This window comes from Dreissena polymorpha, chromosome 6, assembly GCF_020536995.1.
Source record: "Dreissena polymorpha isolate Duluth1 chromosome 6, UMN_Dpol_1.0, whole genome shotgun sequence".
Lineage (NCBI taxonomy): Eukaryota > Metazoa > Mollusca > Bivalvia > Myida > Dreissenidae > Dreissena > Dreissena polymorpha.
Window position 1 is genome coordinate 75,122,251 of NC_068360.1, and position 144,179 is coordinate 75,266,429.

At 34.7% G+C, this 144,179-nt stretch overlaps 3 protein-coding genes and 1 long non-coding RNA gene across 8 annotated transcripts; 2 read left to right on the plus strand and 2 right to left on the minus strand.

Annotated features, from left to right (window-relative positions):
• The first annotated feature begins 11,856 nt into the window (after positions 1-11,856).
• Positions 11,857-41,838, plus strand: LOC127836231 (sushi, von Willebrand factor type A, EGF and pentraxin domain-containing protein 1-like). 2 transcript variants are annotated; one of them, XM_052362706.1, is made up of 18 exons: positions 11,857-12,118; positions 17,364-17,596; positions 17,969-18,157; positions 23,309-23,399; positions 31,265-31,435; positions 31,523-31,693; positions 31,931-32,137; positions 32,769-32,975; positions 33,211-33,417; positions 33,951-34,124; positions 34,966-35,292; positions 35,577-35,833; positions 36,139-36,205; positions 36,693-36,848; positions 36,952-37,125; positions 37,501-37,724; positions 37,869-38,242; positions 39,134-41,837. In XM_052362706.1, the coding sequence occupies exons 1-11, from the start codon at positions 12,034-12,036 to the stop codon at positions 35,259-35,261; spliced, it is 2,031 nt and encodes a 676-aa protein (XP_052218666.1). In that variant the 5' UTR covers positions 11,857-12,033; the 3' UTR covers positions 35,262-35,292; positions 35,577-35,833; positions 36,139-36,205; positions 36,693-36,848; positions 36,952-37,125; positions 37,501-37,724; positions 37,869-38,242; positions 39,134-41,837. The 2 variants fall into 2 exon arrangements, with proteins under 2 accessions (XP_052218666.1, XP_052218667.1); XM_052362707.1 differs by lacking the exon at positions 11,857-12,118 and adding an exon at positions 17,117-17,175 and having other exon boundaries at positions 39,134-41,838.
• Positions 41,839-44,916: 3,078 nt separating this feature from the next.
• LOC127834629 (filamin-A-like) lies at positions 44,917-82,880 on the minus strand. 4 transcript variants are annotated; one of them, XM_052360636.1, is made up of 25 exons: positions 82,607-82,880; positions 78,414-78,679; positions 77,612-77,670; positions 77,405-77,426; positions 75,427-75,541; positions 73,268-73,463; positions 72,418-72,483; positions 71,841-72,054; positions 70,628-70,739; positions 70,185-70,372; positions 69,081-69,236; positions 67,934-68,065; positions 66,984-67,113; positions 64,372-64,509; positions 61,453-61,632; positions 59,913-60,056; positions 59,205-59,333; positions 54,998-55,144; positions 53,588-53,692; positions 52,599-52,784; positions 52,378-52,482; positions 51,683-51,859; positions 50,760-50,909; positions 50,131-50,298; positions 44,917-46,725 (listed from the first exon to the last, which is right to left on the minus strand). In XM_052360636.1, exons 2-25 carry the CDS (start codon positions 78,489-78,491, stop codon positions 46,490-46,492), a joined length of 3,333 nt encoding a protein of 1,110 aa, XP_052216596.1. In that variant the 5' UTR covers positions 78,492-78,679; positions 82,607-82,880; the 3' UTR covers positions 44,917-46,489. The 4 variants fall into 4 exon arrangements, with proteins under 4 accessions (XP_052216596.1, XP_052216595.1, XP_052216594.1 ...); XM_052360635.1 differs by lacking the exon at positions 77,405-77,426 and adding an exon at positions 76,775-76,807 and having other exon boundaries at positions 77,623-77,670; positions 82,607-82,879; XM_052360634.1 differs by lacking the exon at positions 77,405-77,426 and having other exon boundaries at positions 77,590-77,670; positions 82,607-82,879.
• A 27,899-nt stretch (positions 82,881-110,779) lies between these two features.
• On the minus strand, positions 110,780-117,584 carry LOC127833623 (uncharacterized). Its single transcript, XR_008027507.1, has 2 exons — positions 117,342-117,584; positions 110,780-113,080 (listed from the first exon to the last, which is right to left on the minus strand). It is a non-coding gene; the product is annotated as an uncharacterized LOC127833623 (long non-coding RNA).
• Positions 117,585-117,636: 52 nt separating this feature from the next.
• LOC127833603 (uncharacterized) lies at positions 117,637-137,649 on the plus strand. Its single transcript, XM_052358954.1, has 7 exons — positions 117,637-117,653; positions 124,309-124,361; positions 127,872-128,403; positions 128,620-128,778; positions 131,044-131,566; positions 132,418-134,217; positions 134,539-137,649. Exons 3-7 carry the CDS (start codon positions 127,873-127,875, stop codon positions 135,912-135,914), a joined length of 4,389 nt encoding a protein of 1,462 aa, XP_052214914.1. The 5' UTR covers positions 117,637-117,653; positions 124,309-124,361; position 127,872; the 3' UTR covers positions 135,915-137,649.
• The last annotated feature ends 6,530 nt before the right edge of the window (positions 137,650-144,179 follow it).

Consider the following 144,179-nt stretch of genomic DNA (forward strand, 5'->3'; position numbering starts at 1 on the left):
CAAAATAAACAACCAAAAACAACAAGCAAACAAACTAGTTTTGATTTAAATTATAATTTTTATAGCAACAAGATTACCATAACAGCAATATTCAACTCTTACATTATAAAATATCTTTCAGGACCTGATCAAATGAGATCATGCACGAGACGCATCGCGCAAAGGCCATGACAGTATAATAGTTGCAAAAAAGTTTGACTGGCTGGTGGCAGACTTGGAGAGAAAGATGAGAGCTGCACTCCGCCGCCTCAAAGAAATGCTGACAGGCCTTGATTGATATGCATCTTTCTTATGTATATAGCTGTTCGTGTGTATATACTACGTTAGTGTTACCGATCGCCAAAATCGCCATTGGCGATTACAATTCCTGGCTGGCAAATAAAAAGAAGATTTTCATAAAATTGGCGATTTAAAAAAAAGACCCTATGTTTTTCAAATCACCAAGCGTATATTGAGTCCGTGATCAAATGCACAATCTAAATGCCTGTTTTCAGGCCGTATAAATCGCCAGTAAGATTACACAGATAACACCATTACCGGAAAGGCCCCATGGGATAATGACGACCGCCTTGGTCGATAATCCACATGGCTAATGTCTTAATTTGTCACGCTTCACACTGGGATAAGACTTTTTCGAAAAGTGGGTTACTCGACGATTTACGTAATAACTGAATCACTGAAGCGTGCCGTGTAATGACCTATCATGTTACTCTTCAACGTTATCGAATCGACCAGTACGGAATTGTCATTTAATAAAAGTGGCGGAGTTATGACATTATTGACAACTAATTTCTCAAGATACGTGATTTTGATTTGCTAAAAAAGTATATAACATTAACTTCCCTTGACGGTCGCTATGCGACTTGAAAATGAAAGACCGATTTAGAAAGTGGAGTTGCAGATTCTGGGGAAAATGGATGCTTTGAACGAAAAAGGAAAGTCTAAGCAGCAGATGCTAACACAATTCTTAAGAAAAGAAAGTGGACAGATTAATGTATACTCAGGAAATGACCAAATGTTAGGTTTGCGATCGGAGGATGTCTCAAATAGTGCAGGCGCAAATGCAGAATCGGAAACGTCTTATCTAACCTGTGTATATAAACAGTTTAAAACAGTATCAAAGTTCTACAGTTAACTATATTTTTGAATTTATTTCTTCTATTTTTATGAACTGCGTTGAATTAGATCTGGTTCATGAAAATCGCTGCAAAATTGATGAAGTTATTTCTGTTCAAAGCGATGCATCCCGTTTTCGGGTCATTTTGAGTTGGATACCTTGTTGTATAAATATTTGATAGTGATTTTTTTTCCAGAAAAGTAGATTTTTCGTTATGATATGATAATTGATCATTCAAAATGATATTTTCACTAATTAATAGCATAGCCACACGCTAACAACCTTTGATTTTGATTAGTAAATAGCCCCAAAACGCACCACAGACTATCTATATATAGGATCCAAAAAATTTACGTGGGGGGGGGGGGGTTGGGGGGAGGCATGCCCCCAGACCCCCCTAGATTTGGTTTTTTTCTTAGCGCCAACCTAGGTATATACTGTACATGTTATTATAGTATGCTATTATTTTTTTTTTATTTATAATCAAATTATGTTTATATTTATTTCATCAAATTGCCATTGATATTTAATTACTCATGTACGTTAAAAAATGTTGGTGTACATTAAAGTATAAAATTGAATTATCTTGTAATTATTAAAATACACAAATATATATGTTTATATAATTATTGGTTTAAAAAAAAAACTTTTAACAGCATATAATTGAACCAACCGTTAAGGCAAAAGATGCACCTTTAACGCACATGTGTGCTTTTTGTGAGTGCGTTTTTTGCTGCCATTCATGTGCGTAAATTGTGCGTTTTTTGTGGGTTATAACTGCGCTTAACGTGCGTTAAATGTGCGCTTTTTGTGAGTTAAATGTGCCCTTTTTTATTTAAAAAGCGCACATTTAACGCACATAGAGGCGCACATTAAACACACATGTGCGCTTTTATGTGGGTTATAACTGCGCTTTTTGTGAGTTAAATGTGCGCTTTTTAAATAAAAAAGCGCACATTTAACTCACAAAAAGCGCACATTTAACGCACTTTAAAGCGCACATTTTACACACATAAATGGTAGTCAAAAACGCACTTATATAAAAAGCGCACGTCTAACGCACATTTAACGCACATAAAAGCGCACATTGAACACACTTATAAAAAGCGCACGTTTAACGCACATACAGCGCACATTTATCCACAAAAAGCGCACATTTTCTTGTTTGTTTGTTTTTTATAAAAACTCACTCGGTAAGAAAAAGCGCACAAAAAACGCAGTGCCAATACCGCCATGTTTAACACATGCAAAACGTACTTAAAACGTACATTTCACACACTTTTTTGAGGAGGGCAAATAGATTGAGTCAGATTTTTATGCTTGGTGATATGTTAATCTAGGTATGAATTAACTAAACTGGAGGAAAATGTTCATTTTAAAGGATTTTGGCCTTGTACAAAGATGGTACAATTTTAAGCTCTTTTACCATATTATACACACATGTCGTCAAACGTGCTTTGGTTCATTGTGAAAAAACTTCGTCAGTATTCACCTCACATTGAAGAAATAAGATTTTTATTCTGGGTAATATGTTTATCTTTGTATGAATAAACAACTAGATGAAAGTACAATGTATGGGTTTAAATTCTCATTTAATATCTTCTTTTATTAGTATTACCAGTTTTCCTGTTAATGTTACACATGCAAGTTAATATACAAACAGCAGGCTTTTTCTGCTCCATTTTGGGAAAACGCCACATTGGAATTTTGGGAATTCGCGTCGTGAAAACCCCCATTTTGGGAAAAAAATTAATCGCAAAATTGGCTCAATTGGGAAAAATTTTCGTATGTAAATAGTGTTTCTTATATTTCTAAGAAGCCGTTAACTGGTAAATAACGACTATTTGGATAACTTAATATTAAAATTTTACAAAATATTATGAACATATGTGATAAGTGCAGGTTTTTTAATCTGAATTAGGGGAAAAGGCTTGGCCTTTTTTTAGATGAAAAAAATCGCGCGAAGCACCGGATTTTGAGGAAAATAAGGAAAGTATTAAATAATCATTAACATATTTTACAGTTTTTAAAACAAATTCAAGGCAACAGATAATTTAATTATGCAATACTTTCTATTTTCTACACCGGATCAGGTCAACTTATATATTTTAAGGGTAAAAAAAAAAAAAAAAAAAAAAAAGAATTTCGGACCCGTGGCATAGGGCAGAAAAAGCCTGAAACATATTTTAGCAGATAGCTGTGAGATTCCTATTAAAACACAAACAAAAGCTGTGAGATGACTATAATTCGCCGGCCGCGGCCACTAATCACACAATTAAAATCAATCAACAACGCAAACTGATAATTGAAGTTAGGATCCCTTCTTTTAATCAATTCTCAATAATAAAGAAAAAACACACAAAGCATCTTCTTCAGTTCGCTAATTGATCTGACGATAAACACGCGCGTGAATTTATTTATTTTTTTCGCGAAATCCTAGCCCACGATACTGTAAGCTTAATTTAATTACCAAAAGAAAAAAACTGGATTACAAACAAAACTTTAATAACCTAAAACTCATGAATAAGATCTAAATAAAAAGAGAATTAAACAATTGAAAAAATCTACACAATCAATATTGAAATAAGTCTAACTGAAACCGTTTTTGGATCGAACGATCATAGCATTTATTATACTGTAATGTTGTTTTAATCAGAGACCTAGATCTATGTGTCCACATATATCTATCCGTTTTGAAATAATAATATTTTATAAGGTTTTAACTGTTTGAAATACCAAATTATACAAGAATATTTTATCAGCAAAAGCCTTTCAAATAAACTATTCAACAGCATTCTCGCCGCGATTTGGAAGTTCTTAGCGCTATTTCTTCAACGATCGCGGCATTATAAATTCTTATAGTAGGTAAATAAAATCCAAATTTTATAAAAGCATATTTACTCATGTTTCTATGAAACTTTACTTTATAAAAATCGGATCATTATCGACCAAGTTACAGCTGCCTTTCTATAGCGCCGTAACATTTTCGCATAACTTTGCTCGATAATCGTAGCCATTGCTACTGATGCGTCGCTATCTTATCGCAATTGTAATACACCGGCTATCTCCGGACTACTTCGATTGATTCATGGAATAAATCGTCTGCTGATCCTAAGTGTTCTTATCGGTTTCTTGACCACGTGACCCCGCCGCGTGATAGCCCGATAAGGAGCGAAGTTTCCAATCTGTGTTATCTATAGGTCTTTGATCTAATTAACTGACAAAAAGTTAGGGATTTGCACACAATGAAACAATAATCAATAAATCAATTTGCAATGAAGTACACCTGAAAATGCTGAAATAATTGGAAGTATGAATTATTAATTTATCTTGGACAAATCTCAAGAAATTCTTCACTTTAATTATGGGTCCTCTACATGTACTAATCATTCATGCTGAAATTGAGAGGCCCCATGTCCGGCCTCATTAAATATTCAACTTAACATCATAACATCGTTGAAGTTAATGAAATCTAAATAAGAAGCACAAAATTAGTTTCAGTCAGTTGCATTTAATTTAACTGTGTACCCGTATCAACAATATAAGATAGATTTATCATATTAGGTAATTTCCTAAGGCTATCTTGCTAAACAATGAAATAAAAAAGCATTTAATTACAATTAAGGTGCATGCAAATAACACAATGACTTGACTTTATGATAAGACACTATGGAGGGCCTCAAAATTGAACATGGTTATGCAGTATGACACATAGATCCCCCACCCATAGCTATAATTAAATAATCAATACAAAAAATAGTCAGAGTTGTTAATTAACTCATCTGTACTGGTATTGATTAAGAGTATAATCTGTTTTTAATGCTTATTTGGATGTGGTGGCAGATTTAAGACTGTATGAAACTGCATCTGTACAGTTACCATATGTCTTAAACATTCAACATATATGTAAACTAGAAGAACTTTACCCTAATATTTCTGCACAACAAAACTTAACACTAAACAGGGATAAAACAAGCTGAAATGCAATAAATACATGTACAGAGATTTATGACTCTGGACTACTCCAACATGTATTTAACATCCATCCAAAGATTGTTCGAAATAAAAATAAAATAACACCAATTGATTCTAAATGATCAAAAATACAGTTAGATCAGAGTGAAAATGCTGCAAATCGTCATTCTCATGGTGTCTCATGATCCGTTGTTTTTATTTAATATCTCTTTTTCTCTATTTCAGTCAAAACTTATTACCAATTAATTTTTATGCAAAACTCTACACAATTTCATAACAAACTCATGGAATAATACTAACCAATAGTCATTTGTTCGAATTGACACAGAAATCAAAAATTCCCTCAACTTCCAGACACCATTTATAAACAACCCAGTGCAGAATTTAACCCAAGGCTAGTTTACACTAAATACTTAATAGGTTGATTTCGGCAGTGAGAATTTTACGCAAGCATAGTATTTCAATGAACGCACCCCAAACGTGCATCTTTCAACGTAGTCCCCAATGAAATGCTGCAAGAAGTTGCAGGTACACATAGGATACAAAAATAAATAAGCAAGGCATGAGTGCGATCGCTGAACTGCTTTTTAAGAAGAAAACAAATGCACTAGAAATAGAAATAAGCACTTCCTTCGCCCACAGAGGCCGGGATGCCAAATGATTTAGTTGATCATTTTTAAATAGTGATTAAGTATGAAAACTTGTTTTTAATTTTATGAATCAAAATTTCAAACCTTTATTTAAAGGATGCGCATGGTGAGTATATAAACACACATACTTCAAACCATAAGGTTTTGCTGCCAGGCAACATGCTACTGCAATTATGTGTCCAGTCAGCAAACACCTGGTCCAGCTGCATTCTGGGAAATCCGCTAGAATTCGTCCCCCGGCGACTAGCCACCAACGAGAGCAGACGTATACTGTACAGTTGTGATACTTTATGAGAATTTAAACCTGAGTAAACCTTAATTATTTTTTGATAAGGGTTATTGTTTGTATTCTCTAAGACTGTTTACCACCGGAAAGCTAAGCTGTTAGAAAAACCCCATAGGTGTCAGAAGTGGGATTTGTATTTCAGGGTTACTTTGAGGGGGGGGGGGGCGTAGATTTAATTAAATTATTTTTTCAGGGTTCGCAAAATTGAACGATAAACGAAGAATAAACACTGTTTATCTGCTTATTCATTGCTGTATGCAGGTTTTTTACTAAGAAGTATTGTACGTGTGGGTTTATTCGAATTAAGAGGTCACGTTATCGTTCCGGCGCAAAAATTATTGTGCATAACTTGTTTAGTTTATTTTTGGGGAGAAATTACTTATTGACACGAATAGTAGGACTCCATCGCAAGTGCAACAGGTAGCAGATGGGGTGATACGGGAGAATTACGCCCCCGCCCCCAGTGAATTGAAGGCCGTTCCAGGGGTGGGCTTTAAGTTGGAACGGGCTTAAGTGTAAATCATGGAGAATGTACGTAACATGGGTACCGACACGGAGGTAATAATAAGGCGGCCCTTACGCAATGTTTTTTTAGATTTCTCACACAACCCAAGTTTAGTAGATGAAGCCGTTGATAGTGACAGTAGTTATGAAGAGGGTTCGGGTTGGGTGCATTCTGGTAAGCTTAACGACCCGCGGCCAAAATGGGTTAGCACATCTTAACTGAAAGGGGACACCGCTCAGGAGCGAATGAGGGCTGAACTAGTTGCGGAAATCTCTGTATTAGAGGCCGTTAAAACAACTCGTTGGTAAGAGCTATATACACAATCAAACTAGTCAATGTGTGTAATATCTTTGAATCTTGAACGCGAGCAGCTTGGTCGCACCGTGTAGTAGTTCAAGACGTGTCCGTACTCATGTGTGATGACCGAGATAATGAACCTCTGAGGCAAAATGCTATTCAAACATTGACGGGAGATTCCTGACCGAGAGTACCACAGTCTTAAACAGATGGACCGAATACTAAAGCGACCATTTTAATTACCCACTGCAACTAGAATCCAGTTTCATTCACAACCATTCCCATACTAAAAGCAGAGAAGGCAGGGACATCTTCGGGAGTGGACGACGTCCATTCCGAGGTGATTTAGCAAGGAGGAAGGGTTACGACTGCAGCATTGACGGCATTATGCCAGAAGATTTAGGAGGATAAGAATTGGCCCAAGGAATGGACCTAGTCCCTGGTCATCCCCCTACGGAAAAAGGGCACACTCAAGCAGTGTGAGAATAACCGCACGATCAGCCTCATTATCCATACCGGTAAAGTTATCTTACGCACCATCTTCAACCGACTGAAAAGTATGGCCAAGGAACTGTTTGGGGAGGAGCAGACTGGATTCAGAGCAGAATTCAGAGCTCGTTAGAACAAATATTCCACTGCAGAGTTAGGATTGAGAAACATCTGTAACACCAACGTGAGCTATTTGAAAACGTCATCGACTTCAACAAAGCGTTCGACCGTGTATGGCATAATTGCCTATGGCAGGTTCAGAAAGTATTCAACATTGACAAAGGGCTGGTGCAAGTCATCGAAGATCTCTTTGAAAACGCCAACAATAATTCTGAATGGACATATTGGTGACTCCCTCCGGACATCAGAAGGCGTTCGTAAAGCATGTCTGCTCTCTCCCGCTCTGTTCACCATTTTCCTTGAGAAAAAAATGCAGAAGACCCTACAAGACCACTACATCTCGATCTTCATCGGGGGACAGACCGGTCTCCAACTTGAGATTCGCTGATGACATTGACCTCATGGGTGGCACCAGCAGCGAACTTCATGACCTCGCCAACATATTATGTGAAAAGGCAGTAGCATACGTTATTTCACTCATGTGAATAATCATAGTAATAACAAACACTTATGTGCGTTATACTATTTAATGATGTTACTAAGTTGGTGGCTCAAGTGAGACTGGCTTATCAGCTCACTGTACAATGTAATAGTAAGGTTATTCAAGCATGCAGCAATCTATAGTCAGTATCTAGTTACACTATGCAACAATGGGTACGTACCATTGAACATGTCAGCAGCACTTGTTGGCCCATAGGAACCCCTCTTGGCGACCATGAAACGACGAGAGCTGGCTTGGTATTGATACTTGACCAGGTACTACTCTCGGTGCAAGACTGTTTTCCAGGGCACGCTATAGAGAGGTTGTTTCAAGGCCGTCAAAAGAAATGCTGCATGGACAAATTGACAGTGGACGTCCCTCCCCATTGATGAGCTACTCCCAGCAGCCAACAGTAGACCTGTCTGACTGAGGATCTTTGTGCCATCGTTCCTCATTTTCCTCCAACGGCTAGACTGGTCAATGGAATGATATTGATTATGACACCTACACAAATCCAGAATTCATTGTATCGCGACTGTTGACATTCATCGGGCTTTTGCCTTTTACCGGCTCACAATAAACTTTACACAAATAATTAATGAATTAATGTTAATACCGTTGTCAGATATATTACATTTATTACACTGCAAAGATAAAATTGTTGTTGCATTCATTATCTTTTTATTCCCTAAGACTTCTGAATGATTTATGTGAATTAGCGTTTGAAGCTTTTTAATTACGTTTTGTTCTTTCATTATTAATGATCAAATCCGATTTGTACTCATACAGCACAAAATACCGTGCATATGTGCTCTAAATTTCATATTCGAATACAATGATAAGTAAAAGGTATTTTTCTCGTTGACAAGCGCACAACGTAGACATTGGCTGAAAGTGAAGATTATAAGTTCATCTCGTACAGATAACTTTTTTTTGCATTTAAAATACAGCATGCAACGATGTTTCGGTATTTAAGTGTACTGCATTTTTTTTAAACAATTACACACGACAGAGCTGGTCCGGAGGTGAATAATCAGCCCGCTGCTGATATAATGTCCTGATGGATAATTTCATTTTAGGAACCTTCAATGTAATCATCAAGTCTGAAACGTTTTAACACAAGTTTCAATGTAAACGATGTTTATTAAAATTGTCTGGCTTCAACAAACCGAAATTTCGACGAATATATGAGGACTGATATAGTTTGAAGGGCATTTACTGGGACAGATGTTCGATATTTTTAAATTGATAAAAAACTGAAGCCTTGCATAATTGTGTTTGTGTTTATGTTTGTCTTTATCAAAAGACTGTCTGGTTGTCATGTGTAACTGCTTTAACATTTTCTTATCGTTGTAATACTTGAATGGAACACTACATAGGGATACATATTTTTGATGTTTGATGCTGCTTCCTTTAGACGTCGTCCAATACACGTTCGAATGACCTAATTAAGGCTCATTTATATTTGAGAAAACATGATTTATATAACAGGAATTTAATCAACACACATGAACCAATGAATAAATACTTGGAGACATTAAGAGCAATTTCATTTTAAACGCCATATTTAAAGCATGACTTACATCTATTAGCGATTCACGCACACATACACAATATTGAGCATATAAAATTGTATATGAGTTCAGTGTCCGTTGCTCATTTGTGTTCGCTGCCCATGGGTGGAGGAACATCCATTACACATGCAATTCACTATGTGAGCATCGATGATTTAACGTTTCTTTCACGTTTGGCTGTCCTTATCATACGATAAGTCACGTACGAAAGTATCCACTACCGGGTAAAAAATAAAGTAAACCCAAACACAACGATACAATTAGATGTGTCTAGGTTGCGTCGAATGTTCGTCATTTATTTGGCAATAAACGTTAAACAATTCTGTTTTCATGTGCACCAATATTGTAACAGCACGCACATATCACGTTCGTATTTTACATTGTTTTGTACATACCGGTATGCACAAACGCCCTTACTTTATGCATGCTTTTGCGTTTAATATATTTTAGTATAAACACTATGTATCGTCAACATTTGATTATTAATACATGATCATGAAAATGTAATATAAAGTAGCACGTACAGCTACTCTGTTCTTGCGTGTTAAAATACTACAAATTTACAACAAATGGATCAATTTAACCGAAGTACATAAAGCGTTATTTTTATTATCACCGAAAGTTCCTAGTGTTTTTCTTTTGGCAGCGTATCGGGTTTAGCAGGAAACTGACCAAGTCACGGTAGAGTATCCCAAGTAAACTTCCGCATAACTTTCCGATGCCGGTGGCTGTCGCCATTATCTTAAGAGTGTATTCGAGAGAATACGGTCTCGTGTGCCACAATCCGCTATACTTCGTCGTCATGCAAAATTGTCGCTTAACATTTGAAAAATCCATTTATTTTTAGTAAAACGAACGTTGTATTAATAACTCGCTGTTTAAAAAATCGAAAAACGATACCGATCAATAAAAACAATAATACAATCAAAGCCGAAAGTTTTAAGTAATAACCTTTGCATTTCTTAACATTCTGTGTAAAAGTACACTATTCTTTAAAATGCAATATCACATGACAGTGATTATAACAGTATGAGTGTGTGTTGACGCTAACAATATTTGCATTTTTATGCATTTATAATTTAAATATCGTGTTCTTGCATGTTTTACATTTGAAAAAAAAAGGACGAAAACACGAGATGACAATGCAAAAACAAGAGATTTCTTTATTTCTATCGCGACCGCGCACCGTGATCTCGAGTTATCGGGTTGTTATTTTGCACCTTCGTTTGTAATTCAATAATCAGCGATACAAAATTAACAACAACGAGTGTCCAGATCGGACGTCAATTTATGTGTTTGACAGTTTTCCTTTGTGCAAAAAACGTTGTAAAAGTAAACACATCCTGTGCTGGTATAGAATTTCGACCATTGTCAAATTGAACATCGAAAATATTAATTGTCTCACTTTCCTGAGAGAATATTTAACGGCATAATTCCGAAAGCAATCGGATATCCTCTCTATATATACTGGAAATTATATATAACACATTGATTATTTTCAAAACAAAACAACAGCAACAAAAACATCGCGGTTATTAAAAGCAACAGCATGTTCGATTGCTGAAATATATTTGTTAGCAGTATTAATATACTAACCAAATACAGTGTTAGAACTTTTCACAAAGTGCATGTGTTGATGATATTAGCGAACTACGAATATAAAACAATATTAGCTAAATCGGTTTACATGTCTTCGAGTTTGTTCGACTTGGTTTTGTGCAATACTAATAATAACACTCACAATATCTCTTTAAATGCTAAATCGGTCATGAAACACGTTTTGAAATGGCTTTGTGATAATAAAATGTAATATTAAAATGTTTAAATAAACTGTTTGAAATTCACTTTTTTAACCATCTGCATTAATTATGATTTTTATGCTTATATTTTTAATTTAATATTATCTTCATATTTGGGGTAATATTTAAGGATTGATATTGTAAATTGTTTCGTTTCAAATACAACTTTGCAAAATCATACTGATATGTTTCTCATAGCCAATACGTTATATGAATACAGCTCCATTGAATTAAGACTAACCGAAAATACTTGTAGCGGACTATTTATTGCCATATGCGATTATTAACAAATTGTTAATACATTTTCTGTCATTTTGATATTTTATGTATTTCAAATGTACGGTGGTTTATAAAGATTAAACTTGTACGAGAATTTATATTTTCTATATGAGTGTAAAGCTAGGGAAAACTAAAGTGAGACCAACAAACGACTAAATGCAATAATGCGATAAACGAACGATGCATCGCGGAATCGTAGGTTACAAACCGGACGTAGATGTAAGGTCTATTAATAGTAAGATATGTATCAAAAGATAGTAGTTTAGATAAAAGCAAAACGGAGATTCACCTACATACAGTGGATTTATACCAACGAAAGTGTGGTAATAAGGTCATGTCACTTACAAGTCGAAATATCGACTGATAATTAACATTGACAGTATATTGTTTGAAGGAGTATATTTTCACGGGAAATTGTAAATCTAAACCGACGGGGGTGTTGATCCTAACTCTCGTGCATAATGTTGACTTTTAGAGACATTCATCTACCTCTAGAGGTCTTTTTATGTATTCTCGTTTATATAACTACAATATCGACATCAAACGGTAAATATGATTTTTTATGTCGTCCTTATTCCCAAGAGATATTTAACCACCACCACCATCTCAGTAATAGTCACAATTATCAAGCTCACCAGCAGCAGCAGAACAAGAAGCAGATTCATAAACACCATCAATATCATAATCATCATCATAAGCAGCAGCAGCAACAGAAGTAGCAGTGACAATGGCGGAAAACATGCAATTATTTTTATTGACAGTAGCGCCGCTGTCATAATTGTCGTTATCACCATTGCCCTAATCATCGCTTCTTTCAAAGTTGGCATTTTAATTTAAGTTTTTTTTTAACTATATAATTTAATTTCCGATAAAACCATGATACATACCAGATTCTGGTTTAGGTAAAATATTGATCATTAGAATATGATGCTATGACGCTCCCCTTTTATATTAACGGCTTTCTATCATTTATGTAGTAAACAAAAATATTTTTATCCACCGTAGACAAGTATTCTTGTCTATTAAATGTCTCAAATTCAAGAATATAAGTTGTTGGTATGTTCAATATGCAGACATAAACCTCAAACATTGTTAACAAAATACCACTTATAATGGTTACCATCTCATGTGGCCAAATATTCACAACATTGACAATGCAACATACTTTCTGATCTGGAAGTATTATGAGTTTTTTTGTTTTTTTTTTATTTTATCAAATTTAGTACTTTGTTTTACCTAATTGGATGTTCTTTGTATGGTTTTTATTTACAAACAAGTATTAAGACCAGAAATTAATAACTAAAACATACTAGTAAATAGCAAAACTTACTCAAATCTTAAACGTCACGCGGTTTATAATGATAGCAGTAATTTGATAAAAGACTTCATCAGAACCTGTTTAATCTAGTAATAGTCTAAGGAACGTTAACAAGCAGTTAAAATTTGAAATAGTTGCGGTCAAGCCGAAACTGTTTTTACAAAAGTTATTTTCATGTATTGTCTTTAGAAACACTATAAATGTTTTTAAGTAAATATGTATCGTGTGTTTAAACTTACTGACCCTTTATCGCGTAAATAAATACTATTATATGATTATCCTGTACGGGTCGGGTTTGTTAACCATATCTCACTTTATCATTCGTTGTATGTTTGCTTTTCAAAGTACTTTGCGATGTTAATCAACCTCAGTCAGTCTTTGTATCATTATTATCATGTTTATCAAACTAATGATATCCTAAATGTCGGGCGTACATGTTCAACATGATATTATAACGTATATGTCTTGAAAATTAAACATAATTTTTGTTAACAAAACGTTTCTACAAGAAAAGTAACATTACCTTTTAACTTGTCTTAGCTTGACAAATATTTATTCTTTTGTCATTTCATTTTCGGCCAATATAAGATAGATACTGGTATTCTATCCTTATAGTATAATCATTGTAAGAGAGTAATATATATCTTAATAAAATCAGTTTTGAACTATACTTGCCCTATGACGCCTAAAATAATTCCTGCTAATTCTTAAGTGAATGTGTTCGAAACTCGCTGTGTGTTCATCAGAAAAATGACGTTTTGTGTACAACAAGTAATGCAAGTCGTCACGATTTGTATGCGCAGTTACACGATGTATTGCACAAATCGTCTCATCTTCAAGTAATTCGTTGAAAAATAAGCACGCAATAAAATGGATAAATAGTCTTTAAGCGGTCAGAGCTGGGTGTCAAGAGATGTTTAAACAATCCTTTTTACTGTATTACAATATGTTGCTACACGGGCTTGTCCTAATTTAATCCCAGTCATTGTAAGGATCATTGTTGAATGATTGGGGAACACGCGTCTGGATCTGTAAGCGATGTTCCTGAAGCCTCGAAATGTCTGAAAATTATAAGACCCTGGTAATAGCAGATAAGTTTATATTATTTGCCTACCGGTCTCACCGAAAAGGACTTTTGGTTCACAATTCGTCCGTATTTTCGTTTATCCCACCGTTAATAAATTGATTGCTGCAATATTTTAAAAGGTTCTGCAGGTTTTTGAAAAACTCTTGTTACAATTATAAATGGAAATGTGAGGATACTTTTATTTTTTAAGAGAGATACTTAGTAAGGGCGCTGTGACTTCGATCAGAACGAAACCTAAACTTTTAATACATCAAGGATTACACAATATATTTTATTACAGCTTTAGGTTTCCCACACGTCCCTCTGTTAATAACTTCATATGGTCATCCGTTTGTGTGTTTTTCCTTCCGAAAAATACTGAAATAAGGTTACATTCCACCTCTTCAGTGTGTAAATCAGTACGTATCGCTCCAAGGTTCATTCGAAAGTAGTGTCTCTTTCCGAAGAGCTCTTTTTCTATTCTGTTATAAACGTCAATATGGAATTTCACCCATACCTTTTGCAGTTTAATTCCTGTATCTAAAACATAGTTGGAGAACGTTGAAAGATAAACGTTGCGGTAGGTTTATTGAAGCACTTTGCTTTCGCTGAAATTCCCAATGCCGAAAACGTATTGACTGAGGTTGCCTGCTGTTGGGCGAATAGATTTGTTTAGATGGTCTATGATATTGTTTCCGTTTTTTTTAAAGAAGACGTATGTATTTTTTAAAGTTGATAATAGGTTTGCACAGTAAAAAACAAAGAAAAGGCACGACCAATGGATTGAAAGTTTCCCGTTTCATAGTAGAGCCCTATGATGGGTTAATTAAAAAACTAACCATAACTAAAAAGCACATATCATAATCTGGATCATGCGATTTCACAGAAAGCACTGGAGCTTTTTTGACGAACCTTGATGTAACTATCAACAGAAATGCGGGGATTAGTGGTTTTTAGCACTGGTCAAATGCCAAAACACCTTTACTTAAAGTAGTATTATGGGCATTTTTCACTGTTGAATTGAGCTGAAAAGAATTAGCAGGTCAAAATAGTTGTTAAAATGTGGTAACTGACCAATTATCTACAACTCATCTTGCTACCAGTTGTTTATAAAGAACAATATATAATATTCGATATTTTACATGACTCATCCAGTCCTCTAAGCCGAAATGATCCGTAAAACAAAATTGTGTCTTTGTGTCGTATGAACTAATCTGCATGAAAACTAAATCGTACATCGAATCATTTCTGTCGTCAGTTGTCAAAACGAAAGTACAGTTGATATTCAAATGCATTATTTTTCTATTTCCGGGATATTGTTTTAGTATGTTGATGCTGCATTAACAAATATAAGTGTATATAAAGTGAAAACACCAAAAATAAACAAGGGATGCGATAGACACCTATAAACATAGCACATACTGTTAGATGCCCATAATATCACTTTAAATCAGAACAAAGCTTTATGTTTTAAATATCAGGAGCGACATTCGTTTTAATCTACTACTTAAACAGAAAACCTATACATGTAAACTTGGTAACACCGACTTGGATCGGTAAATGCAAAGCATCGTGTGGCACTTCTGCCCTTATTTAAATCTATTGGTTCTCAAAGTTCGTTTAAGTCGCGTTGTGTATTTTTTTTGTTTTGACTTAAATGTTCCAGGTTCGTTTAACTACCCATCAAGTTTGCAAAGTAATAAGGCAACAAGTCTTTTTGTAGAATATATCAACTTTTTATTCTTGGTTAAATGATCGTATAGATTATATTGTTCTGTATATTATCCTTATTAAATAATAGAGACAAGAGAAATAAATCCAGATACTCCAATACAACTAAAATCCGTCCAATAAATGTCTGTGTCTGTTAATGTCCTATCACTTATCCCCTGGAGTCAAATTGGGATCTTCACCGTGCAATTCTCTATTGAAACGACTCTATGCCTCGACTCGACTCGACTCTATGTCTCGAAATATCATAGAAAATGATTCTCTTTTATATTAGTGCTCATGTAAACGGTCATTGTCCCAGAAAACAGGTGAGGGCTTTGGCTAGTAAACAAGACTTTTGATCTTTAGTAACCTGATCTCAGTAAACAGCAGTTCATGTCCGCTTCTAGCGGAACACAGTTCAGTAAACATGGGTCTGTCTCTTCATGTATGATAATTCAAAGCCCTCTAAGTAAGTTCCGTAAACAGGGTTCAAACCGCATGATAGGTCAACTGCAGTTCAGTAAACATGAGTCTGTCCTTTCATGTCTAATAGTTCAAAGAGATCAAAGTAACAGTCACTACAGGTTTTGACCATACATGTACTACAGTTCAATTTTGAGTTCAGTGAACTCGCGGAGAGGACAAAGTGTTACAATCGGCGATTTTAACCGATTTTAGGACAAGGCGATTCTCACACTTTGCCCAGAATAATTCACAAACCTAATGCGCGTTTAAAACGATCTCAATCAAATGTATCGTGCATACAGACATTTAAAACATGTAGAATAGAAATATGTGAAAGCATATCTAAGGAGGAGATCGTCATTCATTCAAACGAACAAACACGCACGCACAGGTACACACACACAACTGTCAATGTAAAGTATTTTGGGTTTGATCCGTTTATAGGGAGCCACACAACTCGGGGTCATTCACATAACATGTAAGGTATATGTTAATTAACCTAATATGCTTCCAATTCAAATTTGATAGGAGCAAATAAAAAAAACATGTAAATGTAATTGCCAATTATGAACCCAATGTGTTTATGCAAGCCAGAGCAAAAAGATTGTTAGTTTTTAAGAAACGATGAAATATAACATAAACAAGTGTAAATTAAATAGGTTTCAGTTTGATCAAAAGTACATAGAATATGATGGCGGAACTTATTTATGCAGATGTCAAAGGTCAAGTGTCTGTCACTTTAAGAGAAAAACACCAAGTAGTGCCATTTCGTGAAATCTACATAAAAAACACGCATGTAACTTTGTATACACATGACTAGAAACGTGACGGTAATCTGTGCACCATTTTTTCATCAGACTCTTATCGTCTGGTGAATGGTTAAACAATTTGTGTTATGCTTCATTTATATTAGATTTTAATCGAGATAATGCACTTTTTAAATTATTTTTTTCTTCCGATCTTTAGTGGACTCCTGTATGAGTGCCATCACTGACAGAGTGATTATTTTAATCTTAAAGGCAGTGGTCCGAGTTGAATAAGGTAAATGCGTTTAGTGTGTGTCGTTTTTTGTCAGTGTGTTTGTGCTGCGTAATACTATTGTGTGATTGGTCGCTTTTTTAGTAAAGGATCACATGCTATGATAAGATTTCTCAATTGGAGATGCAGCGGAACTGTTATTTTATTGATATTGGTTATTAAAAAGCTCTGTTGCTTAATTCCTCTTGCAGCAAATACCACTGAGTGCGACTTCGAACAGACCACGCTTTGTGGCTACTCGCAGGACAACACGGACAACTTTGACTGGACCTGGAACAGCGGAGACACCCCATCATCGCTTACCGGACCCAGTACAGACCACACCACGGGAAACAGCACTGGTCACTACGTATACATTGAGTCTTCCGCACCAAGAACAAACGGAGAGAAAGCCCGGTTAACCAGCCCTTCTTATCAGCTACAGGTAAGTGGATGAGTCGAAGTTAGACACGCATGTTATTGTGTTTACTTATTGTTCACTGGTTGTTTCAACGCTAATATAACTGTCCTAAACATAGACCTTTACATGATTATGGTTCGGTACCGAATGATAGTCCTAAATTATCTTAATGTTTCTATGCCTTGCATAATATGCACACTTTCAAAAGAAATATTCAATGAAACCTTTCAATAACATCGTGTTACACTTACCGTTATCAGATATTAGGCTAGTAAGTTATATTGTATGTACTTTACTTATAATAAATTAATGTTTGTCAATCTTATCCAGACTGAAGTCTTTTGAGGCAAATACTTTTGTTTTTATTTCAAGATTTTTCCTAATTGCTTAAAATAGGGCTCTGGACCCCTATGCCTTGTATTTTGGTATCACATGTACGGCACGTCAATTGGCACGCTCAATGTGTATGTTACTGCCTCTGGCCAGACAAATAATCGTCCATCACCAGCATTTACACTGTCCGGAGACCAGGGCAACCAATGGAAAAAAGCGAACGTTACCATGTCCCCAACTGGAAACTATCAGGTGTGATGTTTGTATTATTCTCACGATCCATTCACATGTGTTTTTTTCAAATGCACGAATTATACCAACAAATCATGGTTGCTAGGGTGCGACCTAGAATTGGCCTGTTACTAAGTAAATACTTGCGTTGTAAATTATTTTGCCATACTTTTGTGGGGATGATATAAAAAATTTAATTAAATGTCTCACTTGTGCTGAAAATCTGATCATTCAGTAAAAAAAGACAAGTTCACTCTTAAGTGGCCGAATATACAAGAAAAGAGGCTAATACAACTTTTAAGCAATTTCTGAATATGCATACATTTATTTTGAAGATACATAATGTGCAATTTTAGAGGGGTAGCATCAATACAGTAACTGCCTTCTGTGTAAAATACATTTTTGCTGAAATCCAAATGTATTAATTGGATTCTGTGGTTTCACGGTGAAAGGGTGAGTATTGTAACTTGGTACGGTTTCTGTTAGGGCCACTCATTGTCTTATGTTGTTGACCTCTGGATTACAATGGCAAGAACGCGAGAACTTGAAATTAAGAGGCAACATCACGACGCGATCTCATAAGATCACGATGTGTGCACGCCATATCACAATGCAGGATCACAATATTGAAATTGCGATCTCGCATCGTAATCTCGCGTCTCCGCATAGTGTTTTCGCGTTCTCGTCTTTATTATCCAAAGGAAAAACTTGAGGAAATGTGATGCAAGATCAAGATATTAATATAGCAATCTCGCATCGAACAATAGCAAATTCGGTTGATATATATATAATTTGCATACCCCATCAACCAACAAATGAACGCACCGAATGCAAGGAAAAACCTCATAGGTCTTGTCTGGGACAAATGTGTTCAATCGATTTTAAAAAAATGAATTAAACAATTTAGTCAAATTGATATTGACCTCGAGCGCTGCTTTACCGCTGTTTCAGGCACTTACTCGTTTGTTGAGGCAATATATTTGTCGGACACCTCACATAAACAAATTTTACAAAGAACAGATTTTAAATTAAGATCTCACTGAGATGAGAACTGAAGTGAATTCGTTAAAACACTACAAAACCAAACCTGGCGAATGACGATCTGGAGCAGTATAGGTGTCGTATTATGGTCATACTAGCTGGCTAGGGGGCGATACATGCGATCCCCATAAACCCGTATAATAAACCCTTGAATAAGCCTAAGGCAATCAGCCAACAGTTTTAGCCATCCGACATAAATTGTGCCCAAATACTGCGTCCAAAAACTCCCCTGTACAAATACGTGTAATCATCAAATATGTGGTTTATTGTTTGTCCTATATCCGACTGATAATTGTCACTTATTTTGAATTCGTTTACACAAATGACTGAGAACGTTAGGCATTTACGTATGTTAATGTATCTAAATAACTCTGGATATCTTTAATCTCAATATTTGTATGTGCAACTTTTTACTTTCCGAACTTCAACTTTTTATCGTAATATCTTTATCTCATTTGTGTTCATGTTTTCCTTTTTATACAGTTTATTGTAAAGACTGGACCCTATTGCTAGTTCTACTTAAAAAAGAACTTTACATTCACGAACTTTGGAAACATATGATAAGTGATCTCAGCGATACTTAATAATTACAAACTATTCAATCGATACTACTTACAAAGAAGGCAGATGAATTATAAACGTGCTAACGCGGACCATTTTACATGTTTTGACAGGATTTGTTCTTACGATTGGTGATTTGTATCTTAAGGTACGCAACATGAAACAAGTTATTCATTTTTCAAATACCAATTTCAAACTGGCATACACTTACATATCGCATTTTATGATACTAATAATCATTGTATAATCATTTGTATAATTATTTAATTAGAAAAACTTCTGTTCAGCAAGTTCTCCTTTAACAAAAAACGTGTATCTTTAATTTCTGACAGCATATAAGCAATTGAAAAAAAGCTAAATAATATGAACAAGTGCCAAAGAAAGATTGTTCAAGTATTTTGAAAATGGCTTATTTGTTTAAAAGTCATCGAATCCTCGACATTATTTGAAAACGGCGTTTATATTAGTTATAGAGAGGTCATCTACTATACCACCTTTACTAAATCCTGATTGTTCGTATTCTGTTACGGATAAAAATCAAAACCTTTAGATGACAACTTTTGTCCACTATCAACCAAAAAATATAAAAACACATTCCTTTTAATTATAAACGATTTCTATGTTACATAATATTACTGGACAAGACGTGATCGATGTTCTTTGTAATCCATGAGTTAATTTAGCCAAAGAACCAGATTAAATAAGTCACGCGTTATTTGTGAATCAGCTTTATTATTAAACAAAACACGTTCGAAACATTTTAATAGATCTAGTAGTGAAATGTTTTCCATGATTACTGAAAAGAGGATAATGTTATACGACTATTTTTTTAAAGGAAGAACCTTTTATATTATCCAACTTTATGCCTGTTTTGTTATAAGCTGAGTGGGTTAAGTCGTATTTCAACATATATGTGTAAAGACTTACATCCAAACTACTTTTCAAAACATATTTCTCCAAAGTCGTTCAATGTATGCATATGTTCAACCAAATATATAAATCATGATAAACGTACACTGTGGTGTAAACAATGCCTTCAATCGATTTTGACAAACTTGTCATATTAAAACTACAACAAATAGGAATGTGTGGCAGTCATGTTAGAAAACAGCACAAATAAATGTCGGAGAACATCCGGGCTCTGTTGTCTGTGATATTATATTTTAATTTACGTAATTGACAATTCCGATTCTTCATTTAGCATAGAAATACTGTTTGCTTATGTGTATTAGCCCGCTATTCTACCGATAAGAATATCATAGAAAGAATACTTTTTCATGATCAGTTCCAAATTTATAAATGGGCTGAACAGTGGCTTGTACATTTCGACACAAATCAAAAGTGGTATTTTACTTTTTAACCACAAACTTTTATATTACTATTTGATATTCCTTTATATATATTTTGAGTATCGACACAAGCAAATCGATCGCAATTCAAATGAAAGTATTTTATTGGTAGGCGTTCAACTCACAATCTGAGCATCCGTATTTATACGAAATGAATATATTCACAATCAAATAAATAGTTATATGATTTGTGTTACATTATTGAATTTTAAATAGTCATGCTAAATTCTATAACAGGTTGAGGCATCCTGATGCTGCATTTAAAATTGTTATGCTGAAAACAGAATTTCTAATAGAGATTATCTATATTCTTTGACAACAACACATGTCGTGACTTTGTGATTCATGATTATTCAGACCATGAGGTACTTTTCGGGTTCAAAACGAAAACGGCATGAACAATGTTTGCTTAAATAACTGCCAAATTACTGTATGGTCTTAACTATAAAACAAACACATACTTTCATGTGAATTCATTTATGGATAGAAGGAGTAATATTTAATGACTTTAATGCACCCATCTTACTTCTGACATTTAAGTTGAGGAAAAAACTATACAGAACAAACGATAACCATTTCGCCTGTAAAACGACCGATAACAAATAAACTTGGATGGTTCTTAGTATATAACGAGAGAAAATTCTGATTCGTTTGCATCCAATACCTTGCAACAATACCCCAATCACGAAACCGTTATTAGAGATCGCTATATTAATATCATGATCTTTCGTTGTTCTGTCTATATCTCGAATCGTATTCTTTTAATCTCGCATTGTTATTTCTCGACTTCTCTTGACATCGTATCGCGTTCTCGCGTTATCTCGCTTGTAAAACAAAAGTCTATAAGGAAAAATTACGACGCCAGTTTGCACAAAAATAATGAGACGGCGAGAGAATGCGATGCATGATCAAACTGCTCAGTTGCAAAAATGCGATGCACGATCGTGATAATAATATGGTGTTTTCGTGTCGTATTGTTGCATTTGCGACCTTTGAAAAGACAATGGCCATAACGCGAAAACGTGATGCTTAGAAACTGTATACTTATATCGTGATCTCTTGTTAACGCATCGTGATTTCACTTTTTCGTATTGTGTTCTCGTGTTCTTGCCATTATTAACGAGAGTCAATTTCGACGGTGTTCTGCTGGGCGTATACGGTGACTCGCCATGTCTACCGCTAAATTACAAGGGTGAGAACTCGAGAGCACGATTCAATGGAGCAAAATCTCGACGCTACAACACAAAATTTATGTTGCGATTTATCTTCTCCAAAGTAGTAACAAGTAGTACCACGTGTCTCATGCGTTGATAAATACAATTAATTATAAGGATCTGCAATGACATAAATGTAGTCAATATATAACATTATTTCATAAGATACACGTCGTTAATTACAGTTAATGAAGGAAATATGATCGATCGAATGTAGCAAAATAATCAAAATAATCAAACGTATAGGGTTGGCTTATCCCAATGGTGAGTCAGGCTGAGTAGAAACAACAATTTTGTTTGTTCTGAATAAAGGTATATTGCAATATCAACAAAGTGAATATCTAGTTTCACCAGCGGGATATAATATCAAAAACCACTACAAGGGTCTTCATATTAAGTGAAAAGTTACCAATTGTCCGACATTAAGGGACAGACATTAATTCGAAACAAAGTGAAATGAATAAAACTGGGGGCACTGCCTTTTAACTGACTTTGCAATTCATAATAATTGGGGTTTAAGCCTGTTTAAGGGCGTCAAAACTTAAAATTTGTCCAGATTTATTCTCAAGCATTTGTGTCTATAAGAAGTTTAAACTTGTAGCATCTCAATTCAAACTGCAATTTGCCTATATTTTGCTTTTTAAATTTATGAAACAAGACAAAAGTTTCCTGTCAGTATATTCTTTAAGACTTAAAGTGCATTGAAAGATGACTTTTCTAGCTAAACAGTTAAACAGTATATTTGATTGTGACGCAATACACTGTCGCGCAATCCATCCGACGACGTTATGAGAAACTTTAGTAATTACACCTACTTGTCTACCAATTTTAAAATACCTTCTTTGTTTACAGAGATAAAATAAATTGGTAAGAGTTATTGGGTTATCCATCTTTTAGAACAACTGTTAAAATAATTAAATTTGAAACTCAAATAATTAATACATATCAATTTTTGGAAATTTAGTCACGTGTTGTGATTAACTAAAACAATGTAATACTTTATCCAGATTGTGTTTGAAGGAATAAGAGGATCAAGCTTCCAAGGTGATATTGCCTTTGACGATATCCTGGTAAGAGCAGGTGACTGCGCTGACACAGGTTAGTTTATGTTGCCATATGTTGTTTTGGTCTTTAACAGAAACTGCGTCGTGTTACTATAGTTATGAAAACATCTTTATATGAGTGATCAATGTCTTTTATTTTAACAATTACATGTGCAATCACATGGTTTTACGCATGAAAAGACGATTATTTTTGACACGGAAGTAATTGATTTTAGCCCTGGTTTTATCTTTATATGGACGCCATCCATCATAATATTGTGATGCCGCATTTTGTCAGTCTAGCCACAGTGCAGTACCCAGAAAGCAGGGTTTACTTGCTCGGAAATTGTGTTGACCAATAAGATGTTTGCCAAGTTGCCATAGCACCATTAATGCTCTATACACGTAAACGTGAATCCGTTTGAGTATGTGTTTCTCGGGTATAAACATTTTGTTTTGTTAATAATATCCACGATTGGTTTATATCACAATAAGATGTTTTTACAATAAACTATGATTTTTCTTTAGAATATTATTACGGTTACGTAAATAGAACAATTACACTCAAAGTGAAGCTTCTGCTACATCTTCAGGTCTGTTATTAATGTCAAGGTACCAATTGCCAAACAGTGAAACGTAACACAAATTAACTAAATAAGACACACAACTAAATATAATACATAAACAAAACACAAAAAAACTATAATTTGAGGCAACGGCGTAAACGATCGACGAACATTCACTTAAAACCGGGTTTAAAGAACCCCAAACCTCACAAACAATAGTATTGTAATAACTTAACAGCTTTTTATGATATAATTGTAAAGCTTTGTCCGCACATTTTTTACTATACACGTGCCTTTAACAATCCCTTCATTGTCTCATAAATTTGTCCGTCTGCCTAAAACAAATAACTCAAACAGTGCTATAGCATATCACAGCATAGGAAAATGACGGCGGATGAAAACATCATGCGTGACCCTTCATTTGGACATGTTCCAAGTGTTACGTTACTGTTTCTAAAATAAAACGTCATGCAAATATCTCAAATGGAATATAAAAAATTATAAAGACGGATCGTATACATATGAAGAGGAAATATGATAAAAATATGCACGATATATTTCATTATACATGTATTTTGAATTTCATTATAAAACATTAAAGGTGCACAAATAAAAGGCATTCTGAAACTAAGTGATGCGCTTTTATTGTCGAACTCTTGCATTGTGTGCTACACTGGCAAATCGTTGTTCAATAGTAATTTTTACATTCTTTAAACGTCCTACGCATAACGCAACATTTATTATCCCCCGCCATAGGCGGAGGGATATTGTTTTGGCGTTGTCCGTCCGTCCTTCCGTCCATACGTCCGGAGCCATATCTTGGAAGCGCTTTAGCGGATTTCATTGAAACTGAGTATGAGTATATATATTAATAAGAGGATGATGCACGCCAAATGGCATTGTACACCATCTGTTAATAACGGAATTATGGCCCTTTATATCTTGAAAACATGTTTTTTGTGTGTGTTCGGAGCCATATCTTGGAAGTGCTTTGATGGATTTCATTATAACTTGGTTTGAGTATATATATGGATAAGAGGCTGATTCACGCCAAATGGCATTGTTCATCATCTGTTAATAACGGAGTAATGGCCCTTGTATCTTGAACAAATGCTTTTTTTCATTGTCAAATATAATACTTTTGTGTCCAGAAGCATATTGGCGAGGGATATCAATTCAATGAATTTGCTTGTTTAAATTGACCTATTAATAATTATATTAAAAAAATCAAGCAAGTGTTCATGCGGGGTTGGGCTTTGAATTGTTTTAGACTTCAAAAGTATCCCTTCGGTTCCGATTGGAATAGTCTCCCAGCACAACTTGACACCTGTATTACAATAAATATGTTATGGGGTTATTGCAATACGCATGACAATGGCATATATTGCTATTGGTATTTGCCAAATGCAGACCAGTATGCATGTATCAAGTTTAGTTTTCACAAGCGCATAACGTTTTATTTTGCAACTGATATTTAATTTTCTATAACTGAAATAAAAACATATTGTATATACTTATTATACGCCCGTCTATGACGGGACGTATTATGGTATACCCCGCGTCCGTCTGTCCGTCCGTCTGTCCGTCCGTCTGTCCGTCCGTCCGTCCGTCCGTCCGTCCGTCTGTTAATGTCGTACGCTACGTCAAATATCCTTTGACAGATTTTCTTCAAATTTTAACACAATCTTAATATTGATAAACCCTGATCCCCTTTCGTTTTTGACGGAATTCTGAATTGTCGTTCCAGAGTTATGGGACTTTGTTCGTCAAAATTTCGTGATTTCATTGAATGTCCTACTGTAGCTCAAATATCCTTCGATGGATTTTTTTCAAATTTCAACACAATCTTAATATTGATAAACCCTGATCCCCTTTCGTTTTTGACGGAATTCTGAATTGTCGTTCCAGAGTTATGGGACTTTGTTCGTCAAAATTTCGTGATTTCCATGCTCATGTACTTATAAAATAAACCATGTATTCAAATACAAATAAACTGAAGTAAAAAAATGATTCAAAGGGTTATTTATTACCTTACTACTTCATTGGCGAACGACGGGCGTATCATGCGCTCATGGCGCAGCTTTTATTTTTTATATGATTTGTTTTTAAAATGATTGTTTACACATTTTGACTCTGTTTATATGAACATTATTTATCTTTTGAACAATATGATGGCATTGTTAACAAAAATCATATGTTCAATCATATTATAACATAATCATTCTTAACATAATTATTACTGAATATAATGCATTGACAAAACAAACCTTTGAACTATGTATCAATACTTTTATATTGATGATTTGAAGTTTTATCTGTATGATTTATGCGTAATGTTTATATTACAGTGAATAAAAAATAGTGTAAGACATACATTTACTGGTCATTCAACACATTTGTTCATTATGGTTATTAGACTCATGCACTGTTTAAAAACTTACGAATTGTTTAACATTATATAAAAAAATGCAAATGTGTTACAAACTCCAACAGATAAAAGTATTTGACTATGAATGTAGTCAAAATATATTTATTGAACGGGGAAATAGTGAGTTATGGCGGCTTTTTTGATCTCGTGAAAATAAGTTATTAAATATTACATTTAAGCAATACAAACATTTTGAAACAGTGTCGTTTTAATGTCTGTGCAGCACTGGATAAATAATGTAACTACCTGAAAAAAGAAAACTTGGCATGCATCTGAATTAAATCATTATGACACGGTAACGTTTTCAATATAATTGTATTGGGTGCGGCCATGTTTCTTTTTACCTGATGTTACCTATACGGTATTAATTAATGTATAACGGGTTCAATGTGAAGGTCACGCACGCTCGACAAAATTGACTTTACTGTGCAAACCTTATAAGGTGAATCACACGATGTCGACTGACAACAAAAACGTAAAAGGGACATAAATTCCACTGGAAGCATCAGTTAAATTGAACTACAAGCATCACCATCACAAAACGAACTGACTCCAAAAAAGTTTTTAAAAACGCGTAAAGCAAAAATGTCGAAAGTTGGAGAGACAAATTGGAAACCGGATTGCAACGTTCCCTGCGAAATAAATGACATTAAAATGCAACAAATATTGCATCAACCGTTGATACGTCCATTGAAGAAATTCTCACAAAAATGAAACAACAAATGGAAAAAGACTTTACACGAATGAGAGATACCATGAAATAATTAATACAGGACATCAACGACAAAATCGCGAAGACACTTTCAAAACAAATCGAAGTGCTGGAATTAAGGATCTTTAAATGCGAAGTCTGAAACATGAAAGTAAAGACCTCAACACTGAACTTGCAGAACAAGAAGAAGTGAATTCTAAGCTTGAAGATTCTGTCGTTAGGCAAATCAATATAGCCGAAGCAACAACATCATACTCAGCGGAATATCGCATATCGAAGAACTTGTAGAAGGCAGAAAACAATTCAAGCGATTGGAAACAGCTGATGAAACTACCAAATACAGGAGGAAACAGCAAACTGGTCTGCCTAATAACCACCATCGAAATCGATATCGCAAATTGCTTAAAGAAAGGACTGGAAGAAAAGAATGACAATATTGTGCTCTTTCAGACCAGGCTTCTTCGTAACACAGTGCTTACGCAAGGTCGTGTTCTCCGCAAAACAGGTATATTTATTAGAGAAGGCTTCAAGCCTCTGAATTTGGAGGTCTTTATGAGTATAAAAAGAAAAATGACTGACGAAGTATCCAGTGTATGGACTCGTAATGGGGTTATTTTCTTCAGGAATGCACAGGAACAGGTGACCCGCGTAGACTTTGAGGACTATCAGACCTGGTTAGACCTGCCATGGCCACAACGACCTGCGAAATAACGGCGATCAGTGTCGTCACTATTTATCAGTGGACAGTATCCATTTGTGCATAACTGTGCTTACATGCGTGACAAACCATTTCAGATTGATGTAGTTTAAACAGTTCATAAATATTGTAAATTTTTGTAAAGCTTTACAAGATAAACGCTGTGTCTTTCTAATAAGGTTAACACGGAAAATAAGTTGAAAAATAAATATTTTTTTGAATATTTAACAAAATTAAAATTGTCAATTAGATGAAATGTAAAAATTAGTAGTACTAAATAAGAAGTATTACAGTTGGTAATAATAAATATTGATCATTTAAATTTAATAGCCTTCTCCATTACAGTATATGCTATAGTGCAAACTGATTATTAAAAATATATTAGTATGTATAAAATACCATAGATGTGTTACATAAAATTTACTTAATATTTGATAGTGATAAAAATAATATCACTTATTAAAAACAATCAGCTTGTATAAATAAATAATTTATTATAGATATAATAATAATGACTTTAAATTACAATTTATAAATAATATATTTACCATTATATATAAAAAAAAATTGAAGAAAACAAAAAAAGTTATAAAACTATACTAATAAATATTAATCAACACATATACATAGCTTTTTATATATTGTGGAGTGTATTTTAATTGTAAGCTATACATAGGCATGCATATATATATATATATGTGTGTTTTATTGGAAGACATACATTTTATGAATATGTAACTTATTTTTCAGTGTCATTTAATTATAAAATAACAAAGAATTACATGTGTAGTAAAACAATAAATATAAATATAGATCACTATATAAGCAATACATTTGAATACATGGAACTATTCTATATGTGGTTTACAAGATTTCTTAAATTTAAAAAGTGTGTAATACGTTTATTTATGATGCACATATTCCTTTTATAGCATAGGATATGGCTAAATTGTTCTTCAAATATTTTCTAAATGCATTGCCTTCCACCTTTGTTACTTGTGTTAAAAAGGGCGTAAAAGAAACATAAAAGAATTAACATAGATTTGTATATGTATATGTGTATATGTGTTAGTTCATATTCATGTTTATTGTATGTATATGTGTATGTATGTGAATATATATACGTCTGTATATGTATATGTGTGTCTTGGTATGTATATGTTTGCGTGCATGCACGTTTATGTGTGTTTGTATGTGTATGTGAATATTGTACCCACTCGTTTCTTGCTGAAATGGTGTTATATATATATGTATATATATATATATATGTATGTGCATATATATATATATATATATATATATATATATATATATATATATATATATATATATATATATATATATATATATATATATATATTATATAAAACTTTACACTACACTACATATTGAAATTCTTGTTTATTTAAGCTCCTTTTGCATCAACTATAACAATCATGGTTAAACACTACCAATACTGCAACTACAATTCTAATACAAATGACTATGCATACTAAAAGATATTTGCTTGGTACTTAAAAGATTTACGAGTCAGAACTTTTAAAATATAGATCCTATGACAATAATATCAAGACATTATTTTTATAAATAGATGATATGGCATTTCGTCATCAAAGACAATCTTAATAAAACCCGAAGTTGCATAACTGGAAAATCGTTGTAAATATCAATAAATAGTTTAACTGAAAGTAGAAATTCAATTTTAAATAACACTTCACTGCAACGGATGTACATGTATTGTTAATAGCACTTCGTTGCAACTAAACGTTTGCTCAATTACAAAAGTCAATCAAAATGCCTTCAACACAAACTCATCATCATTATACGGCTCGTTTTATGAAAATATGTTGAATCTGGAATTTCTTGCTTACTGATGTCAATAAACATAACTGCTCAATCGCAAACAAATGCACTCTGTCAAATACCTTATAAGATAAAAGCTTTTACTGCTTCTTTGCCGAGACCCCAACAGCCACCAATTCGTAAAATTTACAAACCTGGCAACCCTGAATGCCCAAATGTTTTCAGTGAATGGAAATCCCAATGATCATGTTTTTGTTAGTTTTATTTTACTCTTTGACTATTTGTTGAAAACCTGCCCTCCTGCATACATGACAAAATGGACTTACTTTAAAAGGTGTTGCCATGCCCAATCGCAAACGATAATTATTTTGGTATTTCTATGGATGCTTTATCTCTTAACATAAATATCCGAAATAAAATGGTTGCTTAAAATAATGCCTGGGTAACAAACGCAAACGATCAAATAACAGACTATATTGTAAAACTGTTTACATTGAGTTTAAAATGAAACAACTGCGATTTAAATTGAAAGCGTTACGTTCGACTCAAAGGTATAACCATGAGAACAAAAGTGGATCCATCATACGCCAACATCTCTGTAACACAAACTCACGACAGCTTCACATGTTGGTTCATTTGAAATCTCACTGTTGGTTGCGCTTTATCGACGATACTAACTTGCATTTGAATGAATTAAGATGAGCTAAAACACGCCAACGCCTTCATCACAACAAATTTACCAGCAAAAAGGAGCAACACGCATGTCCGAATACTGCCTCATTATTTAGATCATCAAACGCTCTACTAATGTTTTTGCTTAGCCAACAGACAGTCAACAGCAGACAGGCTGCATTAACATAGCCTTCATCTATGTGTCAAACGGATATGCACATATAAGCGTCATTTTAGCCCCGAAGACAAAGGCTATTACAATATATATACATGTGTGTGTTGACTGACGGCAATATATCTCCGGCTACAGTAAAAGGTAGACGACTGCAGAGTTAATGCTTCGATATACAACGAATTCAACTTAATCGAAAAGTCCGAGTGTGGTTACTCACCAACCTAAGTTGCCAAATATGCACACGTACATGCCATTTTCGACCACCACTGGTCCAAATTAAGGCACCAAGCAAATGTTTAAGATTACCCCGTATTCTCTGAACAACCCATTGTAGCATATAGAATGCCAACAAGTTTCAGAACACAGCTCGTTTCCACACTTGTCGAGAGAAACTGGATTTACACAATCGCATGATCTTGCATTATCTCACTGTAAAACCCGTTTAGTCCACAGATTCACCGTTGTAACACATGTCAGTGATTCTTATCGCTCATTCGAAAGCGTCAACCTATGTAACATCGAAACACAAGACAAATGGTTAGATAAAAAACGCAAACTGTGAGAGACTCAAAGAAGTTTCTCTAGCTATGGTCTTCGGCAAATCGACAAACATGGAACACGTTTGTCTAAGCCCCTGAAGATAACGTATTTTGTAAACGCTAGGGCATATTTACGCTGTTTGAATAATTTATTTTCTCACATATATACTTAATTTATCATTTGAAAATATTTTTTTTAATTTGCATTGTATCCAATCTGAATCCAATTTTTTGGAAAGAATATTTGTTAGTGTGCCATTGTATGCCCTACCCATGTAATTATAAATAAATTAATAATTTAATAAAAACATGCATTTAAATTTATTAGATTGTGGATTACCGCCTCTAATAAGAAATGGACAATTGGCGAATTACTCTTCTACAACTTATCCCTCCAAAATCAAGTTGGAATGTCGCACTGGATACGAACACAGTCACCAGGATTTTATTCAATGTCAGAGAAACGGAACATGGTCAATGGCTGTGTGTACCCTAGTCGGTAGGTGAATACGTGTCATTATATGCCCTACCAACGTAATTATAAATCAATTAAATATTTAATAAAACGTGTATTTAAATTTATTAGATTGTGGATCACCGCCTCAAATAGGAAATGGACAATTGGCAAATTACTCTTCGACAACTTATCCTTCTACAATCGAGTTGGAATGTCGCACTGGCTACGGACACGGCCACCAGGATTTTATTCAATGTCAGAGCAACGGAACATGGTCAATGGCTGAGTGTACCCTAGTCGGTACGTGAATACTATTTATTTAATGTTAAGATTGTTCTTCTTAATTGAAAAATACCTTTAAGTAAACATCAGTGTAAAAATATCATCATGTTATTGTTACGGAATCTCAAGCAATGGTACTGTTGTCAATGGAATGTGGTTATTTTATTATTTTGCTTTAGGCTATGTATATACTTGCATATGTATTCTCCTTGAGGGTATGTAACTCATGCCAGTTGCGGTTGCATACCTTTTCAGACTGTGGACATTGGCCTCGTTTAGCCAATTTTTCAAGGAACCAGATGATTACATACCTCAACTCGACATTTGTTGGAGCCACAGCCCTAATGACATGTGATACAGGGTACCATGTCTTCAATGATTCAAACTCGCACACCGAGTTGGCAGTTTGTTTATCGAATGGATCGTGGAGTCCACCAATATACTCGCAGTGTATTCCTATAGGTGAATCCTGACTCGAATCCATGTAAATCGTTTGGATAAACAGAAAGCTTTCAGAATAAATTTCTTAACAACATGAGTGCACCGTATTAACGTTATTAATTCCAGACTAAGGTTGCCGCCATCATTAGCAAACGACAATATAAAGCTTATCAAGGCTTTGACAGCACATATATAATCATGTTTAATGATTGCATTCATATTAACAAAAGCTCAGGGTAATCTTTATATATTAGTTCATGTGTGTTATATGTCGCCGTGTGGCGTCGACACTATTTAAAACCATCGCACCATCAGCACAATATTCTTAAAGGAGTTCCACGGTCAGCGTTAATTTTGCCACAGATGTATAATGTGTCTTTTTTTTTAATCTTAAGATTAATTGGAAGTCAATGTCGTTCAGAAGTACACCAAATAGTGGCATTTGTGTTTGCAACATTTGAATTCATTACGATCTACGGTCTTCTTGCTTTTAAGCCTTTATGGTAGTAAAAAGAATTAGCAAACTATTACAGTAATTTTAGATGGCTGTGGTCATTTAATCATGTCTGTATTTCCCTCGACTCTCTCATTGAGTAACCTTTTAAATTTGAAATACATGTTATATTAAAACGCATGTATTTGCAACATTTAGATTGCGGGGAGTGGCGTTGTTATTCTAGTGCGCTATCTTATCAGAAAATAATCTACACAAACGCGACAATCATTGGTTCTGAGGCTGTAATGACGTGCACTCAAGGGTATCATGTGGTCAACAAAACTAATGCACGAACAGAATCAGCGGTTTGTACAGAGAATGGCACATGGAGTACTCAAACATGTTTAGAGTGTGTCCCAACAGGTATCATAAATAAGAACGTACATAAAAGCTGAAATTATTAATTGGTGGTTAATAAGGATGAGTGTCTGTTTACGCCGTTCTGATACGATGAAGAACAATCAGTGGCCAATTGTATTTTTCTTATAAGGTTAATGCCATTTATTTATACCTTTATTGCCTTCAAGTATTTCATTAATCAGCCATTCGACTTTAAAATACATGTTATTTTAAACATGTCTTTACTTGTATCTTTAAGATTGTGGAGAATGGTCTAGAAACTCTAGTGTGCTACAAAATCAGAAAATAATCTACACAAACACGACAATTTTCGGTTCCGAGGCTGTAATGACGTGCAATCCGGGCTACCATGTGGTCAACACATCAAGCACACTGTCTGAATCAGCTGTTTGTACAGAAAATGGCACATGGAGTACTCAGACATATTCAGAGTGTGTCCCAACAGGTAACATTAATTTGAAAGTATTATACAACCGTGTTTTTTCAAAAGTCTGCAAAAAACTATAAGATGTTATTTCTTCAATATACATAAGTAAAATATGTTAATTGTAAAAATGTTAAGTCATTAAAAAATGTCAAAGATATGAAAGACTCTGTATTTTTCTTTGAACACGTTCAGTTTCTTATCAATTCAAACAATCATTTATAAATTTTAAGCAGTGAAACGTGAACGTTAATATGCTCTAGATACCAAGACAGCCTGCTCAAATGATTAATTGCAGCAGGTTTTAAATTGATAGGTATTCCGACTTAAGTAATATACATATTTAAAATTATTTATACAAAAACTTTAAACATTGTAATATTTGTTTAATTATGTGTTAGGGAATGATCTCGTTTGTATAATAAAATAATAAAAATATATGTGCAGGTTGATCGATACAGGTATATACAATTCATTTTATATGTGCATTTTATATGTTCAATTTTTAATATATGTTTTTTGAATATTTTTATTTGAATATTTATAAATACCAGACTGCGGACGAATGTCAACTCCAGTAAACGGTTATGTGGTGGCAACGACAACAACGGTCGAATCAACAGCAACCATCACGTGTCATACAGGCTACGTTTTGAACGGCGGAAGAACTTCCACATGTGGCATAACTGGAGAGTGGAGCAGTACTGGCCAAACGTGTTCACCAGTTGGTGGGTTTTCTTTTATTAAAATGATTGATTTGATGCCATTTGTTTTATTAAAAATACGTTTTAATAATTGTTAAGTACTATACCACCGCAGGGAGGTGATTAATTTGAGGTACTATGTCTGTCAGTCCGCATAAAATCCGCATACAATCTCAAAACGTCTCAAGCAATTAAAAACTTTTAATATGTCTTCATCATAAAAATTAAATATGCAAAACACGTATTCTTATGTCCAGTAATTTCCCTACAATACTAATACAGTAATGCTAAACAATAGAAATCCACCAAGTATTATGTACTGAATATTAGCTCTACACATGAAAAATAAACAGATGAAAATACTGAGGGGAGAGTAATAATACTTATACTTCTCTAAACGTCACTTGTATCAACCTTCATGAACATTCATTAAAATACCTTCAATACTCGCAGAGGTATGCTTCATACAAGAAACGGACTATACAAATAAACATTGGTGGAATAACACCAAAAATAATTTTACAAGTGTTATGGTACTGTTCAATGTAAATAAATGTATTATATCAATGTACACAGTTTTATTAAAATGCTAAGATAATTTTGCTCCGCAATACTTCTGTAAAACATGAGAAAATGTTTCTGGTACACTGCACTCTTAGTTTCAGCCGTCTATCATTTTTAGCACTTTTATTGGAATCCCATGAATATATCCTGAATTATACTCAGCAAATTGTAAAGAGGAATGAAGGGAATATGCACACATTAAGCAAATAGAAACAAATTGATTCATATAAGTAAATCTTTATTAGTGATTATAGTATTTTATTTGTGAAGTACACAAATCTGTATCTATCTATTAAAATAGACTGTGGGCTCTTCGATCCCCCAAAGAACAGTCATCTGTCTGCTGGATCTTCTACATATAATTCAACTGTGATAATAACCTGTTTTCCGGGTTACATTCTATCTGGCAAATCAACTTCCACGTGCGGAGCACATGGGCAATGGAGTGACGCGGACCAAAAATGCGTCCTTCAAACCGTGTTTCTTACAGTACCAGAAGCGAGTTGTACTTTTGCAAACAATGACACGTGTATTTGTTACGACAACTCCCCTGTGCAGACCATGGAAGGAAACGCTACATTAAACGTTCGATTTTAAGCGAATGACAGTTTTCATTATATTGACCAGGGTATGTTAATGTATTATATACATGAACACTCACAAGTTTATTTGAAATCTGGTTGAAAGAGTATGCCATTCTGATTTCAACAAAAAAACGAATTTAATTGAATTGTGATAGTTTTGATAAGTTAATACAATACACATTTTGTTATGCAGACTTTCAGAAATACAGGAACATACTGAATTTGTTTTTGTTTACATCGTAATATTTGTTAAGGCTTAATGGCCTATTTTCATCTTGCATAACTGACAAATATAATGACGACATTGCCTTTAAAACGAATTATGTAGGTGACACCTGTTACAAAATGAAGTGGAAAAACACATCAGAACAGAGCTTTATAAGTTTTACAATGACATCACCCATCCTTCAACCAGGACTGTACCAAATTAATGTCCAGAAATTATTTCCTTTTGGGGAAATACGTGCCAAAGTAGAAACAGAAAACAACGTTACACATGAACTAGATTCGATTTGGAAATTCACTCAACGAGGCAAAATGTGGATGAATGAAACCGTAATTCTCATTGAGGAGAAAGAATTCAGGGTAATGTGTAAATCGTGCAGAACATGTCTGTTAGTTATGTTAAAATAGAAAATTATGCACAGTCACCTTGTTGACATATGCATTTGTGTTATATATAACCATTTAAAGCATCGGACATAAATACACCATCAAAATAAACTGTACATACGACTTTTCCAGAGCAATGACGGAAAATTGTCCGTGTATTTTGTTAACATGGCTGGTATTATGTCGATTAGCATGCATTTGATTGGTTGTTTCATGTACAATACTTAAACGCTACATTTTAAACAAGTTAGATTTATTTAACGCAATTTCTTTTACAGATTGTTTTTCGTGCCAATGTAACGAAGGATGGAATATTCAGATTTGATAGCATAAATATATTAAAAGGTATAATAGGTTTACAACATGCTAGTGGTTGTTTTTGGTAAAGAAAGTCAGTTCTTAAGGCATACATAAAATCGCTTTATGTAAATACCCTCATAAAAACTGCGAAACACTTGTCTTATTGTCAGATGTATGCAAGTATGTTTTAAAGTTGTTACGTCAAAGACTATGAAGCCAAAAACGAAAGGGAAATATTTGTACAAGGTTAGTGAAAACTATATATTTATAAATGGAACTGCCTAACATAACATTGTTGACAAAATATCAAAGTTTCAAACTATCTCTTTCCCCAAAAAGCCCCTATTCTGATATATTTTTTTATTTATATATGATAAAATGGTTCTTAATTACCTGTATTTAATGAGTGGTGTATACTTGAGACAAACCAGTGTGTTATCGCATTTATATTTAGCTTAATATCTGTCACAAAGCTGCTTTAATGCAATACAGTGCTTTAAGAGTTTGCTCATTATGTCAACTTACATTACAGCTTGTGAGCTTCTTAACATTACCAAGGGACACATTGCTGTGAATCATAACATAGCGTACTTTCGCTGTGATGAAGGATATCGCCTTATAGGGAATTCTAGTGCAACTTGTACGGAATGGACGTGGAGCTCTGAAGCTCCGAACTGTGAACGTATTGGTATGATTTATTGTATTAGTTAACTAATTGCTAACACCATAGCCAAACGCAATATTAAGTTTTGTAGAAAGTACGTCGTTGAAAATTTTGCTTTTATTTTTAGACTGTGGAACTCCCTTTGCGCCGTTCAACGGCCGTGTGATTTCAAGTTCCACAACATACGGGTCTCTGTCAAACGTTAGCTGCAACTATGGTTATTTCATGAACGGACTTGATACGGGAGTTTGCAGCAACAATCAGAAATGGTCGAACGAAAATACAACCTGTTTATCAATTAGTACGTCTGGTTCCTTTATAGTTAATATAGTGTCAAATTGTAAGATAACGCTAATGTTAACTCAAGTTCATATTCGTAGATTTTCTTTGAATAAAGTACTATTAATATACACCTTTTAAAATTATCCAATCGGCTGTCGTCATTAGTGCCGCGTCACCACCCACTATTACACCTTTTTGGACGTGCGCAAAATAACTGAAACACTATAAAAGGCATTTTATACAAATATGATTTAACAGTGTTGCGTGGCATAAAACGATATAATTGAGTTTGTATTAATCCGCAATACTCACACTTGGTATGTCAACTGGACACTCGTCCAAATGTATCACAGGACTGTACACAGCGCTGTTAAATGACATATTATTACTTCAGATTCCACCATGATGAGTGTAGTAAAGCCCGGTTGTTCAGATCAGGGTTGGAATATCACTTCCAACCTTACATTGTTACGTAATTCCTTCACGAATTACATGTACAATACCGAAATACAAATGTACCTAGGAATAGCATCATGTAAAGGCAGTGCACGAAATGGATTTATTGATGGAGTTCTTGTGTACGATTATAGTTTCCACGAATGTATGACGCGAAAAAAGGTACTGCTTATATCATCATGTGATAATTGCGATACTTGTTTTGTTAGTGTTTTATTTTCATGTTGTTAATTCAATTAAAAGTTTTCATGTGATACAATATTTTATTTCAAAAATAACCATTTAAAATCATGATTGACTATTCAGGTTTCAGATAATCTAAACATATTTGAGAACAAGATGGTGCTAAGATTCGATCCTGAAAACATTGCAGCGTCTACAGCATTCAACTGGACATTAAACGTACATTGCAATGCAGTCGATACAAATATCATAACCAGCATCTCAACAAACAGTTTACAAAGCGATGCGAACAGCATTAGCATTTCAGTCTTCAGTGACTCCTTCTTCCAAAATAAGTTACACAGTAACCCTCTTCATTTTCTCCCGGGAGACACAGTCTATGTGAAAGTTTTCAGTTCTGTTGGTGACCCAGAAATCAAACTGCTGCTTAAATCGTGCTATACCAGACCTGCGCTTGAAAAAGACTCGCGGCTGGATACTGTACTTATTCAAAATGGGTATCTGGTATAATACTTTAACATAATAAGTAGGGACATTTGAATTTCTATGCTTTTCATGCTATCCAAAATGACATGGAATACGTGTCATGGCATCTCTGTGAACGTGGAATGCAAATTTCGCATGCTAATTTTGCTTCTAATATCAATTGTATATATATGCGAGTTCCGTTGAAATTGATTTCACTAATAACAAATAAGTGAATGTTGATATTCGTGGAAAGAAGTTTTTATATTCCATTATACATCGTGTTTTTTGGTTATAAATAGTTATTTTCAAAGAAGAATATCCAACCTGTCTTTGGAAAACATGTTCAATACATCGCAGTTTTTAAATTATCCATTTTGACTTTGGTTATTATCCACAGAAATGTTCATATCAGTTTTGATTTATCCATAAACTTTTATACCCGTCCTGCAAACACACGATTTTAACACAGAAAAACACGATTCATGATATAATTTAGCATATCTCTGTTACAGTTTCGTTCGCTCTTTTGTCAATTAACGTGTAAATAATTCAACAAATAGTTCGAAATTCACGAAAATTAGCATTTTCCGAAGGCAAATTTATCGTTTTTTACTAGTAAACTATTAAATCATTGTAAAGCTCAAAATGCATGTGTGTGTCAGACATTCATTATCACATGTGTAGAACAATTATGTCCTTATAGTTACTAAACAAGCAGAAATGATAAAATAATCACCTACCTTTCAGTTTCAGTTTCGGTCGACATTTTTTCTTCAGTTTGAATTATCCAACTCAGTTTGGATTATCGACGTACATAGGGTGTTAAAGCATTGGTCTAACGTTGACAACTTGAGAAATCGTAATTATTTCTATAGTGTGTGTGCGCTTATTTATTTTTGCATTTTGTTTTTGTATTGCAGCTGCGAGGTAGAGAGCAGCACCCACGTGATTTCCGTGGCGGCACACGAAATCCAGTTCATGTTCCAAAACTACGCGTCTGTTGCCTTCCATGGGGGGATTTACGTCTTCTGTGATGTTTCCTACTGCAACCCGCAAAACCTCCGCGTGAACTGTATTCAAACTTGTAACGGGATGTTGGGACCTGTTATAATCGGATAGTGGGGTTTTATGTATTAATTTTCATCTGAACGTTGTGCTGTTTTTTTTGTTAACGTTAACAATACATCAATCTTTTTAGAACATTTTATTCCACAGTGTGAGTAATAAACTCAAAATAACATCATAATTACGTTAAGAGTACAGTAAGACATGTTGACATATATATAAACAAGCTCACGCTGTGTCAAATAACATTACTATGCAGACATCGTTGATATGAGTTAAATCAACATGTCAAACAAAATTTAATGATTTAGTACTGCGTAATTTACCGGATATATATCCGAGTGCAGAAACGAAAGAATTTACACCTAAAACGTGTTTCTATCTTATAATCAAGTGTCTATACAGTCCACGACAATATTTACATTTGAACACCGCTTTTTCAAATATTGTTATTTCCAAGGAATCGCTATATCGAACTTTTGTTTTCATATCAATTTCGTGTTTTTTTTAATTTAACTAAAATACCCATCGTTAATTCGAATTTCAAAGTTGGAATTCCCTTATATTTCGGGCTAAATTGTCTGTACCTACCCCTTTTGTACTTTTGTAAACTACACCCTCGTAACCGCATCTGCTAAAACGAAGTGAGACCTTACACAACTTCAGAGACTTCAAGAAAGCTTTCAAAAACGTGTGGCGTGATGGCCTATGACATGTTCTGAGAGGGTTCAACATTATTTATGGCTTGAGCAAGTCATCAAAAAACTTCAGCCGTGCAGTACGTCTTAATGGACAGATGGGTGACTTCTTCGGGACATCAGTGGTGTCCGTCAGAGTTGCCTTCTCTCCCCCATCCGTCCTGTTGAACATTTTCCTTAAACAGATTATTCAGATAACTTTCTCAGACCACCACGCCTACATCCGCATCGGTGACAGACCCATCTACAACTTGAGAATAGCTGATGACATTGACCTCATGAGTGGTACCCACATTAAACTCCAAGACCTCACCAACAAACTTTACTTAAGAGCATGATCATACGGGATGGAAGTCAGCACGAAGAAGTAGATGTTCGTGGGGAAAAGCACAAAAAATACAACAAAAAATATAAGCACAGAGCGAGAAACTGGAAGAAGTGACCACCTTCAAGTACTGCAACCATATCCAAGGAGAGTACCACCAGCACCGCTGAGGTCCGAGTAAGAATCGCCATGGCAACTGCAGCGATGGCTAGACGGAGAAGATTGTAGACAAGCAGCACCACCATAAGCTTCGCCACCAAGTACAGGCTCTACAAGTCCCTGGTAGTCTACCATACGGCTGCGAGACCTTGACCATTCACAGAACGCAAGATACAGGCCTTTGAACACACGTGTCTCCGAAGACTGTTCCGCATCTCCTTCCTGGAGAACAAGACCAACTAGTGCGTCTGAGACATGACATCAGCACGTGTTGGCCCACAAGAACCCCTTCTAGTGACCATCAAACGACGACAGCTGGCTTGGTTTGGAAATGTCACCAGGCACGACTCACTGTGCAAGACTGTGCATAGGGGACGGCTTGAAATACGAAAACATTTTATTTCTTCACTATTAATAACTTAATTAGGATAATCAGACATATGCCATTTGGGTTGCTCGGATACATTTAGATCGTGCTTACAGTGAGCAATCGTCATTTCTCAATACCGACGTCAAAGATGTTTTTACTTATGTCTGCACTAAGCAAAAGCGCCATATATAAATTAGTATTTGTTGACTGATTCTCAAATTATGTGTTTGTCTTCAAAAATAGATACATATCCAATGTGTTATATAAAAAAATGCGTTAAAAAGACATACTTGTAATTTGACCGATGCAACTTAGACCACGTTATAGGTATTCAACCAAAGTAAAAGATAGCCATTTTATGTAACCACTTGTCAATCTACAGGAAGCCATTTAAAGAAACGAAAAGGCATCTACATTCTAACAGGAGAAAAGATTATAACCAAATATATATGTGTCTGTGCACTCTAGAAGGATAGCATTTATCAGAAATTCAGAATGTAACATCTGGTATCTTATTCAAACATGAGGGCACATACAACGTATGAAATGAACATGTTGATGATGCAGGCCTCCAATCACAAACAATGCCTGGAAGGCTACTCGCTATACCTAATCGGCTTTGTCTGTCTTCTTCGTATACTTAAATGCATATAATAACGTCTGCATTAAAAAGTAAGCTCAAATAAATGTTTGTAATTTGCAAACTAGACTCTTTGCAAACGTAATTGTGTTGGTAGGGTAGATATCGTATGATCATACACTGTGCCTCATTTCCAACATTAGGAATAATCATGTCTTACATCATCTTCGAATGAAAAGCATTTGTTTTGTGAAAAGAATCCGATGAAACGAAAGTAACTGACATTCATGGAATACACAGACGTCACTAATAATAATCAATGAACATGAGATATAAGTTTAGGTTATTCATTCTTTACTGTTGAAGTCTTATCATTGGTTGAATGTTTTATTATATTTATTTAACTATCATAGAATCCACGTGTAGTTGTGTATGTAGTACGTTTTTGTATGTAGTACAGGCATTTGCATAATCCCATTTTTTTATTGTCGATGACATTACGTGAACATTGTGACCTCTCTCTTCTGTGTGCATGCAGACATAAAAACTGATGAAATACTTCCGATACAATTTCTTCTCTAGGCTTCAATTTTGTTTCGCCGCGGCTCGAAAGTTAAAATAAGAAATATGCATTGATAAGTAAACTAAACAAAATCTCTATATCATCAACTCAAAATTGACTTAAACAAATTCGAGGCATGTTATATGCGAAACAAAAGTAAAACCATATGAAGTATAGCTGTTTGAACATTCAAAATTTTCAATAGCATCTTGTAATATCGTATGCACGATCTTAGTTTTCAATTAAAATTCAAAAAGTTTTTTTAATAATGGCCATATCTGAAAAATATATGAGATGAAGAAATATAATAGTAATTAAAATAAAAATAATACATTAGCTGCGAAATAACTGGAAGTTTGAGTTCAATCCTCAAGATAAAAATTCATTCTATTACAGTTAAACTGAAAATGTCCTAAGTCTTGGAAAGGCTGAAACTTCAACAAAAGCGGAGCTAAGTTTAGCTGTTATTAAATTGTACTCTTAGAACCGATTGCTGTGTTCCGATAAGTTATAGTTGTGTGGTGTTGAAACCAAAAAATGTTTAACACAATCAAAGAGTCCGATACAACCAAATGGAACATCGCGTCCATGACCTGTTCCATTCATAATTTTTTTCTACCACCTTTGAAATATCAAAAACGGCGACACAAGAAAACCTCGGAAAATTAGTATTATTACACAAAAGAATATTTCGCGCATAAGTACAGTATATAATGGCATCAACATAATACATGCATTAATGGCGCCATATGACAGACCACCACTCATTCAACTTTACTTCAACGACGCAAGTTGAATCGATAGAACACAATAGCAATGTCGTCACCTCGATGCATATATTGTTTAAATATATTTTCCAAGATCGTTTAAGGAGGTATGAACTAAGTTTCCTTGATAAACTCAACGTTAGTCTGGGATTTCTAAACGTTGAATACGGATTCGGATTTCACACTCAGAAATACGGAATTTCTATCAGTTCCTTTGTCTTGTATATTGAAAATACAGCGGTACGTTTCCAAAAAAGTATAAAAATCTAAATTTATTTTAACTATCATGATATAATATACCATTGACATCGCGTAAACTAACGCAATGTACTCATTTTATACCGAGGACCGGTTTTAGAGATGAAATATGTCCCGTCGTTATTAGGGCGTGACTTTACCAAATTTCTAAAGATAACCGCATGTTCAATCGCATTGAAACGGACTGAAAACTTTTTTATGCATTTTAAGGTCTTTTGCGTCGGAATGATTTCCACGGTTTATAATCAAAACATAATACTTATAATGATTGCACAAATGTGGTGTTTATTGTTCTGCCGGAGTTCGAAAAGTTCTGTTAAGTTGAAGAATATTTGGAACAACAGCAATAAATTACACATACACAGAAACTATGTTGCCTCGATTAATGTAATATGCCAAGGTCGATTTACGAACGACAATCAAGAATAAGCTATTTTTTTGACATAATCATTTTGTAAAAAGGATGAAAATCGCATGCACTGTGGCAGTATTTGCGCACATGATAGTGTGAAAGAAATATATGACCCTCTTCAGTGAAAGTAAAACAAACGGTCATTTTTGCTCAATAGCCTATTGTTTGAACTTTAAAGGGATCTTTTCACGCTTTGGTAAATTGACAAAATTGAAAAAAGTTGTTTCAGATTCGCAAATTTTCGTTTTAGTTATGATATTTGTGAGGAAACAGTAATACTGAACATTTACCATGCTCTAATATAGCCATTATATGCATCTTTTGACGATTTTAAAACCTAAAAATTATAAAGCGTTGCAACGCGTAACGATTGAATAATTTGGAGAGTTCTGTTTTTGTCGTTAAATTTTGTGCAACTACGAAGATTGCTTATATAATGTATAAAATACATCAAGTGGGTGTACTCGGCGGAATAGCTCAGTAGGCTAAGGCGTTTTTACTTCAGGACTCTGGCAGGACTCCAGGGGTCACTGGTTCGAAACCTGCTCCAGGCAATGTTCTTTTCCTTTTTTTAATTTTATTCTTGATTTTTTACTGGAGCTTTTACGATCCAATGTTTACATTTATCAATATAAAGCATTTAATGAATAAGTTAAAAAATGCCAAAATCTGTGAAAAGGCCCCTTTAATGTTAAGTAAACTTTGTGTTATGAAATCGAAATCCGTGGTTTATAATGAGTATGAAATGTACATTTCAAACTAACGTTTTAGTTACATTAATGAAGAGATTGATATAATCATTACCCTAAGTTTAATTTCTTATAATGGCCTAATATGCGCAAGCATGTACTTTGCCACCATTTAGCGATGAAAGATTATTATAAACGTACTTCTCTTGTTTAAAATAGCAACGAATAGTGATTCACGTACATTATTCAGATACAAATATGAACATAATTTGGAGTTTTTACATTGCAAATGTGTCGAGTCATTCATGTCATTTAATATTATAATTATTGTAAATATATGTCCACAATGTGCTTCATGTCAGATCAGCTGATGCTGTGGCTAAATTGATAAATAGACGCGCTTGGAATCGGTTGTCAGAAGATCAATTCCAATCACTTAAATGCTTAATTCCTTTTAATCTTTTGTTAATTTCAGCTTTCTACATCCATATTGTATTCAATCTTTATCACGTTAACCAGAGCACATGCTATTTAATTCTAAGCGCTTTGTAAACACCTTCAAGTTATTAACAATGACTTAAAAACGATATAGGCTACTTCACATTTTGCTGAATTAAGCTCTCTCGGAAGGTTTTAAAAATCTATTGTAATACCTGGTTATTACATTACCGCAAGTGCACAAGAGTTATAGGGAAAATGATCGAACAAGAAATAATGATAGGGACAGCATAGGGTTATGAAATCAATATCTGCTGTTCAATGTGTATGTTTACTAGTCTTATGACTTTTTTTATTTAATTTTAAGATGACAAAAATAGTAGCTTGTAGTATATATATTTATATATTTATATCACAACACAAATCCACTTCAAATCATATATTTAATCCATGGTTTAAACATAAGGGTACATTGATATGTATAAAGTATTTTGGAACACCAATCATTTCTGACTAGCACTTTTCAAATATACATGTACTATGGATACAAATTCTGTATAAAATAACCACACAATCTACCAACATGAAACAACAAAAGAAATACAAAAATAAAAACACAACTGACAAACATAAAAACACAATTCATTTTATGGGACACAATGTTAAGTATGTTTTACAAAGTGAGATTTATAAAACATTACATCACCCCTTTTAAGCGGAATTATCATTTGAGGTTCATGAACGTAGGCTGGACATGTCGTTCTTTGGTTGATAAATTTCTATGCGTTAAACATGTTAATATGTATATTACGTATATATTAATTTCAAAAAACACAATTGATTAATTGAGTTTTCGCTGAAATGTTTAACTTCATAAATGCCAAAACATAAACTAGAACTAGACTATAACTCATTCATGAAATCAGAACATATAAGATATAACTGGAACATAATTATACAGCGATCAACGCATGTACAGTGCTTCGCACTCATGATTTAACCCTTACGCATCTAAAGGTCCTGATCTGGTATATTTGACAACAAACTATAAGTATTTTTTCTAAATTGGTACTGTGATAGGAATGATAAATATATAACGCCCGAATATCCATACTTAATTAAAATAATAAATCTGAAGCATACGACAACATTGATATATGTCTGATCTAAAAGTGCCTGATATAATTTGTTATGCCATGTCAACATATAATGTTAGGAGGTGGGTCATATTACTTTGAATGAACTAAAAAGTCGTCATTTTTTCTAAAATGGAATCAGATTCAACAAAACTAATAACTTATAATATTATAACAATATTTAATATATTTGAGACACACAAAAAACAACAATGACATATTTTACAAACATTAAACGCAGTGTTCATGATGTACCGAATAACATATAAAACGTCAAACAAAATAGTCATTCCCATTTGAAAAGTCCCTTAATGACCTCAAGACCCTGTCTTCTATGGAAATGTAATTAACATCCCCATAGCAATAGAAGTTCCTCATGTACAGAGCAATTCAAGTTTTAGAAATTAATATTACCATATACAATTCAGTTATATAGCTTTAGTTGCCAGACAATTCAAAACTTGCTTAAAGAAGACATTTATTGATACATATCAATATTTCATTGATATGCAACACGCAAAGGCTAATCAGGTACAACAAATTGTCAAAACATGATTTTTGTTAAAAAAGAGACCTCCTTTCGATGAACAATGTCATTAAAGCAGAAATAATTGTCCCTGATAAGCATATGTGGGCTGCACAGGCTAATCTGGGACGATACTTTACACACATGCATTAAGCCCTGTTCTCACAGAATGATGACACTTTATGCACATGCATTAAGCCCCATTTTCACAGAGCAATGACCGCACATTGAAGTTTTTCTCAGTCTTACTCCCATCCATGGGCACAAGATAAGGTACACGTATTTCTCAGTCTAAAACTCGTCCTTCCACTCGTAGTCCGCGATCAGCTCAACCTGGTTGGTCTGGCGCGCGTATTTGCTCAGTGCTTCAATGGACTCAAACACGGGAACGGTGAACGGACTGCCCGGCACATGCACCCCAGACCACTTTACGTTCACGATGTACTCTCCCGCCTCCTCCGGGTCGTACCGACACACGATCGTGCGTTCCTCCTCGCGGTCACGGCGCATCTCGACTTTGAAGGCACCTGCAACGAGAAAGCGTATTTGTGTAGCATCCCTATATTTTTATGGTACAATATTAAACCCACTTTCTATAAAGTAAATAACGATTAAATAATATATATTTTTCTGAAAATATCAGGTAAAAACCCACATCTCAACATTGAAGTCACCTTAAAGGAGAAAGCATGTACTTGTAACACTCCAATATCCAAATATTACGGAAGTGAACAAACTTTCTATAAAGTAAATTATGTAACACCTTTACCTATTTTGAAAAATATTTTAACATGACACATGTATGCATTGTGTACAGTGACAACAGTTTTAGTAACAAGCATGTAAAGCCCGTGTTATAGTTAAAATTAAGTTTCTCCACACGACTCTCAAAATACACATCATTCTAATATTGAAAAGTAAATCCCAGGGCTATAATGTCAATTATTGTTAACGCTTCTAGTTTAACTAGAGCATTTGGCACAGAATATTTTTCATGCTGTCTTCAAAAAAAAAAGAGAATCTAATTAATGGCGATTTTTTAAGAATAATTATGCCATTATTATTTATGGCCATTTTGACCTTTGAACTCTTGAATTGTTTCGCATGACACGCCATCCAATGACTGTGAACAAAATTAATGTACAGAGTCATTTTAAAATCTCACAATGAATGACATAGTTATGGCCCGGTCAAGATCATTTATGGCCTTTTTTACCTTTGAACTCAAAGTGTGACCTTAGAGATATCGACGTAATTCTTTTGCATGACACACCGTCCAATGATTGTGAACACATGTACCGAGTAATTTTAAAATCTCACAATGAATGACATAGTTATAGCCCGGACAAGATCATTCATAGCCAATTTTTTACCTTTGAGCTCAAAGTGCGACCTTGACCTTGGAGATATCGACGTAATTCTTTCGCATGATACACCATCCAATGATGGTGAACAAATGTGCCAAATGATTTTAAATTCTCACAATAAATGACAAAGTTATTGTCCGGACATGCTCATTTATGGGTATTTTGACCTTTGAACTCCCAAGTGTGACCTTGACTTTGAAGATATTGACGTATTTTTTTCGCATGACACACCGTCACATGATGGTGAACAAATGTACCAGTCATTTAAAAATCAAACAATAAATGACATAGTTATGGTCCGGGCAAACTTTCGGGTTAAACACGCTAGGTGATCCTGTGACCTAATTTTGACCCGGCATGACCCATATTCAAACTTTACCAAGGCATCATCTAGATACAACTTATGACCAAGTTTGGTGATGATCGGATGAAATTTTCGGGACAGACAGACCGATTGACAGACCGACCGACAGACAGACAGACCGACAAAGTGACTCCTATATAGCACCCAGTACCAATTGTAAAGGGGGTATAATTAGCTGAACTCTTCTTGATTATTTTATGCCTTTCATCGTGTATATTAAATACTTCTTTCTAGTGTTTTATGATTATTTAGAAAGTCCCATTTTGTATTAGGTGTCAGTACACATCCAGGCAGCCAGAGAGATTAGAGGTGCGTATTATACTTGTCCTCTTGTCCTGTATAGGAGTCCTGGATATACGTTTTTCGAAAGTATCCTGCTTATTAGATTATTTTATTGGTTTGGAAAGTGTTCATGTAAACCACAGGTGGTTAGCGTGTGGCTATGGTATTAACTAGTGAAATTATCATTTTGAATGATAAATAATCATATTATAACGATAAATCGACTTTTCTGAAAAAAAATAAGTTTACTACAAATATATATATAACAAGGTATTCAACTCAAAATCATCCGAAAACGGGGCGCATCGCTTTGGACAGCCATAACTTCATCAATTATGCAGCGATTTTCACGATCTTGGTCTTATTCAACGCAGAAATGAATTTCCTTTCTGGAAATGTACATGTCTTGCAATAGTTATACAAATGCTAGGTCAGCTTGTAAGAAATAACACGATACACAACTCGCATGACCTACTTAACATCGATCAGACAGGATAAATGAATGAAATCTTCACGGAGTAAAGGGCATTTTTCCTGCACAGTTCACAGACCTCGATACCATAACTCAATAGAACGTATGAAAAAACATTCTTACCGTGCTTGCCGTTGCATTATGCATCAAAACTAACTGACCAGCGCCGTTTGAAACCTTTGTTTCCATACATTTCAACTAACCGACATTTTAAACACACGAGTGATTTCATTGGTCCAATGCGAAGGTGTGTCTTTACAACTGAAGATTTCATACATTAATACTCTCTGATCGGTGTCAAGTAGGTTAAGCGATTTGTGTATCGTGTTATTTCTTAAAATTTGACCCAGCATTTCTCAAAATATAACAAGATATATACATTTCTAGAAAGGAAATTTATTTCTGCGTTGAATAAGACCAAGATCGTTAAAATCGCTGCACAATTGATGAAGTTATGGCTGTTCAAAGCGATGCACCCCGTTTTCGGGTGATTTTGAGATGGATACCTTGTTATATATATATTTGATAGTGATTTTTTCTTCAGAAAAGTTGATTGTTCGTTATAATATGATTATTTATCATTCAAAATGATGTTTTCACAAATTAATATAATTGCCACACGCTCACCACCTGTGATGTAAAATAGCAAAATAAATTTCAATGAACAGTTCGTCGAGTTGTGTGCATCTTTAATTTATCGAATTACGCTACAATTACAATCAAATTATGAATCTTTATAAGATATAAAAACAACAACAACAACAAAACCCATTTTTATGACAATAATATTATGTAAGTTCAAAATGATAATATACAAACACACATAGATATTTATCATTATGATAGATCATTACTTGGTCAAGCAGGCTCAAACAAAAAAGTATTTAGATTGTTTTCACTGTACAGTAGTAACAAATGTAATATAAAAATTGTATACACAAATTTTACTAAGGTGAACAAGGGCTGTTTGTAAAACATGCATGCCCCCCAAATGGGCTGTCAGTTGTAGTGGCAGCAATTGTGTGAATACGTTTTTTGTCACTGTGACCTTGACCTTTGACCTAGTGACCTGTAAATTATTAGGGGTCATCTGCCAGTCATGATCAATGTTCCTATGAAGTTTCATGATCCTAGGTGTAAGCATTCTTGAGTAATCATCTGGAAACCATTTCATTATTTCGAGTCACTGTGACCTTGACCTTTGACCTAGTGACATGAAAATCAATAAGGGTCATCTGCCAGTCATGATCAATGTACTTATGAAGTTTCATGATCCTAGGCCTAAGCGTTTTTGAGTTATCATCCGGAAACCATCTGGTCGACGGACCGACGGACGGACCGACCGCCATGTGCAAAACAATATACCCCCTCTTCTTCGAAAGGGGCATATAAATATAAAATAATTTATGTACGGATTAAACTCATTCTTATCAATGCCATTACTTACTTCTAGGTCCCCTAACACGGACGGAGAGTTGTCCCGCCCCTGCACCGTACGTCTCCACAATGAACTTGCTCTCGAAGGTTTGGATGACCCCGGGCTCTATCCCCGGGCCATACACATGCACCTTCCGAGGGTCTGGCGGCTCTCCCACGGGGATGGAAAATGGACTTCCTTAAAACAGAAGACAAGTCCTTATAAAATGGTGATCACAAACATTAAACCTATTTAATTTTCAAATCCTGGCCCTCTTTTCACAAATACGTTTAGGTTAAGATTAGAAATAGCTCAACTTTTGCAATTCAGTATGTAAATGTTTAATTGTAAAAAACAAACAAAATTAAGATCATATTCAAACTAAATAACATAATGAAAAACGATTAAGGATAACATCATCATCATTAAAATAAAAAATGAATATGCATAAAAAAATAAGAAATTCTTACAAGACAATTTACATGATTGACTTCAAAGGCCAACAAGCTTTGTTAATTTCTGCAAATTTGAACCTACACTGGAATGTTGATAACCATATCCAAAGTAGTTTGTTTTTTTATTTTTTATAAAGCGTTTTAATTTGTAAACATAACCATTTCAATATGGACGTTTTCAGAAAAACGTATACATGTGCTCACCTGGCACATGTTCATGGTCGTATTTCACCTCGAGACTGTGACGACAAGGCTCAGTCGGAAATATGCAAAGCGTGTACTTCCCGTTACGATGATCTATGAGGTCACAGCGAGAGTGATGACGTAAACCGTAGCAGTCTGCAGTAACCTCCCCTGAAAACGTAATCGGAACATGGACTAACTGTTAATATTTTTAAGCAAGGTGACGGTACTATAAACGTTATGGAAACATAGACTTTGTGTTAATAGTTTCAAACATGGTGAAGACAATTAAATACTTACACAAACAGAGAACTGCTTGTAAAACAGTTACGCTCTAACCCCACCCCTTATAATCCTTTTGTTTCACGATATTATCCAATGTGCCTGTTCAGGGCTTGCATTCACCAACTGATTCTTAGACTTAAGACTTGAAATAAAGAAAATTCTTAAACTGTACATGTTCTGATAGTATATACCATTCAACATGTTATGGGATTAAACTGGTCTAACAATACCCTTCTCCATTTAGAACAATTAATTTATGACAAAAGCAACATTTGACATATATGTATATTGAAATGCTTAACGTGTTTTCTTGGTTCTTAGTCCAGTGTTTATTTATTAGTCTAGGAATGGATTTGATGAGTGCAGACAACAACTGTAGGATTTTGTGATGAAATTGTTTACAAAGCCAAACACAGAATATCCAATGGAAATATTTAAAAAAATGCTTAACTAACTTGGAAAACATGCACTTCGTTAATAAAAGAAGAATTTAAATAATGAACAAAAGAAAGATAACAAGATAAAGAGACAGGAAAAATGGGAGGGTAAATTACAAAGCAAAATGCAACAAAATAATGGTCAAGCGTGAATAAATCAAAACGTTTGAATGCATCACAAATTCGGAAACAAACATTTAACACAATATTTGATGTGTATACCGTTGCCAGCAGCAGTGGTGTCTACAACAGCCCGCAACTGTTGACCCACAAATCCGCCCTTGAGTCCTTGACCTTCAACCTTGACCTTGTCACCATGACCTTTGTTAGTAACCGTCACCTTGAAAGGTGACCCTGGTACATGGAAACCGGACCATTCAACATGCAAGAGGTAACCACCTGTGAGGAAAAAAATATTATTTATGTTAACTGTAGCTAATAAATACCAAACGCCTGTGAGTAAGATGATTGTATCACCTAACATTGAATACCAGTACTGAATGAGAGCAAATATGGTGAAACAACTTGCATCTTTTCTTTAATGTTTAACTTACATACAGTTTCATATTAATTGCACATTAAGTGTGAGTGTTTCGTTTTCAAAATTGAAGATTTCCTTCCGGGACTGAGGCTGCGGTGTGTTGTGGAGTGTTCCTAACATGGCTATGTAGGTAATTTACTTTTCTCAGATAGTTTTGGATGAATTTTAAAAGTATAGCTGTCATTGTGCAGTTTTTTTTTCTTTTACTGATACACATTCAATGTTGGTGTGTTCGTGTGATTTGTGGAGGATGTGATTCTAGTACCCACCTGTCTCAAAACGTGACCTAAAAACAGTATGCAAAGAGTTATTGTCTTACGGCAAAGTTACAGTGCCATCTAGTTTGTCAGATCAAAATTCAGGCAGCTGTACCCACCTGGATATGGTGCCGCATATTTACACTTGTATCTGTCATACTTCATCGCCCTCATCTCCACGTCTACATCCGTCTTCACGCCTGTCATCCGAACACGTGGAATACCTGGGTAACACATATAAAGTTATCCATGAAATATATAAGGAAATGATCATACATGTAATTAATTTGATTCAAGAAAAGAAACATATGGTGACCCAATTTGTTAAACACTCACAAACCTGGCCCTGCCTTCTTGCCGTCCACAATGAACTCTGCTGGCACTGTCGCCCGCGCCAGCTGTGCGCCCTCCCCAACCACATTTACGTGTGCGTGATTCACAGGAAGTACCGGGCCAGGACAGTACGCTAAAATGGGAGACTTGTCCAGCGGAACTGATGACCAATACAAGTGGATGTAGTGGTCGCCTGAAATAAATGAAATCCGTGGATGATTATTGCCAAGCAGATGGGCAAGACAGTTGAAGAGACTTGCCCAGACCCAAGACGCATGGAGAAAGCTGGTCGGCGGCCCATGTCCTGGGCGACCACAGGAAAAGATGAGGCTAGGATGAGATGATCAGACGATAATAAAGCATTGTTTATTTAGGAAAAAAAATTATTATCATTTTAAGTGATGGTTCAAATGAATGAATCATCTATGGTATCAATTCAGTGGCAAATGTAATTATTGCGTGATGTGTTGTATTGATTATGTTAATTCAGTAGCAACACAAGTCTAAGAGCCCTAAAATTTGTTAAATCCATAAACAACAAGAGATGTGTTTGTCAGAAACACTATGCCCCCTACTGCGCCGCTTTCATTTTTTTTTAATCATTTGGCACGAACAGATCATTTTTACAAGGGAAGTAACATTTTTCAAGGGATATAATAAAAAATATTAATTCCCTTGCAAAAATGATCTGTACCTGCCAAATGATAATTAGAAATTATCTCCATTTAAAGCTTATTACTTCCCTTGGATTTGTTTTTTTTTTATCTTTGAACTTGAAGGATGACCTTGACCTTTCAACACTCAAAATGTGCAGCTCCATAAGATACACATGCATGCCAAATATCAAGTTGCTATCTTCATGACCAAAGTTAAAGTTTTCGTACGGACGGACAGACTGACTGACGGACAGTTTAACTGCTATATGCCACTCTACCGGGGGCATAAAAATATAAATATATAATCAAACAAAAAATACCGACAATTCTGATGACTTACCTTCAACTTTTGCTGTGAACCCGACCTGCACATGACCTGGTTCGGGTTTCCGAATGTTGACGGGCAGACGACCATCAGGGGAGAGAACCTCGGCACTGAACGTACCTATGGAGGGAAGGTTTGTAGTTTGATAATACAAAATGTGATATTATCAAATTGAACAGATACAAGGAACATCCATTACGTAAATATTATACTACATAGTACCAGTATCAAAACATTCAAACACAAAACGGCTTTAAAAATTTGTTAAACATGCACAATTAATTATGTAACATGACCATTTGAAAAAAAAAAATCTGTAGACGTTAGTTTTGTCTCAAGTTGATTGTACAAGGATTCAAACTGAAATCATTGGATTGGAAAACCATGTGACTATATGTAACAAAGAATTACGTACAAGAAACTTGGAATCTATACAAAAGTTCACTTGAATTCCTTTTAGCTAGGGTAACTGCCGTCAATCAGGGATGCCGCCTCTTTTTTTCGATGCATTAATACATGAACCCATGCTTCTTACGATGTTGCGATAAGGACTGGAAGTGTCTTATTCATGGAGCACTTGACAGGGTGAGTTGGTTTTATTTTTTTAACCTATTTTGCATAAGTTTAAAACTTGGGCAGTTTTGTGCAATTCAGCGAAGATAGGTTCAAACACCGGTGCAGAACAATTCATAAAGATATATTACTGAATTAGGTTTTAACTGTATGGTTCCTGGTGTGTCATTGTTTCAAATTCACTTTACTCATTACCTTCTTGTCATACCCAAGCTGTGCAAACAGGTAAAGGTTAGATGAACAATGAAGCATCTCTCCGTAATTTGTCAATTATTTCGCGTTCTTGCCAGTAATAAATTCTATCAATCTGACAATTGTAGTCGGGCGATTGTAGTCAGAAAACATGTTAAATTTCACTTCATTTTCTGAAAATGGTTATAAGTGTACAAAAACATACAATCAAACCCTGTTGGGAAACAGGATGACCTTAATAAGTTGTGAAATGTTGGAGTTCTTAAAAACAAATTGATGTTTTTTGCCTGTGAGATGAGCAATTTTCCATCCGTTTGAATCTCTAACGACATCACAGTATTGCATTCAATATATCAAATTGTCATATTCAAAAAATATTTGCTACTGATCTAATAAATGATTGTGAATTATTCCTGACGAGATGGAGCCAATGGGACGGAGGCAGCGCTTACTAGGAGCAGGGGGTTGCGCCAATGTGCATTTTAAGCTTTTAAAATGTGTAATGATTTCTCCATATTACGTTTCCAGGACCTATATTTGTAAGTTGACTACTTAAATTGTCAAATCTTGTACTTGAGTCGAGGACATTTTTACATATATTTAAGCAGAACAAGTAGTTTTATTATAACGCCTTGAATGATATAAAGTTTTAAACCATACCAGGTCCAGCGTCCTTTGTGTTAAAGTTGAGCACGGTCTCCGTATTACAGTTCAGAGCCAGGTGGTCATTCTCATCTTTGAGGTCGGTAAGGTCATCCATCAATACAACCTTGGAACGGTCCGTGATGTGAGGGTGAAACGGACTGCCTGTTGGGCAATATATGGTATTATTACCTGATGTGTTATATAAATGATAATTAATTATTTTTTGCTATTTCCTCGTCGAAAAAGAAATTTGCAATGTTTTAAACTGTTACCAGTGAATATCGAACTGTTGACCGGTCAACAGTTTGAACTGTTGCCCGCTGGAATAATGACGTCATTTTAAAGTTAAACAGTCAAAATTATTTATTTCATCGATTACTGTTGTGTGTAAATAAAAATTAAGTTTGCTGTTATTTCTATGTTGAAAATTTGATCAGGTAATAAAACACTTATTTCATGGATGCTTGGTGAACAGTCAAAACTGTTGTCCCTCGGTATCAGGGCTGACATTTGGAACTGTTGCTCTCGGCCTATCGGCCTCGGGCAACAGTACCAAAGTCATCCCTGATACCTTGGGAAACAGTTTTGACTGTTCACCAAGCATCCATGAAATAAGTGTAATAAATACAGTACTCAGATACTTAGTCTTCAATATTAAAATTCTGTTAAATTATCACGGACACTGGAACCCCTAAATAACATTAACTTTTCCAGTATTCGTGGACAATGTGATGATTAATAATTGTAAAGATCCAACAAACAAACAAAATCAAATACTACCGTATGCTATAAACTTACAAAATGTAATCCAGCAATGTGTGTTCCATAACCAAGTGAAAGCAACATCCTTCAGAATGAGATTTGTAAGAAGATTTGTAGTATTATTAATGTTTTATAAAGAAAACGTATATTCGTAAGTAAAAATATTATTTGAAAATGGCATGTTTATACATACACATAAATATCAATACTTATTATGAATTGTTAAAACTGCTCTCTCACTTGTGGAAAAAAATCAATAACAGACAAGTGTCTCATTGACAAAGAGGGCGATTATTAAATTATTTAAATCTCCTGCAAGGCATGGACACAGCTTTAATTGATCCACCATGACAATGAGCCAGTTTTCTTGACTGCGAGAATTCAGTCAATTGAAAACCTTTTTCCTTAAATTATTTGTATTAGTGTCAAATAAAGATGAACTAACTTTAAGTGGAACAAGGTATATATTTAGTACCATGAACAGAAGATGCCGTTGATTTCATTTAAGATTCATTAGAATTGGCTATTATTAGTAATGTCATCTTTGAGATTCACAGTCATGTAAACGTACAGAAATTAAAATGGTTTATACATTACAAAATAACTTTCAAACGTAGGTACCCTTACAAGTTTTACACCTTTGCAAAGACTGCTTTAACCTGGTCGATGTTTATGAGTACTTATTTGGACAGTAGCATGAACAAATAACCAAGACAGTTTATTGATAATAAAGAACTGTTTCTTATCAAATACAACGAAATTAAACAGGTCATTTATATACTGTCAACAACAAAAACACAAAAAGTAATGAAAAGGAGTAACATAGTATATTTATATGGTAAAATGTATTATTTGCATTATTAAACAGTTCAGTCATATAATGCTAGTCAATTAATTTACACCAAAAAGGCTGGTCTGAGCTAACTCCCCCTGGAAGCGTGATAAGTTTTTAGAGTAATCAAAAATAAATAAAAAACAAATAACATTATTATTTGTAGTAGAATCATCATTACCCTTTGTATTGAAACCATTATATAGTTTGACTAATTTACATGTTTTCATTTTTTTGCAAATACTAATATTAAAATTAAATTAAGAATCACTAGGAATGCACCTGATATTCACTAGGAATGCACCTGATAATCACTAGGAATACACCTGATGTTCACTAGGAATGCACCTGATAATCACTAGGAATACACCTGATGTTCACTAGGAATGCGCATGGTAATCACTAGGAATGCACCTGATGTTCACTAGGAATGCACATGATAATCATTAGGAATGCACCTAATAAACACTAGGAATGCCTGGTAATCACAATGAATGAACCTGATACTCACTATGAATGCACATGATAATCACTATGAATGCACTTGATAATCACAATGAATGAACCTGATACTCACTATGAATGCACATGAGAATCACTATGAATGCACATGATAATCACTAAGAATGCACCTGATAATCACTAAGAATGCACCTGATAATCACTAAGAATGCACCTGATAATCACAATGAATGAACCTGATACTCACTATGAATGCACATGATAATCACTATGAATGCACCTGATACTCACTATGAATGCACATGAGAATCACTATGAATGCACATGAGAATCACTATGAACGCACATGATAATCACTAAGAATGCACATGATAATCACTAAGAATGCACATGATAATCACTAAGAATGCACCTGATACTCACTATGAATGCACATGAGAATCACTATGAATGCACCTGATAATCACTAAGAATGCACATGAGAATCACTAAGAATGCACATGATAATCACTAAGAATGCACATGATAATCACTAAGAATGCACATGATAATCACTATGAATGCACATGATAATCACTATGAATGCACATGATAATCACTAAGAATGCACATGATAATCACTAAGAATGCACATGATAATCACTATGAATGCACCTGATACTCACTATGAATGCACCTGATAATCACTATGAATGCACCTGATACTCACTATGAATGCACATGATAATCACTATGAATGCACTTGATAATCACTATGAATGCACCTGATACTCACTATGAATGCACATGAGAATCACTATGAATGCACATGAGAATCACTATGAACGCACATGATAATCACTAAGAATGCACCTGATAATCACTAAAAATGCACATGATAATCACTAAGAATGCACCTGATAATCACTAAGAATGCACATGATAATCACTAAGAATGCACCTGATAATCACTATGAATGAACCTACAATCACTAAGAATATGCCTGAAAATCAAAAGCAATAGAGCCAGAAATCACACGGAATATGGCTGAAAATTAAAATGAAAACATCTAAAAATCACAATTAATACATCTGAATGTCACAAGGAATACATCTTATTATAAGAAACAATGCATCTGATAATCACCAAGAAAACTGATGATTATAACAAGCAATGTGCCTGATAAACATTAACAATACACTTGATTATCACAAGAATATACCTGATAATAATAAGAAATGCACTTGATAATCACAAGGAATAAATCTGATAATCACCACATAAAATCCTGATAATCACTAGGAATATATACTTGTGGAAGGTTTAAAGATTATGTTTGGTAAAAATAAGTTGATATTATATTTCTTTGTTCAAAATTCTAATGAATACATATCAGTATTGACCAAAATAGTAGTATTTTCAAATTCCTAATCAATCAATAAGGGATTTAGAGTGAAACTGTCATATCAGGTAAACATTCCTTTATTAAACACTGTTCTACATGAACAACTAACACAGTCACGTACCATTTTATTAAGTTATAAACATTTATTTTCCAAATGAATTTTCACTTTGATTATAATTGACTAATAAGCCATGACGCTTGTGTTTTGGTAGTAGATATATTTTAAAGATATAACAGTGATTAAGGTACATCGTTTAAAAGAGGAGACATGTTGTAATAGTCTTTTTTGACAACCATTTCAATACTTATTTCATTGTAAATGTAATTTAACCATGACTATTATATGAACATTGTTTAAGGAAAACTGAGCTTTATTCTTGTGCTTAACCCTTAAGAGCGGGAACCGAATTTTGAAGGCCTTTGCAAACAGTTTGGATCCTGATGAGACGCCACAGAACGTGGTGTCTCATCAGGATCCAAACTGTTTGCTATTCTGATAGTATTCTTTGAAAAAAATCGAAGAAAATGCTAATTTTAGAAATTCAGCAGACGACATTTTAGCAGAAGACAAATTACCCAGCATGCAAAGGGTTAAAGTGTTGTCCAAGATTTGCCAGTGCAGTATATATACGCACAAGCTAATCAGGGACAATACTTTTCAATCAAGACTGGATTTCTGTTTTTCATTAAACCAACAATTCCATATAAACATGCATTTAGCCCAGTTTTCCCAGAAGGTGGCTAGTATCATAACAAGTTGTCCTGTAAAGGATCTGCATACCCGGCAATGGACGGCCATTCCACAACACATTGATCTTGTACATGCCGGCGGTGGTTGGTCTATACGTGAACTCGTACACATCTGGCGTGATCTGCCTCCACTGACAGTCAGCGAGAGATCCGTCTGGCGCTGTAAGTAATGTGACAGCAGCATAGATGGATTGGAGGAACAGGGGGCGACCGGGGCAGTATTTACAAAGCTACTTAACTGGCGCTGTGATAAACTTGAACCAAAAAAAAAAAGGCTCAAGGGGCAGTATTAATAAGCTATTTAAGTGGCGCTGTGCGAAATATTAGAGCAGTATAGAAGGGAATGGGGCAGTATTAACAAAGCTTATTTAGGAAATCTTTACATAACGATGTATTTTTGTATTAATTAAATGTTCAGTGCATATTTATGTGCATGTTGTTTGCTTTGATTTAAACAACACACAAGAAAAACACAGAACATATGACTTAGTTGTTACATATAACTAGTTTAAATATAAAATACCAATGCAAGTCCAGAGGTTTTACTTATGTATGAAATTTCCATCAGTGTAAAAGTATTTTTGGGAGAAATGTTTTAGAATTTCATTCAAATCATACAGCAATTAAAACAAAAATGTCTTCTAAAGTGATGTATGACCGGAATTAAGGGCAATTTCTACCCACAACATAATATAAACTTATTATTAAAAAATCACTTGTAATGTATTACATCACCAACCTGATACATCCACTTTTACATTGCCCCCCACCCCACTGGCATTCACTTTGAAGCTAGAGTCCTCTCCCTTTGTTCCATGCAGAATTCCCTCCCCTGTCACAGACACTTGACTGGGGTCCTGTACAGAAACACGGGCCGGTGAACCTGCGGAAATATTTATTATCTCTTTCTAGATACATTTAATTTAACCCTTTCCCACTCAGAAGCAAAGTAAAAACGGCTATGTACAAACACCATAAAACCAGAACAGTCTGTGAGTAACATTATTATCTGTGGGTTGGAACTGAAACCTCTAAAACTTGAATCTAGTAAGAAAGGCCTTTAATTAAATTTAATGAATTGTTTAAATAAGGAGGTCAATAAAACTGCAATATAAGTGAATTATCACTTAGAGATAACCATCAATACAATAGTGAGTAAAAACAGTATCCTCTAAACTCTATATGAGCTTTTTTTTTAAACTAGGCCTATAATGCATGTTTGTGAAGTGTTGACCCACATTAGTCTATGAAGTCCGCACTGGCTACTCAGGGACAACAGTTTCTACCTACAGTGAATTTTTGTTTACAAAATACCTCATTTAAACAAAAAAAAATGTTTTTAAATCCCTAATCTGGGACGACGCTTTACGCACATGCATTAAGCCCTGTTTTCTCAGAGCGCAGCTAATATAGGGATAATAATTGTTGTTTACTCACTTTTTGAGTGCTGGTAATCTATAGGTGATGGTACACTTACATGCATGCAAATTAATATTGAGTTTAGTATTTAAGCAATTCAATTTAAAATAAATTTATCTAGAAAAACAAATAATAGTTCTTAAACTACAATCTTTAGTTATTGACATCTACATTGTGAATTCTGTATGAATATGAATAGAACAGGTTAGTAAAACAGCTATTATTAGTTAATATGGACGTAAGTCAGTCGATTGTTAGTGGTTTTTATTGAGAAAGATTGTTAGTGAAATAGTACACACACATTGTGTTTGGGATACATTTACTACATATAAGGTAGTTAATCAATTATAATACTGTTACTTGATTCAATATAATATTATCACCTTGTGACATTAATAAATTCCATAGACAGTAGCCAGAATGCATATTGCATCTTGTTTACTAACAAATAAATTTGAGATTTTTATTTCTCAAATTTATGACAGTTTTTATACGAATAATATTATAATATAAATTAATAATGGGACAAGAAAATTCAGGTACAGAGAACATTCCGTTAAAATCAATAATTAGTCAAGGTCATGTTTGATAATTAATAAACAGAAATTTAATCCATTTATAACAATTAAGTCTTTACAATCAGTTGTCTTTTCTTACAAGCAATATGATTCTTAAGTTCTTAGTCTGAAAATAATAATCTGTAACAGCCTTTTTCCTAATATATTTAAATTTGCAAAAATCTAAGCTCAACTTGTATACATGCATAGCAATTTTATCAACTCAAGTGCACCTTACAGTGGATAAAACTGAAACTATCGGTCATTTGAACATGTGCCATATTCACGCTCACTGGCTTGTACCTCTTATTTCTGTGTCATTAAACCACGCCCTGACCTCATACGACCCCTTGACCTCAGGAGTGAACATGATCTGACGGACATGAGCGTCTGACGAGTCTTGTGACGTGTCATACGTGATGTTGTCATCATTACAAGTCACTGTGACCTTGACCTCTCCTTCCCCTGCTGCCTTGTAGTTGACTAAGACAGGTTATGTTAGTAGAGTTAGAGTTAGTAAACTGTGAAACAAATAGGTGTGTTAGAAAACTTGTCTAGGGACAGACTAAAAGTGTAGGGCTATAAGAACCATTCCAATTATAGCTGGGGTTTTATTGTTGTTTTTGTACATTATTATTTCACGGCCGTAATCACGGGCGCCACCTCTTTTATGTGGTGCATTTATAAATGAGCAAATATGTTACTTCCGAGGTGGCCCTTAGGACCGTATGATGCAAAGAAGAGGTAGCGCCTGTGATTAATGACCATGCATTTATTGTCCCCAAATCAAAGTGTAACTAAAAAGTTGTCTGTACTTACTTACAAGTGTAAAAGATGAATGTTGTTATTTTTGTGATTATTCATAATTACATTTAAGAAATATATTTTTAATGTGAAAACAAGAAACATTAAAAACATCCAAACAAATAAGTTATTTAACCAAAACAATAAAACAGTCAAACAGCTTTAACAGTGTATTCAACTTTCTGTAAACACAGCCATTGTTAGAGACTTAATTTTCCAGCCGCAAACTAGAACAGTCTGTCCCTTTTCATGTGCGAAATATCAGAGATGTTAATGACAAATAGATAAGTCCTGTTTTGGGAAAACTGGGCTTAATACATGTCCTTAAGATGTCCTTAATCAGGACAACACCTTTTGCCTTTACTGGACTTCGGCAAAGAAGAGATGTCCTTTAACACTTTGCATGCTGGGAAATTTGTCGTCTGCTAAAATGTCGTATGCTGAATTTCTAAAATTAGCATTTTCTTCGATTTTTTTAAAGAATTTTATCAGAATAGCAAACAGTTTGGATCCTGATGAGACGCCAAGTTCTGTGGCGTCTCATCTGGATCCAAACTGTTTGCAAAGGCCTTCAAAATTCGGTTCCCGCACTGAAAGAGTTTAACAAAATACCTAGGCTAATCTTGGACGACACTTTACCCACATGCATTGAGCTCTGTTTTCCCAGAGCCAGTTTCATATAATCTTAAATAGGATGACAGACATCAGGTAGAACTATTCAATAATTCAGACCTTGAGGAGTGTTGTTGTGTTTTATTCTTAAGATTTTGTTATTAACCTTTTCCCACTCAGAAGCAAATTGAAAATAGCTTTGTGCAAACAGCATAAACCAGAACAGCCTGCGAGTTACATCACAGTGTGCTCAGGTTTCATGCTGTTTGCTGCTTATTGGTATACCTAGGGGTTGGAAATGAAGCCTTAAGAACTTGGCTCTAGTAAGAAAGATCTTTACTTAAATATAAATTTCTAAGGGACTACAAATGTGTCAAAATAAATATCTGGTAAAGAGGTAATTATTAAGCTTTAAGTCCACAAATGTCCTATTCAAAATGCAACACTTCTCTTATTGTTTCATAAAACTTTCAGATTATTTTAACTATTCCCAAAACATTTAAACTTAAAATTTCTACTGTTTAAAATTTTAGGAATTTTGTCTTGTAGTTCATATTATATGTATATGGATATGGATCTTGAATTATCTTTAAATTAATTGTAACTGAAATAATCATTAAATCAAATGTAAAATTAAAAGCAACTAGATATAATATATGTAAGTCAATTTTTTTTGTATCTATACAATTTCCATTATTTGTTTCCATTAAAAATGTCTGGAGCTGTCTTCTCGGAATGAAGAAATGTAAGCAAAACAATTTTGCTTTGGAAAGGTAAGAATAGTTTAATGATAGTACACTAAATAATCAATATAATATAATGTTAAAGCAAGATTGTGTTAAATAATATGCAATCAGACCCGCCTCATGCAAAAATGGGCCTCAAGCCATATGTGTTTAGCTTAACTACAGACAAGATTACGCATATGCAGAATATGATGAGTAGCTACCCTGTCCCTTATCAAGTCACACATAGTTTCATGGTCTCAACGGAGGACAGTGTGGCTCCTGACTAGACTGCATTAATGCGCAGGCTGGTCTACAGCTACAATGGCTACATATGGTATTAAGCCCAATTTTGCATGACGTGGCTCATGCTTTGTTAGAGGCAATACAAACAAAAAATTGAATCCATTGTGAAGCAACAATGATTCATTAAAATTAAATGTCTTATTATTTACGAGAAACAATATGCAAACACAGGTCAGTAACTTAATAGTATATTCAGAGATATGATCTCTTTCATTGTATTATGTTTCTTGGTTGCAAAAGACATTTCATCTGTGTTGCCAAGATGCTTGTAAATACCAACAGACATTTAAACAATCTATCCACAATTTTCTAAATTTTAATTATTCCTTGTCAATTTTTCAAGAAAAAATCTATAACATGACATGAGAAATATCACCAGCAACATCATGACGGTTCTAACAAGGAAAATGACCTTTGTACTACTCTTGTTTTCAGTTTTCCAAAACTGCATCACTTATAGAAGTTAATATGAGACTTGTTCGGGAAAAACTGGGGATAATGCATGGGCATGAAGTGTCATAAAGCAGTCTGCACAGATAGGCTAATCAGGGACAACACTATCCGCTTTTATGGTAGTTTTCGTTTTAAAGTAGACTCTTTGTAGCAAAAATCCAGTTTTGGCGAAAAGTGTTGTCCCTGACTGCACAGGCTAATCTTGGAAGACTTTCTATGCACATGCATGCTGTCCCAAGTTTTCCCAAAACATTAGGGTCATATATTAAAGTGCCAATAATGCTCTACCAATGGGACGCACAGTTATGTCCCTTGCCTGTACCTTTGAACATCAGAAGATCCCCCACATATCCCTCCTCTGTCCCTGACAACCACGCCTTCTGTGGATCGTTCACACGCAAGTGAAGCGGACTTCCTTGGACCTCTTCTTCGCCAAAATACACATGCAAAACCCACACACCTGAAATATGGAGACATTAATCATGATTACTATTTATCACAGTGATTGTTTTCTAGCTTTTATTTCCCAGCCTGTGCCTTTTGGATTGGGAATAATATAGTGATAAACCATGAAATGGGGAAAGAATGATTTTTTTAAAGGATTGTAAAAAACATTATTCCAATTGTCGATAAGTGCATGTTTAACTGCATGTTTGCATTGATATTATAAGTGCTACAGAATTATACTGCTGTATAATAAACTCAATAAACCAATAAATGTGTGTATTGGAAAAGTTTGGTATCGTATTGGGGAATTTTAAATAAATTTTTGATGTTATTTTTTGCAATTGGAAAGCAGCCTGTGAGAGGCTGTAATTTTAAGGGGGAAAAATCAGTGTATCTTATCACTATTATTTCATTATGGTAATCATTATTATTATTTATTATAGCATATTCCCTGTCATGTCATTAATCATTATTAGTATTAATCACATCACATGCTCCATATTGTCATAAATCACTATTGATTTTTTTCATAGCATATGCCCTTTAATGTCATAATCATAACATTGTATTATAATTTAATTATCACATCACATGCCCTATATATTCATTAATTTATCATGGCACATATGCCCTATAATTGTATTTATGATTATTATTATTTATCATAGCACATATACCCAGGTATGTGTATAAGTTAATACACATACCTGATATACCCTATAATGTCATTTATCATCATTATTATTTATCATAGCACATATGCTCTTTGATGCCATTAATCAATCATTATTATAATTTATTCCAGCTCATGCTCAAAATGTCATTCATCATTATAACAATTCATTGTACCTCATGGCTTATAAGGTCTTCAATTGGTTTCACCATTTATGCTATCTCTTACTTATGACAATGCATGCTATCTTATGCGCTATTAGAAATTTAATCTCATCAAGATTTAAGATTTCTCAAACCCTACAAGGTCAATAGTAAGTATTATATTTCATGCTGCATCATGTCCTGTAAGATCTTAATTCAGTATTATCATTATCTATTAAACAAGCCTTATTATCAGCCTTGAACATTTACCACTTAGATACATATTTTGATGCATGTGTAGTCCCTTAGATAGTAATTACCTTTAATTAGATACCTTTCTTAATAAATTCAAGTTTGGAAGGCTTCATTCCATCCCTAAGTTACTGATTCATGAGCAGCAAACAGCATAAAACCTGATCAGACTGCGAGTTAGTCGGAGGCTGTTCTGGTTTTATGTTGGTTGCAAAAGCCATTTTCACTTTGCATCTTATGTGGAAAATGGTTAACTAATCATTTAGTAATAAGGAAAACTTAAAATAAAAAACTATAAGATATGTTGACCATGTGAACTCCATTATTTATTCTTTTTTACTCTTTTAATCGTTCCAAGCCTACCTTTTGAAAGCAGAAAGCAATTTACCCCAGGCAGATCATTTTTCAATTTTACACCCTTCTCTGGGCTTAAAAAAGCACTAAATTTATAATAAATCAAAATGGATAAAATAGGTATAAGATTACAATCATAGGGTAACAAACACCAAAACTGCCTACCATATTGATAAAACACTGGATATCAGCCAGACAGAATAGAGTACGTCCGTTGACGGGCCTATCTTTTGTTTTATACAAGCAATTTAGCTGGATTTAAACAGAGCTGCCTTCATACTTCTTACACATCAATAATGCTGCATAATGAGGTGGCAAATACATTCTTAATAATCTTCCATATTAGCTTTAACCCTTTACCACTTACCGGTATATACGTATTACACATTTGTTGTCCCTTAGAAAGTTGCATTTAATTAAAGGCCTTTCTTACTTGAACCAAGTTTTAAGCATTTAAGTTCCACCCTTTAGATACTTATGACCAGCAAACAGTATAAAACCTGAACAGACTGCGAGTTACTCGAAGGCTGTTCTGGTTTAATGCTGTTTGCACATTACCATTTTCACTTTGCTTATGAGAGGGAAAGGGTGCAAGACCTAGTGTTTCTTCACAAGAGCTGTTGGTGATTTCAAACATGGACCAAGAGCACATGTGTAAAGTTTAAATAAAAATATTCATAGTATTATCAGGGGTAGGTGTAGAGTTGTGACATTCACACATTAACCATATCATTTCACTGACAGAAAATGGGTTATTAATAGTATTACTCAAACTAATTTATCAATACCGAGGTAAAATAGATGGGAATTAGAAGTAAGAAAATAGCAATTTTGTAGAAAAAGCAACAAACCACATTCCTTTGATGATCAAAATTCTTTTAAAATAAGTAATAAGTGGAAAAAAACACAACGTTTCTAGTTATTGTCTGCACAAACTGTAAAGAGATGACTTAAATGCAGAAAGTTAACACTCTAGTTATTGTCTGCACAAACGGAAAGAGATGACTTAAATTCCAAAAGTTACACTGAATACAATCAAAGCACGCTGGAAACACAGTCACTCACCCACTTCTTTGGGCTGTACAGTTGCCATGACTACGTTGCCATCCTTGACACTGGTCAGGTAACGCTGGTCACCAGTAGGCGACGTACACTCCATCAGAACCTCTCCCCTACCGCTGCCTGATATGTCCACCTTGAAGACAAAACAACGTTTATTATTGGTTATTAATGAACAACAAAGTAATACTATTGCAATATTAATTATATATCCATGTATAAAGAACTACACTTGAAGACAAAAACATCTGAGAAAACAAGGCTACATGCAAGTAAATTGTCATCCCAGACTGAGCAGGCCTATCAGGGATGACACTTTCTGCTTAAACTGGAGTTTCACAATGAAGGGACTTAAAACAAAACTATTACAAAAGTGGAAAGTGTGGTCCCTGATTGGCTTGTGTGGAATGCATAGACTGATCTGGGATGAACTTTACCCTCATGCATTTAACTCTGTTTTCCCGGAGCTGACCCATTTTTAATTGTGTTAATGATGATCAAAATTAATACTATTGCAATATTATCTACAATGGATGTTTAAAGAGCTTCTATGTTTACAGACTTATGCTTCATATGAATGGTATTTCTCCTAAAAAAATACATAATATACATGTATTTAAAAAATGCTTATCCCCTTTTGCCCACATATAATTGTGTAGAATGATTTATATACTGATGAAAGCATTTAGAAAAAAATGCATATTGCTACTACTACTTATTTCCCATAGCTGTAAAGTGTACCCATGACAACTTTTTGTAATTATAAAAAATTATTTACTTATAGATAGATTTTTTTTTAGACCTATGTATTAAATTAATACTTTTTAAATTATAATCTTATTATTGGAAAATATAACACCATATAAGCCGTTGATACCCCCCTTTACTCGTGGCTTTCATATGTAACTATATGAAGAAATTACATATATTATATACAAAAGCTCTCATTGTGTTACCTTCACATCATATGTCTCTCCCATTTTCATGTTTGTTGATGACGTAAGCAGCCTCACTTTCAGGGAATCACCTTTAGTGATGAACTCAATTGGACATCCCTTGATAACTGTGTCCTCGTAAGATACGGTCAACTAAATAAGAAATAAGGGCTACAATACAAAACCGGGGTAATGCTGCTTTACAGACAGGTTGTTTTGGTTGTAGGGACAATAACTCTGGCATGTGAAGATCCCAGCGGCTAAAAAGTGTCTATCACACTTTGTACACTTTGTGGTAATTTTATATTTGAACCTTCAGTTCTAAAGCTGGAGATATGTAGAAGTACTTATCTCTATAAACATTTTTTTTTTAACTGAGTTTGTTTAAACCATTTCAAAGCATATTAATGAACATTCATTTGAATTATGTAAAGTAAAGGTTAAATTAAATATATGTATAAGGGTTAAAGCTGGACATCTTAATTTTCACGAGATGTATATCAATAATGCCAACTTAAACGTATTTCTTCACCAGAAAAGAACAGTTTATCAAAACGTGTTTGAGAGAACCAATGGGTTCAATTTCAATGAATGAAAATTAAATCAAAACAGGATACTATAAATAGTCAATGGGGCCCCAATTTGTTGGTAGTATTGGACTTTTTGTAGTTCAATGTATTGTAGTTAAATATATAACAATCAATCCAATATATTTTACTAGTCCATGACTTAAGAATTGCAAAACACACATTTTTATAAGACAAAAAATGTGTCTTTTGTAAAATCATGAATTGTAAAATCAAAATCTTTGTGTAGTAAAACATATCAGGAAATAAGACCATTCTGGCATGCTTTTAGTTATATCTCATAATAAAATAGTTTCATATTTTGACTGTAAATCATGTGCATCAAACTAACTAAATTCTTAAATGTATTGCTTTGCAAAACAATCTCTGTGCAAATGCAACAGTATCCGCCTTGCACTTTCCTGATACTGCAGTAGGGAAGCCAATGTCTAATTTGGGTTTATTCAGCCTGCAGATGTGTCTCCACAAAACTTTTTTATTAACCATGAACATCTATGGTGTCTTTTGAAGGCAACTCAAACCATGATTTAACATGATAAATCCCTGATGCTTTACGTTATATATAGCTATTTTAGAATTACCTTGTAATCTCCCGTCACAGAGGGGATGAAGGAACATGTGGCGATCTTTCCTGACCACTTGACGTCACATGGCACATTTCCTGTCTCACAAACAAGGTGCAGTGTAACCTTACTGTCCACAACACCCTCCTCTGCTTTGATGATTTGAAACTCGGCCTGCAGAGTGAAAACAGACATTGATAAATCTAATCAACGTTACTACATCAACTTGAGCTTATAACAATACTTGCAGAGTCCTCATCATGATGAATTTCGTAATTTGAAGAAGTTTAAACAATAATGTTATGGAAAATCTTAGTTTCAAAAGTAATTTCCATTTCATTGACTCTCCACAGGGAAGTGAGTATACACTCCTCTTTTTCATAATGCTTCATGAAAGATGCTTTTAAACATATATTTTTCAATTTTATATAGGATATCTGTAATGATTCAAAGATTGGGCAGATGTGACTTCATACTGGTATATTTATTCTGATAAAACCTATAAATTAAACATAAGATTACTGTACAGCTGGTGTTTTGGTCTCCTTGCAAACATTCAATATAAGGAATTTTTCAACAATTCATACATTTGTCTATATTTTGAATCTTTTTAATTTTCAATCTGCAATGTTCTTCCTGACATTGTTGAACCAAGTAATTGCACAAAAAGTTGTGTTGTGTCAAATTATGTACACTGAGCCCACAACCCAAGGCAAAGATCTATAAATAAAACATTTAAGCATAGATTTTTGGTCAAGTTCATGGAATGTTTTTTTTAATCAAAGCACTGAGAACATTAATATTTATTTGTATTTTTTTCATATAGACTCCACTCAAAGTATCGAGTGCACTAACATTTATTTTCATTTTACAGTTAGAAACAAATCAAAGCAGTGATCAAACTCACTTTTATTTACCTTTTTAAGTTATAAACCAATCAAAGTACTGAGCACACTCACGTTTATTATCATTTGTTATAAAGAATAAAATCAAAGCACTGAGTACACTCATATTTATTGTCATTTAATTTACAAAACATATTAAAGCTCTGACCACTTCACTTTTATTTTCATTTAAAGCAAAGCACATTTAGAAACAAATCAAAGCACTGAGCACACTCACCTGAGATCCGACCTTGATGTTGTCAAAGTTGAACCTGATCTGCAGTCGCTCAGCCTTGCCCTTGCGTGGCTGTACGTTGCTAAATTTTGACAGATAGGACATCATTGACAGGTGGTCCACAAGCGGGTCTGACATCTCTTTGGCACTCAGTAATGGCTCTATCCCCAACTCTTTGCCACCATCTATGCCTGAAAGACACATTCAGGGTTGATTATGGAACGGAAGGTCTTAAGTTTTATCATGTGCTTGATTGACACCATTGAGTCAACACGTAAAACTATAGTTAACCTTGTCATGTGAATCAAGTTAAATTTAAGGCCTGCTTCTGAGTAATATTTGTGAAAAAACAACAAATTGGTAACAATTAAAGATCAATAAAAACTGTTTAAAAATAAGAATTATGCTCTCTAAGTGGTTTGCTCCATCAAAAGGTTATTCTATACCTTTCTGGCAGTTTTCCAGGGCCTTGGTTCGGTCAAGATTTGGCCAGCCCGAAATCTTTTCTCCAAGGGAGACCACTATAGCACACAGGAAGTAGCCATCATTCCAGTCAGTCTGGAAAACAAAAATAATGCAAAAATCTATAAGGATACATTATCCCAGCTCGTCTGCAAACAAACAAGATGCAAAATATTATGAGGATAGAAAATAATAGTGGTTGTGATGATAATGGCTAACATTAAAATAATGATGAACAATAATGTGATGATGATAATCATATTGAAAGTGTCAGAGATAATCATATGTTGAGTTGCAAAATGCCTGGAAACAAAAAAGATGGGGAAAATGATGAGGACGGAAAATAATGATGGTTGTTGTGCAGATGATGATGATGGTTATGATAATTATGATGAAAATAATGATGTTGATGATGAAGATAAAGAATAAGAAGATAGTGATGCTGCTGCTGCTGCTTATGATGATCATGATGATGTTGATGATGAAGAAGATTTCGATGCTGCTGCTGATGATGATGGTGATAATGAAGATGATGATAATAATACTGCTGCTGATGAGAATGATGATGATGTTGGTGGTGAATTATTTTGATATTCAAGCTGGTTGAAATTATTATGATCGCTCGCAGCAAAATTCATATCATGATAATGATGATGATATTGATTCTCTTGGGGTGTTGATTATGGTGGTGGTGATGATAACGATGACGCTGATGACCATTATTATATGTGCACATATAACCATTGTTTCTTTATGCATCATGCAATCTGAAAAATAAAGACTTTACACTGGATCTATTTACCTTGACTCTTAGACTGACAATTGAAAACTTGTTCTTGAAGTTCTAAGTTATATTGCAAGACTTAAGAATGGTTCTTTCAGGACCCTCCAATTCCTAATTTGTTATGATCCATACCCTTTCCTGCTGATAATCTAAATTACAATGACTGAATACAACAAGCATAACACCTAGAGTAACTCGCAGTCCGTTCAGGTTCTATGCTAATTGCTGCCCATCAGTATCTAAGGGCTGGACATGAAGCCTTTTGGACTTGAATCTTCTAAGGAGGGTCTTGATTTTATTTTATTTTCTACTAATGTGTGTATCTGAGTGGTAAAAGGTTTATATAAATTGTACGAATAAAGACAGGATTTTACAGGGCCCTCCAACATGTCTTTTCTAATCACCATAGTTACCGTCAGGTTAGTTATGTTTGTAGTCCTCAGCTGTTTGCAAGCCCAGTTCAGTGTGTGGTAGTATCCGGGAGACTCGTGTTTCACAAAGTACGACAGGTACGTCATACTGGACAGCTCGTCAAGGGCGGAGTTAGCAAAGTCTTCAGGGGAGATAACTCTGGGCACGTTCAGCTGCTCCTTCGCTATCAACATGGCTTTGCGACAGTTCTCTACCCTTCAAATACATGTTTTTGTTTTATGCAAAATCATATGAAAATACACCGTTTAGCTGTATGCGATATCATATGTAAATAGAAATTTAGTGCTATGCCAAATCATATGAAAATACAAGTTTAAGATGTATGCCATATCATATGAACATACAAATTTTAGTTATAGGCCATATCATATCTATGGGCTTTTAATGCAGGGGAGCTAAACAATATTTAATACATAAAACTTAAATCAAGCAAATCCTATTGCAAGCAAGATATAAGCTTTAAGGTAAAAAGCACTTCGGATCTCACAACAAGAAGGTTATCGCCTAGAAGGGCAGGTTTAAATAACTGGTCCAGTTGACATTATCACAATAAATTACCTGTCCTCACTACGAAGTTTACGCCACTCAGGGGACACCCCAGGTTTGATTTGGTCAATCAAAGCACTGAAAGCATAATTTTTTTTATCAAATTGATTTTATGAATTTTTATAATTGTCTCAAAATTTAAAGGTAAAGCTTCTTTTGATTGATACAGCCAAGTAGTTTTGCCATAACGTGTATGCTTTTGTGTTTTGTTTTTCAATAAATAAATAAACAAACACGATTTGGTATTGATAAACGTATATCCAAGTTGTCTTATGCTATATATACTAAATAATATATTAAATAATCAAAGACATATGTGGTATGTATTTGTAACTTGCAACTTTCGATCTGAATTTCAACTTGCTAACCATCTTTAACCAAACTTGTATAAGTACAAAAAGGTCATAATCCTGATAAATCAGCTGGTAAAAGGTATAGGTCTTGGTTGGAGAATATTCATAGAGACATCGAACACATATGTAAAGTTTCATTTGAATATCTATAGTAAATATAAAGCAATGGTGTATTTGCACACAAACTTTACCAATCATGTTTTAAGTACAAAAAAGAGGCAAATGCCAGAGTTACGGACATTGTTCCGTTACCTTACATAATACTTACGTAAACCCAAACACATGTGTGAAGTTATGTGAACACCTGTAGTAGAAACCGTCAAATTGAGACGTTAAACGTTTACGTTAAACATAACATTAAGCGGTTGCCGACGCCGATGCAGACACCACAGTGATTAGTATAGCCTATTCATCAAATAGTCCAAGCTAACAAAAATATTTCCAATAAAAAAAATAAGCATAATTTACAATTTTAAAAGAACCAAAACAAGATAATCAAATATGTTTACTGCAAAGCAATCCCATCATTCCAGTCGGTCGTGAAGTTGGTAATGTCCAGGTCAGGCAAGAGGGACCGGAACCAAATTGTCATCAACTTCTTGGGCGGGGCCTTGCTCTTTTTCCCCGAGATCTGATAACGCTGTACAAGACTCCAGACTAAGCCAAATATAATCTTTGTGTTGCCATTGACGATGTCATCTCCCCCTGGAAAAAGATGAAAATTGTACTGAAAAATAAATAACTTGAAGTAATCAGCTTTTGCTTCCATTTCGCTCTGGGAAAACGGGGCTTAATGCATATGCGTAAAATGCCGCCCCAGATTAACATGTGCAGTCCGCACAGGGCAATCATGAACGACACTTTCTGCCTAGACTGGATATTTGTTTACAAGAGACATTCTTTACACGAAATATTCCATAAAAGCGGAAAGTGTCCCTTACTTAATTTTACGCACATGCATTAGGCCCCGTTTTCACAGAGCGAGGCTCATTTGTATTTGCACTTCTGTGTGTAAACTTACTGGGGCAGGTTAGAATGCTATTGCAAAGTTCATCATGAATAATAATAATATGTGTGTACTGTTTGAAAAACTATTTAGAAAGTTATCCATGCTTAAAGATGGTATGCTCTGAAGAATATCGAATGTGTAAAGGGGTATACTGATTGAACCATGTATTATGATCTAAAAATGGCCTGCTGTATGAGTGGGATACTCTTTCTCACCGTGCATATCCCTTCTATCAAAATAGTTTAAGCTCATTCATGTTCATCGACATGAAAGTGTCTGTGTTTTAATAACTTGAACGTTAACACGTAAAATTGTTGATTTCAAATTTTGGAAATAAGAGGAATTTGCGTCGGTCATTTTTTGTCGATGTGTTTGTTTTATATTCATGGATTGGTCAACCAACAAAATCAACAAAAATAAATGGGCCGTGTTCTGTGAAAAAGGGGTTTAATGCATGTGCGTAAAGTGTCGACCCAGACTAGCCTGTGTAGTCCGCACAGGCTAATCAGGGTTGACACTTTCCGCTTTTATAATATATTTCGTTTCAATAAAGTCTCTTCTTAGCAAAAATCCAGTTTAGGCAAAAAGTGTCATCCCAGATTAGCCTGTGCGGACTGCACATGCTAAACAGGGACGACACTTTACGCACATGCATTAAACCCCTTTTCACGGAGCACAACTCAAATGTTTCACAAATAGTAGTGGTTTAACAGTATTTTAAATACGTTCAAACTCCAAAATGAAATACTATCTTCAAATTATCCCTCTATTGAACCCATGATTTGCACGAAATACACAATATTACACTTGAATCTGCATGAAAAAGCTACAATACTGAATCTGTTTTTAGTTTGCACATGTTTTTGCTTTTGTAAAATACTAACATGAAGATAACATTTGAAGAATATATTTCAATTTATAATGTTGTGTAATTTATATTAAATCATTTAATTGAGAAAAACTAATCTGTCATAATTTCACAATTTGCTATGTCAACCGATTCTTGTGAGCAACTGTATAAAAGGCAACTTTAAAAGTGTTACTTTTATACATGTAGATTATTTGTCTTAATACAAATTTTCGCTGAGTTTAATCAATATTAGTGATGAAAGATGCATCATATTTTTTTTTAAGTTATTCAACCAACTAAAAGTAAGGTGTATACATCCCTTTGAAAAAATGCACTGAGATAAACATTTTCAAAATTTAACAACTAGTATAAACTGTAAGCATGATTTAAGTTTATTCTATTAACGGTTAACCTACATACTTTGGTTTTGTGGTATTAACACCCTTTTTCTGCATGGGTGCATTTTCAAAATCAAGTCTATAAACAAGTAATACCCTCTATAGCAAAACCACTGTGTAGTTAATACCTTGCATCATATTACGAAAGTAATGAAGTTTAAGAGTGATTTATCAAAATAGATTGACAAAATTATGTGATCTATAATCATGCCAAAATCAATATAGTTTATGTAATGCTCTTTTGTGGCTATTTACAATATCTGAAATTTAAGTATCAGAACTTTATATAAAACAAATCATATACTTATTATTTTGTCATATTGTCATTTCTACATTCCGGCATAATATGTTTGAAATTATCATCTCTATATTTCTACTTTTCGCCATTAAATTGTCAAAGTTTCTACTCACCAACATTTACCAGTTTGACATTGTCATCTGTGATAGCTTTTAACGCCAGTGACACGTTTTGAAGCATCTGGATTTTGGACGTTGGTTTTGTGTACACTTTGCCGATCTTTCGTAGCTGAAAAATTAATTGTCTTTGCTATTAAGTGCTAAACTAACTATCTTTATTCCTTTTTGTAAAGAGATGCCGCGACACTGAAACACACTAGATCTTTGTATGAATAGCTAAATTTTAATAAAAAAGGCTAAACATTATATTGATACTTTGCATTGAAAATATAAGCACAGTGTTTCGACTTAATCATGTTTTTCAGAATATGAAAATTTTCATGTGGACACGCTTGCTAAAAACGTTTACTGTCACCTAAGAAAACAGTCTGCACATTTAAAATCCAAATAAGTAATTTTAAAAGCAATGCCATTATCAAACATGTGCAAATTATTCGGGCAAACAAATTTGTTTACAATTAACAAATATATTAAATGGTTAACAATTGAGTAACATAAATATCTTAATCCAAAATGTAACGTCTGTTCGCTGGACGGGCATTTTTAGTGTTGAGCATTCAAGTTTATGACTTTATTGTTTGTGAATTATGTAAAGCGCAACTTAAATAAAAAAAATTGTAAATGTGACCCCGGGTCCGTATTCATTAACAAAATCTAAAACTTAAGATCACAGAATAGACTTAGTCCCAAGAAAACAGTTTTAATTGTTTGACTATATGAGTCGTGTTCTGAGAAAACTGGGCATAATGCATGTGCGTAAAGTATCGTCCCAGATTAGCCTGTGCAGTCCGCACAGGCTAATCAGGGACGACACTTTCCGCTTTTATGGTATTTTCAGTTTTAAGGAAGTCCCACCTTACTGAAAATCAAGTTTAGGCGGAAAGTGTCGCCCCTGATTAGCCTGTGCGGACTGCACAGGCTTATCTGGGACGATACTTTACGCACATGCATTATGCCCAGTTTTCTCAGAACACGACTCATATACAGTCTACAAATAAGGCGTCTTTCGTTAATAAACTGTTCTACATGTTGATAAAGAATGTTATAAATATAGGATTTAAATCATTTCATGTAATGCTAGACTTCCTTTTTAAGTAGTCATGAAACATAACAACTTATTTTGTTGAGACTTTAGTCTCAGAATCTTGCCCCTGGTCTGATCTCACCTGCAGGGCCTCTACCTGCGCCACCAGACATATCCCGTCACACAGATCGGTCACACTCACCTGCAGGGCCTCTACCAGCGCCACCGGACATACCCTGTTACACAGATCGGTCACTCACCTGCAGGGCCTCTACCAGCGCCACCACACATACCCCGTCACACAGATCGGTCACTCACCTGCAGGGCCTCTACCAGCGCCACCAGACATCCCTGTCTCACAGATCTCACCTGAAGGGCCTGTACCAGCGCCACCAGACATACCCCGTAACACAGATCGGTCACTCACCTATAGTGCCTCTACCAGCGCCACCATACATACTCCGTCACACAGGTCGGTCACTCACCTGCAGGGCCTCTACCAGTGCCACCAGACATACCCCGTCACACAGATCGGTCATTCACCTGCATGGCCTCTACCAGCGCCACCAGACATACCCCGTCACACAGATCAGTCACTCACCTGCAGGGCCTCTACCAGCGCCACCAGACATACCCCGTCACAGAGATCGGTAACTCACCTGTAGTGCCTCTTCCAGCGCCACCAGACATACTCCATCACACAGATCAGTCACTCACCTGCAGGGCCTCTACCAGCGCCACCAGACATACCCCGTCACACAGATCGGTCACTCACCTGCAGGGCCTCTACCAGCGCCACCAGACATACCCTGTCACACAGATCGTAACTCACCTGCATGACCTCTACCAGCGCCACCAGACATACCCCGTCACACAGATCAGTCACTCACCTGCAGGGCCTCTACCAGCGCCACCAGACATACCCCGTCATAGAGATCGGTCTCTCACCTGTAGTGCCTCTACCAGTGCCACTATACATACTCCGTCACACAGATCGGTCACTCATCTGCAGGGCCTCTACCAGCGCCACCAGACATACCCTGTCACACAGATCGTAACTCACCTGCATGACCTCTACCAGCACCACCAGACATACCCCGTCACACAGATCAGTCACAAGATTTCCCACTCACCTGCAGGGCCTCTACCAGCGCTACCAGACATACTCCGTCACACAGATCGGTCACAAGATTTCCCAACTTACGACCGCTAACCTGAAATCACAATCTGTCTGTAACATGATGTCATGAAGTATAAAGTAAGTTAATCTCTTCAAAACTGTCAAAGATTCAATCGAGCATGTATACTGTACACTTTGATCAATTGAGTTGTGTTCTGAGAAAACTGGGCATAATGCATGTGCGTAAAGTGTCGTCCCAGATAAGCATCTAGCGGACTGCACAGTCTAATCTGGGACGACACTTTACGCACATGCATTATGCCCAGTTTTCTCAGAACGCGACTCAATTATGTCTTAAAAGGTGTTTATACATTTATAATTTTATATGTTTATAATGAAAGCCTTTAAATGAAATAAAAAAAACTTTTTTTCGAAAAGGAAGGTATGTTTCCGGAAGTGATCTACTTCATTTTGTGTATGAAGACGTACCACATAAACCTAGAAGCGCCAATGTGTGTGTGATATTTACGTAATATAATTGATTCGAGACGCATTCTAGAAAAACCGGGCTTAATGCATGTGCGCAAAGTGTCCGCACACGGCGAATCAGGCACGACACTTTCCGTCAAGACTTGATTTCCGTTTAAAAGAGACTTCCTTAAAACGAAAAATACCATACACGGGGAAAGTGTTTTCCCTGACTATCCTGCGCAGTCCGCACAGCACAGATTAATCAAGAGTGACACTTTCCTCTGTACGCACATGCATTAAGTCCGGTTTTCCCAAACCGAGGCTCATTTATATGACTTTTAAATACAAAGCAATTGCAAACGGCACCTTAAGTTGTTCATTGCACCAGTTACGGAACGTCGTCTCCTGGATCCCTATCCACTGCTCGTCCAAAACGGCGGCCATTTCGTCACCGCTCGTGTTACGTCAGCGTTCTATTACGTCGCCGCTCGTGAGATGTCAGCGTTCTATTACGTCGCCGCTCGTGAGACGTCAGCGTTCTATTACATCGCCGCTCGTGTGACGTCCGCGTTGTAAGGCCTTCATATATCCCGCTGATGATTGTCTAGTATGATTTCAATCACAGTTAAGTCCTACAATATACAAAAACACGCCTTATACTTCTGCAGAGAGCTTTGAATACAGTTGAACTACATAATCGATTTTTTTTTACACGCAATTTACCGAACAAAGCGCGGTATTGTGGTATTACTGATAGTGTATCTCCAAGTTACGAGATTTATTTTGTATGAATGATATTGCAGTCAGTAAGAATGTTACTTATGATAACACATACGCTCCTTATTCACTTACTCAATGTTAATTTTCCCGTCATCTGTGTACACTTTTAGCCGTACGATAAATACGACGTTGTTATTCGTTTTAATTTTAAAGTCAGCCTAGGTGTGGGAAAACGGGACTTAATGCATGTGCGTAAAGTATCGTCCCAGATTAGCATGTGCAGTCCGCACAGGCTTACCAGAGATGACATGTCCCCCTAGAATGGATTTTCATTTAAAAGAGACATAATTCAAACGAAAACTCCCATAAAAGCGGATAGTGTCATCCCTGATTAGCCTGTGCAGACAACGCAGGTTAATCTCGTGCGACATTTTACGCACATGCATTATATCCCGTTTTTCTAGAGCGTGGCAACACCGGTAGTTGTGGAACTGTTACATAAAACATGCGTTGTACTTGCAGAATAGATCGTAAATAATGGATGTTTGATCGCGCCGGAGTGCGACTTAACTACCCGGAATATCGCCCTTGTGGGTTAAATAAAAATGCACCAGAACTCACAAGCGTTGTATATTTACAGATAAACAGCTCAACACCGGAACAAGATATTTAAAGCTATCATGAACATAAACGAGCGTACTGTGTCTGTCTGGGAAAGTCCCCTTTAATATATTATTGTCGAAAATGCAGGAATCGCTATAACGGTAATCAACCGTCGTTGATAATAGAAAAAGATGAAATTTAATACCTATACTCTTAAATATTCTGTTCTTTATTTGTTCATGTGAGTGTCTTTATGAATTACGGTAAGGTCGCACCTTTTCACGTATTTTCATTGAATGTTTAACTTTCATTATTTTGTGTATAAAATAGTCTAAAGCCATGTTGTTTAGATTCTATGCCGTGCACTTCCCTCAAAAACATGCGATTGTTCTTTTTGCCGACGGACTTTTCGGATGCGCTTTGTGTTCGTATTTTTTAAACAATGATAAAACTAATTTAATCAAATGAATTAATTTACAAACATGTATTCTTTTGAATGGTTACATATAATAATAATGACAAGTAAAAAGATAAGATAAAACATATGCCTTCTGTGGGTTCGAACCCGGGACCACTAGAACCAAAAGCTAACTCGCTAAAACTACACCACAAAGTCTTCGATTAAAACGGAGGGTAGCTAAAACGTCATGTCAATAAAATACTCCTTTTTTCTAAACTCTTGATGACGGCGTAACGAACGAGTAATTATTTTCCATTTTCAATACATGATTATTTATAAACGAACAGTTATACACGAACCTATATTTTTAACAGTTTTCTTAGTCGGCAGTATTGGTTTGCGTGTTTGAATACAATGCATACAGTCTTTTTTTTTTAACTGTGACAATTTTCTGATTTTTTTTCCAACATATGAAAAAGTCCCTTTTTAGGAGTTCAGATTCCTGTAAATGCCAATTTGCGCGGGGCGAATTCAGGTACGCACATAAGGAGCACCCACATAAGAATATACAGCATAGAAATCGCTTAAATCAGGTCATGTCGATAATAACGCTGTTTCAATGGCTGACACTCAAATAGTACCTGTGTCACAGCAATCGCAGGCCAGTAGGCAGGGTTTTGAAAAGGGGGGTGCGAATTTTGTCTAGAAAATTTTGTAAAAGAAACGTAAAGTTCTGCATTCTGGTGTCTTTTTATCTGTATTGAGAAAATGAAGTTATAGAGCATTTTTATATGAAATTTCACTTTCATTGACCATACTCAGTTACTGATGTACATGAATTTGATATAACATACATGTATTCCCCACTACCGTTTTTCAATAACCACCTTTTTCGATCAGTCACGGAAATACACTATGTTATACGGTGTTTAACCCGAAACTAGTATGCGCTCACACACTTTGTTAACATATGCAACAACAAATTTATAGAATGTAAAATCAACAATAAGAACAGTATAAATATCATTATTTATTGGAATCTTGGAATCTTGATAAAGTTGATGTATTTTACCATTCCAAAATTCTACCATTCTTCAAACACGCAAATTAAAAGGAAATATTTGACTTTTTTTCAATATAATTGCTAGTCTGCTACTATGAATAGTACCAGAGGCCCAGCATTGCTCTAAACGTGCTAATAGTGCATTGTACAACAAACACTGATTAACAAAACTTGGTCTTCTCTAATCTGCATCAATACTTAACAGAAATCAAAATGGTATATAACTGGTTACTTTTATTCTTTTTAAAACTTTTTTTAACCAATTAGTTATTTAGTTCTAAACGAATTTCAGAAACATATAACACATAAGGCTTCATAAAGACCCTATAACCACAAACTGCTGACCCTATGGCCTCAAAGTCCTTAACAAAAAGATGGACTTATTTGCCCATTATGCTCAAGATCCGTCACAGTTAATGAACATAAAACGTTAATGTCCACCTGATCATATGCTATAACGTTAAAAATTCATTTTAACAACTGTTAAAGAGTGGGACATATTTTCAATTGTAAAGTTTGACATAATTAAAACATTGTGGAAAGTTCTGTATGTGGAGCTATCTTGGAAATGACTTCATGGAGAAATTGATTGTATGGTTACCTGTCGGTAGCCTATTAAATTCAACATTATAGTAACGCATAAATACGAAGACTCACTGCATTACGGGGAAAAGAGAAATAACCGTTTTTGCGTCGAATAAAGTTGGCTGCAACTTATAGTACAATTTTTTACTCGTCAAAAAATATTGACCCAACGCACCCCCCCCCCCTTGCTACGGGTATGAATCGTACTTTTATCAGCGGAATTCAAATACATCACTCGTGAGGTCAGGGTCAGCGATCCCAACTGTGGTAGATACCATACGAGTATATATCGCCCCCATTGGAGCAAAAGGTACCATGTGCCTTCTAATTTCCATTTCACATGGTACTTTTTTGCACTTAGGGGGTGATATATTGAATACTCCTTTTCCGAAAGCATGTGATATTTTTTTTAAACATACATGTATGTTTCTCGCATAGTCGATTTAATGATTATATAATTGATCCGTGTTCTGCGAAAACGGGGCGTAATGCGTGTACGTAGTTTGTCGTCCCTGATTAGCTTGTGCAGTCTACACAGGCTTATCTGGGCCGACATTTTCCTTTACTAGACTTTTGAGAAGAAGAGATTTCCTTAACGCTACTCTGACAACTGTATACGGGAATTTAAACAGATTCATCCAATGAAACTTATGTACTGGAAAAAGCACCAGGCATTCAACAATATAACAATAATAGCTATGTTTACTGAAAACACGTTATGTGTATGTTCATGTTCATTCCATGTGGTTGATCGTAACATTGCGGTTCATATCTGACCGCTCGTTTTTAAGTGAACTGGGATGGCCCTTAGTCCCGTGTCACTGTAACTACGTGTAAATGCGCGTATACAGAGAAGTAATCGACAGTCCCACGCTATCGTACCGTTATTTTCTGCACGGGACACCGTTATGAATTGTATAGAAAGTCAGTGTCACTTATCATAATGCGCATGATTTCGGTTTACTATTAGGTTTAGGTTAACAGATTGGCTAAATATGTATTACAATTAGTGTTTTCTTCGATGCTACAGCTATTTGCTTAACCAAAATTCAATAATTATTAAATTATCCATTCGCAAATGCACGGAATTACGAGGTTTGCTAACAGCCGTGGACGTCTTTTACAAGTTCATTGTAGATCTAGATGTACAGTTGATATTTCCACACTACACATAAATACCCGACTTACCTTCTATGCTACATTCCCCTCGTTTGTCACTTTTTGTTTAATTAAACACGGTATTATTTGTGATAGATCCACACACGTTTATTTCAATACAATCGATTTTATTGCTAAACAAAATAAATCCGATTTCACTTTCGCATAATATTGTACACGACTACTCGAGTTATTTAATGTAGACACATTCTATCCATTTGTACTAGCCGGGTGTTATCTTGATGAATTGGACAGGGTTCGAAATTAAAACACCTCGTGTATTGAATAAATCCGATGTGCAAAGTGTGTATAGATAAGCTTGTTTACAATGGAGTGATTTTGACAAGGGAGATAACATTCGTCACGCGAATATTACAATTCTCACAACAGTTTCGTCCCTTGTAGGTTATTTCGCTATGAGGTATGACAAATGTTTAACAGTATTTTCACCAACGCGACCGACCCTAGTGTTTCGTTCCTGTCCGTAACTTTTATTGATTATTACAGGATGTGTTTTTAATAACAATGGAATCATATTTTTTTTAATTTAATCTTCACATAAAAAGAAAAAAAGTTGCCTAAAGATAGGATAGATTTCTGTCATTCAATGGCATTATTTAAGTAGGTAAAAAGTCGTGAATGCTAATAAATTAAGGAAATAAATTTGGCTGGCATACCTATCATACTTGTTGAAGTTGTAATTGGAAACAAACACCTTTCTGTGAAGCCCAAGAGCTATGATATTTTTCGGAATCGGTAATCTGAATTGTTTGTGCGTTTTCGCGAAAATTTTATTGGGCTATTTTCCTTACATGAATTGCTTTAATTTTTAGTCAAACTTGGCATTAACCACCTCTATCTGCAACATTCTTCATCTAGAGCATTATGTTAATAACATAATTACCAGTAGAAGCCTGTATATATCCAAACGCTGCGCGTATTTTTTATATTTCTAAGTATATTCTTAGGTTTTACTATAGCCATAATTATTAGAAAAATGCCCCCCCCCCCCTTGGTGTCCATGCTTTTCAACAGACCGGAACCATTTTCGAACTCATCTAAGATATCATTACAACTTATGCTCTGTCTAAGTTGCATGAATATTGGACTAAACATGTGACTTCTAGAGTGTTAAAATGGTTTAAATATATAACCATATAGGAAAAAATGCCTCGCCTCCTGGTGGCCATGTTTTTCAACAGACCGGTAATAATTTGGAACTTATCCAAGATATCATTACAACTAATGCTGTAACCATGTTTTATGAAGATTGGACACAAAATGTGACTTCTAGAGTGTTTACAAGGTTTCACTATAGCCATATAAGGACAACTGCCAATCCACCTGGCGGCAATGTTTTTCAACCTTTAGGAACCATTTTCGAACTTGTCCAAGATATTATTGGAACACGTCACCTGACACATTTGTATGAAGATCGGACAATAATGTGGCCTCCAGAGTGTTGACAAGGTAAATATTAACCACGGACGACGCCACGACGGACAAAAGACGATCACAAAAGCTCACCATTAGCACGTTGTGCTTTCAGAGAGCCAACTTCCCTGTGCAGCATTTTTAATAAATCATAAGTCTTTTATCAATTGAAGCAATCTTTTTTTTTTCAACTGAGTCGTTCATGTTAATTCATAATAACATGCAGCTTTTTTATAAGTCATAATTCTGTCTAAAATGTATTATTTGAAATGATGTTACTTTTCCAAATCAGTCATTCAATGGTTTTAATTGCAACATGTACATGTTTTTTAATCAGTCATCATTTAAAATGTAATAATAATGTCAATATTTTTATAATGTGATGTTATTTTACATTTATATTTTTTTTATTTTGTAATGTTTTAAGTTCTTGTGTTTTAGTTTACTTTTGCTTGCTTATAGTTTACTGTTGTCAATGATGATTTATGTTTAATTAATTGTGGTCCCATTGATTATATACACATTTATGAAACTGTATGCAAATCTTGTTGATTTTTTCAATTAATGACTCAATAGATTGTTATATTCATGTTTTATTTGTGGAACACTAATTCATATTAAACATATGATTAGAAATCATCATGTTTTATGAGATATCCATATCTGTTGGATATATTGAAGACTTTAAAGGTGCCTTTTCACAGATTTTGGCATGCATTGAAGTTTGTCATTAAATGCTTTATATTGATAAATGTAAAAAGCTCCAGAAAAAAAAAACAAGAATAAAATTAAAGAAAGGAAAAAGTAACCCTCAACTGAACTCGAACCACTGACCACTGGAGCTCTGGATTAAAAGTCTGCCGTTTAGGCCACTCGGCCATCCGTCCTCATTCGATGAGAGATGTATTTTAAACTTAATGTAAGTAATCCTCGTACATGTAGTATCACAAAATATAACGACAACAGAACTTTCCAAATTATTCAATCGTTTCGCATGGCAACGCTTTATAATTTACAAGTTTTTTAAATCTTCAAAAGATGTATATAATGGATATTTTAGAGCATGGTAAATGTTCACTATAACAGTTTCCTCACAAATATCGCTCGTTGAGTCATTGTCGACTTGAACGGCTTGAAGTCACCCGGGGGTGACTAGAAGCCGATTTATGTCTCCATGGGGTGACTTCAAGCCGATTCTAGTCACTCGGTCGGCTTGAAGTCACCCCAGGGTGACATGAATCGGCTTGAAGTCACCCTAGGCTGGCAAGAATCGGCTTCTATTCACCCCGGATGACTTCAAGCCATTTCAGGTCGACAATGACCCAATGAGCACAAATATCATAACAACAACGAAAATTTGCACATCTGAAACAATTTTAAATTTTGTCAATTTACCAAAACGTGAAAAGGCCCCTTCAAAATAAATATTGCTCTAAATTAACTTACCTGTGGAGAAATCCACTTATGACTTTTGTGCTGCTAAAACAAAGCGGACCTTTCGATAATCCTTTCAAAATCACATAACATAGCAAATGTTATTAAAGGGGCCTTTTCACAGATTTTGGCATTTTTTAACTTATTCATTAAATGCTTTATATCGATAAATGTAAACATTGGATCGTAAAAGCTCCAGTAAAAAATCAAGAATAAAATTAAAAAAAGGAAAAGAACATTGCCCGGACCAGGTTTCGAACCAGTGACCCCTGGAGTCCTGCCAGAGTCCTGAAGTAAAAACGCTTGAGCCTACTGAGCTATTCCGCCGATTACATAATCCTGAAGTATTTTATACATTATATAAGCAATCTTCGTAGTTTCACAAAATTTAACGACAAAAACAGAACTCTCCAAATTATTCAATCGTTTCGCGTTGCAACGCTTTATAATTTTTAGGTTTTAAAATCGTCAAAAGATGCATATAATGGCTATATTAGACCATGGTAAATGTTCAGTATTACTGTTTCCTCACAAATATCATAACTAAAACGAAAATTTGCGAATCTGAAACAACTTTTTTCAATTTTGTCAATTTACCAAAGCGTGAAAAGATCCCTTTAATAGAATGAAACTACAATGTGTGGATAAAATGGGCCATGTTGAAATGGTTAATTGTTTTTTCCAGTCTAGTGCATACTTTGCTTTGTCTATATCCACGACTTGCAATATGAACAATAATATATCAAACACAGCACAATCACTGTGTATTAACATATCAGCTTTATACAATGTTTTAATCACAGTATACAAGTACAAGTTTGATGTTTTGACAGTTCAAATAGATGCCCCTGAGTGGTTTTGATCATGTGTTACATTTTTGCTACAAGTGATCCGTTAATGCATGCATTCCGATGTGAAAAAAACGTGCCACAAAAAGATATTTGCTGCATTTTAAAACCGAATTTTTGCTTTAATAGTAAGCATTAAATTTCATTAAATAGAGGATATTTGTTGCATTCGATGGATTATCGATTTTAATTCACGAGTTATCATAGAATTTTTTTTCTATGATCACGAGTGAATTAAAATCGATATTCCACCGAATCCAACAAATTTTCTTTTTATGTTAGATCTATGCCTTTTTTCACAGTATATATACATTGTTAAAGAGTTTAACTAAAGAATTTCGCTGGGATAATGACGTCATTTCGTCCAAAAATTGACGTAATTTCTCAGTAAACATTGAAAATTATCGATAATTTTCACGGTTAATTTTCACTGTTTGAAGCAGTGAAATTATCAGTTTTAATTCACTGATATTTCTCTGTAAACCACCGGAAAGCATAAGATAAACTGGTATAATAGAAGTATCAAAACATTATTTTGTTTTTCACCAGCAAAACGTGATTACGCTACGGATCCGGTAATGGTAACTCGACTGTATTTTGCAGTCACACTGAATGGATCAAGTTCCCCACGGGTACTACTTCCCCGTACCCCGGGCACTTTCAAGTATACTTCACCGTCCACCGATTTTCAAATGATACGTTTGGGTACCCCGGTATATCCTCCAATTACTTTGAGTCGAGCAGTTAAGGCAACAAGTAAAAGCATTTCTGAAATTAATTCAAACATTTCCGCAATAAACGATGTACATTTAAAGATTTATTTCATTCCCATTAAATCCATGCAAAATTGTTTATTTACAGCGTGTTTAAGGTTCATGGGGGGGGGGGGGGGGAGGGGATAAAATTCATTAAAAATTCGCTTTGGTTTTTCTTCATTCAATGTGGTACAATATGGTCAAACTATATATCATTTTAAAGCTAAAGACGGATAGAATAGCATAAACACATTTTTGACATTCAATATTTGTGTGCTTTATTCATATTTTGGTTTAAAACAAATACATTTTACACTTATTTACAAAATCTCAATCTAAAGTTAGGAAGGATATGCACTACCTTAAGGTTCATGGGGGGGATAAAATTCATTAAATCTTCGCTTTGGTTTTTCTGCATTCAATGTGGTACAATATGGTCAAACTATATATCATTTTAAAGCTTAAGACGGATAGAATAACATAAACACATTTTTGACATTCAATATTTGTGTGCTTTATTCATATTTTAGTTTACAACCAATACATTTTTACACTAACTTACAAAATCTCAATCTAAAGTTAGGAAGGATATGCACTACCTTAAGTTGAATAAATACAAAGCTATATACATATACAAGGTCAAGTTAGCAACATTTCACAGAAAATTATTGTCATAAAACAACAAATGAGTTTTTATTCAACTGCCTTTTTTGGATAAATTTACTAAACAAAGTTCTAAAAATAACTAAAACGTAACTACTTTTTAAAAATCCAGGTATGGTGGATAATAAGAGTCACAATTCTATTTCAAAGGCTTAACAATTTTGTTATTTACCTCTCAACCAAATTGCAAATTTTAAACTTTCTCAAATTGAAATAGATTGCAGACGACATATAAAATTGTAAAGGAATATAAAGAAATTGGCAAACCGATTAATTTTATATTTCGATTCCTTCTACACATTTTAAAAGCGTGGCCATCGCTGTGCTCCGTAGAAAAACGTGCAAAACAAATCGGTCGAAACCACGTGCAGTGGTGAGAAAACCGGGTATGTGTATACACATTCCTGAGAAAACACATATCTTACTTTGACAGTTGGGTGGCAACTAGTGAAACAACTATTAACATTAATCAGCAAGAGATCGCACTAAATAACAGAAATGACCACGTAGAGATATCATCACTTACCATATTTCAAATATTTTCCAGCTGAAAGTTGTCACCCACACGTCTTTTTTAGTTTATTTGTATTGTTTTTCTGGAGCCGAAGTGCATCTCACAGAATATCCATCCAACTTCCGTTGTTTTCACTTTCGTTATTAAAAACTTCGTTTAAAAGAATTATTTCTACTTTTAGATTGTTAAAGCGATGTATTATTATATATTATCATTATAATAGTATACCGTGATGAATTGAACGGAGTTACGTATCGATTTTTCTGTCAGTCTGTAAGCGTTCTATTTTATGCGCAATAATATATGTAATGTGATTCGACAACGATTGTAAACATTGGTGAAGTGCTTCTTACATAGTTATTTTTTTTGAGTGTTTATGAGGTCTGATCGTGCAGTTTGCAAACATCAACGGAAAGATTACATTCTAATGCATTTGTCATCGTCAACCGTTTGGAATGTCAATTAGGCGATGAATGAGTTTTTAGCATGTTTCTTTCTATTTTATTAATTTAAAAATGGCTGCCACCATGGTGATGAAATGACATGTGTTCGAGTTTTGATATTTCTAGATATGTAAACTTTTTTTACTATTTAAGCGTAACTTGCCCTCGTCAATGTCGATATTAATCACTACTTATATAATTTTCCGCCGAAATACGTGGAATAAACATGATTCAGATTTTTGAAAATGATGTATATTTTAGTGTTAAAATCGCTTTGTATTTTGATTGATTTTGTGGATGTTATGATACGTTGATGTACAAAATTGGTAGCAGTTTGAAGGAAAAACATCCTTAAAAGCATATATGTATACATTTTCAATGTGGCACTCTTCCTTTAGTCAAATTTGAGTTCAATGCTAGGGGTCCCACATTTTTCAAATTGAAGCCTCTACATGAACCTTAAGTTGAATAAATACAAAGCTATATACATATACAAGGTCAAGTTAGCAACATTTCACAGAAAATTATTGTCATAAAACAACAAATGAGTTTTTATTCAACTGCCTTTTTTGGATAAATTTACTAAACAAAGTTCTAAAAATAACTAAAACGTAACTACTTTTTAAAAAATCCAGGTATGGTGGATAATAAGAGTCACAATTCTTTTTCAAAGGCTTAACAATTGTGTTATTTACCTCTCAACCAAATTGCAAATTTAAACCATCTCAAATTGAAAAAGATTGCAGACGACATATAAAATTGTAAAGAAATTGGCAAACCGATTGATTTTATATTTCGATGTCTTCTACCCATTTTGAAAGCGTGGCCCTCGCTGTGCTCCGTAGAAAAACGTGCAAAACAAATCGGTCGAAACCACGTGCAGTGGTGAGAAAACCGGGTATGTGTATACACATACCTGAGAAAACACAAACTTATTTTGACAGTTGGTTCGCAACTAGTAAAACAACTATTAACATTAATCAGCAAGAGATCGCACTCAATAACAGAAATGACCACGTAGAGATATCATCACTTACCCTATTTCAAATATTTTCCAGCTGAAAATTGTCCCCCACACGTCTTTTTTAGTTTATATGTATTGTTTTTTCTGGAGCCGAAGTGCATTTCACAGAATATCCATCTAACTTCCGTTGTTTTCACTTTCGTTATTAAAAACTTTGTTTAAAAGAATTATTTCTCCTTTTAGATTGTTAAAGCGATGTGTTATTATATATTATAAATAGAATAGTATACCGTGATGAATTTAACGGAGTTACGTATCGATCTTTCTGTCAGTTTGTAAGCGTACTATTTTATGCGCAATAATATAATTATGGTAATTCGACAAAAATTGTAAACATTGGTGAAATGCTTCTTACATACTTATTCTTTTGAGTGTTTATGAGGTCTGATCGTGCAGTTTGCAAACATCAACGGAAAGATTACAATCCAATGCATTTGTCCTCGTCAACCGTTTGGAATGTCAATTAGGCGATGAGTGAGTTTTTAGCATGTTTCTTTCTATTTTATGAATTTACAAATGGCGGCCCCCATGGTGATGAAATGACATGTGTTCGAGTTTTGATATTTCTAGATATGTAAACTTTTTTTACTATTTAAGCGTAACTTGCCCTCGTCAATGAGATATTATTCACTAGTTATATAATTTTCCGCCGAAATACGTGGAATAAACATGATTCAGATTTTTGAAAATAATGTATATTTTAGTGTTAAAATCGCTTTTTATTTTGATTGATTTTGTGGATGGTATGATACGTTGATGTACAAAATTGGTAGCAGTTTGAAGGAAAAACATCCGTTAAAGCATATATGTATACATTTTCAATGTGGCACTCTTCCTTTAGTCAAATTTGAGTCCCACATTTTTCAAAATGAAGCCTCTACATGAACCTTAACCATGCACAGCCGATAGTTCCATGCACACCCGCAAATTACATAAACTACGCGCGTTGTTTACCTTGAGTCGAGACGTCACATCCGAAAGCGAGAGTACTCGATTGCAATAGTCATGAGGTCAACAAAACTTCGAAAATTCAATTCGCTAAACAAATTTATAGAAACTGCAGGATTAATTTAACTTTTTTAATATAACTTACAATTTAACAAGTTTTGAAAGGAAATTCATTCATGCATTGAATAAGACCGGGTTCATGAAAATCGCTGCAAAATTGATGAAGTAATGGCTGTTCAAAGCGATGCACCCTGTTTTCGGGTGATTTCGAGTTGAATACCTTGTTATATATAAATTTGATAGTGTTTTTTTCTGGATTTATTTCGTTATAATATGATTATTTATCATTCAAAATTATGTTTTCACTAATTAATTAATATCATAGCCACACGCAAACCACCTGTGAGCCTTACCATGATACTAAGTCGATCTTCCGTACACATTCTGATTTATATCAAGTGTTGTTTCTTCCCTTTCATATTTTAAATATTTTGTTCATTGATCTTCATTTTCGCTTCACAAAGGCGCCATTTGTTAACAAATAAGCAAAGATTATGACACACATTTTAAAAGACCGAGTTTCATTGGAATATTCGGAAACGACAGCCTATGACATCGCTCTTTTTAAGAAAATGCTTAGGCAAAATCTACCAGTGCAATATGCGAAATCGGTCTCACCCACCTCCCCATTTTTAACGAATTTATGCGAATCGCGGAAATGACCCCCGGACAAACCGATCCGCGGAAAACGAGGATTCGCGGAAAAATTACTACCCTTGCTAATACTTCTACTACTGCTACTACTACTACTACTACTACTACTGCTACTGCTACTGCTACTGCTACTGCTACTACTACTACTACTACTACTACTACTACTACTACTTCTACTACTGCTACTGCTACTACTACTTCTACTGCTACTGCTGCTGCTGCTGTTACTGCTATTGCTGCTGCTGCTGCTGCTGCTGCTGCTACTACTACTACTACTACTACTACTTCTACTACTTCTACTACTACTACTACTACTACTACAACTACTACAACAGCAACAACAACAACAACAACTACTACTACTACTACTGCTACTGCTGCTGCTGCTACTGCTACTGCTTCTGCTACTGCTACTGCTCCTGCTCCTGATGCTGCTGCTGCTACTACTACTACTTCTACTGCTACTGCTACCGCTACCGCTACTACTACTGCCACTGCTACTGCTACTGTTGCTGCTGCTGCTGCTACTGCTACTGCTGCTGCTGTTGCTGCTGCTGCTGCTGCTACTACTACTACTACTACTACTACTACTTCTACAATTACTACAACAACAACAACAACAAAAACAACAACAACTACTACTACTGCTGCCGCTGCTGCTGCTGCTGCTGCTACTGCTCCTGCTACTGCTGCTGCTGCGGCTGCTATTAATACTACTACTACTACTTCTACTACTACTGCTACTGCTACTGCTGCTGCTGCTGCTGCTGCTGCTGCTGCTGCTGCTACTGCTACTGCTACTGCAGCTGCTGCTGCTCCTTCTACTGCAGCTGCTGCTTCTACTTTACTACTACTACTACAACTACTACTACTACTACTACAACTACTACTACTACTACTACTACTACTACTACTACTACTACAACAACAACAACAACAACAACAACAACTACTACTACTACGTCTTCTACAACTGCTACTATAACTACCGTTTGAATAAAATTAGTACGTCAAAATGCAAAATAAATGAACGCTGAAAGTGCTCTTTTTACAAAATTTTCGGCAATCTTCAGTCAGAGTTGTCGTTCTTTGTTCTCACATTCAACCCCTGCCACCATGAGAAATTTCAACCAGGTTTGGTAGGGTTTTTGTTTAAATATTATATTATGCAAAGAAGTATCATTTTTCGTTTATATTTTGAAAATAGTGTATAAATTTAGGTTCATACTAAAAGATAAATATCCTTAATTCAAAAAAGTTAAAATAGCAACGTTAAAATTATTGTACCAGGTGGCTATGCTATCATCACGTAGTTTGTTATGAAGGCAGGGATTGTATCTAGCTATGCTGGTTCCAGTCAAATCTCTGCGCGGATGTTGAACTTTCGGTAGAACGTTTTGCGCTAGTTTATCGCGCGCCGTACACAGTCGTAAAGGCCCCTAACAAGAGACGGATCACCCGTTGGTGTTTCAAGGCAAGATGACTTTCCAATAGACACGATATCAATCGCACTGAGAGTGTCCCGCAAATAGCCGAGTTATTGAAGAGTGAGCAAAACAACGGCGCCAGGAAAAATCACTAGACAAAAGGATAGTAATGTGTCGGGGATAACGCGTGACTTATATGGATTTTTTTTAAATGAACATGCGTGGAGCTCAATGCAGAATATTTAAAGAGCATTGTACTGATATATTTTATGAGCCAAGTAATGTGGCAATAGGCGACGTTGTGTAGAAAACATTCATGATATATACCGAACACAGAGCGGTCACCATTGACGAGAAGGCGTAGAGTGAATGGTGAACTTTAACGAGCAAGTTACTGTGACCATGAGCAACCAAGCTTGGAGATCAATGATTGTTTTCAAATAATATTGTAGCCATATGCGACCAGACTTAGAGATAAGTCGTGGTATTTAAATGGCCATTCACTCTTGCCAAAGGCGACCATGCCTGGTGATCAAATTTGTAATATTAAGCCAAGTACTGTGACCATAGTCGCACAGGAGTGGATGACATTGATGATATTTAAAGAGACATGTCTATGACCATAGACGGCCAGGCTTTGAGATCAATTTTGATACTAATAGATCGAAGTGCTTTAACCGTACGCACTAAGGCGTATAAATAAATTGTGATATTTAAAGCGGGTATATACGATTTTGTCAAATATTTATGAATTTATATAAAATGTGTAAAAAAAACGTATTATATATATATTTCAATATAAATTAAAATAAAAGTTAAGAAGAACATGTGTCGAAAAATGCGAGATAAGCCAGATATTTAATTCTTAAATTGAAAACGGCTGTACAGCCGAATTCGCCAGCATGTAAATCATACATGTACGACGTGAATCTAAACTTATTTTAACGGTTTATTTGAATCCCTGCAACGATATCTATTCATACGACACACGAACACTAACTCCAATCCTAATACAAAGACGAATGCTTCGGTTATTGTAGGAAAATATGTACGTCACAATCGGCTCGGGCCGCTAATTTGTTTTTGCTGCATTTTATGAAATTCGGCTTTAATGTATAATTTTTCTTGACTATTTTTTGTAATTGTAACATATTCTATCAATATATTACAATTAAACACATATAAACATTCGTATATACCCGCTTTAAAGGGATCTTTTCACGCTTTGGTAAATTGACAAAATTAAAAAAAGTTGTTTCAGATTCGCAAATTTTCGTTTTGGTTATGATATTTGTGAGGAAACAGTAATACTGAACATTTACCATGCTCTAATATTGCCATTATATGCATCTTTTGACGATTTTAAAACCTTAAAATTATAAAGCGTTGCAACGCGAAACGATTGAAAAATTTGGAGAGTTCTGTTTTTGTCGTTAAATTTTGTGAAACTACGAAGATTGCTTATATAAGGTATAAAATACGTTCAGTATGTGTACTCGGCGGAATAGCTCAGTAGATTAAAGCGTTTTTACTTCAGGACTCTGGCAGGACTCCAGGGGTCACTGGTTCGAAACCTGCTCCGGGCAATGTTCTTTTCCTTTTTTTATTTTATTCTTGATTTTTTACTGGAGCTTTTACGATCCAATGTTTACATTTATCAATATAAAGCATTTAATGAATAAGTTAAAAATGCCAAAATCTGTGAAAAGGCCCCTTTAAAGAGAAACCACATGTTGCAAATGCGAACATTGTGTTGAGATCAATAGCTACATTTAAAATTGTCAAACTGTGCACGAGTTCATTCAGATCAGTTAGGAAGATACAAGTGCAGAAACTCACACAGGATCATCACATGTTGCATTTGCTGGCAAGGAAGGACCTAATAATCTTCCTACCAAAAACACACACACTATTTATTTATACTTGTTGAAACACTACTTGAGATAAATTGTGATATTAAGTAATCACTTTAATCATTTACGGTCACGCGTGCATAAATCCTTGACTGTGGTCATATACGACCAACTTTTAAAACACTGTCGCTTTTTTAATTCATGGAATTTGTGTATTTATGTTTTTTCAATGATTACTGATGCTGCTTTAAGTGTCGTGAAAATAATAGCTCGCCTTTAATTAAAAAAAAAATTACATTTGTCATTCACTTTGGTGGTCTTAGCCCTAAGAAATAAACAGTTTCACGACCACCGCGATGCGTCTCGTCTTTGACCGTCTCAACTACTGAAATGAGTCTTTTCTTAATTTGATGTAACCGTCGTGTATTGATAAGTGTTTACCGAATACATCAACATGAATCAGACTGTTAACAATTCTTAAGAAAATTAACAGTGATTCTCCCCCCCCCCCCCCTCACGCATATGACGTACAAGTCATGGATCCGTTTATGTACCAGTCTTGAGAGTACGAGCTTTAGACGGTCTTATAGATAACGTCAGGCGATTTCCGGTTTTGGTCACACTACAGGTCGTGTCTATATTGGATCCTAAATAAATTGCTACAATGGATACCAAATCTATATATTTGCAGCATCGTTTACGACAATGTTTTTTTTTTGTTAAATAAATTATTTGAAAAGAAAATCGCTGTTGATAAAGACCAAATTTGGATTAAAGGGTGTCAAAGTATCAACAAAACTGTTGATATGCACAATGGGTACAAGTAAAATCTGTCTTTTCAACCGAAGTACCGCTCATCAAAACAAAATTGTATCCATTATAGACGATTTCAAGAATATAGCCAGCTGTATTGATACTTACCAAATTTGGATCCATTCTAGACAAAAAAATTCAAGAGTCTAGCCAGCTCTTTTGATAGAGTCTAGCCATCTCTATTGATACCGAAATTGGATCCGTTCTAGACGATTTCAAGAGTCTAGTCAGCTCTCTTGATGCTTACCAAAATTGGATCAATTCTAGATGATTTCAATAGTAAACCAGCTATATTGATACTTACCGAAAGTGTATCCATTCTAGACGATTTCAATAATTAGCCAGCTCTATTGATACTTGCCAAAAAGGAATCCATACGGCAATTTCAAAAGTCTAGTTCTATTGATGCTTACCGAAATTGGATCCATTCTAGACGATTTTAAGAGTCTAGCCAGCTCTATTGATACTTACTAAAATTGGGATCCATTCTAGACGTTTTCAAGAGTTAGCCAGCTCCATTGATACTTACAAAAATGGGATCCATTCTAGACGATTTCAAGAGTATGGCCAGCTCTATTGATACTTACCGAATTTGGGATCCATTCTAGATGATTTCAAGAGTCGAGCCAGCTCTATTTATACTTACCGAAATTGGATCCATTCTAGACGATTTCAAGAGTCTAGCCAGCTCTATTGATACTTACTAAAATTGGGATCCATTAGACGCTTTCAAGAGTTAGCCAGCTCCATTGATACTTAACAAAGTGGGATCCATTCTAGACGATTTCAAGAGTATAGCCAGCTCTATTGATACTTACCGAATTTGGGATCCATTCTAGATGATTTCAAGAGTCGAGCCAGCTCTATTTATACTTACCAAATTTGGATCCATTCTAGACGATTTCAAGAGTATAGCCAGCTTTATTGATACTTACCCAAATGGGATCCATTCTAGACAATTTCAAAAGTCTAGCCAGCTCTCAATCGTGATACATCGGCTATCTCGGATTCCTCCGTAAGATAGGCCTCGTGGCTAACGGTCGCCATATTGCCGTGTATTACTACTTTACTACCCAAAAGGTTGTAAGTCTATTGTTATGAGGCTGTATACATGCGCGTTGAACTAGCGCCAAACTTTTTACCGAAACTTTGATATTAAGAACACTATTAACGTTCATTTGTGTTGCATTTTGACCTATTATCCAAGTGATTTACTTTTCCATTATTATTTAATCACCCTATCATCCATTTTTTAAGATGAAATTACGGTGTTTACAAAACCAACCAAACCGAAAGTGAAACTGGATGCATTACGTTTCGCGATGTAAACATTAAATATTTGTTCAGTTTGAGGAAGCGAATCGATAATAGACGTTGGAATATGTATGCAATACAGACTATCATTGCCGATTGTAGTACTGGCTAAAAAATACCTTTTATGACAGGTCATGTATAGAACGTTAATCAAATGAAATAGTGACCATAAATCACTACAAATGTCTGGGTTGTTCATTAACCCATTTATGCCCAGTGGACTCACCCATTCTTCTAAATTGGATCAATTTATTTCCAAAAGTAGGGGTGTCTGGTATATTTATTTCTATATTTAGAATATTTCTTACAGAAATTTCTTTAAGCAAACGGCGCAGACCCAGATGAGACGCCGCATTATGCGGCGTCTCATCTGGGTCTACGCTGTTTGCAATGTCCTTTTTTTCAGGACGCTAGGCATGAATGGGTTTATATAATTAATGCACGTTTCTGATCTAATTGCCTGTATCTAGTTGTAATTACCATGATATTGATAAAATTAAAACGTTTTTTTTTTCATAAATTAACATTACATGTTTTATTTTTATCATTTAGGGAATATATAATTGTATCATTATCATCATTAAATATTCTGAAAATGATCTAAATTATCATGATTACTTTAAAGTAGAATTTTTAAATTTTACTCATTATTTTTAATGAATTTCCACATTTGCTTGATTCAAAATAAAATGTATTAATAAGGGTTTCAGTTGTTAGTTTTAACCCTTTTTTAGTTCGATTAAATTTAAAGTACTAACTACGTACATGTATGTGAAATGCTCTTGAGTTCGTTTCCTGGGCCTAGAACCAGTACTTGGGTGTCTCTTGGAGATTTCTTAAGAATGCTCCCACACTGGGGATCAAACCAGTGACCTCCAGATCATTAGGTGGACACCACATCCATTACACATCAGCGACCTTTAATTAGTAAATTACTTTAGTATTGCAGCATTATATAATGTAATGTTGCTACATATTTTTGGAAAATGATTAATGTGCAGTACTAAATAAATCTAAATGCATACAATTTTAATTGTGTATATTGTGTGATTATTAGTTACAAATTCCCTTTTTACAGGTATACTGGATTATGAAAGACTGATAAAGATAAAATTGACAACTCATCTCCCCAACGATACTTTGTGTGGCTCATTCTCAGAACAAACCCATAGTCAGTGAGAAAACTACAGTGTAAAAAGACCACTTGATTGTGACAATTATGGCTGACCAAGCAAATGTTATCATTTAAAATAAAGAGAACTTCCAGTTCAATATACATTTTATACCAATTATGACATTGGCCAACACAGAAAATAATTATAAGGTTGATTTTCCCAAAATTGACTGTTACAATTGGATACTGTTTTAAGCTTCACTGTACTTTGTCTGAAAATAAAAGTCCTTTATGATGTAATAGAAACATACATATTTAATTTTTAGTTTTACAAGGATATATATATATATATATACATATATTATAATATCTTTTATCGATGGTCAATCAATTTAAGTTTAACTAATATATACATACACATTTTATACATGTGTATGCTTTGATTTTTTTCTATTGAAGCCAAATTAATATCCCATTAGATAGATAGATAATATCACAGCAGTATTTCTATTTTGTCTGCAAGTACTGCAGAAATCATGGCTTATTATTTTACTGAGTCAGCCTTAATCTTTATATTATAATTGTTAAAACAGATTAAGATGTGCATTATACAATTGAGGATGCATCAAGATTAAAAAATGGTACATGTATTAATTAATAAAGAATCAATAACAATCAGAAACTGTGCTTTTTTTCAGTATTGTGTGAAAGGATTTGAAGTAATGATGTGTTTTTGAAATATGATTTATGTGAATCTGAATAAATATATAAAATTTAGTGATTTTCTCAGACAAAAACTGTTAATTACATACTAAAGTATTCAAAATGTATTATTGTAATATTTATTCGAATTTTTTAGTACAAAAAGCACTTTTCCCTGGCATTTGTATTTATAGTAATTGCATATTTTATAATTCTGACAGCATTTATAAACTGTGTTCATGCAAGCATGAACACGGTTTCATTTTTAGAGTATTTAAACAAGAGGGCCATGATGGCTGAAACAAATTTCTCTGCATGTGCAAATACTTAAATATAGGCCCTATTTAAGCACATGTACACTTTTGTGACCTTCTGGGCTGGGTCAAATTTAACCCCAGGGGCATAATTTGAGAAAACTTTGTAGAGGACTACTATATCTCACTACATACAAAATGTGGTAGCCCTAGGTCCTAGAGTTAAGGACAAGAATATTTTTAAAGTTTTCACAAAATAAGAAAGATATAAGCGTATATAATGTTCAATTTTGTGACATGCGGGTCAGGGTCAAATTTGACCCAAAGGGCATAATTTGAACAAACTTGGTAGAGGACTATAACATGTCACTACATACCAAATTTGGTAGCCCTATGCCTTATGGTTAAGGACAAGAAGAGTTTTAAAATTTTCACAAAATAGGCACTATATAAGCATATAATTGATTTTGTGGCCCCCAGGGCAGGGTCAAATTTGACCCCTGGGGCATAATTTGAACAAACTAAGTAGAGGACTATACAATGTCACTACATACCAAATTGTGTAGCCCTAGGCCTAATGGTTATGGAAAAGATTTTTTTTTAAGTTATCACAAAATAGGCATTATATAAGCATATGTTCCATTTTGTGACCCCCGGGGCAGGGTCAAATTTGACCCTAGGGATTAAATTTGAACAAATTTGGTAGAGGACTATTAGATGTCACTATATACCAAATTTGATAGCCCTAGGCCGGATTGTTATTGACAAGAATTTTTTTGAAGTTTTCACAAAATAGGCCTTATATAAGCATATGTTCAATTTTGTGACCCTCGGGGCAGGGTCAAACTTGACCCCAGGGGCATAATTTGAACAAATTTGGTAGAGGACTATAAGATGCCACTACATACCAAATTTGGTAGCCCTAGGCCCAATGGTTATGGACGAGAAGATTTGTAAAGTTTTCACAAAATATACCCTATATAAGCATATGTTCAATTTTGTGACCCCGGGGCAGGGTCAAATTTGACCCCAGGGGTATAATTTGAACAAATTTGGTAGAGGACTATTAGATGTCTCTACATACCAAATTTGATAGCCCTAGGCCCAATGGTTATGGACGGGAGATTGTGAAAGTTTTCACAAAATAGGCCTTATTTAAGCAAATTTTCTATTTTGTGACCCCCAAGGCAGAGTCAAATTTGACCCCAGGGGCATAATTTGAACAAATTTGAAAGAGGTACACCCCAGGAACATTCCTAAGAAATTTCATCAGAATTGGACCAGTAGTTTAGGAGAAGATGTTTAAAGGAAAAGTTTATGCATGGATGCACGATGGACACAGGACCTTTGGCCAGTGGAGCTAAAAATCAAATTAAACATTTAGTTTTGATTTAAAATCAGTTTTTATATGCAAGTGTCTATTTCACTTATAAATTAAAACAGCATATTATTCATTATTGAAAAGATTATTCCAAGCTTGATGTCATATTTCAACTTTGCATAGTGTAGTTAATTGAACATTGTATTGAACTGTATGGGCAGCTATATTTTTTAATTTATGTATGTTGTATTACCGGTATACAAAATGCATTATTTCTACCACAAGTAGACCATATAAGGCCTACTGCTACTAAATAGGCACTGGTATGAATTTGACACTGTTTTTGATGCTCATACAAAACTTTAATTATTACTACACTTTAGTATATTAAATATTTTCAAGTTTTTGTTCAACATTTTTTGCAAAAGAAAAGAGTGTCTTAATGCATTTGAAAATATACTTAAAACAAACTAAAAATGCATTTTAACATACCTTTTTCCTGGTAAAGTGTATTTGGGATGATAAAAAATACACTTGAAGAGTATTAATGCTGGAAAAATGCAGAAAAAAATACATTTGTTTCTGTTAGAAGTGTGTCTTGTCTGCATTTTTAAGTGTATTAAATGCACATCAAATGCAGATAAATACAATGCCAATACTGTTACATGTATTGTAATGGACATAAAATGCACTTGTTCTTTTAATTAAATGCTTTAGTGTATTGAAATAACCTTTTATAACGTTTTAACAATTAATAATACCTTTTTATATAAATTTTCTTTTGAAATGTGACACTTAAATGATTTTTGCACCACTAGTAAGAGATATAATTTGTGCTCATAATGCTTTATCATTACACTACATAATATCATTTGTTGTATGAAAATTACCCGTAAAATTCATGTGAAAGCTCAAGAAATCAATAGCAGCGTGCTATACCCTGCTCCTTTTTACATGACTTGATGGTATTTAATCCCCAATTCTACATGGCTAAGGGAAAATTAATGTGCAGATTTGACAAATAAGTCTTAACTGGGATCCAATAGGCAGACTTTCATATTACTTGTATTTAATTTAAATCATGATCTGAATTGCTCTTTGGCAAATCTTTGTTGGTCACAGTATTCAACTGAATTTTGTTCACTTTGTAGTTATTATATTTTCTATATTTATCAGACAACATCTTTCTTCAAAAGTTTAACATGATTGCTTGGTTAATTTAGAAACAAGATCAATGCATCATAACATAAAATGAAAAAATGTGTAATAGTAAAAATGGCAGCAAAAAAGCACTAGATTATCTGCCTTAAATCTGAGACGATATGTTGATGTATTGGAATTTCTCATAAATAATGTGCTCTATAGTTGTATAATTGTATAGTCGCATGCATGAGTGGTGTCAATGTCACAATACCTATTAAAGCCTATAATTTACTAAAACAATTTGAAGTTTGATGTGAGTTTTTTTCAAGATCTGTTATATATAATTATATATACATGTATATATATATTGTTGAAAAGTTAACATGCAATAAGTTTACTGTAATTAAGTGACAAATAGTTTTACTGATTTGGCTGGAGGCATATATGCAGATATATCATGGTTTGTGCAGAGGACAGTAGCAAAAACAAGAGCTGTCTCCGTAGGATGACATACGCCCCCGATAAACGCTTTAATAGAAGTTATGAGCATTTTTCAAAACCTAAAAGCCGACCCTAAGTTCAAGGTCAAAGGGGTCAAAATTTGTGTGTGTATGGGAAGGCCTTGTCCATATACACATGCATACCAAATATGAATGTTACATCTGAAGCGACATAGAAGTTATGAGCATTTTTTCGAAACCTAAATGCAAAGTGTGATGGATAGACAGACGGACAGTGAGATCACTATATGCCCTCCTTTGGGGGCATAAAAATGTGTTTCACATTGTTTTGGTAAATGAGTAATGTAGTTAAAAGAACAGAATCATCAATTATAAAGTTATTGATTATAAAGTGTTGCTGGCATATTTGATGCATTCATCTAGCTATAAGAAGGTCCCTGTTTTATCCCCACTGGCACCGAGTGAGGGTTCTCAAAATCTTTAAACAATATGAATAACTACATATAGGGTCGAGAGCCTTGTTGATATGGGGGCTAAACACCTGAAATCAAAGCGACCCAGGTTAAAGGCCGAGGCCAAATAAATAAACCAGAGGCCGCATGATCCTGCTATACTCTGAACAAGTATTGTTTCTTCTCAGAAAACTGGCTTAAGTGTCTTACTAAGCTTTAGACTTTGAGTTTCAGTGCAATCAATCTAAAATAAATTGGTCAAATTAAATAATAATTTGTAAAAAATAAACATTCTGCACAAATTCAATTATTTACTTTACCTGTGTGCATGAATCATTTCAGTCTTGATGGTTAGTGAACTATGTCAAAAGCACCATAGCTATGAAACACTTGTTTTTTGAATTGTGCAATGTTCCACAGAAATGATGCTGATTACCGAATTTGGATCCATTCTAGACGATTGCAAGAGTCTAGCTAGCACACTTGATGCTTACCAAAATTTGATCCCGTCTAAACGATTTCAATATGTAACCAGCTCTATTGATACTTACCGAATTTGGATCCATTCTATACGATTTCAAGAGTCTAGCCAGCTCTGTCGATGCTTTCCAAAATTTGATTCAGTCTAGACGTTTTCAATAGTTAACCTGCTCTATTGATAATAACCGAAATTGTACATTCAAGACGATTTCAAGAGTTAGCCAGCTCTATTTATACTTACCAAAATTAGATCCATTCTAGACGATTTCAAGAGTCTAGCCAGCTCTATTTATACTTACAAAAATTGGATCCATTCTAGACGATTTCAAGAGTATAGCCAGCTATATTGATACCAAAATGGGATCCATTCTAGACAATTTCAATAGTCTAGCCAGCTCTATTGATACTTACAAAAATTGGATCCATTCTAGACAATTTCAAGTGTCTAGCCAGCTGTTTTGATACTTACCGAATTTGATTCCATTCTATACGATTTCAAGAGTCTAGCCAGCTCCATTGATACTTACCAAAATGGGATCCATTCTAGACGATTTCAATAGTATAGCCAGCTCTATTGATACTTACCGAATTTGGGATCCATTCTAGACGATGTCAAGAGTTGAGCCAGCTCTATTTATACTTACCGAAAATGGATCCATTCTAGACGATTTCAAGAGTCTAGCAAGCTCTATTTATACTTACCAAAATTGGATCCATTCTAGACGTTTTCAAGAGTATAGCCAGCTGTATTGATACTTACCAAAATGGAATCCATTCTAGACAATTTCAAGAGTCTAGCCAGCTCTATTGATACTTACCAAAATTGGATCCATTCTAGACAATTTCAAGAGTCTAGCCAGCTCTATTGCTTCTTACGAAAATTTGATCCATTCTAGACGATTACAAGAGTCTAGCTAGCTCTATTGATACTTACTAAAATTGAATCCATTCTAGACGTTTTCAAGAGTTAGCCAGCTCCATTGATACTTACCAAAATGGGATCCATTCTAGACGATTTCAAACGTATAGCCAGCTCTATTGATACTTACCGAATTTGGATCCATTCTAGACGATTTCAGCAATACACTGCGCTGATAAGCCCATCACAGGGCTTATCATATATATAAATGTGTATTTACTCTGCAGCTTTATAGTATTTATAGGATGTAACATCTTTCAACAAAAATATGTGTTTTTGAATAGCTATTTTCCTTTTTTGTTTAATTTGGCTGAAATGTGATGATAATGTTTAAAGTAAATAAACTACCTAATTGCTTAACATAATCATAATTAATTTGAATACAATTAAGCATGAACTGGGTTTAGCTTTTGAGCCGTTTTGGCGGAAACGCCCTACTGATTGCTAGGATGACATTCAAATCCTGATTTTAGGAAATGATGTTCGATCCATTATTTCCATTTTTGATTAATACGGTCAACAGTAATAGCGTTTCAACCACTATTTGTTCCATGGTCGTGACTGCGATTAATTAAACTAATACTGTTGATAATGGGCGATTTCCGAGCCACTTTATCCAAACTGAAACTTCTTACCAGCCGGTATGAAATTTCAAAATAAATATTATCCAATATCAATGGGCAAGCAATCATACTGGAGCAACATGAGTCTCTATGTATTGTCGACTGTGTTATCTGTAGCATGTGTCTATTGTTAGATTTTGTTGGGTATCCGTTTTATATTATTTAAATGTATTCAAATGCCATTTCTTTTACTGGTTGTGGGCATTTATTCAAGTTGCGTTTGATGAATCCCAGAGTTTGTGAAGCTTTCTTGGTTGCGTTATCGATACGAGTGTTTAATTTCAGATTATCACAAAGATCGACTCCTAAGTAAGGGTGATGTTAAAGATTTTCGAGGGTTTCGTTATTCATAGTATAGTTGTAGTCTTTTCTTAGTGGAGTTGGAAATATTCATGATGGCGCATTTTTTAACATTAAACTCCATCTGCCAAGATTTGCTCCAATATAGCTTTATATTTTCCATATTGACAATGAGTTTCATGTAAACCTGATGAATATTATTTTGTGTATGTTCCTCTTGTGTATAATTTTTTACCCTGTTAATTACTAGTATTAAATATTAATACTATCTGATACAGAGAGGTTTGTAAATAACTTTCAAATAATCAGAACCGTATATAGTGATATTTATCTTAATTATTAAATAAAGGCTGTTTTTTTTCGTTATTTTATTATTTAAATATATAAATTTGTATTGCAATTATGGTGTGTAGTTAATTTTAAACTTCTAAGTTGAATAACTGTGCTAAATTTTCCTGTACATGATACTAAGATCTGTTTACATCTTAGTAATAGGTCAACCCTCAGCAGATTGAACAGCTATTTTCAGGCATATATACAGCTGTAGGTCATGATCTTACTAATTTTTCCACTCACTTTAACACTCCAGTCCTTGTAAACATTATCTACTATGGTGGAAAGTGTACGCAGTAATTTTAAATTGCTGGTATAGGTAAAAGTGAAGTATTCTAGTAAGAATATATTAATTTATTTAAATTGTTGTGTTTAGGGTATACAAAAGAAATTAAATCTCAGGAGCAGTTTTTCTCTACAGAGGGAGTATGTAACAGGGTATTCACAAAGACTCATCCTTAATCAAATCACATCAAAACGAATTTATTGTCAGTATGAAATAACATGTATATAACAAACACTATGTATAGCTGTTTACCAAACTAACAAGCAGTAGCAAATTGCAACACATCAATAATACATGGCATACATAAGAAATATTTATTCTAATAAAGCACAATAAAAACACAATTAAAGCAGTATTCCTATATGACATTATTCAAATGTAAGCAGAAATATAATATCAGTACTATACATTCAAAATTAAGAGCTGTTTAAAAGATTGTTGATGTTGACACAAGGAAGGGGCCTAAGGTACCATAAAAAGAAATGGTGTAAAAATGCTTACAGAGAAAATAGAACACAATAGTGCCACAAAATAAAAAGGGCTTAAAGGAAATTATCACCTCAAACCAGATTTGAAGGAAAATGATCAGCAAATTTCATACAATATAAACAACACAATACAACACTGATGAATAAAAAATAAAATATAATTATAAAAGCAAAATAATACAATACTAATGCTGAAATGATTATCCTGCATGTGTAACTAGCACTATTTCAGAGCTTCAAAGGTAAATGATGAGCAAAGAAGCATTGATTAATGCTACATACATACAGTACTACAAGTTCTTCAACAAGATATCAAATGAAATGAACGAAATAAGACAACAACAGCAAACTGTTGTAGTGTCACTAGTATTATATATACATACTGTTAAGCTCAAAGAAAGCAAAAGCAAAAAAAGCATCAGAATGCAAACCCAATTAAGCAAATGAAACAAGAGCACCGCCTTTCGGGTGCAGACCGCTCATCTATTTTCTTTTAAAGTTGAAGGGACTCTCATTTTCAATCACAAAGGAGGGAGGGGTGGAGTGAAGAGGGGTGCATTGTGTGGGGGTGTGGACATTTATTACATTATCTTCCAAAAATGCGAAAAAAAGGAAAAACAAAAATTTGGGGGGTGGGGGGGTGGGGGGGGTGGGGTGGGGATTCTTGGGCAGGCCTCGACACTAACGGTGGTCCGGGGACCCGAGGCCCCCAGATTTTGGCGAGGACCACCAGTTCCTTCAAGCTGGGTGGTCCTCCGGGAACCCTAAATTTATAAAACCACTTTGTCTTGATTGACCATTTGAATTTTTAAAAGTGCCTCCAATTTTTTAAGAGCGGCGTATAAAAAAACATCGGTAAAATCTTATCCGAAAATGTACTGCGAATCGAAAGCACGCGACTGAGCATTAGCGGCCAGCGTCTGTAAGTTGTAAATATTGATTTTCGACGATGTAAGCGACTTACAGTGCAGAGAGTATATTGAAATCACTGAAGCGTGTAAGTGTTACAAACGGTGTTTTTACTGCTATTGTCAAGTTTTATGGGGGTTATTATCGGATTATCGGATTATTAATGGCTCCTTTATGATATTGAGCCCCCAAAAAAGTACCAATGGGACAAACTGTCACGACGATCAGTAATTATAATAATTATTAGGGCCTCTATTTCTTTAATCAAAACCATAGGCGATCGGGCTGGCAAAAGCATTTAATTTCTCCACAAAAACACATGCCGGTATACACTTTTTTCTACAGGTATTTGTGAGCATTTCTGTTTAATAGTTCCATTATTATAATGACCTTGGAAGGATATAATTTGATTAAGATACCAACAATTTCTGAAATAAAAAGTATATCGTTCACTTGGTGTACTATATTTCGGATATGTTAAAATTCGGACATTTAAAGATAGTGACATGTATGTGTTTGTTTGTTGTTGATAGTTTGTAAAAAAAATATGCTTTATGTTATTTCAGGCAACAAGAATAGATGGTGGTAATTATCTGGGCCTTACTGTCAGGAAATAGGTGTGAACAACTATAATTTAATTGATCCTGGAAATCATCCACCACTAACAGAAAACGTTTTAATAACAGAAGCTGATGTATGACATGTCCAAATGACCATATATAACTGTTTAACAAATTAAGTGAGATGATTTATTTTCTGATGTTTTATATTTCTTTTTCCCTTTCAAATGATGTAAATTGGTGTGATTCTATGTTTAAATAATTAATTTTGAAACATTTAGGCAGCATACTGTTTAATACATTGAAGTTAACATTGTTATATTATTTTGGTTATCTGTGTTGTTAATCAAGTTGAAAAAAATGGTATTTATATACAAATAAAGCTTATTAAGACTTATGAAGGTATGACTTATGAAGGTACTTATTGTTTTTTATGTAATAATATACTTTTTAAAGTGATAATATAGGCAATCACATTAATGTAGTAAGGTTTCTTTAAATGATTGTTCTTATTAATAAGGTTGGAATAATCGACAGTTTTCACGGCGCGAAAAAGTTGCAACAAGTTTTGTTGAGCCAGTGAAACCCCTGAATGCGCGTAATTACCTTTTATTTCTTAAAAGTTTATAATAAGAACTTCCGAAACGCTAAGTTCTGGCGGCAAAGGGCAATGCTGAAGATGATAATGCTGAAGATGATTATGACACGGATGACGATGCTGATGATATTGATGAAATACATGAAATCAAAAGTTTACAAGACAAAGTTATGAGCTTTTAATGGGTCTGCTTTAAATGGCAACAGAATTGAATATAGGAAATAAAAATGTGTACTAGTATGCTTCTTGTACTTATTTGCCCTTACGCCGAGAGAAGCTGTGTGTTGAAACAAGAGGACTCCCTAGGTTTTGGTGAGGGCCACCAAAAGTTGAAAGTAGGGTTCCCTCCGGGTACCCTGTCAAAAAAGTTAGTGTCAAGGCCTGTTGGGTGCGATGGTTGGACGGTATTTCAAACATAAAATAATAAAAATAAATATTTGTGTTTTTTAACCGTTTTAAAAAAAAAATGGGGGGGGGGGTGAGGTGGGGGGGGGGGGGTATAGTGTGAGGGTGGGGGTATAGTGTGAGGGTGTGGTGGGTATTTGTGAGATGATCTTAAAAAAAAAAAAAAAAAAAAAAAAAAAAAAAATTAGGGAGGGGGGGGGATTCGGGTGGGGGTGGGGGGAGGGGGCTGTGGGGGATTCTTGGGTGCGATGGTTGGACGGTATTTCAAACATAAAATAATAAAAATAAATATTTGTTTTTTAATCGTTTAAAAAAAAAATGGGGGGGGGGTGAGGTGGGGGGGTATGGTGTGAGGGTGTGGTGGTAATTTGTGAGATGATCTTAAAAAAAAAAAAAAAAATAAATAAAAAATTAGGGGGGGGGGATTCTGAGGGGGGGTGGGGGGAGGGGGGCTGGGGGGGATTCTTGGGTGCGATGGTTGGACGGTATTTCAAACATAAAATAATCAAAATAAATAGTTTTGTTTTTTAACCGTTTAAAAAAAAAAATTGGGGAGGGGGTGGGGTGGGGGGGGGGGGGTATAGTGTGAGGGTGTGGTGGTCATTTGTGAGATGATCTTAAAAAAAAATAAAAATAGGGGGGGATTCGGGGGGGGGGGGGGGGGGAAGGGGGGGGGCACGGGCGATGGTTTGGGTGGAGTCTATTGTGGTATGTCAGGTAAGAGCAGTTTTGTCAAAGTATCAATCAAATCTAATCATAAATAAAGAAGTTATGGCAATTTTAGCAAAATTTAATAATTTGACCTTGAGAGTCAAGGTTATTCAAAGGTCAAGGTAAATTCAACTTGCCAGGTACAGTAACCTCATGATAGCATGAAAGTATTTGAAGTTTGAAAGCAATAGCCTTGATACTTAAGAAGTAAAGTGGATCGAAACACAAAATTTAACCATATATTCAAAGTTACTAAGTCAAAAAAGGGCCATAATTCCGTAAAAATGACATCCAGAGTTATGCAACTTGTCCTTTTACTGTACCCTTATGATAGTTTGCGAGTGTTCCAAGTATGAAAGCAATAGCTTTGATACTGTAGGAATAAAGTGGACCTAAACACAAAACATAACCAAATTTTCAATTTTCTAAGTATAAAAAGGGCACATAATTCTGTCAAAATGCCAGTCAGAGTTACATTACTTTGCCTGCACAGTCCCCTTATGATAGTTAGTAAGTGTTTCAAGTATGAAAGCAATAGCTTTGATACTTAAGGAATAAAATGGACCTAAACACAAAACTTAACCAAAATTTTCAATTTTCTAAGTATAAAAAGGGCACATAATTCAGTCAAAATGCACGCCAGAGTTATCTAACTTTGCCTGCCCAGTCCCCTCATGATAGTAAGTAAGTGTACCAAGTTTGAATGCAATAGCATTGATACTTTCTGAGAAAAGTGGACCTAAACGCAAAACTTAACCTGACGCCGACGCCGACGCCAAGGTGATGACAATAGCTCATAATTTTTTTTTCAAAAAATAGATGAGCTAAAAAATCAAGATGCAAATTTCTCAGAGAAAGCAAAAAGGAAACACAATGAAAACAAAACAAAACACCAGTTATATAAATAATTATAACTACTTATCCAATCAAGAGAGATTCAGTGTGATGAATGAGTGAGCTTCCGTATATTAATAATGGAGAATGCTTTTTAGGTGAGCTGATTTCAGATACAATTTATGGTTTTATATATCTGAAACATTTGATTCATTTCGTTACTAAACCTTGCAAGAGGTACAAGCATTTTTCATTTGCTTAAACCTACTATCTTTAGTTTCTTTCTTCATATGGTTACTGGTGAGTCATTTTATTATTTTAAGTGTATTTACTTGTATACTTGTTAAAATTGTAATCATTATATTATTTGAATGATATTGTATTTATCAATTATCTGATTTATAATTTATGATAATACTTATAATACTTTATGTTATTATATTTCATACCATTATCAATTATATAATTAAAACTAGGCGAAAGCATTCTTGAGTTATCATCCGGAAACCATTTTACTGTTTCGAGTCACTGTGACCTTGACCTTTGACCGAGTGACCTGAAAATCGAAAGGGTCATTTGCCAGTCATGATCAATGTACATATGAAGTTTCATGATCCTAGGTGTAAGCATTCTTGAGTTATCATCCGAAAACCATTTTACTATTTCGAGTCACTGTGCCCATGACCTTTGACTTAGTGACCTGAAAATCAATATGGGTCATCTGCCAGTCATGATCAATGTTCCTATGAAGTTTCATGATCCTAGGCCTAAGTGTTCTCATCCGGAAACCATCTGGTGGACGAACCGACGGACCGACATGTGCAAAACAATATACCCCCTCTTCTTCAAAGGGGGGCTTAATAAAAGTTGGCAACTATAACCCCTTGTGTCAATACACAAACCCCGCTACATAACCAAACTGAAATACCTGTGTATTTAACTTAACAGTTATAAAACACCATTTTTCAAAAGTGTATATTTTACATGAAAAATAAATAAAAATGCTAAGAATATAAAAACACATACTTTCTAAAATTTAAAACAGTAACATTACATCATTGTTTCATCATTTAGTAGTAAGTCTGCACATTGGCCTTTAACCAAAAAACAACAACACATTTCCATGGTAATTATGGCAGTACTTATTATTTTCACTAGTCTGTATGTTTCAAGTCAAACCGGAGTATGTACTGAGAAAAATTATAAAAGTTGTTAAAGATGAAAAATGGATCAAGAATGTTTTTTTAAATAGGTCCCAGAGGGCCTGTGTCGTTCAAACAAATACCATACAATATTCAGATGCAACCTCAATTGCAGGCTCCTTATCTTTGTTGTTTAGGTCTAGGATAATAATAATTTTTATAACATGCATATAAGGAAAACGCCATGGTCCCCAGTGTATAACTAGACACAAATTGAAAATCAAATCTTGGTTGAACCCTCAACAGGGATAGAACCTCTGACAACTGGAGTACTGGAGTAAAAGTCTACTGCTTTGACTACTCGGTCATTTGTGGTCATACAATGTGGACGGTATTTTATACTTTATATAAGCAATTCTCGTAGTTTCACAAAATATAACAACGACAACAGAACTTTCCATATTATTCAATCGTTTTGCATTGCAACGATTTATAATTTTATAAACCACTTTAGTGGTGGGGGACATAAAAATCTGAAACAATTTTGACAATTTACCAAAACTTGAAAAGGCCCCTTTAATAAAAAGCAAAAAGGTGTGGCTTATTTTCATCCCAGGGACATTATATGATCAATCAAAAATATTTTGACAATTTACAGAATGAATCCGAATTCGGTCAGTATCAACAAGGCTGACTAAACGCTTGAAAATGTCCAGATTGGATCCAATTTTGTTAAGTATCAATAGTGCACGCTAGGCTCTTGAAATTGTATATAATGGATCCAATTTTGCCAAGTAACAATAGTGCTGGGTACACTCTTGAAAATGTCCAGAATGGATCCAAATTCGGTCAATTTCAACAGGACTGGATACACTCTTGCAAATTTCCAGAATTGATCCAGTTTCGGTCAGTATCAATAGAGCTGGCTAGACTCTTGAAATTGTACAGAATGGATCCAATTTTGGAAAGTATCAATAGAGCTGGCTAGACTCTTGAAATTGTCCAGAATGGATCCAATTTTTGTAAGTATCAATAGATCTGGCTATACTCTTGAAATTGTCCAGAATGGATCCAATTTTGGTCAGTATCAATAGAGCTGGCTATACTCTTGAAATTGTCCAAAATGGATCCAATTTTGGTAAGTATCAATAGAGCTGGCTAGACTCTTGAAATTGTTAAGAATGGATCCAATTTTGGAAATTATCAATAGAGCTGGCTAGACTCTTGAAATTGTCCAGAATGGATCCAATTTGGTAAGTATCAAGAGAGCTGGCTTGACTCTTGAAATTGTCTAGATTGGATCCATTTTCGGTAAGTATCAATAGAGCTTGCTAGACTCTTGAAATTGTCCAGAATGGATCCAATTTTGGTAAGTATCAATAGAGCTGGCTAGACTCTTGAATTTGTATAGAATAGATCAAATTTTGGTAAGTATCAAGAGAGCTAGTTAGAGTCTTGAAGTTGTCAAGAATGGATCCAATTTTGGTGAGTACCAATACAGCTGGCTTGACTCTTAAAATTGTCCCGAATGGATCAAATTTTGGTAAGTATCAATAGAGCTAGCTAGAGTCTTGAAAGTGTCCACAATTGATCCAATTTTAGTAAGTAACAATAAAGCTGGCTTCACTCTTGAAAATGTCCAGAATGGATCAAAACTCGGTCAATTTCAACAGGACTGGATACACTCTTGCAAATGTCCAGTATGGATCGAGTTTTGGTCAATATCAATAGAGCTGGCTACACACTTGAAAGTCTCCAGAATGGATCCAATTTTGGTTAGTATCAATAGAGCTGGCTAGACTCTTACAATTTCCAGAATGGATCCAATTTTTAAGTATCAATAGAGCTGGCTAGACTCTTGAAGTTGTTCAGAATGGATCCAATTTTGATAAGTATCAATATAGAATTTTATGGTCATTAGTTATTGTTTCTCTCCTTCACTTGCTAATGCTCGTGTGCTATTAGCTACAAGCATGTGAATTAATATTGCATGTTTGACTTCTTGATCCTGATGTTGTTGAGGCATGGTCAAGGTCCTACTTCTTGTATGTTTAAATTTCTATTTGAAGTTTATTTGCTGTTTATTTTCAACTTTCAATCACAATAGTAGATTTTTCTCTTTATCCGTCCATGGTCTGTTGGCGATATTTTATGCGCATGTCCACTCTTTGATTTCTACATTCAAGCCTCTGTGTCCACACAAACTTAAAGAAATTGTTCTAATTACTGTCCCCCTGGGCAATATTGGATGTAAACCTTCTGGCATGAACGCCTTGCTCAACAATCTGCAAATTAAAACCAGAAAATCCATTACTAAGTTGCATCACTTTAAAAAACAAACAAACAAAGGGGCTCTTCAACATACATGGTGTCACATGAATAAAATACAATGGAAAGGTCAAAGCTGTTCAAACCTGTTCAACATACATGAAAGTGTGGAGCAATTTTGAAGGATATTTTAATTAAACATGATACTGCTTATTAATCTACATCTCTTGGCCTTGTGGTTTCATTGAAAATGTTTTCAATTGTCACTGTTTGTTTATTTTGGTTAAAATCAAAACAATTGGCTGCTAATTAAGATTTCTGAGCACCAACGTTGTTTCAGGTCAGATAATACATGTATATGATTAAAATAACATTTACAGACACCACAGTGGATAACAAGATGATGTTTTAAGCTAAATATATAAGCTATAAGTCACATTGTTTCAGAGACGATTTTTTGCTGTTATCACTCTGGTTGACTTGCTAACATAACTAATGAATGATATGCAATGCTTTCGCTTTGAAAAAAGAACAGTTCAACACCTGAGCACGGAACATTCCATGAAAGTTTTATCATGGATCGCTTAGTGTTTCAGAAGAAAATGATATCAGTTATTTCAGTTAAAGATGTTAACACACCACCACAGAAAATAACCATTCACAATATCTCATAATGGATCATTAACAGTATTTCTTAAACTACTCCAGATGATGATTAATCTATTTATCAAGGGTGGTGCCGTGGTCGAGTGGTAACACTCTGGTCTACCATCCCAGAGGTCCCCAGTTCAAATCCCGGCCGGGGCACTGGAAATATCAGAAATGCTTCAAGTGTTTCCCACCCAACTAGAGATGTACTGGTATGAAACCCAGGTAATTCTCGCGTGTATCGGTGCTATACACTGAGCACGTAAAAGAACCAAGGTATCTATTCGCAAAGAGCTAGGGTATCGCACCCGGATTCCTTGTATCCCAATACTGTCTCTTCTGCTTGCTGTCTCTTCAGCAAAAACCAAAGGACCCCATTGGAAATAAGTGCTTGCACTTTCATGGGTTATCCTTGACCGCAAGGTCAAAATAAATACATACATACATACATAATGTACAAGTCATTAATTGCAATTAACTTATCTTCTTTGCAGTCTCTTGTCTTTTTTTACTTATTATTATTACAAATTCATAAATTAATGTTAGATTACCAAAAGTTATAATAAATGATATGCACATGCTGACTATCACAACAATTCATATATTTGATTATTTTATTAAATTTCAGTACATCTGAGTTCCACAGGTGGTTTTAATTTAGTATTTGTTTTTATCAGAGTTCATGAATCTGCAGTAACAGTATTATTAACTGAATAGATCAATTCAATACAGGGAAAATACTTGTAGATTTAAGGCTAGTAGACCTACTGCCAATGTATACATTTTGGGCTGAATTAACTATGATACCTTATCTGATAACAGTTCATATTAATCTATTTTTTTTAACTCTAAAATTCCAAATTTTTGGTGTTAACAACACATCTTCCACAACGTCACTGGAATATTGACTGAAAGCGGTCACCAAGATACTGTTTTTTTCTTATCACCCTACTGAAGTATGATTTCATTTAAAGCCACACACCTTGAAATTAAGCACATGTTGATCAATACATATAGATGCAATTTAAAAGTGTGCAAAATTGTCCTTCAATCTATAGCCTAGTTAGCAAGTAAATTTTTATTCTGTTTAATTTTAAAACCGAAAGTATAATTTCTTTACGTGTACGTCCGTTTCGTCAAACACGATTATTTTTAAGTTTTAAAGCGCAAAAAAGACGGATTTCTACTTTGTAACCAATAGATATATTCTTATTGAGATAGATAAAATTAAATCTATAGCCTAGTTAACAAGTAATTTATTATTTTTCAACTGGTACCGCTTTTAAAACCGAAAGTAGGATTTCTAGACGTATACGTCCATTTTCGACAAACGCGATTATTGTTAAGTTTCAAAGCGCAAAAGAGACGGATTTCTACCTTGTTACCACCAGACATATTCTAATTGGCATAGATAAAATATGTTTCTTATTTATACTTAAATTTACTATGCCATGTATTTCATTTCAAGATGTGTGGCTTTAAAGCACACCTTGAAATGAAATACATGTTAATCAATACATATAGATGCAATTTTAAAGTGTGCAAAATTGTCATTAAATCTATAGCGTAGTTAGCAAGTAATTTATTAATTTTCAAACGATACTGCTTTTAAAACAGAAAGAAGGATTTCTATAGACCAGTTCACGTGTGACGTCACCCGCACCTGCATGTTTACATCCGGACTACATTGGTAGGCAAAAGAAAGACACAATCAATGGGAAGAAATAGAGCATGATCGTTCATATTTACACGATTTTATTTTTGAACATGCCAACAAGTTGTTCTACTTTACTGAAACACAGATTGAAAACAAGCAATAAATAGATCAATTCCAAATAAACAACATATAAAAATTAACTAAAATGGTATTTGTCTGGGAAAACTAACACGTTGACACATTAAATAAACATTTAATTAAATTAAATGCCAAATTTTTCATTTCATTGTTTGCATCAATCTTAAAATCATGTAAGCCTTTGTATTACTGTGTTATAGTTCTGCATAAACCTATTATCGCGTTTTTATCAAATATTGTCCAGACTTCACTAACAACATGGTGTAAACCACACTTGGTGGCAGATGACAGTCTGGGCATTCAACACAATTGAGGATACCACCATGTCTTCTCTTTCTGGTAGTATTAAGCAGTCATTTGGTTAAATTATTTACCGCTGAAATACTTAACAGTTGTTTAAATTAGATATGTTACATATTGTACAAATTAAAAGTCATGTCCAATATGGATTATCAGAAATTGTAATTAGTAAAGATATTAGCCCGTTTCATTTATAAAAAATAAAGTATTCAATAAGTATATAATTTACGTAGAAAACATTTAACGTATTTAGCGGGTATCAGTTAATTAAAACCACGTCATTCTGAATGATTCTGTATGATGATTTAATGTTACAGCAATGCACGAACGACATCATAAAAACAAGAAATTACGCTTAACACCAACGGGGGTAAATAATGTTTTCAAAAAATAATAATAAAACAATATGTATATAGATATATGTGTGTTAAAATGTTAAATATGTGTCACGCATACTACTAGTAACAAGTTTTCAATATACATGAATACACAGTTCAATTCGCATCATGTAAAGTTGTGTTTTTCAGCTGTATGTTAATTTTCCTCAATAGTGTCATTCTCTGTACAAAACCCATCAAAATTAAAATTACATGTAAATACCGTCATGCACTTCGCTTATAACAGGGCTTTGAAGTACATAATTTTCAAAGCACCCCTTACACTTTCTATCACTCATTTTTATCAAACTAGCGTACTCATGCCATTGATAATTATTATTTTATAATTAGATGTATTATTATTGTAATTTATTGAAGCTTTTATGCAAAAAATAATACCGCTAATACATTATAGAGCTCTTTGTTGTGTCAAATTGCCGGTCTTTCAGTCTTCAGACAATCTTTACTTTGATACTTATGACGCATTGTTTTAAGATGCAAATAAATGTATTAATAAATTCTTTTTGCACTAAATTTTATATTTTTGAAATATTATTTAGGTGTTGTTTTTTTAGGACCTTCTTTTCGATTCATTTACTAAACAAGTGTCGTTATCCATATGTTTTGCGCTACTTTAACCCATGCTTTTGCCTACCAGTGCATTGCGCATGTGCAAAAATCAAAACAATAACAATGAACTGCTCTATATGTAAATTGTATACGTCCATTTTGACAAATGCGATTATTTTGAAGTTTTTAACCACAAACAAAATGGATTTCTACCTTGTAACCACCATATATATTCTAATTTGCATAGATAAAATATGTTTCTTATTTATAATTAAATTTACTATGTCAAATAAGTTGTGTGGCTATAAGTAATTAACTGCAGACTCAGTCACTCTGTTTTAATATATTCACGCCAAAATGGGGGTACGCGTGTGACCGTGCAAAACATAGCTTTACCTTTTAACATACAGGCCTTCAGCAAAGAACTTTGACCACAAGGCATCCCTGTGCCTAAATCTTTAATGTATTACATTTTATAACCAATTTGTGTTGCTTTGATTCATCAATATTATGTATTTAAAATGACATATAAACATTTATAATAGAAAGATCCATCAGCTTTTAAACGACTTTTTATTTTTAGCCTACCTGAATTTTCGCAACAGTTTTTAGTTTCAATTCAATTGACGACAATTCGCTTCACTCTTAAAATTTTATTTAGTCTTTAGTCCATTCTGGACCGTCGAGAAACATTCGTTCCCTTCAGCATTCTTTGACAGACTTGACAGACATCTTGGAAATACGACTACTTTGCGGTGAGGCCGCCTTTTTACGGCCAACTTTAGTGGTATCCTATATAGCAAAATAAAAGGATCCATTCTAGACTCCACGCACACTACAAATTGACGGATTTGCTCCCTGTAATTGGAAGGACGACAAGGAAGTTTATCACTAGTCGTGGTATGCGTATTTTGAATTTAATGAATATTTTATCGAACACAGTCTTGAGTAATATAGCAGAAGCTTAACTATTAAGATTAAAATATATCTAGTGATCGAGTAAACTGAACCAAAATATTTTTTCTTATCATACAATTTAGTGTCTGATAATCTACCGCAACCCAAATTCGACGACACCTAAATTCGACGATGTTCTATTTGTATTGATTAAATGGATGATTATTGTCTTGGAATCATTTCAAAGTAATACAGCCGAGTTTAAAATTATTATTTTGTGCTTTTAAAGATTTCAGTATTTCTTTCATTATTTGCTAAATATTGCTTCATGTAACCGTTACATCGTCGAATTTGGGTCGCACTGGGATAATTTTTAGAACGGTTTCATTATTCTGTTATAGAGATATTGTATTGGAACGCATTTGTTTTTCAAAAGATCTGGTGTAATGTAGCCTTTATTTTTCTGGAAGCTTATCGTGGTTACTCCATGAATAGTGTCCGTAAAATTTCTGCAAAAAATAAATTTCGGCAAAGACCTTTTTTCATTTTTCTTACCTTTCAATACCCGTATATATGAAAATATCTTTACCACGAAGCAAGGTATTCGCGCTTTCGCGATTATGACACATGTATTGTTTATTGTCATCACCCGCCCGCGGTGATGTACCTGTCAATTATGTTGTTAATTCATCGGTCACCTTTATAACGATAATCCCTAAATTCTTGAGTAATTTAACCTGGGAATCTTTAATTGTCGATATGATCTTAGCCTTTGCTTCTTTTTATAAATATAAAGGAAAGTATGACATGAGACAAATGTGCCGATATCCAATAGTCTTGCTTTATGATAATATTGTCACTGAACAAAGATGTAAAAAAAAATCATAAAATAAAAATATTACTTTTCAGAATATGCCTGCAATAGACGTATATAAGGTCAGGTATAAGGCAAAAAACCGCTGAACGATGGTGATCAAACAATGCCGAACCTTAAATTCATATTATGAATTGATTTCATTTATATTGCCATATATAATATAACATTTTATTTTGATAGGGCGAGTCGTTATATATGTGGGGCGAGTCGTTATACATGTGGGGCGAGTCGTTATAAAAAGTGGGGCGAGTCGTTATGGGGCGAGTCGTTAAGGGGGCGAGTCGTTACATTACCCTCCATACAATGCGCCTCGCGCGCGTAATCATCAAATTTAATAATCCTCGTATGCTAGACCTTTTTCCACTGTAAGTTTAGATTTTTAATGTTAATAATGTGTCATTCTATACAAAGTAAATATTAATAAATGCATTTTTCTTCTGTAAATGTGACCATGCTCAATTTCTATGGTTTCGTACTCATTGTTTACGTACCCTACATTTTTGTGTTTTCACCACTTTTAAGCATGGGAACATATAGATCTAATTAGTTACTTAATACACATATTAGGAAGCTTATGGTTTATCTCGTTATAATTTTTACGTTGTGTGTATTATTGCAGCTTAAAGCCTAGATTTTTCCAATTTTAAAGCATGTTCTTAGTTTTCAATTATTTTGTATTTTCAGACGTATTGTCTACATCAACCACCGTTGTTTTTTACGGAACCAATAAATCCGTTAACTTACGACTGGAATTCAATTTTTACTTGGAGTCGTTAAAGATATATTGCTTTGCTTCACAGCAAACCCCGTGATCTATTTTTAGACTTTTGGATATCCGACTGTAAATAGATTATGGGATCCCAGAACAATAAGGACACGCATACACAACAGTGATGCCTTTGCTTTAGGCAAGTAACATCCACTTCCAATTTGAACATTTACATACATATATTGTACGAATGTGTGCAGATAATTGTTATTTACTGATTTAATGTTTCATCATTTATCATTTAGTTAATAAATTGAGTTAATTGTTCATCATTCATCATTGATTTAATTGTTCATTTTTCATTATGAAGTTAATGGCTCATCATTCATTATTGAGTTAACTATTCATCACGCATCAAGGAGTTATTCGTTCATCATAGAGCTTTTCGTTCAATATATCAGTCATTGTTTAAATAATGGTTCATCATTCGTCATGAATTAATCATTCACCATAGAGTTAATTGTACAAAAAGATCTTAAATGTATCATTGTGTACACATCGGTCTTACTGACCTGTGTACTAACGCGAAGGGGATTGTAGCCTTTCTTGTACGCGTGAAAAGTGAAAGCGAAAGTAGGTCAGGTAATCGTGCTTCTGATAATCGCTATCATTCTTAATAGGGATTCAAAATCACATCAAAACATGATTAAATAACATTTCTTTAAACAACGTTCTGATTTAAACACACAATAAAAAACGATTTTTCTTTCATTATTCACATTTTCATTCCTACGCAGAACTACTTTGGCGGAAGCATAACATAGTGACGTCACCATCTATGTATAGAATGTAAATATAAAGCATGTATTATTTCACTTTTGGTTAATGTGTTTATTTCGCAAATATTGTGATTTCTTTTATACCTAATGAAAAAATATGGCATTTCTGCAGTGAAATAACAGCAGTGATAATATTTTTTATTTTCACCGGTGAATTTTTTTTCGTTCCTTGTTTTTCTATTTTAAGATTATCATATCAAGATTTACTTCAAGACTTATATATTGTTTATGATCACGAGTGAATTAAAAACGATATTAGATCAAATCTAAACATTTTCTTTTTATTTAATTCTTTTTTTCACCATTTATTTACATTGTAAAAGAGTTTAACCGGAGTATTTCGCTGGAACAATGCCGTCATTTTGTGTACTGAAATGTATTGACGCACGCCACGGGAGAAAGGGTAACTTAAAGAAACGTAACATTTGTTAATTTCACTGTAAGATCATTTGGTATTTCACTGTGATCATAGAAAAATAAGATTTTCATTCGTGGCTTGGTCACTCGTAAAAATATATTTTCTATACTCACTCGTGAAATAACAAACGATCTTACACTTACATGAACAAATATCCTCTATTTATTCACCGCCCCTAACCGGTTTTATGTAATATCACAAAACAAGCTTGTTTTTTTTAGCTAACCTGAACACAATGTTCTCATGATGAGCTTTTGTGATCGCCTTTTGTCCGTCGTACGTCGTGCGGCGTCAACATTTGCCTGGCGAACACTCCAGAGGCCACATTTATTTCCAATCTTAATGAAATTTGGTCAGAAGATTGATCTCAATTGAAATGTCCAGCCGTCATTATCCCCACGCTTTTTGTAAAAGCGTGGGGATATTGTTGTTATCTCCGCCGTCTGTGTGTCTGTCTGTCCGTCCGTCCTGGCCACTATCTCCTCCTACACTATTAGCACTACCCAGCAAACATTTAAAATCGTTCCGATATCGGCCCGATATTTATTTCAATATCGGCCCAACATCGGTAATTACATCGGCCCGAGACCGGAAGTGAAACAATGCGCAATGTTGACCCGACATCGGCATGAATATCACCCCGACATCGGAAATTACATCGGCCCGAGATCGGGAGTGCAACTGCCTCGATGTTGGCCCGTCATTGGTATGTTTATCGGCGATACCTTCTTGAGCCAGCATGGTGCCGACATACTTTTAACCATTCCTCAGTGCCTGTCTAGCCTCAATTGTTTTTAATTGTTGTTGTTAGTGTTAAGGGCCTACCATTTAAACAGTTTCTTAAATAAATGAAAGAACATTTTCTTCAAACAACATTTTATTTTTACATTCTTTTTAACCAAACTGCAACACAATATTTGCTAATTATACTACTGTTTTGAAACTGAAAATAATAAACTTATTTAGTACTAATTCCAACATTTTGATTCTAATGGCATAAAATTAATATATACGTTGACTTACAACAAATGTAAAAGAAATTATTTAAACAGACTCTATAATTCTACTGGTATAGAAACTGAAAAAGTAACATACTGAAACAAAATGTTAAATGACAAAATGACTTGAGTATTGTAGTCACTAGCTCAAGATAGCTCACAATTAGCCCTTTGTACTCAGATTAGCTGACCGATTTATCAGCAACAAGGTTTGATTAGTACCTCCAAGAAGTCCTGCTTGATGTGCCAGAGCTCTTATTATGAAAGAGTGGAGATCTTCAAACCGCTTTTCTGGTGAGGTAAACAAGGAACGAAGGTGTTTTTCATCCTCCAGACGCACACGACAGGGTTTTTTTTCCACTTTTTGGGAAGATAGCCCATGGCTTTGGAATTGGGAATTTTATCAGCATTTTCATGAAATTGGGAAAATAAATTCATTAGCCTTTTTTTCCACACGAAAAGTCCACTGATTAGGGAAATACTAAATTTAATTTAACTCTATAAAATCATTCAAATTAAAAGAAAAAATCATATAATACTTTGTTAGATGTAATTGAATTAAAATTGAGATAAAATACACATAAGACTTCTTTCTAAAAAAAAAAAAAAAAAAAAATTTTTTTTTTTTTTTTTGGCAATTGGGAATTTGTTGCCACATTTTGGGAAAAAAGTATACTTTTTGGGATTGGAAACATAGCCGAATTTCGGCTATAAAATCGGGCCAAAAAAAACCCTGCACGAGTAAGTTGATCACCACCAACAGGGACCGAAGAAGGTCAGTGGAGCCTGTTTAAAGGAAAGTTTGTGATACTTGATCCTGAATTTTATTATGCCCCCCTTCGAAGAAGAGGGGTTATATTGCTTTGCTCATGTCGGTCTGTTAGTCGGTCTGTCGGTCCGTCCACCAGATGGTTGTCAGACGATAACTCAAGAACGCTTGGGCCTAGGATCATGAAACTTCATAGGTACATTGATCATGACTCGCAGATGACCCCTATTGATTTTGAGGTCACTAGGTCAAAGGTCAAGGTCACGGTGACCCGAAATAGTAAAATGATTTTCGGATGATAACTCAAGAACGCTTTTGCCTAGGAACATGAAACTTCATAGGTACATTGATCGTGACCCGCAGATGACCCCTATTGATTTTCAGGTCACTAGGTCAAAGGTCAAGGTAACAGTGACAAAAATCGTATTCACACAATGGCTGCCACTACAACGGACAGCCCATATGGGGGGCATGCATGTTTTACAAACAGCCCTTGTTTTTGTTAACATGTAAATATTTTTTCAATTACCGTATCATAAATTGAAATTTAAAATGTTTTAAATTAATGATCTCCCTCAAAAACCTAATTTAATTTTTTTTTTTTTAAATTAAAACCATAACTTACTGATGCAAACCCGAATATCACCATACAAAAATGTATATTTTATTAATAATTAGCTGAAATAATTAGCGTTCAGAATAAATGTAAGTCTGCCAAAGCAAAAATCATCAAAAGACTCTGGCGGCAATATATATTGGCTAATTAATAATATATGCTGATTATATAAATTGTCCGTCATTTACTAGTATACTGATATTTTCAGTAAAAAAGAATCTATCAAAGTGGGAATAATACCTGTTTTCTGGCACTTTCTTCTTCTACACATTATTTGCCGTTGATACAGTAAGACGCCATTTTTGTATCACATCGCTCGGCTATCATCACGTGGTTGCTTATGAAGGCAGGGATTTTATTCAGCTATGCTGGTTCTCGTCAAATATCTGCGCGGAGGTTGCCTAATTATGTCGTGGAGGAGTTTTTAAATGGTTTGGGTTGGTTGAAAAACCTAGCCACCAGGGGGCATGGCATTTTCCTAATATGGCTATAGTAAAACCTTGTTTACACTCTAGAGGCCACATTTATTGTTCAATTATCATGAAACTTGATCTGAAGATTTGTCTCAATAATATCTTATATAGTTGTCAAATTGTTCCAGTAGGTTGAAAAGCATGAGCACCAGTGGGCGGTGTATTTTTCCTAATATTGCTATATGGCTATAGTACAACCTTGTTAACCCTTAAAGCGCTGGAGCTGAATTTTAAAGGCCTTTGCAAACAGTTTGGATCCAGATGAGACGCCACAGAACGTGGCGTCTCATCAGGATCCAAACTGTTTGCTATTCTGATAGTATTCTTTGAAAAAAATCGAAGAAAATGCTAATTTTAGAAATTCTGCAGACGACATTTTAGCAGACGACAAATTTCCCAGCATGCAAAGGGTTAACACTCTAGACGCCACATTTATTGTATGATTTTCATGAAACTTGGTGACAAGAATGCTTCCAATGATATATCGGACGAAAATTGTTCCAGTTGGTTTAAAAACATTGCAACCAGGGGGCGAGGTATTTTTCCTTATATGGTTATTGTAAAAACTTGTTAACACTCTTTATGTCTTTTTTATTTTCCAAACTTCATGAAACTGGGTAAGAATAATTGTTTTAATGATGTTCCGGTCTTTTGAAAAAAGTGGCCGCAAGGGTGTTCTCTTTTCATGAAAGTTTGTTAGAACATTTGTTCTAATGACATCTATGGCTGCACATGACATGTTAGTTCCTTTGAATCTCAGATGAGTGACTTTGGGCCTTTCATGCCCTCTTATTTGTTTAAGTTTTCTTCATGATTATTTTAAATTGGAAGCATCGCAGTTGTTGCCAATAAATCACGGTTCTCATGTTTTCTTATAAACTTATATTAGAGCTTAAATTGTTTTGATCAGAGTAGGGTAAAGTGTACACTCAAGCACTTCCTCGTCTCTTCATTTGCAGTGTTTGGTTTGCACCGGCTTTCAGTCCAGACTGCTGAACATAATCATTAAAGAGTAAGTATTTATACATATGTCGAACAAATTCCATTGCTATTTGCACTTTTCTAATTGTAACTGATTTATTTTACACCTTATATGGCGACCTAAATATGTTCGAAAAAGCTGTATTCTACTCGTTTCTTTGTATGCTAATAAATTAGTTACACGTCAGTATGCATATAGAGTTTTACCGGTTTTGATTGAACCCAGTCCGTTGTTCTTGTGGCAGGCGTATTAAACTATTAATACCGTTATTATTTCAGACGCTCTTAGTATTCGAACAAACTCTGTTTAGCGAACATAAATAATTCGTTCGACTCTTTTTTTCCCGAAGCCTAGATTTTCCTTTTTAATGACTCCTTAATTCGGACTGCTATTTTTTATAATAATTCTTCACATGTTCGTTAATGTTGTGACATATAACCTATCCCATATGTGTTTGAAAACTGGATTACGGCGGTCATACAATTCAGACAAATGCAACAAATCCAGTTGATTGAAGCATCTGCGTTAGTTGGAATATCAACATTATTTTTTCAGCATTTTTAGCTCACCTGAGCGATAGCTCGAGGTGAGCTATTGTGATCACTCAGCGTCCGGCGTCCGTCCGTCCGTATACAACTTTGTAAACATCTTCTTCTACTAAACCATTGAGCCAATTTCAACTAAATTTCATGTGGAGCATCCCTAGGTCATGGGACAAAAGAATTGTTAAAAAAAATTTGATCACATAACCAAGATGGCCGCCATGACCATATATGGTAAAAACCTTAAAAAATCTTCTTGTCAGAAACCGCTCATCAGATTTTCAAAAAATTTCACAGGGATGACCTTTGAGGGCTCCCCTGAAAAAGTTGTTCAAAGAAATTTGATTCGCCAAAAAAAATGGCCGCAGGAGCTCGTTGAACTTTGCATGTTTATTCGTTTTTGCCTATTTTGTGAAAACTTTCAAAAATCTTCCACATTTTTTGTCTGATCCTTTCCAAATTTGCACAGTGTCTTTATATCAATGAGGACACAAACCCTACAAAAATGAGCATTATTGGTCCATGAAGTACAGAATAACCTCCCCTTGAATTGAGAAAATGGTGTTTATGCAATAAAGTCCAAAATTTTCATCCAATTCTTTCCAAACTTGTAAGGATTTAGCATGGTTCAAACAAGGGAAACAACTACGGTTTATGCATGTTCTTTTTATTACAGATTTGCCTCCCTTTAATTCATTCAAAATCTCATTTTACAGCAGAGATTCCAAATCTGACCTGTAAATGAGCCCCAAATTTACTGCTGGTGCTATGTTACCTTTTCCCATTTGATCATTCTTAAGTATTGGTCTTGTAATGCTGCTACTGCTACTGCTACTACTACTACTACTACTACTACTACTACTTCTACTACTACTACTACTACTTCTACTACTACTACCACTACTACTACTACTACTACTACTACTACTACTACTACTACTACTACAACTACTACTAGTACAACTACTACTAGTACTACTACCACCACCACCACCACCACCACGTCTACTATTACTACTTCTACTACTACTGCCACTACTACTACTACTTTTACCACTACTACTACTACTACTACTACTACTACCACTACTACTACTACTACTACTACTACTACTACTTCTACTACTACTTCTACTACTACTACTACTACTACTTCTACTACTACTACTACTACTACTACTACTACAACTACTATTACTACTACTACTACTACTACTACTACTACTACTACACCACCACCACCACCACCACCACCACCATTCACAGTGACAAAAAACGTATTCACACAATGGCTGCTACTACAACTTATAGCCCATATAGGGGGGCATGCATGTTTTACAAACAGCCCTTGTTTCTATGGGATTTTAACCACAACTGTTCATGTTTATCTCCGACACATATTTTTAGGTCACCTGTCATGAAGTGACACAGTGAGCTTATGTGATCGTGTGATGTCCGGCGTCCGTTGTGCGTGCCTGCGTGTGTCCGTGCGTCCGTCCGTCAACAATTTGTTTGTGTAGACAGTAGAGGTCACAGTTTGCATCCAATCTTGATGAAATTTGGTCAAAATGTTTATCTTGATGAAATCCGGTTTGGGATTGTATTTGGGTCATCTTGGGTCAAAAACAAGGTCACTAGGTCAAATAATAGAACAACCTTCTGTAGACAATAGAGGTCACAGTTTTCATCCAATCTTTATGAAATTTGGTCAGAATGTTTATCTTGATGAAATCTGGGTTGGGATTTTATTTGGGTCATCTGGGGTCAAAAACTAGGTCACTAGGTCAAATAATAGAAAAACCTTGTGTAGACATTAGAGATCACAGTTTTCATCCAACCTTTATGAAATTTGGTCAGAATTCTTGATGAAATCTGGGTGGGATTGTATTTGGGTCATCTGGGGTAAAAATCTAGGTCAAATAAATAGAAAAACCTTGTGTTGACAATAGAGGTCACAGTTTTCATCCAATATTTATGAACTGTGGTCATTGTTTATCTTGATGAAATCTGGATTGGGATTGTATTTGGGTCATCTAGAGTCAGGAACTAGGTCACTAGGTCAAATCATAGAAAAACATTGTGTAGACAATAGAGGTCATAGTTTTCATTTGATCTTAATGAGTCAGGTGAGCGATTCAGGGCCATCATGGCCCTCTTGTTTAAATTCTTTATAAATTACCGGAAAAAAGGCACTTTCCCAATAGGCAAAAAAACTAAAATTTCCCAATTGCTGTCAAAACAAATCCCAATTAAAGGTTTCTAAAAAGAATATTAAATGCTACATTTAGTTTGTTTCCCTACGCAGCTCTATTGCTTGAACCTAAGTAAATATTATATTGATATATTGACAACTTGAAAACATTTAGTTATCACTTTGGAAGCAAAAAATCAAATACACCAATTTCCAATTTCCCAATATGACAACTTCACAACGCTATTTTTCAAAATTTCAGAGTTTTTCGTACACATTTTTCCCGTTTGGGCTGGTCCCTCACTTTTCTCAATTAGGCAAAACAACTTCCTGATCTATATAAACATTTTGGTAACATAACACTGAGTTCAAGGTTTTTGTTAAGTATCTTTTTTTCGGAATATGTCTAAAAGAGTCAATTTTGAAAGTTAATGTTTTGTTACAATTTAGCTCTCTAATGCAAATTGTCCTGTTCAAAACATGTGTAGACAAATAGACTGCGTCATACTATAAGATGTTGGAAACGTGTAAACAATAGTAAATAAAAGTTTAAATTTAAGAACTTAATGATTCTACTTTATGATAACCATTGGGTAAGTCAAATGACGTTATCCACAAGAGTATCCCAACATCCATGCAATAAGTACAATGTCATAGTGTCTCTCAATATGTGGAAACTGTACTTTGGGAATATGTTTTTGTACGAAATTTGTTGCACACGATAACAAAGTATATTTAAAGGTAAGATACTTTGAGTAATATCATATTTCCATCAACGAACTCCCAACAGAGCGTCTTTTTCAGCAGGATGGCCGCCAGCACGCACATGTTCACTGACAAGGAGACCAATAACTGGTTCAAGGCGTGCTTAGCACTCAATTTGACAAAGGAAGGACTAGCTAACTTTCTGAAAACAGAATTACAGAAGTTGCAAACTGCCGTTGGTATAAGTTGTGGAAACTGCTCCACTCAAAAACTAGTACTATGTCCAACGAACCCATACTGTAGCAAGCGGAAACGGAATTATTGTCCTTACCACAAATCACAGATACCACAGTCATGCTTAACATGTGATAAAGTAAAACAGAATATCGAATCACATCACAGATACAATAACCCGTCTTGGCGGAACACAGATGCGACAAAATGGGCAAGCGACTATTGGGAAATAGGCAAATGCTTTCTTCCTCCGGACGGGTATAGCAGCGTTTTATCGGTTCAAGAATCGGACTTGAATGGCGTGATAAGCATCCTGTTGAACTGCACACATTTCCAGAACTGTCTCTCCCCTTCATGTCTATCTCCTCCACCACCAAATAAGCAATCTCCGCTAGAAATGGTATGTTTCAAGCACGAGGTTTTATGCAAAATATCATGTATATTTATTTGACTTGTAACTTATTTAAGAAGAGTGATTTTAAATTGTTTTGGTACAATTTTCATTATTAGTTTACATAATATGGGTTTCTTGAAACTACATAAAGTAATGTATGATAAACTAACATAAACATAACGCTTGATCATTTTCCATAATGTTTCCATAATTGTTGAGTAGGTCCGTCAGATAGGCCGAGATGTGCGTCACACTTCTGACTGCAAGGTTACAGACTCAGCTCTGCATGGCTATTTTCAGAGATTGTCCACGCTACTGGCTGATCCAAAGTTCTTACTACATGATCATTCAGCAACGATAGCGCGTACTCGACTTAGTGATGTAAGTCGATGAATAATAGGGGCCCGTGTACATATTTGCAAGTTCAAACAAGTTTGTGAAATAAAAAAAAATTCATTATGGCACACTTTTATAAATGACGAAAATAAGTAAATAGAAATGAGTTATGAGAACGATTGTTTATAATTTTAGGAAATGGTGTACACAACATGCCATTTCCCCACAAAGTGGGAGGCATCAAACATTGAACTTGTCTGTCCGTATTTACATAAGAACACAAAAAGTTTGTGCAGACGTTATTATTTGTCAAACAAAGTTCTGGTGGAGAAATATATAATGAAAACAAGAACATTAACATAAAGAGTATCTTCCATTTCACAAAACGTGAACATTACTTAAATGGATATGTATTTATATTTTTTTTATATTAATATCTTTGATATACACATAATTGTTTAATAAGTAATATTTTGAACACGGCCTCATTATTTACAAATTTCAAAAATAATATATTCCAATAAAGATGTTAATTTTATTAAGTGAAAACACTTAGTGATGATACCAGGTTATCTTTTTATTTTACCTAGAGGGAAATGATACCGTTTGAAAAATGACACTGGTGCATGGAACCAATTCTTGTTTTTGCATAATGCGTAACGTGCTCATCGTAAGCTTTTGTAATGGCTTATTGTCCGTCGTCTGCTGTCAACATTGCCTGGAGATCAATTTAGAAGCCTCATTTGTTGCCCAATCTTTTATGAAACTAGTTCAGAACATGTGTCCTGGTTATATCTCGGCCGAGAGCGATACTGGGTCACTTTTGAGGAAAAATAAGAAATCTTGTGAAAATTTCTGGAGACCTTTATTGCCCTTTCTTCATTGAATTTGGTCAGAACCTTTGACTTTTGAAATCTTCGCTGAGTTCGTATATTGTTCTTGTCCGTTGAAAAACATTCCCGCCATGGGGCAGGGCTGTATTCATTATAAGGATCAGAGTAAACTGAAACTTGAAAACACTGTAAAGTTTTACGTATTGCCCATTTTTCATGAATTTTGCTCAGAACATAATATCCTCATTACAAATTAACTGAGTTCAAAACTGTGCCCATGTTGTTAACACTAAGGTAACAAGTCAAACTCATAAAAAAGCATATACACAGTTGCCAAATCTTCATACTGCTGGATCATAATATTGGTCCTTATGGTATTGGGCATTGAGTTGGAATTCGTGACTGTAGAAGTCAATAAAAAGGCCAGCAGGTCGAATTATATTAAAAACACTACATATACTATAGAGGACACTTACATTGCCCATTTCGACATGAAACTTTATCAGACATATTGTCCAAATTATATTTTGCACTAGTTAGAAACTAGTTAAAGCGGGGTCAAAACTAGGTTAAATTTATTAAAAACCTTCTTGAACTCTCTAGGTCACATGTATTGCCCTACATTCACAAAACATCTTCAGAACATTCGTTTTTCGAGGGGTAATCCAAACTTGGTTATATGGAATAAAAAAGTTTAGATTAAGTCAAGTTTAAGAAATCGCTTGTGAAAACTCTTGAAGAAACAGTTATTGTCCAATATTATTTCAACTTGCTCAAAACATGTTTTCCAATTATATCTTAACTGATATATGAGATTCAAAATGGCTAACGTGGGATCGTAAACGAGAGCACAATATTATATTCAGGAAAAGGCGTGTGAACACTCTAGATGCCACATTATTTGCCAAGTATTTATTAATGATGCTCATAATTTTTGCCCCTATGATATCTCAATTAAGTTATAAACTAGATCAGTTGGCGAACAACATAGGTTATTAGTTAAAATTAACATGAGATGGGGCGGTTTGCCTTATTTGGCATGAGTAAAAGCATTTGAATAATCTAAAAATATAATGGAATTAATAACAGACAATAAATCACTATTTTACAGTTACATCTCTGAGAGTTATGTCTCTTATTTTATATAATGAAGTAATATGGCGTGAAATGACATGAACTCGTATGAGGCTAAAACAAATTGTACGCATAAAGTTTGCTAAAATTATTGTGCAATAACATGAAATCAAATTATCATTTGTTGGTTTCAGATTTAGAACGAATTAACATTTCATAGTGGTCATATACTCATAATCCTAACCCCATAAACATATTATCTATATGACTACTATGAAATGATAATGCACTCGTACATTGAAATAAAATAATATTAATAAGTCCGTTTTATAAACAATATGATTGTTTATACTAATATTCGTTCGGAATAAAAGATGCAAACAAAATTAGGCTTTGCATATAGTTGCAGAATGATCGCATGTCATTAAAAGACCTGGGCGAGCTGTTAAAAGAAGCCTATCAAACACTTGAACATGCGAAAGAAACAGGCGAACGTGTTTCGAAGGAGGCAGAAAGAACCCTAGCAGAAGCTTTGAAAAAAATAGACACTTCTATACAGGCAGGGGAACAGCGAATTGAATGCAAGACACAGCTAGGTGAGCAACGAATTGACAGCACGACACAGCTTGGGGAGCAACGAATTGAAAGCAAGACACAGCTTGGAGAGCAAAGAATTGAAAGCAAGACACAGCTTGGGGAGCAACGGATTGACAGCACGACACAGCTTGGAGAGCAACGAATTGAAAGCAAAACTCTTGCTGTTGAAAAACGAATCGAAACGAAGGGAAACGATGTGAAACAAAACATTGAAAGACAAATAAAGGATGGGACACACCACATCTCACGCCATTTGCAGATTGGTATTGTGCGCATGCAACTAGCTGCGAACAAAACTAAAGCAGAAGACTATGAACGATGCGTAGCAGGTTTGTAAACGGGTTTGTGTTAAACACATGCTTGTCTCAAAAACCTATAAACATGTTTACATTATCATAAAAAACCGAATGCTATTTGTGAGATTAAAATTTTGACAAAACATCCATATCTTTTATAAATAAAGCCCATATAAGTTGTTTGAGCTAAAATCTAACCTGTCAAAAAGTGTGGCTTTATTGTTAAGATTTTGTTTGTTATTAAGGTTAATGTACATGTAACAACTGATGTTTTTTTTCAAGAATTTAACATGTTCTTCGGAAGGTTAAAGAACTCTGTTCTGCATTAAGTTAATGTATGAATACTGTTTCAACTAAGATTATCAATTTAAAGTTTTTCGTGCAAAACCTTCATACCAATTTGTTTGTGTGTAATGATAATAAAACAATGTCTTACAACTTGCTACTTATTTGATGTCTTTGTTTAAGAACACGGCTAAGTCACCAGCATAATAGTCGTGCGCGTTATTTTCTGTCAAAAAATATTAGCTGAACTTCTCGCCGGTTTGTAATCGTCGGGAAAATGCAATGGTTTGATTTCAAATCGACGTAACAATTCCATATCTGCTAATATATCATCTCCTACACAAATGACACAATCCGATTGGCGTAGAGCGGTCACGTGAAAAGGCCCCATTAAGTTACAATTAAGTGTGTTCTGTGTGTGAGGCAGTCCTTTGAAACTTCAAATGTGACTTTGTAATAGCCGTAAACATTTGCCTCAGGTGACTTGATATGTATAGTTATTAGCTGTGTATAAATACTTATCATTTTTATTTGTATGTCATTAAACGTGTGCAGAATTTTACGTTAATATATTAGGACTTGCGTTGCTATGATTTCAGATCTTCGCCAATGTTTGATTCAATATTACGATGACACGACTTGCAATGTGCCTGTTTTAACATTTGATAACAGTCTTGATAAGAGAATAACAGACGTATATGCAACGCCGAAAATACACCGCATCAATATAGAAAAAGATGGACAACGTGTGAAAGAAGAACGAATACTGGCCTACAGAGACATATTTTACACCAACAATACATCAAATAAACGTATATACATACAGGGCGAACCAGGTAGAGGAAAATCTACGTTTGCAGTTAAGTTAGTCCATGATTGGTGCTACGAAAAACCGCCTTTATCGGCAATTACGTCAGAAAATATATCGTTGTCTAATCGCCTCATTTGGCGCGATGAAAACCTGCTTTCACCATCAGCTCCCATAAACATTCAAGCGTTTGAAGATCGGGTAACACTTCAGAAATTCAAGTTCTTATTTTTCATCACGTTGAGAGATTCGAGGGATCAGACGGATGTTACGCAGATGATAAAAAAGCAGCTTATTGATAATATGTTTTCTGATGAAGAACGTGCCGATAAGTACAAACTGCTCCTACAAATAATAAAAACTGAAATTTGCCTCGTTGTACGAGAAGGTCTAGATGAATGGGTGTGTCCTAGTGGTAGTAACCTAGCTGAACCATCAATGGCGGGATTTCCGAAGGACACCTGCACGGTACTTACAACTACTCGACCATGGAAACTGGTTGATGAAAAAATTAAGAACTCGCAGATCGAACGTCTGTTAGAGATCGAAGGGATAATCAGTCCATATTCATTTACTAAAAATATTCTTCGCTGCATAATTGACCAGAGGAAGGCTCTAGGGGACACCGTGGATGAATTTGAGTTATTTGTAAACCGTCGTGAGCTCCAATCGTTATCATCCTCACCAATGTTGTATGCTCTGGTCATCTGTAACTGGGTCGACACGATTGGGGAGGAGGAACATTTGAAAGGCTCGTCATTGTGTTTACTTTACACTACTCTACTTGAAAGTCTTTGTAAAAAGGCTAACAGTGCACCTGGTTACTTTAACGATTCAAATGCACCACCAGTGCACTGTTTTTCTAGAACAAATTACCTACAGCCAAACATCGAACACTTAAATAAGCTCGCTTGTGCAGCTTGCAAATTGCTATTTTCTTGTGAAAGAGAAACAGCTATTGTATTCAACGATATCAAATTGTCTCACTATTTTTCTAACGAAGAGTTTGTGGGCTGCAAGATGTTTGCACTAAAGGCAGGAATATTAACAAACAGGAAAGAGAAACATAGAACAGAGAACTCCAACTTGTTCATACACAAATCTGTACAGGAATTCCTCGCAGCATATCATATCGCCTGCAATCCAAATGTCATTGATGACATCATTTCCAGATATCTTGAATGTTACAATAATTCATATCTCGACATATCGCAAGTTCTGATATTTGTGTGTGGAATGAATATTTCCGCTGCGAATAAACTGTCGGCTTTGATGAATCAATGTGACGTTGATAATTGCGGTGCTTCAGGGTATTACGCCTGTGCGTTTCAGAGAGTCATTGAGTCTGGAATCAGAGAGGCAGTAGCAAACAAGCAGGATGGCATTCGCCTGAAGCTCAGTCACTTTAACATTACTCCGGGCAACATGAGAGATATAAACTTGATTTGGTCTACGAACACGTCGAATATCCATTCATTCTCGGGAGTCTTCAATGCACTTGATGAGCGAACATCTCATTTTGAGGTAAAACTGTCATCGTGTCTCAAGTTGAAATGGTTGCAATTATGGGGAAACGGCATATGGTTTCAAGGTAAATAAATACAATAAACGATATTTCATAAATACATAAACAAGTAGATTAATAAGGTTATTAGTGTTTTAAGCGCTATGTCGTTTTAACAATTACCAATTTCATGGATTTTATATGTACATGTATATGTGTTTTTTTATGACTTATAGCCTGTCTTAACTCATATATGTGCGTGTTCTATTTATTTGTTCATAATTAAACACTTAATTTATTGCGATTTATTATAATAAGTTCAAATGAACGTGTGCCACGAACGATCTAAGTGACATTTATTAACATTTTCGTTGCCGTTAAACATTGAAATTATTTGATATTTTGTAGAGACAGACACTTCGTCCAAATCGGAACATCCGATCATGATTGTTCTAAACAGTGCATGTCAATTCCAGTGTGCAGGACCTCTTCCAGTACTGCCCTCCATAGAACGAATTTATTTACAGCATGTAATATGTTCCTCTACCTGGCTACATGGTCTGTTCTGCACTCTGCTGACATGCGATCATGAGGTGGTGTGTACGATGAGACAATGTTACATAAACTCGCATTCTGATTATGAATCATCCAAAATACATTTGGGTAAACATGCAGTTAACATGCACATAAGTACGTATGAAAGTCCCGGTCTGAGGGAGGCTCTCCATGGTCTGAAAATTAAGAGTCTGACTCTGAGTGGTTTTACGGAACGATTATGTGTAAAGTCGTATGCGCAGTCACTATCCTCGCTCAAACAGTTGGGAACGCTTAGTATTGATATGAATAACAGCCCCAGTCTGTGGGAGGCTCTAAATGGTCTGAATATAAAGAGTCTGACTGTGATTGGTCGGAATAAACGATTAGATGTAAAATTTATAGAGTTGTTAAAGCAGTCACTATCCTCGCTCAAACAGATGGAAACGCTTAGTATTGATATGAATAACAGCCCCAGTCTGTGGGAGGCTATCAAACGTCTGAATATAAAGAGTCTGACTCTAACTGGTTGGAATGAACGATTAGATGTAGAGTTTGTAGAGTCGTTTAGGCAGTCACTATATTCGCTCAAACAGCTGGAATCGCTTAGTATTGATATGTATAATAGTTCCGGTATTTGGAAGGCTCTCAATGGTCTTAATATTAAGAATATGACTCTGAATGGTTTTAATAAACTTTATGATGTGAATCATGTAGAGTCGTTGTCGCAGACACCATCATCGCTCAAACAGCTGGAAACGCTTACAATATGCGTATTTAACTATATCGACCTACAACTACCACAATCGTTGAAGTATGTGAATATCTACTGTTACGCATTGTATCCATCCGAATTACGCACACTTGCGAAAACACTGTCTGCATGTGATCAGAAAATTGAGGGAAAGCTAGAATTCGGATGTTCACGCATTACATCCGGATATGTTTTTAGTCACATTTTTGAACGAATCCCAGTGGAGGAATACATGGCCATCCGACAGGAACTTGTGGCGCTGAAGAATGTTGCAGTAAAAAGATTCAAAATATTTGATAGGATAAAACCCAACATGCGGACTGGCGATGCAGATTCTGCCTGGTCTGTACGTGGGATTTGTGATTCCGACGACGATCATGAGGATTATGGAAACGTTGAAGATGACGCACACAAAAAATTTATTGCAAATATTAATGATATTATCATCAATCGTATTTCAATGCGATTTGCGATAACTCCGGATTCGATATCATAAATTCATGAATGCGACTGAAGGACATGATTATAAAATGAAATATATCATTATGTATGTTTTGAACACAAGTTGTAAATAAGAACACTTTATCTCACTTTTATATCATGATGAGCGGTTATTTCGGTCAAATATTAAAGACAGAAATGATGTAATTATATGTGAAGTGTATTGGTAAATGACCCACGGTAGTTATTCAATAGCAAAATATCATCGAAATATATTATTCTAAGTCAAGCGACAACTAAGTCGTATATCTTAAGGATTGTATTTGCTCGAGTTTTTCATTTCAAATGACTGATAATACAGCCAAAATTAAGACTGTCTCATTCCTTAAAGGGGCCTTTTCACGTTTGGGTAAATTGACAAAATTGAAAAAAGTTGTTTCAGATTCGCAAATTTTCGTTTTAGTTATGATATTTGTGAGGAAACAGTAATACTGAACATTTAACATGCTCTAAAAGACATTATATGCATCTTTTGACGATTAAAAAAAAAACAAAATTATAAAGCGTTGCAACGCGAAATGAATTAATAATTTGGAAAGTTCTAATGTTGTCGTTATATGTTGTAAAACTACGAGGATTGCTTATGTATAAAGTATAAAATACATCTGGCATTGTATTCGGAAGAATGGCCGAGTGGTCTAATTGGAGGACTTCTTATTCCAGGGGTCAGTGGTTCGAGCTCTGCTGAGGGTTACCTTTTTTCAATTGTATTCTTGATTTTTTACTGGAGCTTTTGTATCCAATGTTTACATTTATCAATATAAAGCATTTAATGACAAACTTCAAAACATGCCAACATCTGTGAAAAGGCCCCTTTAACAGTAAACCGTATTTTCATCATATTCGTTGATTTAAATAATAGAACAGTATCGCATCCTGTCTAATTTTGCTACTGTGTAATTAACATTAAATTTACATTAAATTTATATAACGATTTCGTGTTTTATTTTAATCATAGTGAATAATATATTATGCATGCCATTTTTCTTAGTTTTGCTTGCATACACATACCATACGATTATTGCAATTTTTCGTTTACACGTTTATTCACGTGCATTTATATGTACATGTTTTGAACAATCTTCGCAACTTCTAAAGCAAAAATTGGCTCCGTCTATAATTATTGCAGATGACCAACACTTTAGACAATTCTTTTGCAAAAGAAATCAAACAGCGTTCCTTATTACAATACATCATAAAAATCATATACATCATATAATACATCCTCATTGTCTCTTTCATTTATTGCTTGTTATTTTGATGGTTGCGTTTTACGTTATAGTACCATGAACATTTTGACGAATGAAAGTGACTTGGTACAATGTAATAAAAAAGTAAGTTGCCTACTTTAAGTTCTCATACAGTGTCATTTTATTTTCAAGGACAAAAATAAGCCTATACTATTCTCTTATACTATTATCTAACATTTGTTTATTTTCTATGCTTTAATAGAACGCCTAGTTACATGTTTTGAAAAGCATCGTTTATTGTCTCTATAATCTTACAAATTTTTTGAAATAAATTCCGGTCAAGTGTGAGATTTGAACTCTTAGAAGCCGGTTTAAACTCCTATGCTTTGGCCCTATATGTATATATTGTATGCGTGTTTGTTGTGTATTTTGTATTGTTTATTCAAATCGTCCATGTATGGCTTTCATCACAATGTTTGGTAAATGGCTCCTAGCATTATTTAAAGCACAGGTGGTTAGCGTGTGGCTATGATATTAATTAGTGAAAACATCATTTTGAATGATAAATAATCATATTATAACGAAAAATTAACTTTTCTGAAAAAAAATATTTCACTATCAAATATATATATAACAAGGTATGCAACTCAAAATCAACCCAAAACGGGGTGCATCGCTTTGAACAGCCATATCTTCATCAATTTTGCAGCGATTTTCACGATTTCGGTCTTATTCAACGCAGAAATGAATTTCCTTTCTGGAAATGTATATGTCTTGCAATATTTTTACAAATGCTGGGTCAACTTTTAAGAAATAACACGATACACAACACGCATGACCCAGTTGACAGTGATCATGCTGTCTTTAAGACTGAAATCTTCACGGAGTAAAGGGCAACTTCCCTATAAAGTTCGTGTAGTTCGATACCATAATTCAATAAAACGTATGAAAAAACATTATTACCGTTCTTGTCGTTACATTCTGCATCAAGACTAACTGTCCAGCGCCGTTTGAAACCTTTGTTTACATACATTTCAACTAACTGACATTTTAAACATACGAGTGATTTCATTGGTCCAATGCGGAGGTGTGTCTTTACAACTGGAGATTTCATTCATAAAGAATACATGATCACTGTCAACTGGGTCATGCGTGTTGTGTATCGTGTTATTTCTTAAAAGTTGACCCAGCATTTGTAAAAATATTGCAAGACATATACATTTCCAGAAAGGAAATTCATTTCTGCGTTGAATAAGACCGAAATCGTGAAAATCGCTGCAAAATTGATGAAGATATGGCTGTTCAAAGCGATGCACCCCGTTTTGGGCTGATTTTGAGTTGCATACCTTGTTATATATATATTTGATAGTGAAATATTTTTTTTCAGAAAAGTTAATTTTTCGTTATAATATGATTATTTATCATTCAAAATGATGTTTTCACTAATTAATAGCATAGCCACACGCTAACCACCTGTGATTTAAAGGACAATATGTTCTAATTCTGGAATAGTCGCAGTTGATCTTTGTTTATATTTTAATGAATTACTAGTTATGCTCTTTTTCCTACAGACGATTTATGTTAAATGATGACAAATCCAGACCATGTAATAAAGAAATATTTGTTTGTTTGTTTTTGTCAATAAATTTATTAGTTAATTTAAAAAGTAAGAATTATGATGTTGGTTGCGATAAATATGATTTAAATGTTGTTAAGGATGATGCAATTAATGAGGATGAGAAGACTTATGATCATAAAATTAAGGCTGTGAACGTGTTTGTTGATTATCACATTGATGCGTTTGAAGCAGTAAAAAGAGCAAGCAAACATGAACGCCGCCCTCGCCGATTTGCAGCATATTTGCTTTCTTTATATGACAAAACATGCTTAAGAAATTGTTCGAAAACACATTTCTTGTTGTAAACCCTAATTATCTTTAGAAAGGCTCGGTTGACCTAACAATGAGACAAAAATTTATTGAAACTCATGATGACTTGATATTTGACCAGGTGATCTCAAAACATGTATGCGCTTTGTTGTTTTTTTCTCATGAACAAGTATACCAATCATCTTGATTGTTGGTTAAAGCGTTCTAAAAATAGTTTCGAAACGAATTTCCTGTTACATGACCCTTGATCTTTGACCGCGTCACCTTAGAATAGATCGCCGTCTTCCCTTTCACGGTAGTAATCACAATATACATAATCCTAGGACAGGGACAAGGCATCCTTTAGATATCGTTCAGAAACAAAATTAACGGTAACAAGCCGATGTCGCCTAAACCTTTGACATGTTGACCTTAACATTGATCTGCGTCTTTCTTTGGTCACAAGTCACCATCATAACAATGTATATGGTTGTAAGTCAAAGCGCTTCCTAGATAAAGCTCGAAACGAAATATTTACGTACCAACCTACCTATCGACCGACCTCAACACCAACACACCGAGGGAATGGTGCAAATAAGTATACACCTTATTCTTCAGAGGGTCTGATAATGATTGTACAAATGATGATGACCATTGTGTTGCTGTTTATCATCAAAACGATAATGATGACGATAATCATGAGTTTAGATGACACGATGGTAACGATGATGAGGAGAAAATGTAGCAGCATAAGACATTGATGACGATACTGTTGATGATGTTGACGATTATGAAGTAAATGTGGTAAGATAATTAGGAAGAGGTGGATACCGACGATCTCCTTTATGTAGAACTGAGTGTATGTCAAGAACAAAACGCGATAAGAGAACTGCAAATAGAATTTACTGAATTTCATTAAGCAAGAACCAATTATTATAATATCAACAACGATGTTACGCCCCTTTTTATTTTACTATATTACATTTAATCAACTATAAATATATAAGAAACTTTATTAAACAAATAAATTACTTTAATACAGTTATTGCATTGTATACATCTGTTTAATATCCACAAACGAATTGTATAACCAGGTTGGTAGAATCGATGTAAGTCGTAAAAATTTTACTAAGTAATTTATGCTTTATTGCAACAACCTAAATGCAAAAAAAGCATCGTACACTTTTTGCAATCTCTTTATTTGTTTTTCATTGTTGACCAATACAAGTGTTGTGTATTTCATACCTCTCACTCTGCTTGAACACAACATGAATTTCATCATCGTGTATGGCTGGACGCACACAGGACAATATACTAAGTATCCCAACATATGCAAATGAACACATACATGACAAGAGACGTAGACACTGGTTTATTATATACACATACCTTAAAATGGACCTGTCTTTTACAGTCCCTCTCTTCTCCACAAGGTCTCCAGATATTTCAACTTGAAATAGCGAATTATCAGAAGAAGAAATATTTTCTTAATTCAACCATTACAACAACGACAATTTAATAAAAGGTACAAACCTAGTTAAACACAAAAGGACAGTTCTAACTACATAATATCGTACTTACAATAACAACACATAAATGATACACACGCAAAATTGCACTATTATGAAAATACATAGCAGTCGAACACAATTAAGAAATTGTTAGACCAAATCATACGCTTTTTATGTCATTTTCATCACTTAAAATACCGAATAATACTATTGTTTAATACCTTATGATAAAATATGACACTTCTGCGGGTGTTCCCACAAACGTCATCAATGTCATTTAGGCAGTTTTTGTCAAGACGCAGCCCTATTATATAGTCATGTTTCCTCAAATAGCTTTCCCTTAGAAAGCAATTTGAATAACATGTTTTGCGTTATTGCTTAAGGCGCATGTACAAAATTAAAAACATGATCTGTTTTGTTTGCGTGCAACCGGCTCTAATTGTTTTAATACTTGATGATTGGGTGTTACTGAAATGTGCGATGCATGGCTATTACTATGTTTATGACTTCTAAGATTATGAATGCAAGTTAAGTATTGAGTGATAAATAATTAACATCACAATATTTAATCATTACCAGAAATTCAGTTGATAATGTCGTCTATGTGTTGATGCCTAAGATAACGAATAAGATTGTTTAAACGAAACTAGATTTCAATGTTCTCGTGTGTAACTAAACTATGCTTATGAAATTTGCAACGGTCTAAAACTTGTTAAACGTGTAAACCCGCATATTAAATTGATAAAGTGCTTTGGATATGTTCGACAAAACAGAGCTATGGCATGTTTTTCGCAAATCAAACGTAAATGTGTGTACTTGTGTCGCGCGTTACTGAAAAAACTATTATTGATGGAGGCCTGAAATTTTACTAAACATAGTAACCAGCAGGTCAATATTTTAATGATTTGTGTTCCCATTTTATACCCAAAAATAAATGCAACATTATTTCTCCAGTGTCGCACGTAGATCAGAAAGTTATTGTTCAAGAGAAATTTAAAAACATATTAACAAGCATATGAAGTCACGAACATAACTATTTTGATTTATATATTTTCTACACAACAGGGGTGTTTGCTCCATTTTTAGCAAAAAATAACCTTGTTTAACTTGTGTCGCGCGTAAAGCAATAAGTAGTAAACGAATAGCCTTAGACCTGATTAAAACAATACACTAGCATTTCACAAAAGTAAAGAAAACGTGGTTCTATAAATAAATGCGACTTTGGTATTCAACGTGTTAGAAGGATATTTGGAGAGATGACTTATGTTGAATATAAGTAATTCGGTTCGGAAACAGTGCAAGCATACATCTATTGTGGCTTAAGTTTAAAAGATTGAAGTGATACATCGACACAGAGTAATTACAACAAACATATAATTAGTATGACATATAACAATACCGTACAGCAAACGTGACCAATAACAACCGAGTAAACTAAATGCCTGGATGACCAAACATCAGTACAGACAACTCAATGCGAATATAGCAATTTTGCACTGTCTATATGGGATATTATTGTTGTTAAAATACATGCAAACTACGCAATCAGGCATTTGATACCATGTAATATGGCTATTTTCTGGAACGCATAACGATGAGATAACTAAAATCTTGATCCTGCCACTGAAGCTAGGTTAATCAAACCTATGTATATCCTGATCTTACTCTTACGTGACTTTCTTTTGAATTACAACTTAAATACATACATCGTCAAAAGCGATGACTTAAACGTTTGCGGTGGTTATATCACAGTAAGTATACACGTCTGAATGTATATGCTTGAAGATATATGCTGTGTTATAGCCAAATAAAATAATCGATTGCAAGGGTGTGTCGCACATGAGGTCAGAGCTAGACTTTTTTCAATTAGCACTATTGTTCTTCATGAATGGCCAAATATGGCAACACTAGTTTAACTTTGTTATAGCAACTCTTATCTCTATGCCTAGTCGCCTATTGTCGCACTCCTTTACCATTTAAATAGTAAGTCTAATCTTCACAACTGGTCGCCTAATGCCGCAATAGTTTGTATTTAGCACAACTATTCTCAACGACTCTATCGCCTATTGCTACACCACTAGGCTTTGTTAATAGCACAATTGTTGTCCACGGCTATCGCCTATGGCACACGGTACAATGCTTTTAAAAGCACCACGACTAGTCGACTATGGCCACAGTACTCGACTTTTTTAACACCACACGTATTCTCAACGACTAGTCGCCTACGGAAACCTTACAAGCCTGTTTAAATGTGACCAGTTGTTTTGAATGCCAGGGCATTTTCACAGCACCAACCATTACTCTCAACGCCTGGTCACCAATGACCACAATAGCTTTTTATGTAGTATTAACAATGTTCTCAAAACAAGGTCGCCCATTTAATATAACAATTTTTCTAAAACCCAGATAACCTATCGACACAGTTCTTGAAAATTTGAAAATGTCATTTATCTCTAAAGACATGCTCTTATCAAAGTACAAAATGGACTTTAAATAACATAATGACGCGGTGTCTGCAGGTAATTTAACGAATGCATTTAAATCGTGACTTTTGATTTTGATTGACTTGCAATTTATAAACTCTACACAGACCACCGATACAAAAGTAAGATTTGTCAATATATATCATATATAGCATATATGGGTACAACAGTTACATTTGACATAATGCCTGTAATTGAATGCATTACAATTATGTAAATACATTACAGCCATATTGTCAAGCATACATTAACAGGCTTTATTGGAAAGATATAAATGAGAATGAATAAAAAATCTTCAAATTAAGTTTTGACAGTACATTTACAGCGACATTGAACAAATACTTATGTAAACACGGTTCATATTTATTACTTTCCCTTTCTTAGTGATGTATATATGTAGTAGCATAATTGATGTTATAACGTTTAATTTTCAACTCGTAATTGTGTGACTTGAAGCTTCGTGGTCGAATAAGAATCTTTACGTTTCTCACGGTTACAATATAATTACCCCCCCCCCGTAGTTTTACATTTGCCAAGTAAATACAATCGAGTTGTTACTTGTAATTCACACAGCAAGCATTGTCTTCTTTGTAGCGATTTATTAGGAATTGTTGATTATTTTATATTTTATAAGTGTGTTTAGTAATGTTTTTATATAAATTCGGCGGTGGAGGAAACATTCATGATCGATAAACTCTGTGGACTACGGAGGGCATTTGGTAATTTTCGTCAAATACAAAGGATATTTGGAATCTTTGTTTTGTTCCGCTTCGTAGACTATGTGGCGCTCAGTTCGCCGGTATATTAAGGCTTGTATATTGGTAAGTTTATCACTTCTCCTTCGGATGTTAGCGGGACAACATCTGAAATAAAGGTACGGTACTTTTAAGAAATACTCTGGAGCATTCGGGTAATAACGTTGACTTCAAACGGTGCAGCCCGGGCTTCAGAGTTCTTGTTGCATGTGTAAAGATTGCACAAAGGGTTTTAGTCTACGAACGTCGTGCACAAGAGTGGTGCAAGCTTCTCCGAGGGTCATGTGGTGACTAAGGTTAATAGAAATGTAAAGATATTTAACTTATAAACTTCGCTGAACACGACGGTCCCCTGTGTGTATGTATTTGTGCCGTCTCGTTAATTTTCAGTTTCGAATAATAAGGCAGGCAACCTAATGAAAATTATGTATTTGAATTGTTTTGTAATTGGCCT

What these genes read in the sequence shown, in the direction of transcription:
- LOC127836231 (XM_052362706.1), top strand. Translation starts at nt 12,034, where the DNA reads ATGTTGACTTTTAGAGACATTCATCTACCTCTAGAGGTCTTTTTATGT. An exon ending in GCCCTTCTTATCAGCTACAG is followed by an intron (nt 17,597 to 17,968) that starts GTAAGTGGATGA and finishes TGCTTAAAATAG; the next exon opens with GGCTCTGGACCCCTATGCCT. An exon ending in TTTAGAGTGTGTCCCAACAG is followed by an intron (nt 32,976 to 33,210) that starts GTATCATAAATA and finishes TGTATCTTTAAG; the next exon opens with ATTGTGGAGAATGGTCTAGA.
- LOC127833603 (XM_052358954.1), top strand. Translation starts at nt 127,873, where the DNA reads ATGGCCGCCAGCACGCACATGTTCACTGACAAGGAGACCAATAACTGG. An exon ending in AGCAATCTCCGCTAGAAATG is followed by an intron (nt 128,404 to 128,619) that starts GTATGTTTCAAG and finishes ATTGTTGAGTAG; the next exon opens with GTCCGTCAGATAGGCCGAGA. An exon ending in CTATGAACGATGCGTAGCAG is followed by an intron (nt 131,567 to 132,417) that starts GTTTGTAAACGG and finishes CTATGATTTCAG; the next exon opens with ATCTTCGCCAATGTTTGATT.
- LOC127834629 (XM_052360636.1), bottom strand. Translation starts at nt 78,491, where the DNA reads ATGGCCGCCGTTTTGGACGAGCAGTGGATAGGGATCCAGGAGACGACG. An exon ending in CACTGGTAGAGGCACTACAG is followed by an intron (nt 75,542 to 77,404) that starts GTGAGAGACCGA and finishes TTAATTTTTCAG; the next exon opens with CTACGAAAGATCGGCAAAGT. An exon ending in ACATCAAGGTCGGATCTCAG is followed by an intron (nt 69,237 to 70,184) that starts GTGAGTGTGCTC and finishes TTCACTCTGCAG; the next exon opens with GCCGAGTTTCAAATCATCAA.